Here is a 144,179-nt window from a genome sequence, read left to right as displayed (position 1 = left end):
TCTCTAAAACCTATAGATTTCTCGTAAAACGACTTGGAAAAACAATACATGTCATAAAATATCAAGCTCTAATAAGCCAAAAGCATATATCTCTGACATATACGCTTTTGCATAATATAAAATTTCAAAATCTAACAAGGCAAAAGCATATATGTCTGACATATATGCTTTTGGTATATTATAAAATTACGCATGCGCAGACTTATCTATGGTATTCTGCATTTTTGGCAGCTGTCTTTATTGAATTTATAAAATTAGCAATAAAGAGGGACTGGAGTATAAAGTATGCAAAAAAATGTTTCAACATGTCTTTGGAATCACTGCAAACAAAGTAAAGATACTGGATTTATTGGTAATGATAATCGTGGAAAACACGATCCCATAAACAAGAATACAAACGAAAGGGAAGACGTTACTGCACACATAAAAAGCTTTCCTAAACATGAAAGCTATTATTCACGTTGTCGCACATCCAAAGAATACCTTTCTGGGCAGCAAAACATATCAAAAATGTTTGAAATGTATTGTGATATGCAAGCGGAAAAAAATATGATTCCTGTGTCATATAGTATGTATGCTTCAATTTTTAAAAACACCGGATATACATTTAAAGTACATACCTAGCAAAAACACATGAAAAACTTTTGATACATACAATATTTAATTAAAATGTGCTACAGATTTACAAATAAAACAAAAATTGGAAACCGACAAGTTTGCAAGTGGCAGATGAAGGCTATCAATTAAAAAAAAAACGATAATACCAAAGCTCTCCAATCTGAAGGTAAAATTGCTTTTTTAGCATTCGATCTGCAGCAGTGTTTGCCAACGCCTTCTCTTAACTCAAATATAGTGTACTATAAAAGGCAATTGTATACATATAATTTGACCGTAAAAAATTGCACATCGAACCAAACCTCATGTTATATGTGGCACGAGGGAATAGCTGCAAGGGGAGTCAACGAAATAGCGTTTTGTGTGATAAGTCTTCTGAATACCTTAAGTCCAACTGTTGAAAGTGTTATTGCATCCTCTGATTCTAGTCCGGGACAAAATAAAAATAACATAATAACTGCAGCTCTATCTTACTTTGTAAGTACATCACCAACTATTCAGGTCATGGATCATAAATATTTGCTCCCAGGCCATACGCGACTTGAATGTGACACTGACCATTGACGTATTGAAAAAGCCAAGAAAACTTACAATATATAAATTAATATTCCCCATGATTGGTATAAGTTTGTTATAACAGTAAGGGGCAAGAAATCTTTTATTGGTAAAGAGATGTCTCAGGTGAGATTTACAATTATTCAAGACTTCTTTCTAATTAACTGGTGAAGGGAAAATTAATACGGTTGGAGAAAATGTCGTTTGGAACAAAATTAGATGGTTCAGGTATGAGAAGGAGTTTGGTTTAATGAAATTTAAATATTCATTACATGAAGATGACCCATTTCTTCAACTTGATTTGCGCCGTACGACAAGAGGAAGAAGGAACATTGTTAACATTAAGCAATGCTATAACAGTCTTCTGCCAATAAATCAATTTAAGAAAGATGACCTTCCTGTTGATCGTCCATTTTTTATAAATTTAAATACCTGTTCATTTTTTTATATAAATACTATAAGTAATACTCATAAACAACTGTTTACCAATATTATTATTATCACTGTTAGTTTAATTTTAACATGTTTTCATTTAATTTCCATGCTCTAGTTTTAATTTCATAAGTTTTTCTATAATAAAACATCTATTATTGTAAATATATTTATATGCCAAAACCGCATATGTCATTAAATGCTCAATAACTCATGTAATAACTTAATTTTCCTTTTTTAATAAACATATTTTGAAAATATATTAGTTTTTACTAACTATTATTAATACTGTTAGTTTCATTTTATCATGTGTTCATTTAATTTCCAAGATCTTGTTTTAATTTCATAAGTTTTCTATAATAAAACATGTATTATTGTAAATGATATGTCAAAATGTTGAAAATATTTTTATGCCAAAACCTCATATGTCATTAAATGCTCAATAACTCATTGAATTACTTGATTTTCTTTTTTTATGAAATATATTTTTAAAATATACTAGTTTTTTTATAATAATAACATTAAACAATCCAATTTCCATCATATCCTGATTTGTGACACTTCTTTAAACCTTAAAAACCTTCTCCTGTAAAATGCGAAAAAATGACTTATATGCTTCTGCCATATAGGTATGGAGTTATTCTACAGTATAAATGTGTAAATACAAAAAATATTAAGTATATAGGTATACCATTAAATATATACCATTAAAGTATTACATTTGTCTTTAATGTATTTTCAGGTTGTGGATTCAGATGGATTGCCAGTGATATGCCAAATTAGTCCGGTTTTTGTTTCCGAGGCTACAGTCTCTCAGTCCAAATTCATGCTCAACTTCCTCGCCAATGTTCCTGGAATGGGATTGTCGTCGTATGTCATAACGGCCATCGAAGGAAATTCCATTATCAGGTTAGCAATTTTATACACAGTTTTTGATTCCATTCCTCTGTCTTGCATTGCGAACTTGACTCTAGATCTTCCTCTAGGATTTTTCTACCTCTTGAGTATGACTAGATGACTAGATATGTCTCTTCAAGCTTTGTGTCCTGCCCATTTCCATTTATAGTTTTTAACTATAATAAGTCACATACCTTGTTTTATTTCTGTATCAAATTATTTAGTTTTTGTCCTTGGGCATTATGCATTATGCCCAGCATGCAACTTTCCATACCATGCTGTGATACTCAGACTTCTCTTTTACTGAGGCCGATGTTTTGCATGCAAACACGTGGTTATCAATTTGATATGATGATATGGACCATGAACCCTAATGTTTCTTCTAATCATCTGAATGATCTGGTTAATATATTATAGAATGATGCAGACATATAAAGAAAAGTATGCCATGAATATTGATCGTAGTAAAAATGTGTCTGTCGTGCTATCCAAAGATTCAAATTTGTCCTCAGTCCAATATTTCAAGTTTATAAACATTTTACTACTATTATAATGATGATAAAATCTCTTCCCAGTGCGACAACATTCTCAAAGATCCGCATTCTCAACCACGATAGAGCTCTCACGTTGCACTCGGCCTTCCCTGACGCTGAAGTCACCCCGATAGAGTTAGCCGGAGAGTTCACCATGAGCCGAGCTGATGAAGGCGGCACCAACGCTGCATTCTCGAAAGGAGGACTATTGAAGGCAATGAAGATATCCGGAAAAGATACTATGCCCATTCATCTTGATTTCGTGAAGTATGTTTTCTTGATTTTTTTGAATAATATAAATATCCTCCAGTTCGAAACTTCATTCCAGCAATTAACACCCCAAAATTAAATAAAACCTTTTGGTTATGTCATCAATCTTCGGTTTCATAACACTGCTTAATAAGTTCATCTTCAATGTTCGATAGTTCATAGTTTGTCTTCGGGACATATATCATCAAACCTACTTTGTGACTTTCATTTATAAGTTCGTGCAACATATACTGGAAGTCCTGCGAGGTTTTTGCAAAGAAATCTTCAAAAGTTATTTACTGTGTAAATTGATCCAACTGCGAGTGAAAGCCTAGAGACTGAAGTACACTAACCTAGGAATTATAGTAAGATACCAACTACAGTCGAACTTGGTTATTACGGGGAAGATGGGACCGACTGAATTTGCTCGTTATAAGCGTTACTCGTTATATCAGAGAATAGGTATTTTTAATTGAGCGGTCACATAACACAAAAAGTCAAAAATAAAAATCAGAAAACCATCGTAAAAATCCCCGAAACAAGCATGGCATTCATCAAAGTTGTTTATTGTAATGAACGCTGGTAGGTACCTACGGACTTCACAAACCTTGGATTTTTCAACCATATGCGTGGTATGTGCATAGGTACTTAGACACTTGACTAGTGTCACTAGCATCCTGTCCGATCGGATTTTATTGCTTAGGGTCAACATGTTTTTGAACGATCGACACATTAACAGTATTTTAGCTCGGTATATCAGATAAGTTGCTCGTTATAACAGTGAATAAATGTATGGAGAAAATTATAAACCAAAATGTTAACGAATGTTTCCTCATTACATCTGAGATTTCGCTATGTCCGAGATCGTAATAACCGAGTTCGACTGTATATATTTTTTTTTGTTGTAGATACGGCACAAGACAAGCCAGTGACAGAAGCGGTGGGTATCTATTCCTCCCGGGATCCGACGGTGTGATTGTGAAGAACGATAACATGCATCCCGTCATCACCATAATTGAAGGGTCGGTGTTTTCGCGGATGCAAGTGTCCTTGCCTTACGTCCAACACACTGTAAGTAAATAATTCATATGAATCGATTGAATATCAATAATTATCATACTGTTAATAATTATTCTTGATGGAACCAACGACATGGTATTAGAAATAACAAACAACTTTTAAAGAAATGTTTAATTAAAAATTTATTTGTATTAACTTATATCATTTGTCATTTCTCTTATAATTGAATATTTATTTAGTATTAATATGAGAAAGTCGTATTTTTGCCATTTTATTTTGTCAAAACCTTTGCTACAGTCAATAAAGCACAGTACCTACTGCTGGTATATTAAATTCTCAACAGATGTGAAATTAAGTTGTCGAATAGGCTTTACGGTAGCGAATCATGGCTCCTTACGACTTAGGCTCAGAGCGACCGTATACTGAACTTCGATAAACAGATCTTTGCGACGGATACTGGGTGTGCGGATGACTTTAGGAGCAACGAGGAAATAAGAGAACCCACCAAGCAGCTTGTGGTGTCCATATGCTCCAACTAAGGAGCGGATACGGCTGAAGAAGAAAAAAGTGAAATTAAGTAAACATTTTTTTTCTTTCAGGTAACACTTTACGGTGGTCCAGGGGCGGATTCATTGGCATTAGAAGTGACAAACATTGTGGACGTTGCTAATTCCCACAATATTGAACTTGCAATGAGGTTATCCACAAGTATTAATAACAATGACAGGTTTTACACGGACTTAAATGGATTCCAGGTATGTGGGCTATTTTAACCTAACCTAACCTAATCAACAAACACACCCGTCCAAACTGAACCAAAATTGGAACGTTCATTTTGTACACACTTTCTTTCAAATCTGTTAAGAGCATACATAAGTGAAACGGCAAATAATTTTCAACAGGAGGTGGAACGAAATTTCGCAGTCGTCGCCAATCGGAGACTGACAGCGAGGTGTGAGCACGTCAATTTGTTTTGTGATGGCGTCGGAGGAATATATTCTTAAATCGTGATGACTAAAAAACGTTTCGCATCTACTTGAAAAAGAAAACATGTCAATGAATATACTATTATTATTACGAATATAATAATAAACATAATGTTAAAAGGACGCATGTTGAATTTTTATGACAAATTATATTTCATTCGGCTCGCGTCATTTGCACAATTCGCGCATCCGCCTAGTCACGATCTTTTTAGACCATGCCTCAACTGAAGTATAGCCTTAATGACCAGAGGTTGATACCTTACGTATGTACATCATAATATTCTACATAATATTTTTCCATTTTAGTATTACCATAACCAGCATCAACGTTTCCCCTAATTATTCTATTATGTGTGTAGATCATGGTTTCCCAAACTATGGGTCGAATATTGAGTGGGCCCTCGCCACTGTATACATGAATTAAAAAAATAGGAAGTGATAAATTTGATATTTCATTCAGCTATTTATAATTCCTAAAAATTGAAATAAACTTAAGTTACGGAAAATATTGTGATGTTATGTCAACAAAAGCAAGTGAAGAACTCATTGATTTATCAGAAGATACGTCACTGAAAAATAGTTTCAATCGTAAACAGTTAACGAAATTCTGGCTCTCAGTTGCCGATAATTATTCTTGCCTGTTCGATGAAGCTATGAAAGTCCTCCTCCTCTTTACTACCTCATATCTATGTGAGGTCGGATTTTCGGCTATGGTTAACATTAAAACTAAATACCGAAATAAATTGGATATATCAAACTCACTGCGATTAAAAGTAACTAAAGTTGAAGTTGATGCTAAAATTGTAATGAAGAAAAATAAGAAACAATAATACATCCATCCCATTGAAATAACTTTGTAAAAAAACCTTGCAGGTGTAGGTATTTAAGTAATATTTTTTTTTATTTAAGTTGTGTTTCTTATTTCAACAGTCTTTCATTCATATTGGTAACACTTATAAAAAATATTTTTTTTTATTTCAATTAGAACAAATAAGACAGCATTAAGTAGTTCCACGACTCGCCACTAGGGAATCTGAGCATTACCAATATTTATGCCCTCTTTTCTCTAAGACAGCTAAGAGGTGGGTCCCGAGATTGGAAATTTTTGTTAGATGGGTCGGAGCCCAGTCAACTTTGGGAACCACTGGTGTAGATCATAAGATCTGAGCAGTAATTTTTTTACAAAATAATTATGTTCGCAAATATTCACCTTTTTTTTTTTGCTTAGATAAATGGTTTCATCAATTTATTTGAATAGAATTGATAAACATTGCGCATACTATAATTGTTTAGGAAACACTGTATTTATCACTTTTACTATAATGCACTAAGAAAAAATGGCAACACTGATAGTTTCTCTCATTGACACAATATCGAAATAGTTGCAGTGAAAAGGGATAATGTGTATTTACATCTCTGCAAATTAAAATAGACAATTTGTCCTGTGAGAAATGAGTCATTGGTGCGAGTAATAAAATGTCAGTCATTGCTTAGTCTATTTAGGCAAACCGAAATCTGATGTTTATTAAATTATTTAAAATAATCAATCGGGGCTAATATTATGATGAGTGTAAAATTCGGCGTGTATGTACACTCTCATTTTCTATGGGCGGAATCGTAGAGGTTGTGGAATAAATCAGGTTAACGTTGAAGGGTACGTTGCCCAGTATACCCATACTAATAAGTCACTTTTTATTTAATTGAAAGTTACTCACGCCATCATAACAGTGAGTAACGTGTTGACCACAGAGGCTTTGGTGCATCTCTCCCATGAACATGAGGACATAACAGAATAATCAAATACTGTGATATCATTATTTAATCTTAATCTTTCAGATGATCAGAAGAAAGCGCTTCCCGAAGCTGCCTCTGCAAGCCAACTTCTATCCTCTTCCTACGGCCGCTTACATCGAAGATGACAGCACGAGATTAACACTCCTTACATCCACCTCCCTGGGAATGGCTGCTTTGGCAACCGGCCAAATGGAGGTACTATAAATTGATAAATTAATAATATCGTTTATTTAATTGTCATTTATTTATTTAATGATTCACAGGCAGTCAGAAGTTTTGAATAACGCTGACTCGGTGAGAAAGGAAAAAAATAAGTTGTTCATTACATATTATATTCTTTTGCATACAAAATTCACACTGTCAAATTACTTCTTGCGCAAGTAAGCACTTTTTCACCTCATTATATTAAAATGTTTTCTGACCAAAAGCCTGGAATACTTGTGTAAGCTTTTATTTTAACCGTGTTGGGTTGAATAAAAAGGCTAGAACGATCGAACAAATGTCTCACTCGGAATACTCACTCCAAATAGCTCACTCGATCTTTTCACTTCGAAAACTCACTCCACATTGTATCTTGCTAGAGAACTTAGTGCCTAGGACAATAATACCTACCTTTCTGTTTTATTGTACCATTGTATCACTATATCACTGCACTTCTGTCAAACTCGCAAATGAACATGCAATCTACATCATCCTCAGACTTCTCAGAGTTCATCTCCTCATCACACCCTCACCACATCGCCAAAAATGAAATTGTATTATTTCAATCTTCTTCTTATAATCGTGCCATTCCTTAATTTTAACAGGTTATGCAAGACAGGAGGTTAAACCAGGACGACAACCGTGGTATGGGGCAAGGAGTTATGGACAACCATCCCACGAGACACGTATTTAGGATATTGCTGGAAGTTAAAAACAACGCCAAATGTCGAGTAAGCCAAGCTCATAAATTTTATTTATCTGAGATATTTTAATTCAATATTCTGATACAATCATAGGTTTATGTCATATATAAAATTGTTTTTAAAAAGTACCTATTTCGACTTCAAAAATACCCACTCAGGGTGCCCTGGTTAGTAAAGCGGCCATCACAGATCCCACAAACTGGATGTTAGTTTTGTTCAATATTTGTTTGATTCGGTGCGAGGACTCAGCGAGTTGTGTGAATGGCTAACTACCATTCATCAAACTATGTAGTATAAGTACTACATATTATTATAATCATCATAATTTAAAGAAATAAGATATATAAGGCAGTTTACACCATTTTAAAAAAGTGTTTCCACATTTTTTTTTTTTTTTTGCAGAGTATTGTGGAGGACCATCCCTCGGGTCAGTTGTCATTGGGCGCTCACGTAAGCTCTCAGTCTCTTCTGAACCCTCTGGTGCCCTTGTTCTATTCGGGAGATGGAAATTTGGACAGGTATGTGGTCTAGTATTGCCGTGTCACTACGGAAGATATTAAATTTTGCTTCATCGAACCGTTAATGCAGTAATACCATGTGATGCTTGTTATTAAAAAACCAAACCAAAAACTGAATGCTTTAATCAATTAAGCCATTGACTCAAGTACTATCCTTGCAGATAGTAGTTACACAACATTAATAATTTTTTTCACTGCCAATACTTGATAAAGGGTCATGATAATATATGGACTTCTTCAATTGTGTTGAAATTATAAATTAATTGTGGAAAAAGTACAAAAACAAGATTATAGTACTTGGTAACATTAATAATTTTGATTCAGAGATAGAATCAGGATTTCTCCAAGTATTAATTGGACTGTCTTTGGAAACGTATTGGTCAACGCACTTGCCTGGCAAGTGAAAGACATCTGTTCAAATACCTCTCATCAAATTTTTATAATAGCTAAGCTTTTTATGTATCTTCAATGAAGAATACTGCATTGTCTATATTCAGTCTTGGATAAAATATAATTAAATGAAACAACATGTTTATTAATTGTTTTTATTTAACAGAGTCGGACCTGAAGAACCCCAAGGGACGAACCTTCACGGCGGCTTCAGTCCCATGTCCATGGAGGCAGGTGTTGACATAAATGTTGCGTCATATCGTGATGGAATAATCGCCACCGTAAGAATTAAAACCATTATTGATCTATATAATATATATATTTACTTATTTGTAATAAGTAATTAAATTTACTACCAGTTACAGAATGCATTCCTTCAAAATCCTTCGCCGTACGAATAAAGTAGGTTTCAGGAATCAATAACACCATAGTAAACGTTTTAAACTCTAATTGCTCTCCACATCTCATGATTTTCTCATTAAAAATTCCCATCTCCTTCACACAATTATACCAATTATCTCTAATGATAATTGAGTTGAACACACGTAACTTGAAAACACCTCAAGTATAATATTATACCCACTAGAAAAAATCATATTTGAAAAAATATGATGCTCGACGGGACTTGTAACCACCCATCCGCACCGGGTGCATTAGATTGTTTCTTCTTTTGCTGAGTCTTGACTCCTGTGTGAAATGAATTTCTATTTTGCAGCTACCCGGTGGTAAAACAAAGCGTGGCAGAGGTATCATTCTCCACCGGCAAAACTTAGATTTGTGTTTTAGTGATGAAGACCAAATGAAGACATTCACGCTGAGCGACGGACAGGTAACAAACCACCATTATATTTTACAAGGATTACAGTCTAATAATTTTTTTATAATACAAATGTCACTGTTTGTTCGTGCCTAATCCAGACCCAAAACATTTGTATTTAAATAATGTTATCCATCCGTGCTGGAATACAAAAAAACTTTTAACAAAATATATTCATACATATTCGTAAACTAATAGACATCGCTATGCCTAATACATAATAACGGACTAATAAATCAATTTGTCTCTTCTTCGAGCCATATGCCATATGCCATCTGTGACCTATTATGGTTTATAAAGGCTCGTAATTAAAAAAAATCTTTACAGGTTAAGATATAATATAATATTCATATCATGATATTAAGCAAAAAATTTGGTTTAAAAAGAATACATTTGAAAACAAAATCACATAACACGTCACAGTAGAACCGGCATGACATCAATCCTTGCATTAGCTTCCGGTTAGGCCTGATGTATGGCTGAAACTCCTCCAGGGAAGTCGTACATGTTGCAGGACTACACGGTGTGGTCTGTAGTCTGAATCGCACCACACTCGCAAAGTGGGGACTCTTCCGAGCCCCATTTCATGCCTCATAAGCGCTATAAGCGCTCATCTGAAATGCCCACACCGGATTCAGTTAACAGGTTGAGGTAAATGTTAAATAAACATTTGGTATCGAGCCTGTCAAACTGTGCGCATACATGTGTTCTTTTGTTGAATTAATGTAATTAATAACTAATATCATTTCTTAACAGGTTAAGATGACAGATCTTGTGCCGATATCTGAAATCGACGAGATGCACAACTCTTCGCTGTCTTTCCTTCATATTGGACCGGCCATAGACACCGTTGCGGCTCTCACTCTATGCCCAATGGAAATAAACTCCTATTTTATTTATCGGTAGATAGAATTACAACCTCCTTAGGCAATTTTATTCTTCAGATATAGTCATACCTATTTGTAATATGTATGATTTGAGATATTACGATGGTGTCAATTAATTTGTGATTTATTGGGTTAGTTAGAAATCTGTAAACTTTAATTTCAAGGATATTATTAAGCTCTCGAATTGTCATAGACAAACATTGACTTTGGCTGCTAAATGAAAATTATAAAATTCAATTTATGATAATTTTTATACTTTTTTAATTATAAATTTGTTTATTTAAATCAATCAAATTATCTACAAAAAAAAATCATATTTAAGTAATCAAATAGCCAGGCGGGCGATACGAAAAACTTTTTACCGTGAGTATGTAAATTTGGACATAGACAATTTGTCAAGTAATAAAATTATATAAAGTATACCCATGCGATGTGAAGGAAATGAATGAGGCTTATTTGTAAATAATTCTTACTGCTCTAGGTTTTATTTAAATTTTTACGATTACGATATGTCACAATTTAAAAATGATACCCCACCTATTGTAACCTTTGTCAATGACAAGCAGAACATAATTACGTTTATGTATAACCCATAGGTATGCTGTAGTCCTAATTTAAAAATGGTAATTCTAAAATTGTCTGTTTTTAATTAAGTATATTAAGCCGGTCAGAGATTACAGCATTCATCTGTACCGGCTTGACATCTTGACAATGTTTAAATACAGCATTGGCGAGCTGCAGTGTAACATTTGCACGAGCGTTATGTTACATATTATAATCACTTAGTTTGATATGCAATAATAGTATCTAGTCTACAATAAAATTAACTAACTACTCGCTGTCAAAGAAAGATATGTCTTGTATGAGAAAACAACTAAATTAAATCCCTGTGAAGTGTTGAATTGCTTTTATTAAATTAGGCCACAGCATAAATTGTCCCAAACTCTTTACAATATATATCTAGAAATTTCCATCGTTGCTTGTTATGTTTTTGGTTTACCGCCGTGTATTTTTTTTCCTTACTTCGATTGTTCTGAGCCTTTTGCAGATGCCATTCTCTTGACATAATATAGTACAATATACAGTTGGGTGTATGAATGCGAACACCACTTTAAGTGTGTCAAAAAGGGTTCGGTTTAGTTGTCAGCGGACGTTGCTCAGAACAAAGAAAGAGAAAGAACACACGGTGATAGTCCAATCACATAATACGGTTTTTTGAATACAGAAAACAATTACATTGCCGAGATGTTTCCTTGTCTGAAAACATTTATATCTTGAAGTGCTCTTGTACAGAGGCAATAAAATGCATGCAACTCGCAACTGGCAATATGTACATAGTTAACAACCGATCTACAATTATAAATAGAATCTAATTAAGTATAGTCTTGTTGAAGACTTTTTGCATAAATTATGAGTATTATTTGTCTTCCGTTATTTAAGAAATAAATACAAATCATTATTACAACGATTACTATTTAAAATGATATTTATAGCTTGTTTTACAAGTGTTGCCAACATGAAGCAATATATAAATGATAACTTTGTGTTCATTTATAAAATGTGTGGATAATTATATTGTCTGTTGCTTGTTGCTGGTAACTTTGGCGGGACAGTGATGCGGACACATAATTGACGAAACTTTAACTTGATTTGAACTTGGAAAAGCCAGCAGAACAGACGTAATTTAATCCGCACAGTCAAACATTTAAATTGGCTTAACATCACTGAACAAAATATGATAAGATAAAAAAAGCAGAGGTTTTGCCAAATGAGAAATTTTCTTATACTCGTGGACCATTAAGTCTGTTTTTATTTGGATTCTATAATTTTTTTGCGATGTTGAGTCCTAGTTATCTCTCCATCTTTTGGAAGGTCTCCCGGGACAGCCATGGGGTCTTCCGTGCAACACGACGTGTGGGATTTTGGTTTTGTCTCTCCTTTCCACGCATGTATTCCAGAATTTTCTTTGTTTTCTTCCCCATCTGATCTCATCCTCCATTTCTAAAATTTCTCGAATCAATGGCGATAATGCTTCAGTCGAAATCAACAAGCATGCGCCGTCGCCTCTATTATAATTGAGGTCTCTAGAAATATAAACGGCGAGTCATTAAAAATGTATTATTTCATTCTTATAGATATAATTTCTGAAAAAAAAAACTATAAAATGTTATAGATTATCAGTATTCAAACAGCATTTAAAAATACTTTTTCAGAAAAATTATACCTATAAGAAAGATTAAGACATTTTTAATGATATGTCAACATTTCATGAAAAAGGAAACTGCCATTGCTGTTTATAGGCCCCTCAATCGTATATGTGCTCAAACTAAATCAACAGTGTTGAGTCAACTTAGTTTGTGTATCAGTGCATTAAGTTACGTGTGTTTTGTGAATGTTGACTAAATTAATGAATAATAAAGATGTAAAGTTGCGTTGTGTTGAGTTTGTATGTGCGAGCCCGTTATGAGATTATTTGAATTTTAATGACTACTTTATATAAGAGACTCTGAAATTGTGTCATATACTCGGAAGCAAATCATAATTTATCTTAAAGTTATGTAAGTTGTGTACAATACATAATTTGTTATTGGATGATTTGTGATCACCAGAGAAAACTTTGTATTACTAATATAATAGCAATCATTACAACATATCAGATGTCTAAGATATCATGTTTTTTTTAATATTGTGCATTTTGCAATGCTGAAGTTGATAAATTGATTTTTGCAATTGGTGTTTTCATCGATAAATCTTTAATTTAAATAATATTATTTGTCTCTGGTACATTTTCATTTTGGAGCCCAATGCACAAAACCATATGGTAACTATAGATTAAAGCAGGAATTCTTAACTTTTTTGCGGTAGCGGACGCATTTGAGATTTGTGATAATAGTGGCGGGCGGACATCGCATATCTAAAAAAACAACATTTAAGTGTTCTGTTACATTTATTATATCGGTAGATCATACATTTATTTACAGCAATTTTAGTAATGTCTATGTCTGTATTGAAATGATTTAAAAAAATGTAGCCATCGGTTCGATAATGGAAAATTGCTGGAATCTGTTTTCGAATTACTCTTAAAGCGTCTGATGAGTAGTAATATGAACAATAAATAATTTTATTTTAAAAATATTTTTTCAGCCATTTTTTTCATCCTTGGAAAATGTATAAGAGAATTTTTCTAAAAAATATTTATCCAAATTGTATTTTAGCTTTGAAATCTTTTATAAAACTAATCATTTCTGCTAAGTATATCTTTATTTTTTCTCTGAAGTTCAATATTTATATATAGACAAATAAATATCAGTCAAAAACGCCAAGTCCATCAGCCAATGATGGTTATCTAATTGTTCGAATGTTTGGCCATTAGTGTATTGTTAGTCTCTTACAGAAGACAAAAAATCGACAAAGAGATTTACCCTTACTTAACCATCTTATATATCTGTATGCTTATGCTATGTCAGCTTGTGAGGAATTATCCTTTTCCACAAGCGCTTTAAATATTCTGTGTGATAAAGAATTAGTTCAAATTTGTTGATTATTTTCAGAACGACATTCATGACATGTTCAATGGATAATATTTGGCACATAATGCTTCTTGGTGAATAATACAATGATAATTCATAAAATACATACATGAAGAATTCACGATTATTCGAAAAATAACAAAAACTTCAATAAACAATTTAATCAAATTTTTTTTTTTCGTTGTTTGATACTTTGCCAGAGGCGCACGAAAATGGCTCCACGGGCTCTTGTGCGCACGCGGTTAAGAACCCCTGGATTAAAGAGTTTTGAACACATCGCCTTCTGTATCCATACAATAACGAACTGTCATTTTTAGGTAATTTTTACGGAAAAAACTAGGTCAAGTAGGCAGTGCACTTTACCACTGACAGATGTCAAAATAAAATCACGTGTCTATATAACAGTACATACACACAAATTCATTTAAAAATCCGTGTCCGTGGAATATTCATTGTTAGTATTACTAATTGTACTTCAGCCCAAAGAAATATGAAGATTGATATTTGAAGATCGATGAATGATTTCGTTCGGCGCTTGACACTAGTGTCCCATGTCAAAAAAATATCTTACGTGGCCTGTGAAATCACGTATAATGACTGATAACGGATACTTAAAAGTATTATAATTAAATATGAATTGTGTATTTATAGTTATTGTATTTATAAAGTGCAGTTGTCATATTATTTTCATCGTTTAACAATTATAAAATAATTTACCTAAATTAAGGAAAGGAGAAATTTTATATAATATGGTATTACCGAACGAAGCTATTTAAGATCTGGTGAACCATAGACAACTCGATCATAACTATGACAGGCTACGTTTAGTGTTTCTGCATAGTGTTTTGTGCTAAGGAAATTTTAGTTATGACGGATGGTTCTGCATTGCGCTCTTAAACAGTTGCACTTGTATTTTGTACAAATTCTGAGTCTTCTTATATAATAATTAGTCGTTGCCGTATTGTATAATAATGTACCTTAATTATTAAGCAGCTTTGTATGTTTTATTTATTGTATTTTAAATCTATCATTTTGGCTGTTATTGCAAGTGCAAAAATGAACTCTTTAGAATTATGAATTATTATAATAACCTTCATTTAACATTCCAATTATTTGGCATTGTTTTATTTATAGCACAGCAAAAATGGTGGACGTCGACACTGTTTCAAATTCAAATAAATTTATTTATTTACATAATGTATTATAGTGAGCTTTACAAATTACAATTCCAGTGTTCCCAACCATACTACAATAAATTATAGTATTGTTTGATTGTGTAATTTTGATTCCACTTAAAATGTACAATAGTTAGTTATACATAGTAGTATAATTTTAAATTATCAATATACTTAGTCAGCATTCAAAAAATGGCAACACTGGGTTGTTCTAATCTTTGAAGGAATAATTACGTCCCTATTGTATAGTTTAATGTTCTTTCCAGTCATTGTGTGAATTATTCTACATTTTCTAATGAAAACTATAAGAGCATACAGCAAAATTTTCGGTAAAGTAAAACCTCCTGATGTGCAATGCCTGTGCTCCATTGGCACACCAAGTCAGACAATTTACAGTCTTCGGACTTTTTTTTTACGTGGAGCACCCCAGATCTGCGGACTTTTAAATCCGCAGACCAGGCTCGTTGGATTTCAAACATGTTTGATATTTTACTCTCCGAGTTGCCAGAATTCATCCGTCAATCACTATGTAAATTCGATTTGACCTTAATACGCAATCAATCGTATCGCAAAAAATCGGTAATTTTATTGTTTTAAACATTTTTATTGATTAACTTGTTAATTTACACATTAGGAAATGAGAGATTTATCAGTTATTTTTTTTATTTGTATTTCTGAAATTCATAAAAGAAAACGTAAAATTTGTGTTTTGTTCACCGTAATATTATTTTATGCAAGTCTACATAAATTACACAAAATTTTAGGTTTATCGGGAGACATTACAATAATCGCAACTTTTGACAGCTCCGCTTTTTTATTCATTCGTTGATCAGTAGCAGAGCATAGACAAATCGGACGATTTATTGTCCTCGGACTTTTGGCTCGCCAATGGAGCGCCGGCATAAGGAAAAAAAATACAAGAATATGAACACTCATAGAAAAATGCTTCTGTCACATGTTCAAGCCACACACTTAGAAGCAAGAAATAGGCTATTAAAAAACGACAGCGTACTTTGTATAAAGGAATAAAATGCTACTAGATTGAGACTCATTCACTCATATTCTAAATCTAGAATATCAGTAATTTGTTATCTTCTCTTGTGGCACCTTATCACTATGAGAATATAGATCAGTGTGGCCAACCGTACTAATTTGTATAATCTATGTCCTGCGTTACCAGCTGTAGCAAAATAACAACTGCTAACTATAATTTTTTCAGATATTGTATATTTTTACATCTTTTTGAGATTTAGTTAAACACAAAATAGATGGCAAAACAAAGACTTGACGAAAATGTCAATTAAATCAATATTTTGTGATTCCCGCCATTATGTCAAGCTGGAAAGAACACTAATCTATCATCTATGTGGAGCTAACAATTAATTTTTTGTTTTATATTTTACACATTAATTAAATAACTTGAAAAGGCGCCTTGTTATTATTTTCCGACCATGTCCGATCCTGATAGGATCATATGGGCCTCCACAGAGTGGAGGTTTGTATTGACAGATTTTGTTTTTTTTACGAGAAATGGATGTCAGCCACTTGCTCAACCTATTAGGTCCATACCCTGACACACACAAATTGAAAAACTATATGTGTACTTGCCAGACCCAGGATTCGAACCTGGGACCCACGGCTTTATAGTCCAACGCTTATGCCGCGCGGCCACCGTGTGTGTAGTGTTGTTATATTTTATTCAAAATGAAGAATAATAATCGTTGGCAATGCCACACAAATAGTAGTTTAAAAAATGAATATGAATTTACTATATTGTGTAATGTGTAATGCTACAACGAATAGTATATTAATATATTTTGATTTCAATTACTGTATATTCCAACTGAATGTTTATTTCAATGTATCATGCAAGAATCCGCAGTAATTCTTTACACCATTTGTTCGTTAAAAATAATATTTTATGAACTCTGTGAAAAGAAAAATAAATATTTTTTACTTAATCAGGTTAGCAATTAATAATATTACACTTTGTTGAGAAAAATAACAAAGCACAATCAATAAAATCACAACAAAAATGTTTTATACGACTATCATTTAATTCACAATCCCATTTTGTTTTTTTTTGACCATGTCCGATCCTGATAGGATCATATGGGCCTCCACAGAGTGGAGGTTTGTAATGACAGATTTTGTTTTTTACGAGAAATGCATGTTAGCCACTCGCTCAACCTATTAGGTCCATACCCTGACACACACAAATTGAAAAACAATATGTGTACTTGCCAGACCCAGGATTCGAACCTGGGACCCACGGCTTTATAGTCCAACACTTAAACCGCGCGGCCACCGTGGGTGATCACAATCCCATTACCTCTTATTTATTTATTAGAAAAGAGTATTATGACATTACAGTTATTAGCCGCATACTGACTGAACGAGCAGACTCGCCCGAGGAAAACGCATGCGCCGCCTCGCTCAAGAATTGCTGCCGTCGATCCAAGCGTTGTCGGTTTTTATTAATGCTCAAAGATGGCCTCGGAGCGATTGCCACATGCACTCAGGACGATAATATTTTGGCACGCTCGCTCGCATTATAGATAAATAAAAATAGATAAAAAAGTCTCGCCGTGATATGTCGCGAGTGCATATGGACGGCTCAATGAGGTCGCATATACCTGCAATGCACACGAGTCAATTTGCGCCATCTGGACAAGCCAAACTAAATTGCTCTGACGGCTTGTGGCTCGACCTTGCTGAGCGTGGCAGCCTCGTGTAACGTTAATTTTGTCGAGAACTGCCTTGCACAACGATCATCACAATGCAAATGGCCGAGGCTGCTCGCTCAGTCAGTAAAAAGAGAAACTAAGTTTTTTATGTAAATATTAAAATGAAATAATAAAAAGAATGATGAATTTAACCTTCGCGACCCGAGAACTACAGGGTCCTAAGTTGACAACTGCAGCAAAAAAGTTATGGGCTGTTGAAGTTTTGAACGCTTGTATTTCGTTAATTGTGAATGTTTTCAATTGTTTTTTTGATTGAATATATCAATGATGGTACTGCTATGTTGTAACTATTAATTTTAAATACCATAAATTCAGTAAGAACTTTGTCCACCTGAAACTCAAACAAATCGCCTTTACTACAAGGTTCTAACTGAAATTTGTATGGAAATCCTGGTGATTCAGGACACATAGTTTCACTTTTCATCTTAAAATAAATAAAATTCTTGAAAGTTATCTAATATAATATTTTTTTCCGGAGAAAATGTATGGAAATTGTTGGGAAAATGGGAAATTCGGTAAAACTTGTTTAATACCATTTTAAAATGAAAATTATGTTGAAAATATAATTTAATAAAAATACAAAACTATTGTTGATGCAACAAGCCCAATGTTTATTGTTCAATTTCAACTGGCTTGTTGTCTTCATCTACATCAGATACATTTATTGTAATTGTATATACAAGATTGTTGTTACTAATGGCTGAGGCAATGTTGTGTAAAAATTCTTCTATTAAATTATTCGCCTCAGTTTTAGAATACACTTCAAGCCAGCAAGAGGCATATCTTTCAGATCCATCATAACATCAAAATGATATAATTAATATACTAAATCTCTATAGTGTGGGAATTCTCAGGTCTAGGGATTTTAGAATACAACATAACCATTTCTTCTCCTCATCTACTGAGATTTGAAACATCTCAAACATTTATATCACTTCCAGGAAGACTTTTAAACTTAAAACATTAAATCAATGAATGAAATAGCCTTAAAATACTCTCAATATTTAGACATTATTATTAACAAAAGGTTAAAGAATAAAGTATACAATGTTCGTTCGACATTCACATTATTAAAATAATCAATTATGTATGTATTGAAATTAACGGTTTGTGAATATGTAACTGTAACGTCGTTTGTAACGAAATTTAAAAAAATAACGATAATATAATTAAATCTTACTTACGTTTCATAATATTATAATTCATCTATTAGTGAGTTCACAATTTACAGTTGATATCAAATATCACGAAACATTTTTTTTGAGGTTATGTATCTCGAAGCTATAGTAGTTTATGTAAATACTGCTATTGCTGCTATTGCTGCTTTATTGCTAAATACACTGCATGAAGTCTTAATAATAAATTTAAAATACAAAACAACAAGATTTTACTCTTCATATTGCAATTTAAACCATTTTAACAACTTCAAATGTATTCACAGCCACGAAATATCAATACACATAGAACTTTGTAGAACGACGGATCTTTTTAGATTATGATAGAACCATGTAGTACCACAGATATTTTGTAAAGTGCACATAGAACTCGGTAGTATTGGGGTTTAATGAAAAAATATAAGAAATATTGACCCCATATTAATATAGTATGTAGATAATGTGACTTGGAAGACTGCCTCATTATTACTTTAGTTTGGCCAAAAATCGACACTTAGAACCTTGTAGTTCTCGGGTCGCGCCTTATTAACACTTAAACATTATATAGTTATAAATAAATAAATCAACCTTTATGGTGCCATCAAATAGATCAATCGCACGATATGCAGCATCATGAAAAATCACATCCGTCGTGCGATGGGGTATGAAGACCGCAGAGTTACGGATGATATTGATGGGAACATGAAAATTAATACACCAACAATTATTAAGGTATCAACAATACTAAATTACTAGGTACATTATTTTGTTCCGTCTTTACTGGAAGATCACAAGTGATCTTTAACCATTGATGCAGGGTTCGAAATGACCGGAGCGCCGTTCCAGTTCGTGAAATCAGTAAAGTTATCGCTCCGTCTCATAGAAAAAATAATTTGACCGTTTAAGCTAGATATGCCATATAATAAAAAATCTAACACTTATTTTCATACAACTTGATAAGTATGTTAATATATTGTAGAGCGCTCCGTTTCATAATTTTTTTCCATTTTGAGCGCTGCATTGATGTATTCAATTAAAATGAAATATCAATGGGTTAACTATATTAGATATTTTGGTACTTCGATTTTTAATATTATGGAGCTGGTGTCTAAGTTCAAATACTTGGGTGCCACGGTTGTCGACGATGGTGGTATTGCTAGTGAGCTTGGAATCCGCACGGGTATGGCGGGATGCATTCAGCCAACTCTTAACCTGGCCAAGATATTATAAGAGCCAACGGTGATAATTTTAGGTAACAATAATTACCTAGATACCACTAGGTAGCAGTGGCCGGTGGTCTTCAGAATAGCATTTTCTGGTAGTGCGCAATGGTTTACCTTCTATAAAGAGAAGATCTTCTTCTTTCACCCTGTCACTACCCAGCATTGGAGCATAGGGCAAGCACAAGTTCGCGCCACTTCCCTTGGTCCATCGCCAACTCTTGCGCCTCCCGCCATGTCAGACCTGCATCACGTAGGTCGCTTTTGTGGCACCGCTGCAGGGTGAGTGAGGGCCGGCCATGGCGACGGAATCCTTGAGGCTGTGCCATAAGGGTACGACGTGTCACACTTTTTGGCGGCATCAGGAGCACGTGTCCTTGCCACGTAAGGTCGTAAAGCGTCTTTTCATGATTACGTCAATCACCTAAAGCTACTGTGTTCTCTTACCGACTTCTCAGAAGGTAAATTAAATATGTCTTTGTTTATTTATACTATTTCTCAAAAAAGATTTGAACAGCAAGAATGATTTAATATCAATAAAGAAATATAAATGTCACAGTTTATGGCTTACGCTCTGAGCGAACAATGTTTTAGCGCGTTAGCCAAATAAATAACCGCTGATGTGTTTTTTATTATTTTGAATGAATTTGAGTGGTTCAGAAATAAACGTGGCAGGTTTGTATTTTCGTAAAATGTTGGTGATTCATTAAATATGTTAGCTGTAAAAATATTAAAAATTAACTCCCCAACATTGTTATAAAACAGAAATTGGCGTTTATGTTTCTAGGGTCCTCGTTTCGTGCGCCGATCTAAAAGTATGTAAAAAATTCTACACAAAACGCCATTACAGGAACATTCGGCCACCGTTTAAGCAGTATACAATGACCTCATTGTAATCCTGTGCAAACTGAAAATCTATTTGGACGCAATCGCTTTGCGCTCATGAACGGAGAATTGTTAATAATACTGCTACATGTTCTACTTCGCGAGTGAGTGATACACGTATAAATAACAATGAAAAGTTGAGCGATGTCTTCAAAAATGCAGGCAGTGCGTTGCACTTGCATGGTATTAGAGGAGCCGCCGCTGCTAGGTAGGTACTTCATAAGTTTGGTTCCTTTCAATTTTTGCCTTTTTCTAGTAAGAACAGAAATCTCCGGTTAAACTAAAAAATCAAGTACTTAAACCCTTTTGTTCATTTCACTAGGTACTTACCTACTTTAACAGTGGCGGGTTTCTGAACGTGAAGGCCCAGTGCAGCGATTGATTTTGAACCCTCCCCCTGATAAAAAATAAAATAATAACCATAAATTCCAACTACTTACCATTTTATTTGTATAAAATTTAATCTTATTGCATTAAAAATTAAATGACTGGTTTAAACTGTGTAGAGGCCCCCTTTTAAATATTCTGACAAATTGTTAAGTACCTGGGTACCTATATTATTTAAATAAAATCATCACTGTTTTTACTTTGCGTGTCTTGCACACAAAGATTTTTTAATTACATTTACTTTTTTTGAAAAATTTGGTGGAACAGGATGAATAAAATTAATTCCTAAATAAATTCCAAATTTTAAAATCTGTTTTTTTTTTTTTTTGATATTTTATTTTTACACTGATAATAGAAGTTAGTAATTGTATAAAATTAATGAAAATGGTAAACGCAGAGACAAACCTTCTTGGTAAACGACTTTTCTTGATAGAGTCATGAATCATGATACTACAAAATATTTATGGTAGTTTTATATTAGTCTATGGTTGTTTTCATGTTGACAACATTCGTTGTGTTATGATTGTGCAAGAGAGTGTCGGGTGTTTGTCGATCTCTTCTAGAGTTTTTCTTTTGTCAATTTCTAAATTTATTAACAATCAAAATGGGCAGCATCGACAGAGCAATGCTCACTGGATTTATATGCAGACTGTGCTCCGAAATGCACAGAGTCGTAATCCACATATACGGGACGGAAGGACGGCGGCTAGACCTCTCAGAGAAAATTAATAGATATCTACCTGTCAATGTGCGTATTTTCATCATTCGGATATGTCAAAATGACATTATAAAGCGGATTAGCTGACAGCGTGTTTGTTTATTTTATTCCAGGTTTCACATTCCGACCCTTTGCCGAAAACGATCTGCAGCAACTGCCTGCAGCGACTGGAAGGTCAGCATAAACTTATGCTGCAGATAGAACGCGTTCGGAGACGTCTGAACGAACCGAGGGAAACGAGGCACACCGTCAAGAAAAAGAAACGCAATTAGTCTTCGTATCCTCGAAATATATCGTGTTAAATTATTTAACTATCCTTGCTTGTAAATACTTTAAAACCTCCGAATATAGACGTATAAAAAAGAAAGGAAATATACAGTGTAACCCGGCTGAGTCGTAATTTTTTTATAATCATTCACAAGTAGTACTGTACTACTGAAATTGGACAAATAAATAAGACGCACTGGTATATTGTTCATATTTTTTATGCATAATAGCCCGTTTACACATGCATGGATTTACTGGCGGCAGTAGTCGCGATGATAACGAACAATGCAATCGTGCTTGTTGCAAGACTGTATGCATGCACCAGAAAAGTTTAGCGGCTTCTGAATTTTCACGTGACAGTTGCAACTTGCATGACATATGCGCATGTGCAGTAGAATGATAATGGTGAACCTGTCGGAAAAAATACGAAATATACCACGCAGAGCATTTTGACGTTTACCAATTTTCACAACCTATTAAATAGCACCATACTATGACAACAACGCGTCCCGCATAGATTTAGAAAATGAGATTGACGAGACAGAGCAGTCTTGCATGTAAACAGTTATTATCGCGATAGATTAATTTACACACTATTGGCGCCAATAAATCTATGCACGTGTACAGGCGCTATAATGTTGTAAAAAGTCTTATTATATACTTGAAATAAAAATACAACGGAATAAGCACACTGACCAATGTGTCCTGTTAGTGGATTTTTAGTTACAGCTATTATTTGGGGTGGTATTAATGGATTATAGATTATGGGATTGTTCATTGCGCAGAAAATCACATTAATTAGCATCATTCGAAAAATTGTGAGAAGTGTTTCCCAAACTATATGGCCGCGACTGTTTTTTTTCTATTACCTATGTATATGAAAAATTTTCAACATATTATATTATGTGGAAAGATAAAAAAAGGTAAAGATACGGTACTCCACATCGTCAAAAAACTTGAAAAACAACCCATAATTCGGCCCCTTAGAGTCAAAGAAACGTATTTCATTTTTCTCTACTTTACAGGAGACCCCAAACAGAAGTAAATTTATATTCCACAGACATTTACAAGAAAGTGTTTGCAGAAGATATTTATTAACTTATCTTTTATCCATTGAATTTTTTGATAAGTTTCTTTGTCACTTAAGTACCAACATGTCATTTAATGTCAAGTACCATACGTAACTCAAAATTGATAGGTTTCTTTGACTCTAACTGTATCTTTACCAAAAAAAAATGATTTTGTATTATCATTTCAATTGTTTTACTTTCAATCAATGGTACTGAAATGGTACACTTATACACTTGAAATTATTATTATTATTTTAATAATATTTGTTCTGTGATAACAGCACAGTAACAAATCAGCTAATTGAATAATTAAAGAAACAATTAAATTATTACAATAATTATGTAATTCTTGTATGAAAGTATTATTAAATCATTTCTTCAATACCTATAAGAAAAAAACATGATTTCATTACGAGACTGTTACATATGTGTATAATAACATAAATCGTTGGCTCAGATAGAAACCTTTCCACATCCAGATTACAAATTATTAAGGGATTTAAAATGGTTACTGGGAGTCAGTATCTGAATATTGAGGAACACTTGGATTTGCTATACATTTATCTAAGAGATAATATTTTCATTTATGTACCCATAATCTTACAGCGTATTGCATCAATTATTATATCCCCCTGAAGATAAGATGTACCCTTATTTTGAAATACCAATTTTAAAATTAAAATAAATAGTTTTATTACAAAGATGAATGTCATACATTATTACAATAAAAAGTTGTATATTATTTATATACGTCTAATATCACTGTCAGAGTCTGACACTTCGTTTTGTCTGAACTGTGAGTCGCGTGAAATTTGTTGCTAGCATCGCCAGATTATTTTTTCAAACTATAATGTCGCATTCCAGCGGTCTGCGAAGCTCCATTTGGTAATGCGTATTTTGTGAAAGTACGTCACATCGACGTATTCGACATGTTGCAAACGAGACGAGTTTAGATGTGCGAGCCGACTAAGACGCATCCCAAATTTAAAGACTTATAGGCCATCCATGGACTGAAACCGTATGCGGTTTCGAACCGTGTGCTTATACTAGGCTAATCTTTTCTGGTAATGGAAATATTTTTCCACAAAGTATATTATAAGCATCTGATCGTATCCGTTTATACCATATTATACTTACAAATTTAGTGAAAATATATGTTCATGAACAAAAATCATAAGTTTAGTATGGCACACGGATCTAAATCGCATACGGTTTCAGTCCATGGATGGCCTCTTATAATAGGAAAAAAATGTGTCTTATAATCGATGCAATACGATATTATGTGGTTGCCAGTGGCGAAGATTTAATTAAACAATAAAACGTCCACTTTGACGTATGTATTATAAAATAATTTTATTTGTAGACAGTTATATACTTAGGTTTCGTGAATATAACTTGACAAACTGTTTTTTTCGACTATGAATCATTTACCTTAGATAGTCTTTGTCACCGGTAGTTGCATATTTTCAATCAAACAAGTCATTTGTGTGAATAAGTATGAGAGCGTGCTATTCGAGCCATGACTCTCGAATAGCCATAACTTCAAACACCATTAATTAGGTCAGCCTCTTGGCAAATACACTTACTTTTTCGTACCTAATACGAATTGTGTACATAGATTTATTTTGTTTCGCCAGGACAACATGCATTTTAAGACAGGTTTATACGGGACTTATTAATGATTAAATTGTATTGTATATTAAGACAGTAGTATCTCATTAGTGAATAATCCTCAGTATTCCTTGAAAATTTCTCATATTTATAAGTTGTAAGAGTTACTTCAAATTGGACTATATTGTGCTTTTGTACATCAAGTCACAAATGATGACAAGTTTTGGTAAAATCTTTGAATTAAATATAATTATAATATCTCGCTTTATGGCCCAGATAATATTATATTCATGGAAAGTTGGCTGTAAAATAAAATGTCGCAGTAAGAATTATCTACTTCCATACAACATCCTGACACCCACGGTGGCCGGGCGGCTTAAACGTCGGACTATCACGCCGTGGGTCTCAGGTTCGAATCCTGGGCCTGGCAAGTACACATATTGTTTTTCAATTTGTGTGTGAGTCAGGGTATGGACCTAACAGGTTGAGCAAGTGGCTGACATCCATTTCTCGTAAAAAACAAAATCTGTTAATACAAACCTCTACTCTGTGGAGGCCCATATGATCCTATTAGGATCGGATATGGTCGGAAAAAAAAAATACAACATCCATCGGAAAGTTTTTTAATGTTACATTTTATTTAAAAAAATAAATGCATTCTTTATTAACCATATTTTAAAAAAATCTTGAAATAAATACAACATTTTTATCAGATTCCAGCCAATGTTCTTTACCAATTGAGCCACCTGCTTTTTATCTAATGACGATGAAATTAACTAGTAGTAATTCAACTGAATACTCGTGAATTGAGAAAAAATAATTTAATGCATTCTTTATTAGGACAAATTCGATCCCGTAGGTAGGGTCAAAGAAATGTAACTCAATTGTTAGCAATTTTGAGTTATGTATGGTACTAGACATATATTAACGAATTACAGTGTCCAAGAGACATCAAAAAATTCGACTGATAAAAGATAGTTCAATACAAAATCTAAATTTACTTGTATTCGAGGGTTCCTGTAAAGTAGAGAAAATGAGATACGTTCTTTGACCCTAAGGGGCCGAATTTGAAGTAGTATGTTCAATCCTAGTTTGACTGAGAAAGCTCTTTAGACAAATCATGTATCGTTTGTCAAATTTTATGATGCACGTGTTCATGACTTTATTGTTTTGCATCATGTTTTGCATGTTTGCCCATTTTTTTTAATCCGTGTAACATGTGGTATAAGGTGCAATATGAATTTCGGTAGCCGAAATAGATCCTGATTCATTTGAAAGAGTTCTCAATGAAGTGTAATTCCTCCGATCGCATCATCCACTAGTGACTAGATCTACAAATACATAATGTGGCCCAATCACGTGTCGTCTGGACTCGTTTTGTAATAAATGAACTGTATGTTTTTATAATTAGTTTCTGCATTGATTTTTATTAATTAATCAATGTTTACATATTATTACATAATTTACCAAAATAAGAATTTTATTTAATTATTTGTATATACATATTGTGTTTGAATAAATATAGAAACATTAAATTATATATGTTTTTATTACTCATAGTGGTCCCACTTCTTTGGCGCGGTATCCCCCTATCACTCACCAATCTCCGTGCGTCTTTACAGATTGTGCTAACGTTTGATAGATATGTTGTAAAGGGTTTCCATAAATTATGTCACGAATTTTCACCCTCCCCCCCTTCTCCATGTTAACATTTTGTCAAAAAATCTTTAACCTCGTTCTCTAAATTATTTTATATTTTCTATTCCACCCTCATTCATATCAAAATAATATATTGAATATATTTGATTTCAGTATAATGTTATCATGGAATATTTTATTGTCCACAAAATTTGTATTTTTTGTCAATTTTGTGATGTTACACTTTCTACTAACCCCCCCACCCCCAACCGTTGGTCATATTGTATCAGACCCCTTCCTCATATTAGAATGTGATACTATACATTGGCCAGGCTAGATTGAGAAATAGTAGCATGTGCTCGAAACAAGTTTCACCATAAATCCAGTATCCACCTTAGCGTCTGTTCTGAAAGCTTAGCATGCAATCTTTATCCTATCTAATATTCGCTATTCATCAACCACATATTTTTTGACAATTATGAGCCGATCTGGATAATCCGAAGACTTAAGGTTCTACTGTACAAAAATAAATTCTCAACAAAATATAATGATTTTTTTTAATAAATAAAATTTAAAAACAACTCTACTCATACTTATATATAAAATTGCACTTGTGGAAAATTTATTAATGATATGGAACTACCTAATAGTAACACTCCGTTGCGGCTTGCTGTTAAATTATTAATTGATCATAAACCTTGTAATAATACTATATTTGGATAAATTATTTGTGGTCATCTCCGTCAATCAGTTTCTTGATCCTTACGGAATTCCTATGTATGCTTAATTTGACAGTGTGTATCTGATCAGTCTGCTCCAGAATGCTGACGTCCAGTTGTTTTAATTTCTGCAACAGGACCTGCACCTCTTGTTCTGTCAAACTGAGAAATAAAATCAAAAACACCAATATGAAACATCCATTATCATTTTGCATTTACATATTATTATTAATCTTTGGTTGATCCAAGACTTCGATCAAAGATAATTTAAATTCCATCAAATACTCTATCGATTGTATTAATGCTTTATTAACCTTTCTACGTATTTTAACTATGGATGTTGAAAAGCAATCGTCCTTGCTTAAAAAGGTGTTTTTTTAAGCCTGATAGAACTTAAAATTGTAAAAAAATACTGCAAAATAATAAAAAATAATTGTAATAAGACCACCGTGTAAACAGCACCAAACAGTGCATTTTTATGGTTTTACATCCACAAAAATCCATTACTGGAGTCAGTAGAGTCTCTTCTGGATTGGTCTCACTTCATATATGGCAATTTTGGTTATTAACAAACCCGTTAAGCCAAAAATGAGTCATTGCTAAACGAAATTTTGCACCAAGACAATGGGTCAGTTTCCAACCGCTCTAAAGCCCAATCGGCGAAAAGAATGATTTGTATGATGGTCTCTTGGCTTTAATTACTGCACCAGCTGAATCTTATACGGGTGTAAGCCGAGATCTTTGTACAAAATTTGCTACGTAGTGAACGGACAGAGCCCCAATGACCGAATGAGACCGACGACGAATCGATAAATTCTTTTCTTCCAAACTTTCATTTACAGCGGCATTCTGTATGCACATTCCTTCGACGTATTGGTGTTATTGCATCATTTAAAGCTTATGTGTTGCAAAATCAAGCCGCAGTTCGACGGATGGCTTACTTAGATGGACGATTATGTGCACAATAAAAATCACGAAGTCATCTATAAGTTGTGCGAATCGACTACTGATTTTTGAAGAGTTTGGTAGCGCTGTTCAAGCGTGACTCTATTCATGATGATTTACCAGACTATACTGATCAATGTTAAAAAGTGAGCGCAGTATCACACCTCGGTTTGACAGTTAACCCTTTCGTAAGTTGTATCTAAGCAAACACAACACCCGTTATATTGAAGGTGAAGCTGGAAACGGGGGGATAAGGTAATGATGAAATTAGCTGCATAATATTTCACATTGCAGTTTCATTTGAAGCAATTTAAACTGATAAAAGAAAGCATTCAACACAGAAACTATTATTTTTTCTATAACCTACCATTTTCACCATAAACACATTCTGGAGTAAAGTAAAAGAGCAGTTCCAGATCATTTTATGTATGGTTGAATTGGCAACTATAGAAAAATTAATATTCGCCGTGTTGGCATGCATTATAGTTGATATTATATTCCTTTGGTTACTTACTTACGTGCTATTTTATGCAATTGAGGTGCTTCAGCACTAGTTAAACGAATACAAGTGACCAAAAGTGATATAATTTAAAAAATAGTTCACCACAAACTACATCCATTATGCATGAAACAGGATTCAAACATATTAGGTAGTATATAAACTGGTTAGTATGAAAAGATTTATTCCCAAGATTGGGAGTGTTTTTTCGGCCATCTCTGATCCCAGTATTAACAGATTTTGTTTTTACGAGAAATGGATGTCAGCCGCTTGCTCAACCTATTAGGTTCATTCTCTGACTCATACACAAATTGAAAAACAATGTGTTGGGAGTGTATCCCATCAAAATATGTAGTTATTATTTTCAGAGCTACTGTTGTCATATAAATTGAATGTTTTGGCTTGACGTGTCCTTCTTCAAACACTAAACCATAGAAATATCCATATTTTTTTCGAATAGTAGATCTCATTTGCAAAATGTTACTCAACTTCACTAAGTATTCCTCAGCACCTCAATTGTTCATTTAAACGTTGATGATTCATTGTATGTATATAAAAAACTTCTTTTAGGTTTATGCTAACACTAGGGATTCCAATCCCGGGATCCCGAGCTATTTTCGATACCTATGAATCCCGGGATTGATAAACATAATCCCGAAACATTCGGGATTGATTTTATTATCAATTTTTATGGAAAATAAAATAAAAACGAAAATATAACAGAAAAAATACTTTTAATAACAAATAACTACATTAGAAATAAACTGAGTTTGAATGAAGTTTGATTTATACCCATGTGTAAGTTGCTGATTCATTTTATTTTTTCACATCTATATATATAAAAGAAAGTCGGGTTAGTTACACCATTTATAACTCGAGAACGGCTGGACCGATTTTTACGATCTTTGATTTGTTGGATTTGTCTCAGCCCCGAATAGCAAAATAACTAATAAAACATCGGAAAAATTCACGGAAAAGAAAATTATGAATAAAATTAATTTTCTCATACATTTTGACATTTTGAACAATGAGCCTCGCGCATTTGAAAATAAAAGAAAATCACAAAAAATTTAAATCCATATACAACGCCTTCTCTGATACATGACAGAAAGAATAAACAAGAAACAAACAAACAAATGAAAGGCGTTGTGTGAATTATGTATCCTTTGACAGTTGATTCAGTTCAGCCTCAGATAATCCCGAAAGACTTTGTTGTATACTCCGGCGAATTTTGGAGGAAGTTGTCCTACCTGAATCTTTTTTACTTCTTCGACAGCGTCCAAAAATAAAGCCAAGGATAAAATTACATGATCTCATTGCTGGTATTGCTCATTATTTACCTACCAATTTCAAAATCCATCCTTCGAACTTCATTCGACAATCGATCTACGTGAATAATCGAGCCGATTACCAGCTAGGTGCGCAAATAGCTATTTCGATCGTGATTTTCAAACGGTAAGTTGCCTTCGAAGATGTTCACTTTGTGAGGTTATCAAATTTGTGATTGTGTGTGCATGGATAACTGCTTCATTATGTAATTTTGAATTATGTGATTAATTTTCCAGTGTTTATCATTTGATGATTCGTCAAAATGCTGACAACTATTTGCTGCGATTTCGTCGATTGCTTAAAATCGAGACGGAGCGCCTCACTTTCATTCGGTTGAACTAAGCCAAGCTGCGATCGGAGGAGTATATTCATTTACGCGATGCAATCAGCACCAAAGGAGATGCAGCTAATGTTGGTCGATTGACTAATCTATCGGCGATGTACATTGGCAGCCCGCGTCATATGCATGAATATGCGCAAGATGCAATGACATATGTTCGTCATTACGGTCGTCCAGATCTATTCATCACCTTTACATGAAATCCGAAATGAATAGAAATTGTTCAACTGCTACTCCCCGGACAAACATCAAGTGATCGGCACGACATCACCGCACGTGTCTTCAAACAAAAAATCCTGTCGTTGATGAACTACATTGTTAAGCATCGCGTCTTTGGGAAACTCGATGCTGGATGTATTCGATTGAATGACAAAAACGAAGCTTGCCGCATGCACACATTTTTATTTGGTTAGTCGAAAGAATTCGACCAGACCAAAAAGATGACATCATATGTGCCGAGATTCCTGATCCCGAAACCGATCCATACCTGCATGATGTTGTAATTACTTACATGATTCATGGACAGTGTGGCGCCATCAACCCCCAATCACCGTGCATGGTCGACTGCAAGTGTTCCAAGCGTTATCCATGAAGTTTAACGGCGGAGACTATCACTGCCAATGATGGTTATCCACTGTATCGGCGTCGATCACCCAATGATAACGGTAGAACTATCACAACGAAAATGAAGTGAAACGATATCGTGGTCGACAACACTTGGATTGTTCCGTATTCGCCACTTTTTTTCAAAACATTCAAGGCGCATTGCAACGTGGAGTTTTGCAATTCAGTGAAGTCCATCAAATACATCTGAAAATATGTCACCAAAGGCAGCGATATTGTAGTTTTTGGCGTTCAAACTCCCAATACCAATGATGAAATTACGCACTATCAAGTTGGTCGATATGTGAGCTGCAATGAAGCGATTTGGCGTATTCTCTCATTCCCCATTCATGAACGTCATCCCACTGCTGTACATTTGGCGGTGCATCTGGAGAATGGTCAACAAGTTTATTTCAACGCATCGAATGTTGCTCAACGTGTTGAAATATCTCCAGCGCCAACATTGACCAATTTCTTTTTGATTTGCCAAACCGATCGGTTTGCACGAACGTTGTTCTACTCTGAGATGCCACGTTATTACACTTGGAATGCTTCATCGAAGAAATTTCAACGTCGGAAGCAAGGCGATGCGGTTCCTGATCATCCGGATGTGCATTCTACTAATGCTCTTGGTCGCATTTACACAGTTCATCCGAAGAATGGCGAATGATTCTACTTGCGGTTGTTGCTGGTAAATGTTCGTGGGCCGACATCATTTGAATCACTTCGAACTGTCAATGGTGTAGTGTGCCCAACATTTCATGCTGCATGTCAAAAGCTCAATTTGCTTGAAAATGATACTCATTGGGACATGACAATCGCTAAAGTATTTGTTTCTGCATCTCCAAGTCAGATACGCACATTATTTGCTATCATTATTTCGACATGCTCCCCATCGAATCCACCTAAACTGTAGAACAACTACAAGGATGACATGTCAAAAGACATTTTATATAGAATTCGTGTCATTTCAGGGAATCCTGATCTCGAGATGAATAAGGAGATACATAACCAGGTTTTCCTTTTGATCGAAGACATTTGTTACCTCATGTGCGGCAGTTTGTTAGTCAAGTTAGGAATGCCAATGCCACATCGTGGAGTGAATTACGCTTTCAATCTAGAATTGGAACGTGAACGTGAAAATGATCGAGATGCATTGAACTAATTAGTTCGAACGAATGTACCAATTGAACCCCCAACAGAAGGTAGTGCACGATACGTTAATGAAGGCAATTGATGATGGAAATGGTGGCTTATTTTTCCTCGATGCGCCCAGTGGAACTGGGAAGATATTCCTCATGTCATTGATTTTGGCCACTATTCGTGCGAGATCCGAAGTTGCTGTAGCAGTTGCTTCTTCCGGGATAGCGGCCACGTTGCTAAAAGGATGCCGAATGGCTCATTCAGCGTTGAAAATGCCGTTAAACCTTCAAACAACTGAAAAACCGATATGCAATATTGCGAAACATTCAGCAATGGCCAAAGTTTTAGTAGCAAGTAAAATCATCACCTGGGATGAATGTAGAATGGCGCACAAACGCGTATTGTGAGAGATGTTTTGGAGGCGCAATGATTCTACTATCTGGCGATTTCCGCCAAACACTACCAGTCATTCCAAGATCGACTGCTGCCTATGAAATAAATGATTGCCTCAAATCATTGACTCTGTGGCGTTATGTGAAGAACCTTCAGCTGACGACAAACATGCGAGTTACATTGCTAAGCGATCCATCTGCCGAAGATTTCTCTAAGCAATTTTTGACTATCGGTAACGGCCGTGTTCCTGTCGACGAATCGAACGGATTGATTTCGTTTCCGCTGAATTTTTGCAATTTCGTGTCAACAATTGGTTGAGTGAACGAGCAATTCTTGCGGCAAAGAACAAAGATGTGGATCACTTAAACTTCACAATTCAAAATGAAATCGTTGGTCTACTGCATTCCTTCAAATCTATCGACTGTGTAAGTGCTCGGCCGTAGTAATTTGCGGGCGCGGTGCGGCGGCGTCTTGCGAAACTCAAACGTATAGCCATGTGTATTATGCCCGAAAAAAGACACTGTCTACGAACATTTTACACACGGTTATACGTTTGAGTTTCGCAAGATGCCGGCGCGCCACCCCCGCGCGACCACTACGTTCTTGCACTAACAAACGAAGACGAAGCAACCAACTAGCCAACTGAATTTTTAAACTCATTGGATCTTCCTGGCTTGCCACCGCACAATTTACAACTGAAGGTTGGCTCTGTAGTCATCATGCTTCGAAATCTGAACCAACCAAAACTATGTAATCCATTTCATTTTGATTTCATTTTGACACATTTATTGAACTTAATTCATTTTGAATATTTATTTTAACTTAATAAAAAAATGAATTTAATTCAGCTAATAAGTTAACACAAGATTATTGATTCTGAGGCGGTACGAAGTTCGCCGGGTCAGCTAGTAAATTAATAAAAATGAGAAAGATTGGAAAAAACAATGCTTCGCACTATTAACAAAGTAATTTCAGCATGATCTCAAACGTTTTACGGCAGTTTCATATTTGGCTGACTAATTAGATTTATGAAGTAGAAAGGCCATAAGTACACCATGATTTGCTTTACTATTTTAAATCTCGCTAACCCGTTCATCAAGTCTTTACTATCAGAAACAGCAATCTCATATTAAATTCACATTATTATCAATATTACAATATTATTTAATCCATTAAACTTATGTATTTCCAAGATTTAACGTATACAATATTAACAATAAATGTCTTTAATAGTATAAATTATACTAGATTTATTTTTGACCGATTTTATCAATGTTATTAGTAAGTATAAAAATTTTATATTAACAATGGAAAAAAATGCCAATCCCAGAATCCCGGGATTGTCAAATTGTAATCCCGAAATCCCGGGATCAAAATTTTGGATTGGATTGGATTCCCTAGCTAACACTGATATGCAATTTAATCGCAAGGTGGTCTGGGCAGATTCCATGGGTGAAATTAATACGAATGAATCTGCAATATGAAATGGCTTACAGATAATCTAAGTCTAATCAACTCTGGTAACCGTCTTTTCAACCAGTTTTATAATACCTAAATATAATCTCTATCTTCATAGAAGGAACATCTTTGAGAATAATATGTAAGTAATTTTGTGAACGTGATTACCCTTGCTGATAAGTCAGTGCCGTAGCTGAATTCTGGTAGGAGTCCCTCCAGAGCATCAGCTCTTGCCTCATCACCTCGACGTCTTCTTGTACGTGATCCATGAGCACGCCGATCGGATTGGCCGCCCTCGAAAGAGATTGAAGCCCCACCTTGATGCTGTCCACTTCTTTGTAGAGGGCTTCTCTTTCTCTCCTGGCACCATATTCCCATTCCTATAATAAATTAAATAGTGATACCTATTTGCTAAAGTGAAACTTTTTTACACTAAAATCATGAAAATTTCCTGAAGAGTGAATCCCGCTGAGCTGTGATGAAAAATTGTCATGATTTTCTCAAGCCATAGGTAAAATAAAGGTAGCAGGCGAGATTAATCCAGAGAACTTTCAATTAACAAGCACAAACATTGTCGATTGCTCTATTCCAGCCATTGGCTGTCACAATTTTGTCAATTCTGACCTTAAAATTAAAACATATAATGACATAATATTGACGGAAGTTTTTACAAATGGCATAATCTCGATATACGAAGATTTTAATTGGCCGGCACTTTCAACGGATTCGACAAACATGGACCTTCTGCTGTGCAGTTACATCAACAAGCCTTTTTGACTACATTGATGGGTAAGTTGTGGAACTGTTCTATAAATACATTCATGCGGTAGTTAAGTCAACCAATTAGTAAGTTCAGAAACATGTTACTCACAATTTCAGTTTTAGCGTTATCATCGTGGACTAATTTCTTCTGGGTGTCTAGGATTTGTTGAACAAGGTGACCGTGCCCACTGCTGATCTCCTCCGAGTTAAAAGTGTTTGCCTCGACCACGTTCGTTTCCAAGGTGTCCTGGATCACTACTAGACTCTCCTCGTCATGCTGAAACATTTCAAACACCATCAGAAGTATTGTGATATAAAATTGAAATAATCTCCCATAAAATATTAAACTACCATTATATTATTTCCTGGATGGATGATTTCGCTCAACATATTGGGTCCTTGGATCTAAGCGCACATGTTGATTGAAAGAGCAGCGTGTTCGAATTAATAAACCGTATAAGTACTATCGAGGAGACAAAAGTGTTAGAGTTAGACCATGCAGATTCTCGTCATATCTGAAGATGCAACGGATGCCTTGACAGAGTCTCAACTTGGCCTACCTATTCTTCAAGCCATCTGGACTCTGGTATTATCTAAGACTACTAAATATCATCCACATGGTGCATACGGCAGACCTACAGGACGCTAGCCTAACTTGTGAAAACAGGAGAGTGACCGAGATTCTTCGAAATGCACCATGGTATCAAAAAATAAGAAGTAAAGAAAAAGGAATTATTAAATCATACCTCTTGTTGATTATCATAGTTTTCTATGATTACATTAACTTTACCGACGGTTGTCGGCTCTGCAGTCTTGATGATGACATCTGTCGCTCGCTCTCTTAAGCGTGGAGCTCCCGGTCTAGCGGAAGATGGTCTCACACTCGGAGGACGTAATAGATTTCTTGATTTCGCACTTCTGATGCTCTCGGAGTCATTTGAAGATCTAGATAATTTTTGGTCAATACTTTCATCATCACTTTTCTTCTCCGCGCTTTTGGATTTCTTCAAAATCTCCACCCTTTCAATTTTCCTTCCGGACCGGACCGCTCTGTCATTGACCTTCTCCTCTTTTTTATCAGGAATAATAAGATTCGGTATGAATTTTTTTTCACCAATTCCATTAGCCAAACTTTCATTTGGCACAAGGCCCGTAACCTGTTCAATATTATCTTGTTTTGTTTCGGAATCTACTTCATTCTTTTCACTGTCGGTAATTATAATTTCCTGCCGTTCCTGAATCTCTTGTTTTATTTCTGGATCAATTTGTGACGCATCTTCCGCGATGTCATCGATTTTGTTGGAATCATTACCTAAACTTACATCATCAGCAACGGAATCAATTGGACCCAAAGTTCTTTCTAAAGAATCTGCAGTAATCATATTTGTCGTCTTCTCTACGTTGCCTGTTTCTGCTGAATTAATATTACTTTTTAAATTGTTTTCATTTTCAGGTATTTCCGTCTCAATCTTAATTTCGTCAGTTTGAAAGTCGACTGTGGCTACCGGGTCATTTTCTCTACTACTATTATTTTTATCATTTCTTTTAGTCGGCAAGGTTTTTGATTTATTATGCAATGAATCTAAATCCCCTTTCTTTTCTTTTTTTGCTAATTCACCTTTTTTAATAGGGTTTGATTTCTTATCTTTTGGGTCTGTCTTAGTTTTCGATTTCTCCTTAGGGCTTTTATCTCGTTTAGGATTAGCAACTTCTCTGCGAGGTCTCTCTTGCTTGACGTTTAAAGTACTTTTGCTGCTAGTTTTACTGTTTTCTGTATTTTTAATTTTCCGAGAAGACACAATCGTTTTCCCGCTTTTATCTTTTATAATCAACACGGCCTCTTTACTGCTGAGATTTTGTTGAAGCGCTTTTCCAATTTGTTGCAACAGTTCATTTGTTTTTTCCGGCTCTTGCCCTGCGATTATTTTTGAGGGCCTCACGGTCAGTGATGAATTTGTAACCATATCTGGAAATGTTAAATTCATGATTTTTCTGTTAAATGGTACCTACATACCTTAATAATAATAATTTTAATAAATAGTTACAAAGTGAATTGCTACTTACTGACTACCTCTATTACTTTCTGCAAGAAAGCAATTTTCTTCTCGCGGTCCTTAACATTCTCTGATATTAATTCATCTTCAGTAAATAGTTCGTCGAAAAATCCTGTATTTTTGATTATCTGGAATTTCATAATATTGTGTAGGTATTAGTTATGTTCAATACTTTTCTGAGGTAATTCTTGGTTAAAGGACAAATTGCAAAATATACTACTTTGACTAAAATTCATATTGAATAGACGTGGTATTAAATAGTGATACCTACCTATCTATATTAAAGTTATACAAATTGGCAGTTAAGTAGTTGAGCCGATATAAGACTAGTCGCCGAATAAATAAATTTGAATGTGTATAATACTATTAAGTATAAAAAATTTAAATCAAGCATTTTACTGTAATCGTTTTAATATTATATTGATTCGTTAATTAACTGTTTAAAAAACATAAATTAACTATAAAAATATCAAAATGATAAGAAAAGTGCAAAAAGATATTCTTATTGTTTTATACTTTCTTACCGCAGTCACAATATCATGAAGAAACCTGAATGGTGGTTTTCTTAAAAGTTTTTCAGATAATGGCGGCTTTTTGACAAATTTTCCTAAACTTTCTTGGGTAGATTTTATGATTTCTACACTCATATTGTCAGACATTATTTGGACAAAGGTATTTTTCTATCTAGAACATGCTTCATTGAATGAAATAGTTTATTATTTGCAATGTTTACATTATGCGTTGCTATGGCTACGACATGCCATACAATACTGTGTATTTAGTTGACTCAGCTGAATTTAATTGAAATTGACTATTAATAGAGACAGAAAGTTATTTTGATCGAAAAATTTAGATGTACCTACTCAGCTCAATGTACCTAGCTGCTATTCAATATATTATTTTTTTGTAATGGAAGAAAGGTCAAATTAAAAATATAGTCCAAATTCACAAAAATAGTGCGTATATACCTAATTGAAAATCATAAAAGTATTTTATAGATCCATTATTTTTATCACAAAAATCGTTACATTTATTATTAAGTTGTTTATAAAATATGGTTTATCGTTTGTTTGTTATCGCGTTTGGTTTTTAGGATGTCACCGAGAATCACTGGATGTCTCATTCTTTCCTCGATGTTTTGGTGTCATTGAAGAGGCCATTCTCAAGAGAATTATGATGTGAGATACTATTTTATAACATAAACATTAGTTGAAAATATGTGAAGACATACCTACCTGCCTATCTACAAAATAGATCGAGAATGTAGATAGGACTATCATGATTTATGGATTATTAAATTACTAAATATTACAGATATAAATTGGTTAGTTGTTAATAATTTTATGTTGTTAAGATTTTTTAAATTATAATAGTATACCTACCTACCTAATTTTATTTTAGACTGTTGTTTTAATTTAACATCCTTTTACCATAGACAAAACATGACACATTGCACTAGCAGACTAAAGAGTAGCATAGATAACATAGTAGGTCGATGGCCAAATAATAGCTGTCAAACCGCTTACAAATTGAGTGGTGCGTTGTGCTTTTACAGTCTATCGATACAAATTTTGCAAATGAATGTCGCGAGAGGAAAGTGATACCGACTCCGCAACTGAATCCACCGCTCTAATGGATGCCCACGTCGGTGAATCGCGCCCGGACAGGGACGTGTCCGAGAGGAACGCCCGCAAGCGCCGCGGCAGATCCGACCCGGAGCTCAGCACCTACGGAGTGAGTACACAATTTCTTATCAACAGATAGCCTTTGACATCTGCGGTCAACATTTATCTGTAACAAACGGGACGTAACGCAAATGTTGGTGTTAAATACTGCAACACTTGAGAGGAAAATACGTGTTTGGGAGGCAATTTTCTTTTGTAGAAAAGTGGGCGGAATTTCCGATTATATCGACTAACCTCTTGGAAACATAGACGTAAGTCGAAATAATACATACTGTTTAATATTGTATTAAAACTTATTGCTCACACCCACGGTGGCCGCGCGGCTTAAGCGTTGGGTGTCACGCCATGGGTTCGAATCCTGGGTCTGGCAAGTACACATTGTTTTTCAATTTGTGTGTGAGTCAGGGTATGGACCTAATAGGTTGAGCAAGTGGCTGACATCCGTTTCTCGTAAAAAACAAAAAAATACAAACCTCTACTCTGTGGAGGCCCATATGATCCTATTAGGATCGGACATGGTCGGAAAAAAAACTTATTGCTTCCATTTTTTAAATTTGCAGTAAGTAAATAATTAAATGTAAAATAATTAGTTATTTGGGCCCTCCGACTTAATGTTCATGACCTTTATTTTGCATTAGATGCTGATTTAAACTTATAATTCTTAGGTGAAAGCTTTTTTCAATAAAAAAACCGGTACAAGTTGGTTATGGGGAAGCCAGGCCAGAACCGCGCTAATTGTCATGGCCAATTTTGGCAAAATTCAAGAATGAAAACCTAACCTAAAATAACCCAACCTAAAAAATAATCCAGTATATTGGCTATTTTCAAAATGTGTTTGCCTCTGGCTTCCCCATTACCGACGTGTACTAAAAAACCCAATGTTCAATTTTTTGTAAATTCAGTAAGTACCTACTAGGTATCAACACAATTTATAATTTGTTATTATTGTTTTTTTCAAGATATTTTTACTACGATTTATAGATATTCAACCATATTAGAGTGCGAAAATTATAAGTTGAAGTGTCATGGCCGTCGTCGTGGCGCTGCGATATATTATGAAAGGATTGTCGGTATTGTTAGTTTTTGAAACGGCCACGTGTCACGTTAAACTTGCCGCAGTCTAGTATAAAACGTTTTAAAACATTACATTGGATTCAATAATATTTTGTATAATAGTCATAAAAAATGAGTGCTGTGATCACAGGCTATTGAATTGATATGTTGGTAATTGTGCCGCAGATGCCCGCGTGAGCTTTTATACATATTTTTTAAAACAGTGTATTCCATGTCGACAATTATTATATTAAATACCTTTTTCTGTCGGCGCAGATGCTTTTCGATCCAATAATTGTTAATTTTAAATTAGAAATTTTCATACATTTTGATGCATCATTATCACAAACAAAGATTATATTAGGTTGGGGTAGGTTAGGTTATGTTAGGTTAGGTTTGGTTTAGTCTAAAAATAAAGTTATAAAATCTCATGCAGGCATCTGCAGCATTTTACCGATACTTTTTGTTTGGCTCTCAATTCTCCGACATGTAGATTATTAGTAGCAACCACATAGTATCTTCTTATCGTGCCATCTCCTAATGGAGGTTGGTACACCAGCAGGGCGATGTTTGCCTTATCATCTGCTACAGCTACACGAAACAGTTAAGTGGAGCTGCCCTCGTATCAATCATGAAGGTTCTTAAGCAATTGTCTTCTGCTACATTTACTATTGACAAGTTCCTCCTGAGTGATTCCTATACATTAATTTTGTCCTCTCATAATGTGGATGAAGTACTGTAGTTTTTTGGTTTTGATACTATGCAGAACTTTAACCTTTCCTATTCTATTGAGAACATCAACATTCATCACCCAGTTAGTTAAAACCCTACAAAGTTTCCTACATATTTAAAAAGATAAATTCAAATTTAAGTATTTTAATACCTAATAATAAAAAAAAAAAATTTAATTAAACATTAAACTAATTATTATAATATAAAAGTTGTAGCAGTTTTAGCAAACTAATGTCAAATTTAGTACAAAATTTAATACTTTTAAAAATTGATAAGTAATTATTAATTTATTGGTTTGTGTTTTATTGTGTATAATTGTTCCACTTCTATATTATATAAATGTAAATTGTCACTCAGATTCAGATCACTCAGACCGTCACCAGATGGCTGAAATAGCGCAATTGGCAACATGCGTGTTTCGTAATTTTCCCCAAGAATTTTCATGTATCACATGTAAAGATGCACTTCAATGACAATATTACAAAAAAAAATTTTTAGAACATTCCGTAATCCTGTCATTTTCAAGTAGTTCTGGTCCAAGATTTTTAAGATTTAGAATAAGGGTTCCGGTTTCTCAGTATTTAAGGAGTTCTCATGGTTCCATGGTTTGGTCCCGATTAAATCTTCTGTTCAATACATACAATATTAAAATAGTCTTCAGGTTTTAACACGTGTTGGTCTAATAGTTGCGTAATTCAATTAATTCCAGACTGATAGCGCCCCGCCTGCATGTGCCCGCCCGGGCTCCGCCGACTGGGTGGAGAGACCGCACGAGAGGGACATGGCTTACGAAGAACAAGAAGAAGAACTGAGATACGGGGCGAAACATGTCATCAAACTGTTTGTTCCCGTCTCTCTCTGCATGCTAGTCGTCGTCGCTACTCTCAGTTCAACTACATTTTACACCACCAAAGATGCATACTTGTAAGTATTAATTTTCTTGTGAAAGTCAATCACTGATCATTTTCCTAAAATTGTTGAAGAAAATCTTCTTTTTCTCTATTATATTATGTAGGTATAGTTTAAAAGCACCAAAGCCATACAGCCTACAGCTTTTTATCCTCATCAAACTTTAGGATTCGTGATTGTGTACATATTGATGATGACTCATGGCCCTTGGTCATGGGTCTGGAGAGAAGAAAAAACATTAAAAAGGCGATTATACAGAGGTTTCACCTTCGAATTGACAGAATAAATTTTAAAATAATTAATATGTATACGGATAAAGACAGAGTTGGATGCTCTCTCTTGACTCTTGCTGTAGGGAGTGTATTAATTGTAGTGATTAGTAGCGAAGGGTAAAGGTAGACTGCTAAGATCTGCCATAAATAATTCACACTAAACATTATTAGTCATATATATTTGTTTTTGTTGACCTAAGATGACAATTTACAGATGGTGTTGGTTAGTTTTTAAAAATGAATTAAACCCTGCCCAAGCCAAACCATAATAGTTTTAGTATAATTTGGGCGATACGACAAAATTATGCACACTTTTTCATTCATACTTATTTGTTTTCGTTGGATTAAGAATACGTATTACACATATTGTTAAGCCCTGCCTAAACCAAACTATAATAGATAAAAATATTATTCCATCTATGAAATATCCAAAGTTATGTATGATTTAATTGCATTATTTTAGTTATTTTATAGATAAACAAATATTTTTTGACTATTATCTACCATGACTTTAGTCAAGGTTGAATTGAATTTTAAAAACTAACAAACACTATCTACACATTGTAGCCCTACTTCAATGCCTACTTCAATGGAAACAAATACATTTGACTAACAAAGTTTAGTGTGCACTATTTATCTCGCAACTTAACAGCCCACCTGCACCCCTCGCCACTGGTACTGATATAACCTTTCCATTGAAATAGAGTGAATTATAACTTGCAGTTATAATGTGCAGTTTTTATTTTTATGTATTTTTCATTTTTATTAGATTTTGAATGACATTTAAAAAGTCTTCTTGAATATGTTACAGAATAATTCAATATGCAATTTCTCAGACTTTTACCCAAGTATTACGTAGTATACTTAATTCAATAGATTTGTTTTTAACCTAATATTACAAATTATCATTATTATTTATTTTACAACAAGACATTTCGGCTTGCCACTTATGGATGTAATATGTTACAACCAGTGGCGGCCGGTGATTTTTTGGATTGTAATTTTTGAGGGTGCGCTGGAAACTTATTGAAAAATGAAATCAATTCGGCGTTGTTTTTGATTTGACAAAAGGTTATTGACATTTGGGAAATTACTTTTATATTTTATATTTTTAATAAAAAATGATGCGAGTTACTTAAATCTTTATTGGATTAGTTTTAAGAAACGATTGTATCTCTTATAGTAGATAAATACCTCTTACTTTTAACGGAAGCCATCTAATTCTATATAAGTACATTAGGGATCTTTAGCAGTTTGTACACTGTATGAATAATGATTATAATGAAACTGCACTTTGCGAAATAGTATTAAGATTTATTAGCTCATCACTAGAATTCATGAATTAATAATTTTCTATGTTATAAATAACCGACATCATTTCGCGTTTAGTCAACACACAGGATAATGAAATATTATTTTTCCAGAAATGCGGTAGGTAGCAAAATTATTTTTATCTTCACTGATTTAAATTGGAGTATACATAAATCAAAATATCTTACCGAAATTGTATTTCACCGATTTTAAATTTATAAAATAATGAATTCTATTGTTTTTAGTTTTACATACATTTTACATACGAGATTGCTAAATATGATACTAAACATAATTTGACCGTGAACAGTAAGCAACAGCGACTATAATAACAAACGATAATTCAAACCTATAATTGCTCTCTACTCAGACCAATATGATGTCATTTTACCCGGTCGGCGCACGATATACTGGAACTTACGCATGGCGAAAACTATTAGCACGGTTAAAGTTGTTTTTTAATGGCTTTAGTTCATACTAAGCTGTGGGTTCATTTTAAGTAAACTAAATATATTGCCCGGGCGTAAATGATTTCAGTGAGGATGACGTATACGGTGCATAGTGACTGTATTATCGCCTTTTGACAATATGGGCACATCGGTTTATGGTTTGCATTACAATAAGTGAGCGATAATATTGAAAACCTATGAAGAAAAAATATATTTACGATGTTGAACGATGTTTCATAGCAATGCAAGCAGTGCAATGCACTTGTATGATGTTAGACCAGCCGCCGCTGGTTACAACGTCTTAAAGTTGAGAGTAGTTTAAGTTTATTGGTCTATTTGGACACGGGGGGAAATGGATCTGAGAAAATACAGGCAACCACACATTGTGGTCTTCACATTGCCCACAGCTAAGTAAATGTTGCTTATCGCACCTCGCCCTTACTACTGCGCAATTCCCGCTTCCGCCCGCCTCTCTTCCTCCTTTTCTATTTATCGTACTGCACCTTGAAGCGAGGCCATCTCTATAGCAGAAGGTTTTCTTCAACATCTGTGTATAATATACAAATTAAATGCAAACCCAGTTGTTAATGTTTATGATTTGTTTTGCAGAGTTTACACACCTTTTCACGAAGAGAGTCCGGAGTCGAGCACCAAAGCATGGAACGCCGTCGCCAATTCGCTGATCCTAATAGCCGTCATCATAGTCATGACCGTCGTGCTGATTCTGCTGTATAAATATAATTGTTACAAGATTGTGCACGGATGGCTCATAGTTTCATCTCTGATGCTTCTCTTTCTCTTCTCGTACTTGTATTTAGAGTGAGTATTGAAAACAGTCAGAGTGACCACAAATGAATTAATTTTATATATTAAATATGTTTATATCTTTATAGTATCTAACCATTCCAAATTCAAAATGCATTATTCTGATATCCACTCATTTTACAGACCTACAAATTTATCTGAAGAATGGGATGGGGGAGCCACTGTCGAAAACTACCCAATCAAGACTAATAACTGGACAAAATCTGACATTTTCAAAATGGCGTCCTATGGTAGTTCGTAGTTCCATTTTTGCCCATTCTACAGATAAGTTTTTAGGTCTGTACACAAAATAATAAAATGAACATCCCACCTTGCATAGTATCAACTCGGTGTCAAAGAATATGTTTCTTTTTCAATAGTTACGTCTGTATCGCAATGCGTATTAAAGTTTGTCATTTAAATAAAACGTGTGTTTAATATTGGTAATATTTGACAACATTCGGACGGTCTTTATATTATTTGTTATGTTTTGTGGCCTTACCGTCATTAATTCAACAACCAAAACTGGCTTTAAAATCTTGGTCTATGGGGACTCTTTTGCTTCTATCTTATTAATTTATTCTGTGGGTCATTCATGTATGACATCACATTCTAAAGGGGGAGGTCTAATATAATGTGAATATTTCTAACAATGGGGATATAAACTCCTTTTTTCTGAGGATATAATATTCCAAAATATCATTATACAGAAGTATGTAGATCATTTTCAATGAATTTGTTTTTTAACATAATTTAGACGGGGGTAAAAGATTTTGTAACCGAGTGCGACAATGGGGGGGGGGGGGGCAACAATATGAAAAATCGTGTGACTTCATTTACTTAATTTTTTTTCATCACAGAGTAGCCCTCAAGGCATACAACATCCCGATGGATTACTTCACTCTAAGTCTGGCGATGTGGAACTTTGGCGTTGTGGGGATGATGTGCATCCACTGGAAAGGTCCCTTGCTGCTGCTGCAGTCATACCTCATCTTTGTGGCCGCTCTCATGGCGCTGGTCTTCATCAAATACCTGCCCGAGTGGACCACGTGGGTCGTGCTAGCCGCCATCTCAATATGGGGTATGTTATGTCCAAAACCATTTCGCATTGTAGATCATCCCCCATATTATAAAAGTTTAATCTTTTTGAAAACCTTCCTTCAGTTTGCAATTTGGACTACACGATTCTAGATTGAGCCAACTGTTTCAGCATTATCATTTTTTATCTTTTGATGTGTACAAAGGTCAATTCGCTCAGTTGTTCATGAGGTCAAATTCACTGTGATTATTTATATAACATTGAAAAAAAAAATGTGTTCTTCATCGCGATCAACTTTAAGTAGAATGTTCATTCCTTGTTCGCAACTTTAGACGAATCCTTAAAGGTTATTACTGTCGATAGAGTAACTCTTGCCTCGGTCAACAAATGTCAATTGATAGTGGTATGACAGGATTACTTGCAGACAGGGACGGCTCTAGTAAAGGAGCAAAGTGTGCACTGCACTCCCATCATCGATTAAATAAAAATATATAATATACAACCCCCATGTATTCCGAAAAATACGATATCGAAAACTTATACGAAATCAATCATTTTGAATTCCGCGCGCATTCGAGCAATAGTGATTTCGACGCGCAACGCCACCGTCTACCAATACACACGTAACTACACCAATGAGACGCGACTAATACACACATACCTCCATCGGTGAGACATGGCAAGGAGCAAAATTCAAAGTGTACCTTGAGTTTACACTATTTTTCACGCATACATTTAAAAATTCACAACAGCAAATGAGGCTAGTAGAATCAAAACCAACAAAGTTCTATAAGACTACATGAATCTTCGTTGGAAATGATGTTTTCCAAGTTAATTCTTCAGGAGGTTGCTTGTACCTAATGCCATAGCACACAAAGCTTAACTCGGCGTTCGGACAATAAAACCATACACTGGCCGATATAAATATTCCAACACAAGCGCTTAGGCCACGCGTCGAGATATAGTTGGAAGCCTAATTATTGATGACTAATGTCATGTCGATGCATGCCGTGCAAAAATAGAAATATATTCCCGACTTATTTATCAAACGGTTAGTTTAGTAAGTTTAGTTCAACGTACGCCGCTCCCGGTTTCACCGATTTCGCCGATATTACTCGTATTATGCTAACGTTGGTGGATTAATTTTTTTATTTTCATTTTGAGATTACCCTATTACTATTAGTGTTTCAATAGGTAGATGTACACACAGTTCAGTTCAGCTTGTTGATTTTTTTAATCAGGTGGGTATTTCACAGAAACGCTGTTATTGAGAATAAATAGGTACTTAGGTGTAGAATTGTAGACGTAGGTGGGTGGGTAGCTTTTAACAATTAATTATCCTAGTGTTTGTCGTATTGAAGTAGGTACCTAGTTACATAGGACTTATAATATTTATTATTACGTTTATTTTGTACAGATAGGTAGGTAGGTATCTATTCAATAAGAAGGAAATGGAGCATAGGTACTGTCGTTGAATGAGAATTTTACAAGTGGAATTATTATTGTTCATCGTTATTTTAATGAGCGATTCACATCGAGACGGATGACAGTTTACATTGGCCGACATTATTAGCTCAGCCAGGTATTCATTCATTGAACGGTACCTACCTACCTATTTATAATTTTTCTTATTTGAAACGATAATGGGGCCCTATTTCGTGATCGATTTGAGATTAGGTGGTACCTATTTTGATAGGTAAGTAAGTACGATAAAAAGGCCCCATTTCTTTCGTGGTCATTTTGAGATTAGGTAGGTATCATTAACCTTATCATTAGGTAGGTAACTGTGTAGGTAGTATGTCGATAACTACCCACTGTCCTATAGTTTAATGGGAATTAATTTTCCGAGTCGAATTCATGAAGCAATTATTATTCACATCGGCGCATCATCTATTCTATAGGTGGGTAAGTATAAAGACTGCTTTCGGATCACAATAAGTGCTAATACTTCGATACAACCCTACCTTGGATAGCTGCCGTAGCGGCAGAATGTCATCAATGGGAATTTAGAGCATAAATCGACGATTCAATGCAATAACGTCATCGTAGGTATCGTGACAATGCATTCATTAAACGAAGCTGCGATTTTATATGACAGATCACAGCACTGTCGTGTCGCGGGAACGTTCTGCGATTTGAATCTGACATGGGCTGATTTTAAAGAAAATACCGAAGATATTGATTTTTCCCACTCAATATCGACGTTTCGGCTTAAATATGTTCAATAAGCATGTCACTCATCATGTTAAATGTGCCGAAATTCCTTCGTTGCAAAGTTTATATCATTTTTTGCAGTTCGACGTTTAACATAGGGGCAGATTGGCAATGCGCGGAGGTGACATTTATTTTTTATAACTTTTATTATAACTATCTTATTACTCAATGGACAACGTTAAAACTTTGGGGAATATGTAAATATGCATCGTCTAAAACATATCTACAATGCGGCTGCACGCAATGAATTTTTAAAAATCGGCGGTCACAGTTAGAGTTCCGTAAACAACGCGACCGAATTATGCCAAATTATCAGCTATGTTTCGCATTAATCATTTCAAAATCATACGTATATTTAAAATGTGTACTGAAGAGAGCTAGCCGCCTACCTAGCCGGCTGGCTTTATATTTTAGTAAATGAATTTTTTTAAATCGGGTAATTTAATACTTAATTATAAATAATGAATAATTATTATTAACGTGACAAATTTTAACTTAAAAATGAACTAATAGTCTTATACAGTAGAGAAGATTTCTACGTTACTGTTGGAGCATTATTGCTACTTCAACTTTTCACTAATAATAATTTACTGGAAGTATTTGGCAAAAGTGTTACCCTATTAAAAATAATTTGTACAATCCCGATGATTTCAGTAGGAAGTGAGCGTTGTTTCTCAACTTTAGAAAAGGTTAAGTCATTTTTGAGAAATACAATGACTCAAGACAGGCTAAATGCTCTTGCGATGTTAAGTATAGAAAAACAATTGATATCGTCAACACCAGACTTTAATGTTCGTGTTATCGACGTGTTTTCAAAATCGATGGAAGATGGGGACTTCTTGCATAAATAGGTGAGTTTTTTTGCACTCCCTCATATTCTTGTCACCGGCCGCCACTGCTTGCAGAACCTAATTGGCATGGAGTCCATTTCGGCGCTTTCATAGTGCCTTCAAATTTGCGGCCGACCTCTACTAGGGGATGGCACAATAAGAAGAAGATGGACACATGCTCGGTGAGTAGACAACCGCTGGACAAATGCCATCTATAATAGGGACACGCTAAAACCCGCTGGATAGACAAAATAATTAATGATGTGGCAGCAAAGAACTAGGGACCGAGAATAGTGGAAGGAGCTGAGAGAAGCCTTTTGATAAAGGACCGAATAGCTGTATAACGAATAGCTGTATAACGAATAGCTGTATAACAAATGCCTGTATAGTGATGTATAAGCATGTACTGTAGACGTATATCAATGATTTAAAAAATTGTGTACATGTTAAATAAGTTATTGTATTTTTAATTTCAGACTTAGTTGCGGTACTCACGCCAAATGGTCCGCTGAGAATACTGGTGGAAACCGCTCAGTCAAGAAATGAACCGATATTCCCCGCTCTCATTTATTCCTGTAAGTAATTTGACACTTGACTATTCATTCTTGAACTTCAATGGCCAAACGCTGTTTGGCAGCCGTAGATACAAATGTCAGTAGCTAAGAAATTCTGTGTTAAGCAATCTAATAATATGTATCAGTGAGTTTGCACATACAACCGTGTACCTGACTTAACTATCGTGATTACTTTCAAAGAACCTACTTTCTCTTCAGAGATTCCTGCTTTCAGCCATCCACATAGTAGTCCGATATTGAGAGACCCGTAGTGTCCTTCACTCGGTCGAACCGTCGTGTAGGCAACCTCTTTCTTCCACATAGACTGCTTTGATATTTCAGCTGACGTGCCTCTCTAAATTATTATTTTCCTTTCTTGCTGTCGCCAAAGATGCGGGTGTTTTTCCTTATTTATCGTTTGTGCTGCTAATTATCGCCAGTCTGTCGTAAGCCGTAAGAAATATAAACTGAGCATAGTGTCAAAAGTTTTCATACCTTTGCCTAACCCATATACTATTGTATGAAAAGCTATTTACAAAAACCGAAAAGTTCACATTTCAATATTAGTGGTAAATTACACTACCTTGCATTAAACGTAGTTGGTTGGTTTTAATGTTTCTTTCTTTTTTCTATCGTATTAAGCGGGGTACTCATTAGCGAGACTTAATTATGGCCGTTGCAGATACAGTAACCAGTATGGACACCAAATAATTAGCTCACTCATTAGCGAGACTTAATTATGGCCGTTGCAGATACATTAACCAGTATGGACACCAAATAATTAGCTCACTCATTAGCGAGACTTAATTATGGCCGTTGCAGATACAGTAACCAGTATGGACACCAAATAATTAGCTCGCGAGCAGCTTGAGGCGCGCTCACAGCGATCGTTCGTTTGTCAGTTTTTACCGCGAATCAAAGGGAGGCTCGAAGTCGCTCGTGGACGTTAAATGTGATAACAATAATTATTCTGACATGATTCAGCTCAGAACGAACACTGCGGATACGGCTGCTCGCCATCGGTTACATGGAAATCATTGACGTCGCGTCCACATCTAGAGCTGGTTACAGTATCAGCAACGGTCACTGTTACGGCTCGCTAATGAATACCCAGCTTTCTATTTTCAAATTAGAACGATATGCCCATTTCTATTAGCTGATATGTTCTTTTTTGCAATACATTTATGTAAAATTAAATTAGATATATTAACATTTATTTATATATATTTATGCACCTCATCCGTACTCAAGAGTACGCGATGTAATAGACGTTGCCAAACAGCTGAAATGGAGATGGGCGGGACACATTGCTCGCCGAAAGGACGGCCGCTGGACAAATGCCGTCATCCAGTGGTACCCAAGGGGTACGAAACGGCCACAGGGTCGCCCTAAAAGCCGCTGGATTGACGAACTGGTAAAGTTCGGCGGAAATACGTGGCAGCGAACGACACAGGACCGAGAGAGTTGGAGAAAGCTTGGGGAGGCCTTCATCCAGCAGTGGATTGACCCCGGCTGATGATGATGATATATATTTATGTCAGTTTGAATCATCATCCGCGCGGCATAAGCGTTGGACTATAAAGCCGTGGGTCCCAGGTTCGAATCCTGGGTCTGGCAAGTACACATATTGTTTTTCAATTTGTGTGTGAGTCAGGGTATGGACCTAATAGGTTGAGCAAGTGGCTGACATCCATTTCTCGTAAAAAAACAAAATCTGTCAATACAAACCTCCACTCTGTGGAGGCCCATATGATCCTATCAGGATCGGACATGGTCGAAAAAAAAAAAAAAAATCATCGTGATTTTAAACATTTTTTCTGTATGATTTTTGCACATTTTAGAAGTCACATATTTTGTTGCACATAGAATACATAATAATATGTATGTAAATATGAATTTTTTTGTTTGGTTTTGACCATATATCTGACATATCGGCTTTTTTTATTAGCCGTCTTATGTATTGTGGTTGATTTTGTTAATTGAATTTGCAAGTAAGTGGTAGAACTCAATTATGATCACTCTAAAACCAAAGTCTTTGTTAATTCTATGATATTTGAGTTATCTATGTTGACAGCTGTTTCGGGCCATGTATCCATCTTCACAACGATCTTATTTCAGTTAATTCATTTTTCTGTAGCTAATCTTTGCCGTTTGTTTGTTTGCAGCCACCTTCATGTACAGCTACATGGCGGCGCCGTCCTCTCCCCAGTCGGAAGGTAGGGCTCACACACCAACCTCCCAAAGCCAATCCCGCTCGCTCTCCCGTCCCCCGTCATCCGACACCTCACCGACCAATCACGGTCATGCGCAGTCGCCGCGCCACACCACCACACCAAACAGACACCGCTCCCCTCCCCGGCAACCCGAGCTGGTGCCCCTATCTCGTCTCCGAACGCATGGTATGCCCCCTTTCAACTTTTATTTTCACCCTTATATTCTGGACTTTTACGGTTTTATTTGCTACCCATAAATCGAGCTTTTCGTGGTTCCACTGTTTGTTTAATGGTACGGAATGTGTCGCATTGACGATCAATTGATAAGGTCCGGCAACAATAATTGTTGTAGCCATTCAACAAAAGGTAAATATGCAGTATACATCGTGTCTTGTCAAGTAAGAAGAAAATAATAAAATAAAAATACAGTAGTCATGAAAACATCATGCGTAGATTAGATAACGAACAATTATTACATAATATTTTTGGTTTGCGTCCGGGCTAATATAAATATTATAATATAAATATGGTGCTCCAGCGACTGCACTAATTGTTCAAGAGATGTCTTGTAGATAAACGTATTCTACATTAAATGTTTAAAAATCATTTTTTTTTTTTGACCATGTCCGATCCTAATAGTATCATATGGGCCTCCACAGATTAGAGGTTTGTATTAACAGATTTAGTTTTTTTACGAGAAATGGATGTCAGCCACTTGCTCAACCTATTAGGTCCATACCTTGACTCACACACAAATTGAAAAACAATATGTGTACTTGCTAGACCCAGGATTCGAACCTGGGACCCACGGCGTTATAGTCCAACGCTTAAACCGCGCGGCCACCGTGGGCGTATCATTAGTTAATCTAAAATATAAACAAACCAAAACATAACTTGACCCACTTGGTTTTTAGACCTTGAAGGACAATACGGTGTATTGTGTATTTACTTAAAAATTGTGAAATCCTAGAATATCTTTTTTTAATCTACTTATTCTGTTAAACCTTAATCTTTAACATTCCGATCTGCCTTTTGTTTCCCTCATTATTTAGTTTGAATCACTAAACATTATCAAAAGTAACACCACTATATTAGCCGATATTTCATAAAGCACAACATGTACTAAATAAAAATATTATAAAACATTAAAATGATAAAAATGCTGTCCCAGATTCCCACCTTTACTCATTTGTATTTTAGAAATTTACCAGGTTCCCTTTCTCACATTATGTAGCTCTCTTTCTCCCCTTCCCCTGCCTCATTGTATTAGCATTAACAATAATTGATCGGAAAGATAGAAGACGGAGGTCTCAGGTCTCACTAAAACAGTTTTTAAAACTCTCAACTCCTTATTTAACTGCGTCACCAAAAATCATTTCAATCTGACGGCTACAGTTGATGTTAATTGTCATTACGTAAAAAAATACAAGGAATATGACTGAACTTGTTTTATCAGATATAGAGTGTGTTGAAATCTCTCTATTCATTACTCAAAATGGCCGATTTTTGACGTAATGCTATCTACCACTTTATGTAAAGTAATCACATGTCGCATATCAATAATTATTATTTAAATGGTGAATATCTAGTGAAGAGTAAACAACTGCTGAGTAAACATGGAATATATTGTAAAGATTCCATTACTATTACAAATTATTGTGCTTTTTACAACAGAAAAGTATCAATTGAATTATGGTAATAGATTCTTGGATTTCCACCGCGAGTACTTCTTCCTTCTTTCATCAGTACACAGGAACTTACGATAAATATATAGATATATATACGATAAAAAACAACTGTGACAATTTTATACAGTAAAATAAAATTTCGAAACAAAATGTACAGCACGTCACTGAAAATGCTCTCTATCTCTCTATAACTCGCCAATAGTGCCTGATAGGCTTGACATGATGAAAACGGTTCCGACCCAGAATAGATCATCGCTGCGACCACGTAGGTAATTGGGAAATGAATCGATCATCATAATATATGAGTATATTTCCACATAATAACATTCTAATTTGTTGAAAATATGTTGCATAGTGACAGTTTGTAGCTAAAAACGCTAATTAATCCCAGTTAATGCATACTTCAGAGGCTTTGTTAATAGACATTATTTTTGCTAACTCATAAACCCAAGATTTCTGCTTAGCGCTTTGAATACATCACAATATGTAGCAAGTGATCTCGTATTGAGAAAACTAATGTTGTATTGTTTTGGTGTTACGTATTTAGAATACATCTGCTAGAAGTCAAATATTTTTTTCTTTAAAAACTAAGTATTGAATGTTATTTTTTTCACAGAAGGCTCAGGCGGAGAAGCAGGTTTCGACAACGGTTGGACAGAACGTTCGGCGGAACGCACAGAGCAGAGGAGAAGAGAGTTGCGAGTGGAACAGGAGGGTAACAGCGCTCCCCGGACCAGGGCCGTGCCCCGGGCCATTCAGCAAACGGACAACCCTCCGCCACCTCAACAGGTTGAGGAAGAACGTGAGTGGAAACATACAGCCTACTTATAACTTATTTTCCTTTTGTGCAGCATCGTCGTGGTGTCAAAACCAGCTATATTGCGAAACTGCATGTGAGCCAAAATATGTTTTAATGCCAATTTTAACCCTCCTCCCGCTAACGGCATCTAGAAATGCCCATGATAGTTAAACCGTTCACCGCTAAGGGCATCCAGAAGTGCCCATAAGTTTCTACCTCCGTATTTTCGTAATTCGGCGAGTAATACAGTCGAAATTTGTTTGAAAAACTAGCTGGGTTATTCCTTTACTGACATCTGTGACTTTTTTTCAATAAGACTTTTTAGATAATTCGAAATTAAGCAAAGACACATACCCTGTCGATATTGGAGTAAAACAGATTTCCAATGATTGGTTTCAAAATTTACCGCTAGTTGCTTTGCGCAATTTGCGCCGGCGCGAATTGATGTTAATGATCTCATACATGAAATCGGCTAGTGCGGTGATAATTTTCAACAGTCGATTGCTTTCGTGTTGTGATTGATACATTTCAAAGTTTTTTACGGTTTTCTATAAAATTATTATTGATGCGCCATTCTGTTAATAATTAATTATGTGCGTTAATTCTTTAAATGAAAAGTGATTTTATGAATTAAATCAGTGGTTGTAAAGTGAAAACGAAATTATTAACACATAAATAATTTAAAATTCCTATAATAAATCTTTTGTACTGTATGGAAATACATACGAAAAATTGAGAATAAGTAAATAATAATCTGTAAAATATTTAAATTTAAATTAAAAAATGTAGAATAGATTTTCAAAATTCACGGCCACTCATTTTTATTTCAAGGAAAGTGATGATTAAAATTCTTCTCATTTTAGTCGAATAAAGAACTAAGATTAAAATTTAATATTATTGTGTAGTGAATTAAAACTTTAAATTTCCTCAAAACTGTTAAGTTATAATAGCATATTTAGTGTTTAAATAAAAATGTCTATCCCTGATGTTGAATGTTTGGATTCGGACTATGAGATGGAAAGTGATAATGAAGAAGCTGCGCTAGTAGAACATCCCGACGATGTTGACGAGCCTTCCAATATAGGCAGTGATGAAGGAGTGGCTGAACCGTCTACCAGTGCAGCACCAGACAGTTTACTCCAATCGTGGACTGCGGGTCCCTTCGTGCCGATCACATACGATTTTGATAGTTTCAATTCAGGCGTTAACCCTAGTGTACAGCTCAATGAAAATTCCACAGAAATGGAATTTTTTCGTCATTTTCTTAACAAAACAATAATGAATACCATAGTTAACCATACAAATAATTACCACAACCATATGCTCAACACACAAGCCCACACTCCGAATGCAAGGATCCATGCCTGGTATGATACATGCCCAGAAGAGATGTATGTTTTTTATGCTGTATCAATGTTGATGACAAGAAATCGCCATCTCACAATTGAAGAACATTGGAGTGCTGATCCATTATTAAATTCTAAAATATTTGGCCAAACTATGATAAGAGATCGGTATGAGTTGATTCTACAAATGCTACATTACTCTGATACCCAAATCCCTACTGGAGATCGTCTTTATAAAGTGCGCTCACTTCTTGACCACTGCAGAAAAATATTCAAAGAAACAATGCTACCAAACGAAAATCTCTGCATCGACGAAAGTATCATTGTTTTTAAAGGGAGATTAATATTCAAACAATTTATACCGTCAAAAAGACATAGGTTTGGAATCAAATTATTTGTGATTTGTGATGTGGAAACCGGTTATATTTTAGACTTTATTATTTATTGTGGTGTAGAAACCGAAATAAGTGATAGTGAACTTTTGGGAATATCTGGGGCTGTTGTCACCACTTTGATGAAGGATTATTTTGGTAAAGGGCATAAAATATTTTGTGATAATTGGTACAGCAGCCCAGAATTATTTCAGTTTCTACATAAAAAAAAGACAAATGCTTGCGGCACGGTACGTAAAACACGAAAGTCAATGCCAAAATTTGATAAACTGAAGAAAGGACAAGTAAAATCTCTTAACCGTGGCCCATTGCTCGTGTTAAAATGGCATGATAGGCGGGAAGTGCATATGATCAGTACCATGCACGATGACTCCATGGTACCGACAGATAAAATTAATAGGGCCACAGGACAACCCATTATAAAACCACAATGCGTTGTGGATTATAATAAAAATATGGGCACGGTAGACAAAGCTGACATGATGTTGAGCAGCCTCTCGTGTATGCGAAAGAGTCTTAAGTGGTATAAAAAGGTTGGATTCCACATCATAGATTTATTTTTATTAAATAGTAGCATACTTTACAAAGTTATCACCGGTAAAAAAATTAGTTTAGCTGAATTTCAATTAAACGTAATCCGGCAATTAATCGAAACATATGGCAGTGCCTCAAGACCATCGACATCACAAACTACTCGTGTAGTTAATAACCCAAAAAGAATTTTAAAAACAGAACTCCTAAGACATTTACCCCGTAAAATTCCTCCAACAGTAAATAAAACAAAACCATATCGAAGATGTCGTGTGTGTATTGCTTCAACTACTAAAGATAAAAAAAGAAAAATGACGAACATTATGTGTGAAGCATGTGATGTCGCTTTATGCTCTGTGCCCTGTTTTTATGACTACCATGACAAAATCAATTTTTGAAATATAGTTAAGCCATAAACATTAATTAGGTGTGACTGAAATATGAGACCAAGTTGTAAGGAAATAATATAACAATAACGATTGTGTGCGTTCTGTGTTGGTGTTAAAAAACGTGTGAACATTAATCATCGGCGCAAGTGTCTACCACTTATCCGGTATCATAGAGGCCACTTCACTCTGCGGTATGTACTCCAAGCGTGCTTTATTATGTATGACAGAATTTCTTAAAGCTCTGTTGCTTAATTTACGATCTTTTTGTTTATTTTCACATGCTGTAAAATTAAAAGGAATGTTTTATTATAGCTAGAGCCACTCAGTGGATTTTAGGTACATTTTTAATGACGTTTCGGTATGATTTATGAATCGTAAAAATCGCAGCGCGCCCGAACAAGTACATGAGCGAAATTATGTCGCGATAAAAAGGTTAATGGAATAGATGCACGCACTGCAGATACAGTGACCATTATATTCTGAGCATATTTTTTTAATAACAACTCTATGTCAAACACGCTTACGCTGTCTGTCATTCATTATTCAGATCTACAAACATCCAAGCTTTAGCGTCACTTGACCACACTAGTATGACTGAGCATCTGGCTCTAAGAGACTTTGCTGTGAGAAACTAAACGTGAGGTGACTGACTACTAATGATTAAAAATGTATGCTTGGATTTCAGGTGGAGTGAAGTTGGGACTAGGTGATTTCATCTTCTACAGTGTTCTGGTCGGGAAGGCGTCCTCATACGGAGACTGGAACACGACGCTGGCCTGCTTCGTGGCAGTCCTCATCGTAAGTTTTCATCTTCCTCACATACTCTGATTTAAGTGTTTTACACACGTCTTTAACCCATCGATTTAAAATTGATACGGTTTAGTGCTATTTTTGGGCTGGAGGTGTCATCGGGCTGTAGATGATGAAAGAACGACCGTTACAAGGTGTCCACTCAAAGGCAAATGATAACTGACTTTCTGGCCGGAATTGGAAGATTTTGATTTGGAAAACATGCGGTAACAACTCAGTAAGGTGAAACAACAAACAAACGCATAGTGTGGTATAAGTGTATTAAATAAAAAATGATTGGTTAATCAATTTTTAAGTATGATAGGTACTGATGGGTTTTGTCTTTTTTTCTGCAGGGTCTATGCATCACCCTGCTGCTGTTGGCGATGCTGAAGAAAGCTCTGCCGGCGCTGCCGATATCAATCACTTTTGGACTGGTCTTCTACTTCGGCACCAAAGTCATAGTGGCACCGTTTTCGGATGCACTCGCCAGTGAACAGGTGTTCATATAGCAGTCCAAAATAATCCCATTTATAACATTCCCAATTCGGCTAGAAAATATTTTAATTTTTATATAAAATCACTAGTGATACATTTTACAATTAAGGAAAGACTATTCGATTGAATTTTGATTTTTTTGTACGAATTTGTGTAGGACAAAATAATATTGAAAATTATGGACAAACGGCAAACTAAAACACGGTGATTGTTTGTATGTGATTTAAAATACATCTCTATCATTTTATCTGGCTCGGAATGTGCTGTAGAAGTAACAAAATACAACTTCGGTAAGTATTTTGCAACATATTTCTGCTCGTACCATCCAATATAATACAATTTTATACTCTACATTTTTTTTTTACATTACATATAAAGCTGCATTTAGACCAAGCGAGCGAATGTTTGTTCTTCCCCCACTCCTTGTTTGAATATGTTTTGCGATCGGTGACTATAATATCTCTGACATGTGAACTTTAACAGTTGTTTCGTTATGAAATGGTAATTTTTATATTTGTCATATTAAATAGAAACATGATCATTTGTTCAATCCGTCTGGTCTTGTCGTTAGTTTTCGTAGTGCAAGGTCTTTCGTATTGAATTTTATCAAGTGGTCTCTGATGCTTTTAGTTGCGTAATATACATTTTCATACGTTGGCTTCTGATAGTAAGATTCTGCGGTCTACTTTTGAGGTTAGAAAATTTGTTGGATCTTTCTTAATGATTCTTCTTTCCCCTTCTCTTACTTGTGCAGCTAGACCTGCTAATATTTTTACGTCTACATATTATAGCGGGCAAAATCTGATATACAATTAAATTTACTATTGACAATTTTATTTATATTTGATTTTGTATATATATCGTATAATATTGTTTGATTCTATATAGACAATCTTCATTGTTATTTATTTTTCCGGGCTTATAAATTAATAACATATTCAAACTCCTCGAGTTTGAGTCTCCATTTAAGTAACCTAGAGGAGCCTGGTTGTTTTACATTGAATAGGTAAACTGAGGGTTTGTGATCAGTAACTACCTTAAATTGCCTTTCGTATATAGGATTTGAGAGTTTTTTCAAATTTATCGGTGACAAATTCTGCTGCGCAGAGTGCTGTCATGTCCTTAATAATTTTGAGGTCATTGGTAAACCTTCTCGAGTCCTTTTTCAACTTTTCCATATCGGAATGGAATTTCAAGAATAGTACCTTTTAAAACTTTTCAAATTTTGTTGAAAATACATCACTACATCAATTATAAAATACCCCACAGGAATTTTCCAGGAAGGGAACTCACTAAAAACGTAAGACAGTCTTTTGCCACGGGATTCCCTCTAAATTATTCCCTACGTGAACATGCCATAACTTTACATCCCATTGTGGATGCGTCCTAATGGCCATTTTGTCAAAAATAAGTCCAAACAACTCATCGATGCTGTCGATTTTGAGCATATGGCATCCGAAGCTTTGTAAACCTCGGCTATCAATATTAAACCAACGTGATAATGTTTTTGGTTGAGGTAGGCGTGTGAAGAATTCAGTATATGAATTGATTTACTATTTTTAGCAGAGTTTCTTAACACTTGGGTCACTTATTTGTCTGACAGATCGATTTGTACCTCGACAGACATTAACCCGTTTAAATGGTTCACATTGTGTGAAGACTTGTCAGCCGCCTTGCTTGAGTCATTGAATCTTTTCTGAATACGCTGTCCCCTTATCTGGCTATGTTGGGGGATGCGGCAGAATCCGGTTTTATATGAAGTCAAATCACATTCGACATGTTCGACCGTTAGTATGTGATTCTGACCTCGGTTGCTTGGAGATTTTCTTTATGTATGCGGTCAACTACTGGGATATTTATCAACGGGTTCGGTTACTTCTCACATTGTATTGTTTTGTTGTTTTTCAAAGGGTGACACATTTTGGCATTAATGCTTTGTAGTGTCTGACGACTGTCTGCCGATTCCCCAGACATATCGCTAGCCTATTATTGGTTTGTGACACAGATCAATTTAAATAGCATCAAAAATTTGTGGGAAACGAGCATTACATGTAGACATGCTCACTACTACGATTGCGTTTGGTTTAGAAACACAGTTTCTGTTGGGATGTTATTATATTCAGCAATATAAATACATAGTGATTTTGCTTGGCACTTATACATTGTAATGCTTTATTTTACGTTGTTGTTATGTTCCATATCCACAAAATGCACAATGTTTTTCGTTTTTGTGGATATAAAACAAACCGAGATAATATTTTTTCCTATTTTCGGGTTACAACACCTGTAATATTTCATTGTTACTGTGTTTTCGTCAATAATAATAAATGCATTATAGGTCATTATAATAGGTACCTATTTATCATTTATGACGATAGGAAAAATTGTTACAATAAGAATATTAAAAAAATCTTATGCTAGGTAAGTAAAGATTGAAAAAGGTCCAAATATAAATTTCTCATCAGAAAAAATAATAAATATAAAGGGAAATAAGGCAATTGAACGAATTATACAAAGGTTTCCAAAAAAAAAACTGTCATTAATTATTATTGTTTACAATGCAAATAATTTGAAAAAATCCTTATTTTGTGGCATAGACTTAATGTCAACGATTTTCTTGTTTTCTGATGGAACATGTTTAAAAAAATAGGAAATTGTAATTATTACTATTGTGTATAGGAACAGCTACTGCGAGGAATATATTATGACGAATCAAATTTATTTCAATGAGGTCATCATTGAAATCCTTTCTCCATTTCTCATTGGACAGAAGAGATTGCTTATCGTATTGCAATGCTTTAATTTTGTGAATTGAATATCGATAAAAGCATAAGAGGAGGCTGCAATGGCTTGGTAGTCTAAAAAATCACCCCCTAACATCTGTAAAACATTAAAAATTATCTTTTTCGATGAAATTTTCAACAAGTACCGAATTAATGAAAGTGGAGAATATTTATTATATTAAATAATAATTTCTTAGGTAACGTTTAATTACGCTATGAGCATTATCTAGGTACCTCTTGTAATGTTCCATGCCCAGGTTCAGAAAACTTTTGTTCAATTACATTAATATTTGAACATACCTAACCAGATGATAACAATTTAAGGAGAGCAGTTGACATAACGGAATTTTTATGTTGAGGTACCTACACATTAAATTTATCCGACCACAAAATTATATGATTTATGGCTGGAATGTCACGAATGGTCTGTGTCAGTATTTTGATCAATGCACTTGCCAAAACTTGCCAGATCTGCCATTTAGAAATTCGTGCCAAATACAATTGTATACAGTTTTATTTATATTGCAATAGGCTGTTAAATTAAAGACATTCAGACTTATAAAAAAATTGAAACGTTTGCCTTTGGAAGAGAAAAAACATTTTCCAAATCAAATGTTATCAGAAATTCTAGGGGGAGATGAAGGAAAATCCATTATTTACTTTAAAACTTCTATTTTTATAATAATACAATACGAATCACAAACAAATTAAAGCCAGTCAAACGTTATGCATGACCTGACTAAATGTAACTATGACTGAATAAACTGACTAAATTGTGTATTGTTTTGTTCTTTGTCCACATTCTTCCAGATAAAATGCGCAATGCCATTGGTCGAAAAGGATATGGCACAAGCCAATACAAATTATAACAAAGCATAGCGAATTATTACTATTGGTTTGTTCTATATCCAGATATGGAACAAACAAATGCAATCTTTTGTATAATTTTTATGGATTTGGAACAAACATATACTTAAAACTAGTTTATTTCAATATTTGTTGGTCTTATGGAAATGGAAGGGGCATTATCCGCATTATAGGAATAGAAAACATCTGTTATGTCCATATATGATATTAATATATCTTTAAAATATTAATTATTTCAAATTAGTTTTAGACTTTTCAACTTATTCTAAAAGGATAAACATTCATTTCCTTTATAGACCACATCAAACGATGTTAGCATATTGTTTGATAAATATAATTGAGACGTCCATGTGGGAAAACGAGAAGAGAAATTTTGAAATACTCCAAAATGGCGAGATATGTTTGAGATGCCAAAGCATCTTCAATATCATACAGCCTGCAGTTCGAAGCATTGAGTTTTGATCGACATGGTCAAATGGTCAAAACTTATCAATTATTTAATCCTTGCGTGAAAAGAAAGAAATATAAACGAGTGAGTGGTATTTCAAGTATGCGTGCGCGAGGTAAATGTTATTTTCCAAAATATTTGTTGGCTATTCATCATTAAAAGTATTAATAATTGCTTGCATTATTTATGACCAATGAATATATCCAGTCCCGGTGCCTATAAATTGACCAAACTGCGCTGGAATCTTCATACAGACTGATATTTCTTACATATGGATTATTAGTGGCACACAATCGCAATATGTATTGTATACTGACAGATGTGTCCTTCCAATGGATGGATGTAATTACTTTCTCGTATCTTTGCATGCCAGGTTGTCACCTTGCTTAATTCTACTCGGGGCTATGAATGCTTCAGGTATTTCCAACTGAACTTTCACGCAGTATTGCACGGGCATCATTGTCATTTTTATGAGTTTAATATTTTTGTTGTTTCGATTAATGTTGTCATAAACTACCTTAAAGTCAATGAACAGGTAGAATATCAGATTTGATATCGGCATTAGAAAGTTTATATGGAATTTAACCTTTTTATCGCGACATAATTTCGCTCATGTACTTGTTCGGGCGCGCTGCGATTTTTACGATTCATAAATCATACCGAAACGTCATTAAAAATGTACCTAAAAATCCACTGAGTGGCTCTAGCTATAATAAAACATTCCTTTTAATTTTACAGCATGTGAAAATAAACAAAAAGATCGTAAATTAAGCAACAGAGCTTTAAGAAATTCTGTCATACATAATAAAGCACGCTTGGAGTACATACCGCAGAGTGAAGTGGCCTCTATGATACCGGATAAGTGGTAGACACTTGCGCCGATGATTAATGTTCACACGTTTTTTAACACCAACACAGAACGCACACAATCGTTATTGTTATATTATTTCCTTACAACTTGGTCTCATATTTCAGTCACACCTAATTAATGTTTATGGCTTAACTATATTTCAAAAATTGATTTTGTCATGGTAGTCATAAAAACAGGGCACAGAGCATAAAGCGACATCACATGCTTCACACATAATGTTCGTCATTTTTCTTTTTTTATCTTTAGTAGTTGAAGCAATACACACACGACATCTTCGATATGGTTTTGTTTTATTTACTGTTGGAGGAATTTTACGGGGTAAATGTCTTAGGAGTTCTGTTTTTAAAATTCTTTTTGGGTTATTAACTACACGAGTAGTTTGTGATGTCGATGGTCTTGAGGCACTGCCATATGTTTCGATTAATTGCCGGATTACGTTTAATTGAAATTCAGCTAAACTAATTTTTTTACCGGTGATAACTTTGTAAAGTATGCTACTATTTAATAAAAATAAATCTATGATGTGGAATCCAACCTTTTTATACCACTTAAGACTCTTTCGCATACACGAGAGGCTGCTCAACATCATGTCAGCTTTGTCTACCGTGCCCATATTTTTATTATAATCCACAACGCATTGTGGTTTTATAATGGGTTGTCCTGTGGCCCTATTAATTTTATCTGTCGGTACCATGGAGTCATCGTGCATGGTACTGATCATATGCACTTCCCGCCTATCATGCCATTTTAACACGAGCAATGGGCCACGGTTAAGAGATTTTACTTGTCCTTTCTTCAGTTTATCAAATTTTGGCATTGACTTTCGTGTTTTACGTACCGTGCCGCAAGCATTTGTCTTTTTTTTATGTAGAAACTGAAATAATTCTGGGCTGCTGTACCAATTATCACAAAATAGTTTATGCCCTTTACCAAAATAATCCTTCATCAAAGTGGTGACAACAGCCCCAGATATTCCCAAAAGTTCACTATCACTTATTTCGGTTTCTACACCACAATAAATAATAAAGTCTAAAATATAACCGGTTTCCACATCACAAATCACAAATAATTTGATTCCAAACCTATGTCTTTTTGACGGTATAAATTGTTTGAATATTAATCTCCCTTTAAAAACAATGATACTTTCGTCGATGCAGAGATTTTCGTTTGGTAGCATTGTTTCTTTGAATATTTTTCTGCAGTGGTCAAGAAGTGAGCGCACTTTATAAAGACGATCTCCAGTAGGGATTTGGGTATCAGAGTAATGTAGCATTTGTAGAATCAACTCATACCGATCTCTTATCATAGTTTGGCCAAATATTTTAGAATTTAATAATGGATCAGCACTCCAATGTTCTTCAATTGTGAGATGGCGATTTCTTGTCATCAACATTGATACAGCATAAAAAACATACATCTCTTCTGGGCATGTATCATACCAGGCATGGATCCTTGCATTCGGAGTGTGGGCCTGTGTGTTGAGCATATGGTTGTGGTAATTATTTGTATGGTTAACTATGGTATTCATTATTGTTTTGTTAAGAAAATGACGAAAAAATTCCATTTCTGTGGAATTTTCATTGAGCTGTACACTAGGGTTAACGCCTGAGTTGAAACTATCAAAATCGTATGTGATCGGCACGAAGGGACCCGCAGTCCACGATTGGAGTAAACTGTCTAGTGCTGCACTGGTAGACGGTTCAGCCACTCCTTCATCACTGCCTATATTGGAAGGCTCGTCAACATCGTCGGGATGTTCTACTAGCGCAGCTTCTTCATTATCACTTTCCATCTCATAGTCCGAATCCAAACATTCAACATCAGGGATAGACATTTTTATTTAAACACTAAATATGCTATTATAACTTAACAGTTTTGAGGAAATTTAAAGTTTTAATTCACTACACAATAATATTAAATTTTAATCTTAGTTCTTTATTCGACTGAAATGAGAAGAATTTTAATCATCACTTTCCTTGAAATAAAAATGAGTGGCCGTGAATTTTGAAAATCTATTCTACATTTTTTAATTTAAATTTAAATATTTTACAGATTATTATTTACCTATTCTCAATTTTTCGTATGTATTTCCATACAGTACAAAAGATTTATTATAGGAATTTTAAATTATTTATGTGTTAATAATTTCGTTTTCACTTTACAACCACTGATTTAATTCATAAAATCACTTTTCATTTAAAGAATTAACGCACATAATTAATTATTAACAGAATGGCGCATCAATAATAATTTTATAGAAAACCGTAAAAAACTTTGAAATGTATCAATCACAACACGAAAGCAATCGACTGTTGAAAATTATCACCGCACTAGCCGATTTCATGTATGAGATCATTAACATCAATTCGCGCCGGCGCAAATTGCGCAAAGCAACTAGCGGTAAATTTTGAAACCAATCATTGGAAATCTGTTTTACTCCAATATCGACAGGGTATGTGTCTTTGCTTAATTTCGAATTATCTAAAAAGTCTTATTGAAAAAAAGTCACAGATGTCAGTAAAGGAATAACCCAGCTAGTTTTTCAAACAAATTTCGACTGTATTACTCGCCGAATTACGAAAATACGGAGGTAGAAACTTATGGGCACTTCTGGATGCCCTTAGCGGTGAACGGTTTAACTATCATGGGCATTTCTAGATGCCGTTAGCGGGAGGAGGGTTAAGAGTGTTACTCCTCCGCAATTATCGCACCGCAGTCGATTTCCTTTTTTGTGACGAGTATCAGTCTATCTTTTAGCATTCTTTCTGAAAACCGTACTGGGTGGATTAGGCGATGTATACGTTGTGTCGGGCCTTTCCAAAACTATTTTATCAATTCGCTCGTAATGCTAGAGTAATTTACGATGAGTTGATTACGTTTCAGAGTAATTCTAGCCTAAACATGGTAGCATTGGCCATCCCTATTTGTCTAATGACTCAGGTTCGGCTCACAAATTGATCTATGATCACCGGTCTTGTCTTTGACTTGTTTCATCAGTCTACTTTTGGTTTCATTCCTGCAGAGAAGTTGAGCCATCTGTTCTTGAAATATTGCAAGCAATGCGATATGATATCTGTATGACGATAAGTATTTACCTGGAGTGGCGATTCCTCCAGTTGTGAAAGTGGTTTCCTCGTTCTGTGCTCACCGACAAGGTAAATAGATCGGGGGATCCGTCCTTGTCGGACACATTTTCTCGCTTGAAATCTTTTTGAGATCACATTTATCTTGACAGTGGCATAGGTATGCTGGTGTAGATTTTGTGTAACTTATATCAGGTGCTCTCCTATACACCTGTTTTTAAGAACACAGTTCATATTTTATCCCATTTAAAGCAGTCAGGAGCTTTACGAAGCAGAGAATACCGCGTATAATTTCAGCACGCACTCAATTGGTAAACAGTAAGTATTTTTTTCAGGTTTCCTGCATTGTCTTTAGGTATTAACAAAGAGACAATATTTCTGCCAGTTCGATACTACCTTTCTTTAAAAGTTTATCAGTGATCTATTTGACTAGTGTATCTGTCCCCTGGGCAGTGGCAGTGTGCGTTCATTGCCGTCGATCTTTTCACATCTCTCCTTTCAATGATTTTGTTTGTAATTCTTAATTTTTATTTGACAAAATTCATTATTATTTATATTACCGGCCGTACAAATGGATCCATAAAATAATCTACCATAGAGTTGGGTATATCTATTTTAACCTGGCACTCGCGGGCTATTGTAGTATGACGAATTCACTCTCCGCGGTGACGGTTTTTGTTTAATTTAACTTCTGTGTTTCATAATAAAAATGGTAATAAAAAATGAGTTTTATGGCTCTTTAGGCGCCTAGACATGTTCAGATTATTTTACAACATTAAAAAACCGTAATAAATCAGTCATAATGTCAAAAATATCCGAAGAAATTAATTCTATACAAAGACTCACCATTTAGAAGATTTCCGCCATTTTGTTTTATGTATATGGAGCACTGCAAGGCTTGTATTTTGTTATTCGTCACGCTCGTGCTTGACGCGAGTATAGAAACACTTCACAAATGGTAATAAAATCACACATAATGTTTTTTCCCTGAGTAGGGTCGTAAATATAGCACAATAATTTTAGACTAAACAAACTTTTAGGCAGACACTTAAACAGCTATTAAATATTATTACTGAGTTACATATTTATTTTTACTTTTCACATTTAAAATTGTTTTGAAGAGTGGTAGATTTTATAACACGGACTGAGACATAAAGCCACATTGCAAATACAACACATATATCTAGATAGAGATGTTTTTTTTTATTAATTTTTGAATTTCCGCACACATGACAGCGTCTTCTGGGCTTTTTATTATTTGCCGTGGGCGGAATGTGTTCCGGCAAATGATCTGTTAAAGTTCTAGGTAACAACCTCAATGGATTTTCACTAGTCGATGGTCTGGGTTGTGGAGTTTTCGTGATTTTCACAGCGTACTTAGCAACTAATTGTTTTATCACGACTAACTGAAATTCTCCTAAAGTTTTTTTACTACCAGTAACAGATTTATACATATAGAATGAATTTAATAAATAGAGGTCAATCATGTGAAATGCTACTTTTTTGTACCATTTCACAGATTTCCTCATGCACGACAAGCTGCTGAGCATCATGTCGGCCTTGTCGACAGTCCCCATATTTTTATTATACTCTAAGATGCACTTTGGCTTCATAATGGGTTCTCCGGTTCTAAAATTAGTTTTACCGGTTGGACCGAAGGAGTCATCGTGCATGGTTGTAAGCATGTGGACATCTCTTCTGTCACACCATTTGAGAGCCAACAGTGGGCTTTTTGACTTTGCCTCTGTCTCCCCCTTTTTCAGCTTTTTGAAGCATGGCATTTCTTTGCGATTCTTACGTACAGTCCCACAAGCATTGGTTTTATTTTCATGGAGGTGTTTGAATAACTGTGGACCGGTGTACCAGTTATCGCACCACAACGAATGCCCTTTGCCCAGATACTCGGTCAGCAGCGTTGTCACAACAGCTCCGGAAATTCCAAAGTTTTGGCTATCCACTATGTCTGTCCCGTCACCACAATAAATAATAAAATCTAAAATATAACCCGTCATAACGTCACACAGCACGAACATTTTGATACCGAAACGATGACGCTTCGATGGAATAAATTGTTTAAAAATAAGTCTCCCTTTAAAAACAATAATGCTCTCATCGATACAGAGATTTTGATGCGGAATCATCGTGTCTTTGAAAATTTTGCGTGTATGCTCTAAAAGTAACCTAATTTTATTTAGTCTATCTGAGGTAACACTTGTTGGATCGGAAAAATGGAGCATTTGGAGCAATAACTCATATCGGTCTCTAGGCATTGTCTGACCGAAAATGGGTGCACTTAAAAAACAATCCGTACTCCAGTGTTCTTCTAGTGACAAATGTTTGTTTCGTGTCATGAGCATTGACACCGCAAAAAATGCATATAATTCTGATACAGTTGTATCGATCCAATTATGAGAACGTGATTTTGGTCCAAGTTCTTGAGTATTATATTGATAGTGAAAAAAAATGTTTGTTTGTTGGACTACCTTCAACATTATATCACGGTTTAAAAAATGTTCAAAAAAAAGACACTCAGGCGAAGTCTCAGTCAAATCGCTGTTTGCTATGCCGGATTGAAAATCATCAAACTCATACACGATCGGGACATGGGGTCCGGATGTCCATGTTCTCAAGTGTTCAATTGGCTCTTCTGATATATCTACATCACTGAGGTCAGATGGTTCCAATTCTTCTTCAGACAATTCGTAATCGGAGTCCAATTCCTCACTTAAACCAGCCATATTGAAGTTTGAAAAAAGTTTTCAACCAAACACTCACACGATAAAAAAGGTAAAATAGTCCAAAAAAATATAGTCAAAACACCTTATAACAGTTTAATACACATGAATGGAATAGTTAAAAACACATAAACAATAACACAGACAAAATATTTATAATAAAATTCACACAATACAATAGATCGCGTAAAATACGTAATATTTTGTATGGAAAAACGACAAGAGCGATTCCTTGCACAGTCCTCTCACAACAGTGATATTACGCATACTGCGCAAACGCAGTAAAGTGGCGCGATGTTTCAAGCCAAAATTAAATGAGCGTAGATTGACGGCCTGTCGAAGGCATGTCAAACATCGAAGTTTTAGTATTGTAACATAATTTATTTGACAATATTATATATATGTCACCGTTGGTAATGAAATAAGGCAAATTATGGTAGAGATTTCAAAATCATGCGTCATGTATATTCTACATAATCGACCGGCGCATTTTTGCGTACAACATTGGCGACAGAAGCGCTGTAGCCCCGTAGTTTTGCGCAATTTCGCGTACTACTTTCGTGACAGAAGCGGGCGCCGGGTTAAATAAAGGATACCGACACTTGGATGTTTTGTAAACGAGTATTGCGGTTGGCAAACTTTCATTTAAATAAGGCCATATGTGCGGCGGTTGTATAGCGACATAAAGACTACACTTGTGTTACAGCACCGGTTCCTAGATGTACTGGTTGGGATGTTTGTTTGGTATGGTTGAAATAGCGGATATAGCCGAGTCAGCAACATCATGTGATGCGGGCTCTTGATTTCCCGTCTAAGTATAGCATTCGTAGGTGGCCATGGTTGCGTAAACAACTTATCTATTGTCAGCTGTCGCTTATTGAGCTATGCTACGGTTTCAATTCTTTTACAATCCATCCAGAACGCATAAAGTATTTTGTTTATATAGCAGGTCGAGCATAATCCAAGCCTTGATCTGTGATATTTTTTAATTCCACCTTTGATGGATATTTTTTTGCCGTTGATATTTCTCACTATTTACAGGCGGAGATTTAATATGGGCGTATTTATAGTTTGGCAACAACTGGATACGACTTTCTCGATTGGCATTTTATGTTCAATTGTTATATGATGCATTAAATGCTTTCATTCCCCATTTCAGCTCCTTGCATATGATCGTTTTTACCGGTTACTGTAACAACTTTCCCAGAATCATTAATTTCTGAGGTGTGTTGAAGGTAATCTTCCAAGCCTTAGAATCGTACCGTCGATAGGTGCTACTCAAGCGGAGAGATATTTATTTCAGTTTCTCTGTCTAAATTCGCAGTGCCCTGCGTTACCCAGCCACCCACCTCACGGAGGATACGGCAATGTTACCACGCGCAGATGGTTCTGATAAATTATGCACTCATGAATCTATGTTACGCATCAACTTTTATGGATGCTGTGAAGACCGGCTTAAGCCGTTGTTACAGATTCTAAATTGGATACGTTTAAATACTTTATTATAGTCTTCCGTCATTGTGGTTGTTCATTCAAACCGTAGTTTCGATGACAACAAACTTTAGTCAAATATAGAGATGATTTTAACAGATGGAAATGTCATCGAACTCGGATGGGCCTACCCGGCAAGTTTCTGGCCTGCCATTATTTTACTCTTCTAATCGGGGCGTCGCTGCAGAATGATCGAATTAGAAATCGTGGTGATAATTATTAGACAGGTCTAAAAGCAGTCCCGATTCGATGAGAGTTTTGATCGATTTAAGATTCGTAATATTTGAAAGACTCTTCGCTCGTCATTCATACGGTTCCCATGATAACTGTTAATTCACTCGGTTCATATTTCTAGTCATGATTTACAATGTTAAATTAATTTTGTTCTTGTAATTTAACATTAATTTTCCTAGTTTAAAGTGAACTACTTTCATTCTTTGTCCATATCCACTCGGGGCAAGCATCAAGGCGGGCCAAGTTGAGACTCTTGAGGCATCCGTGGCACGTAGCCTAGATCCAACTATCTCAAGTGAAGATGCGACCCCGACTTCCATTGTCCCTTTCCATATTTCCGTATTTCTGTATTTCTGACAAGGTCGCATCCACCGCAAGCATCTTGATACCGGCCTTTCTCCGTCGGGGAGAATGGTGAAGGCCGTTTCACTAGAAGGCCAGAAGCGGGGTGGAATTGAGAGAAACGCACGTTGAGGTTGTTACTGGCAGTTTATTATATCGCTATGCAGGGTATAGGCGGTTTTTGCTGGCGGTTAGCTTGATGCTTGCTTGGTGCCGATGCGGTCTTTTTGGCTGGTTGTTGCTCGAGACTTGGAGATGCTGACTTGGCTTCGCGTCCAAGGCGAGAGAGATGCTGGCTGGTCGACGTCCAATACGAGAGAGAGCTTTTGCGGTCGATGCTGTTGGTTCGGCGTCAGATGTAAGAGAGCGAGATTTTTCGCGCGCGTCCAACTGTCAGGCGGCGTCATGTTCGTCCGTCGGTCGGGAACCTCCCTGTTTTACCGACGGATTGACTAGTGGCGGCGCGAGCGGCCGTTTTCGACAGACCGCGTCTGTTTTGGCGGGAGCGCTGACGAATTTGAATTTCCAATTCTTTGAGGCGGGCTTCGCTCGGCCGAGGGTTGCGAGAACCGCGAAGAGTGGACGTAGGCTGTGGGGTATGGGAAAGTTGATGGTTCGGTCCGTCCTTTGAGGTGGTCTCCTGTGGGAGACTTCCATCTGGTATCAATCTGTTCTCGAAGCTCAACACACAGTTACTCTTGGTTTTCGTAAGGTGCCACGGTAAAACAGCACGATTTCAAACATTCATTCATTACCTATTCTCGTACTTTTTTGACACCTGTTTGTTTGATTGCTGGGAACACTCTTTAGAGACATACAAGAACAATATAATTAAGAGGTGAAGTCAGAATATATGTAATCAATCACCGTGATTTAGTTTGTATCTTTTTGTACAATGTGGCAATCACGATTGTGAAGTACAAGTGTTTATTAACCCTTACAATAACTTATGTATATTAATAAGGTAAATCATTATTTCTATCCAAGACAGTCATTGTCGATACTGTATTAAGTAACATGAAGCGTCCAGTAAGCTAGACATTTTTTCAACTCTTTGTGTCCATGTGCTGAAACCAATCGCGCAGCATTGATTTTTGAATGCAAAATTCTAGACCCAAAACAAACCAAAATCTGACACAATCTACTGTAACCTAAAAATAAGTAGGTTGTTTTTTTAATTCTAGAAATTAACGGTTCTGTGTTTTTTTTTCACTGGGAAAGAAATGATCGCCGCTCTGTATGTGTAATTTAAATAAAACAAAAGAGATTTTGAATTAGAGTGCCGGTCAAAATGACCAGTCCTTTAAAAACCATCGGGATAAACAATTAAGGGTTAACAGTTGAAATGTTATGTTATTGAGCTTAGTCAAATATCATGACAAGAAGGCTTGCGAGGCCTTCATTTGGCAGAGGATAGATGTTAGCTGAACTTTTCTATTTAAATCTTGAAAATGATCTCTCGGCAACCGTCTGTCCTTTATCTGCTCGAGTCAATTAAAAACGTTTTCCTCAATATTATTGTCAGCACATGTTATGTTAATAACATTCAATACCCCGCTTCAATATGTCATAACTCAACTTTCGAAAAATTAGATTTTTTTGTTATAAGTTCCTTACAGAATTCAGCAATATTCAATGACATTTAACAGTTCGATGAGGAAATGTAATCCTAGAAAGGATTTTTGAGTCGTCTTCCTATTGAATTGGGGTATTAAAATATTTATTTTAGTATTAGTCAACAATGCTGCGGTTGCAAGGTAAAAGTTCTTAAGTCGCGTTTTTACGAAATTAAGATTTTGATGCCCAATGTGTATAAAGAATTGTGCTCTTTTGTGTATCATAGATGTCACAAACTAACTTAAGCACTTTTACCCCGAAACTACAGTGATTGTAAAGTTTTTTATTCAAGTATTTGTAAGTCGACGATAATTGTGTTAATTATGTAAAGGTTTTTTTGCTGTGATGTTTGTAAAATAGCAATTTTTATAAAATGCTTCCGTAATCTCGTAAGATTTATATTTAATCTTATTTCCAGAAAAGAAATGATTGAATAGGTACCTAGTTGTTTTTTGAAGTCGGTGAAAAGCAAATGTTTTGTCGGCTTGAATGGAAAAAAAGATTGAACAAAAAAAGACATTTTTATTTTAGTTTAGTTTGTAACAATTACAATGTATTAGAGCAGCATTAATCTTATCTATGGCATTAATACACATACAAAGTTTTAACAATTTCATTAACCGAGCGCAAGTAAAAATTCAATTTTCATGTTTCAGTCTCACAAACGTCTCATGATTTCTAAAGCTATCAAAATACTATATAATAGTATCGATGTCATGGGAAAGTAGCAAGTGGAAATCCGTCTCTTGTACACTGCAATCCCGCATTATTTAACTCACAGATAAATGTTAAGCTGATGATTTAATTTATTGTAAAAATACACAAATCGGCTTAGTTATTAATCATTTTGAAGTGTCATGAATCTTTGATTCCGCTCGGCTTGTTAAACTGTAAAACACTTTAATTTCTGTGATAGACAATCATAAATCTAAATCTTGCTACAAAATAGTGTCTCAATCCTATCAGCTGTTATTTGGTTTTATTTATCATATTAGAGGTCTGATAATATGACAGTAATCATCATTTTATTACCTTTTAACTGGATGTATTATTCTGTGTGCGAAAGGACAAGAATAATAAGTCTCAATTTTTTTTAAATGAGTCGGATCTGCCAAATAAATAGAAGTCAAATAAAATCAATGACGCTGAATTAGTGAATTTCACACAGAAAATATAAGAAATTCACGTACAAAGTTGTCTCCCTTTGGCTCTCTTGAAAAATAGTGATTTTAGACGTATATACTTTTTCCATTTGCATGCAGAATTCATTTTTACAGAATGTACAATACTTTTATAATGACTCTCAATTTACCAGGGTTGTGTTAATTGGGTGAGAGATAAAAATGCTCTACCATAATTGTTTTTGCACTTCAAATGATTAAAATTTTTTACAATAAACTATTTTTTTTCAAGATTTATTAGTAAGTGCAAGTACACTATAACTAAAATTTAGCGAGATCCTGACACCGGTTGGTAATAAAGGTAATTGAAACTTTTAAAACATAAAGCACATTAGTGCGAATCCAGTGGATGCGGGTTCGAGTCCCGCTGGGGTCATTACTATTATTATATTCCTACACATGTCATGTAGTGGATAATATAATAATTATATAGTTTTAAATATTTTCAATATGTTTTGGATTATCCGGGATATATGTTTTTTCCCATCTATCCTGGTAAATTGAGAATCCACAGTTTATTTAGGTGTATGATATAAGCGGCAAGATCCTGACAAACATCTTTAACTAATTTCACATATTGTGATCCATTGAATATTATGCAAATTCACTAAACGGGCAAGACCTACCTCTAAAGCAATAATCCAGAAACACCTATAATTAATTTCACATATTGTGATCCATTGAATATTATGCATATTCAATACTAGACGGTCAAGACCTAACCTCTAAAGCAATAATCCAGGCCATTAATGTTCATGGCATGTATCATTATTTCCATTTTGCTGTCGGAAGATTTTTGTTTTTTATAACAGACTAAATTATTTTTTAATAAAATAACACAATGCGCTTTGCCAAATAAAATGATCATAAACTAATTCTGTGTTTTATTTTTATTGAGTGGTTCAATTATACATTCATCCACTCGTATGACGGCAGTATTTTGGCGACAGTATAGAGATATCCACATAAACAGAACCACATTGACAGGAATCCTTTACTTCTAGAGAGGCAGAGGTAGAATTCGTCAATGCCAACACGTATTCAACAACTCAGATGGCAGAGTTCACCAGGGAAGACATACCCAACGCAAAACTCAATAGCATACTCAGGAATTAGCACATAAAGGAGAGGGATTTAATTTCTACTTATGAATGCTATACGCACATAGGATATGTCCCGTTGTTTCAGCATATGATGTGTGGATGGGAGGGATTTTTGCCATCCTGATGAAAACGCTTTGGCATGGATGGATTGCGGTTCTACTGATTGTCAATGTAGTTTTATTTCAGTGAATAAATTGAATAGGTTTACATTACGTACATATTTACAAAATGGATCTCAGTGCCAGCGCTAGTGAGATCACTAGCAGCAAGCGTCTTGAAGTTGGGTTCAATATATCGTCGTTTCCATTGCAAAATTGAATATCTGCAAAATTGAATATCTGCAAAATCTCAAGTTTTCAGGGGAGCATAAAAACAGTTTACAAAATGTATGGCACTTGAATCAATTCAAAAAAGGTTTTCATAATTTAATCGATAATGCAATTTTTGTAAATTGTGTAATTTTGCATGTGTGTAAAGGTGATTTTTGCGGTTTTAATTATACAAAAATGTCAAAAACGCATATTTTGCAGATATACAATTTTGCAATGGAAACGACGATATGTAGTTGTTACTGTCAGTCAATCACTGAGGTTTCTGTGTTGAGACCTGTTCAGTTTTTATTAAGGAAAATGCTTGCTCGCAGTGTATCCGAAAATACTTGCATAGAACGCAGGTTAAGAAACTGCTTTTATGAGCTACAAAAAATTCCATGGTGGGTTGCGGATTGGTCATCACTGCCGTAAAGTCTAAAATTCAATTAATAAACATTGAATTTTAGTTATGGGCGTCACAAAATTTTATCTATTGAATTGTACAATCACGGGCCCTAATAAAGTAGTCATTGAAAGATTTATATATTTAGATGCTTTTATTAAATATATAATTCCTATTGAAGGATAATATCCACATAACTACCACAATATGATGTAGATGTATCTTATAGGTGTTTATTTCAATTTTATTTATTTCACATTGCAGAATATGCATATCAAAAATAATTCTACATGTCATAAAAAAAAAATATATGAAAATACATAATAATAATTTTTTTTCTGGAACTCATATAACACAAATAATTCTACTATTTCACAATGTTCTTCTGATATCATTGCTTCTACAATTAGATATGGACTGAGTGCTTTTATTTTTTATGCCTGACCAAAATTTAAGTCAGTCTTTGGTATTGCCACTCTTCCGACATAAGTATTATAAGGTGAGCCAAAGTATAGGTGTCCCTTGAAGACCAGAACGTCGCTTATTGCTGCAAGGCTTTCGTCGAGGTTGTGCCACGATTCAATGACATTTCCATCCAGGTCTACTATCAGAACAGTCACTCTTTTGGGAGCGAACACGGATATTGTTTCGAAATGGCCAATCTACAAAAGAAATATAATATACAGTACATTACTTTACCACTATGAGATTGCCTTTAATTATAGTATTGCGGTTAGATAATTCTTTTTGAAGTAATACTTCTTTGGGGGCGTTTTGGTAGAGAGCGAAATACAGAACTGCGCGCGCATACCGTTACGAAAGTGCGCGTCAGTATGAAACAAGCTGCGAATCAGTCAGCTGTACACAACGCGAGTTTGATAGTAGAACTGTTCCGTTGCCTAGGCAACGACTTTATTATTGTCGGCCATTTGCAATTCCTTACTTAAACAAACGATTAAACATCAGAGTGACACTTTAAAAATAAAAACAATGAGATTTAATTATAAATTTAGTTAAAGTGTATAGAAATAAACCAACGGCGCTCCAACAAATAAGCGGCCGTTTTTCTTGAGTGTGTAATTTAAGAAGATAATTAAGAGCTAGTCGAAGAATCTAGGTTATCACAAGTTTTGTTTTTGTTTTGTTAAGTCAAATAAGTATAACTTTTAACGCGTGTACACAACGATTTTTTTTAAATACTTGTATGTCACTTGTACTCCTTTGATTCTTAGCATCTCAAATATTCGGTGGTTGCACAATTTACCTTGTGCATGATTTTTTCAAAGAGTTGAGTAGGACAAATCCTGTTGAGAATATCAAATATCTTTTCAATTGTTGCCATTGTGTGGATGACAGCTTTGCGCAGAAGCGGGTAAGGTGATATATACTGGAAGAGAACGGGCTCAGAGCGGTCTCTGGAATGCACCAGGGGTACTATTATATACTCGCCGTGCATTCTTAGGTTTCCCGGAAATCCTGTTAATTAGAAGCAAATTCAAATTTATTTATTTACATGAACATTTTTTTAAACATATTCGATCGTAAGAAGATCGTAATTTGGGGCTAACATGGCGGAGGTTGCATTAACAGATTTTTGTTTTTATCAGAAATGGATGTTAGCCAATTACTCAACTTATTATGTCTATACACACCAGTCGGCGAAGGGTGGAGGTAAGCTGTTAAGATCCGCCACAAATAGTGCACACTAAACTTTGTCAATTATACATATTTGTTTTCATTGAAATAAGACTACAATTTACAGACGGTGTTAGTTAATTTTTTAAATTCAATTAAACCCTGCGAAACCAAGCCACAATAAATAATAGTCACAAAATACTCCGTCTATCTCTAAAATATCGAAAATTATGCAATTAAATCATTCATAACTTTGGATATTTTATAGATAGAATAATATTTTTTATCTATTATAGTTTAGGCAGGGCCTAATGAATTTAAAAAAAATGAACCAACAATATGTATTCTTAATCCAACGAAAACAAATAAGCATGGATAAAAAAGTGTGCACAATTTTGTCATATGGTTTGGTTGGGCAGGGTTTAATGGATTTTAAAAAACTAACCAACACCATCTGTAAATTGTAATCTTAGTTCAATAAAAACTAATACGTTTGACTAACAAAGTTTGATGTGCACTATTTATGCTGGATCTTAACAGCCTACCTCCACCCTTCGCTACTGATACACACGTATGAACACTATGGTAGAGTTTTTATTTACATTCACAATACAGATTTTGCATCCACGGTGGTCTGAGAAGCAGAGCAGCCGTAGCTCGCGGGTTTGATCTTGTACCTGATAAAAATACATATTTTTCAATGTGTCTGTTTCAGTGTAATATGCCAATGGGTCAAGCGAATGACTAATGATCATTCCGCATATAAAGTCTTTTGATATAACCTCCATTCTATAAGGGACATTACGAGTGAACATAGTAAGTAGTTGACTATTATTATTATTAATTAAATATAGATGGTATTTTACCTGGTATTCTGTCTAGAAATACTTCTGTCATTCCTTGCTTTGGGCCAGAAATGTAATGCCGTATTAGCCGACTGGCAGCCATCTCTGCGACAATGATGAAGTCCTCATCGGGTGATAAAACCAAGCCGTTTGCGAAGAGTATTTTATCCATCAGTACCTCACACTGTTTACTAGCTGAGTCGTATTTTATGAGCCTGGATAAAAATATAATAATATACATAAATCTTTTCTTTATAATACTGGGTGTGGCTTATCAAATAAGAGATATTATATAACTGAACTTTTCTCTCAATAGGTTGATTGTGCCATGAGCTGTACGACTTGTTGGAACCGCATATCGTCCAGATTAAAATACTCTAATTCATGCCAGAAAAAATCAGTAATCATATTTTTGTAGCATTCTCCAATCTCCATTGACAGAACAGCATTACCATACAGTCCAATTACACCACCAGACCATAAACCACGCCAAACTGTTAATTATTGTGGATATAAAGGTGTTTCAAGAATAGCATGTGGGTTGTCATCATTCCAAATGTGACAGTTGCGCATATTTAAGTCATTTAACCAAAACTGAGCTTTATCGCTGAAGATGATTTTTTCATGAAATAATAGGCCTGTTTCAAATTGCTCTAAAGCCCAATTGGTAAAATTTCGACGCACAATCATTTTCATCCACTCTTTGATTCACAACATCAATATTTTCAGCAATACGTTTACGATTTTGACGGATTTGATTCTTAACATCACATATTACATTAGCATTTGACTCGAATTTAAAATTACGAATAGTAAGTCCTATAGGTTGATTATTTTGACCATAAATTTCACCTAATACTCGAAACGTAGTTTGAATAGATTCATTATTGTTGTACATAATAAATTTTAACAATTTGTACACGCTCTACAACTATGTATCTTTCCATGATGATTTACCATACAATACAATACTGAACATAAATGTTAATTTGGTTGGGAATCAGAAAAAAATGGCCGCTGACGTTTCAAAAATTTATAATACTAATTTGATAACCCTTTACATAGGGTGGCCAGATTTAGGGAATGTGAATACAGGACATTTTCAATAGGATTCACTTTTTCAACGTTATTCAAATTAAAATTTACTTATTTACATTACAAATTCAAAATGTTTATAACGTGACATGTAAAAATGACAAAAAAATTAAAATAGTATTAGAAAAAGTGTACAAAGACATAAATACATAATTCATAAAGAGTGTACACTAAGTAGACCCTATTTTAAGAATTTATAAAACAACATCCATCTAAACCATGGGTGGCCAACCCGCGGCCTGTGGGCCGCATGTGGCTCGCTGGGTGTCAACTTGTGGCCCGTGGAGCAGTGAGAAAATAAAAATAATATCAAATGCTACCTACCGCTAGATGTGCTAATTTCGCAAATTGAGATTCGATATTGGCTCGAGATTTTAAAAAGCACTGTGCGCTTTTTGCTGCATTTGTTACGCCATTCTCTGTAGACGTGAATTTATTACCAGGAAATTTACAAATGGAACATTGTTCCATTTGTAAATTGCGTTGAACAGTTAAAGAGTTGTTGAACCAGTTGCGATGAACAGTTAAAGAAGAAATTCCATCATGTTGGTTTGGAAGAGTTTTACAAAACATATTTGGACAAGGAGAAATATCCTACATTTTACAAACTTGCTCTAATGATGACTTCGCTATTTGGAAACACTTACACGTGTGAACAGCTTTTTAGTCGGATGAAGCATATCAAATCCCGAGTGAGAACACAAATTACTGATGTGCATTTGGAAAACTGTTTGCGTGTAGGAACAACCTCACTCGATATCGATATTGATGCACTTAGTTCTGCCACACAAAATCAAACTTCTTACTAAAATTTATTATTTTTATATTATTTTGCTTATTTTTTATCATTTAAAAAAAAGTCTAATCTAATAAATATGTTTGATTCTGATTTTTGTTTTATTTTATTGATATATATAATCTATATTTCTTTTTTGTTTTGTATTATAAAAAAATCGGTTTTGCGGCCCAGTAGGAAATCTCATTTTTAGAATCTGGCCTTGCTGCTGAAAAGGTTGGCCATCCATGATCTAAACTCAATCGTAGGTGGAATATATCAATATCCAAAGCATTTTGATTGAACACAGCTATTTCCCACCAATTGGCATTACCAATGGCAGGTTAGTTCTAGTGGAACAAACAGCTGACTTTCTTTTTATACCCCGTATAAGTAAATATAGATCTTTCATAACTTTTATACCACAATTTATATTCGCATACACTAAGAGAAGGTCTATCACGTAAAACCACAGTTAGTATACATACAGCCTTAGATAAAGGAGTCATAAGAACAAAATTATGATAACTGGTATCTCTGTTGATAATAAAAAAATTGGCATGAATGATTTAAGCTATATTAAAATGGTAGTCTCTCTATGCATCACGGTTATTAATTTTATATTGAAGTGACTGAATAAAGATATTGTAATTAACTGTTTCTTTTATTCAACGAATAATTCACAAGATTTAAGAATATATCATTCTGATTATTGAACATATATAATTTTGAAAAACACTTTCTGAGAGATTATTTATTATAACCAATAGAAAAAATCTTTTTTGAAAAAAAGTAAGCCAACCCGACAGGGAATCGAACCCCGTATCTCCCAGGTTTACGCCCTGATCCGTGCATTACCACTATGCCACGAGGTGACATACTAATTGCGACAAATTTTAACTATTGGTCAATTTTAATACCTACTCATCAGTGCTATATCAAATGTTTAGCAAACTGAGAATCTGTTTTACCGTTCCTGAAAGACCGGAGGTGTTCTTCGAAACGAGTTTTTATTGACCTGCTAGATTGACCAATGTAGCATAGACTACATGTGCCACATGTTATTTTATAAACTCCGTTTTTCTCCAGTTTGTTGATTTTATCTTTACTATTTTTTAAGTTTAATCCTAAATTATTATTAGCTTTGAATGCTACGTTAACGCTATGTTTAATTTCTTGATAAATTTTGTCTGAAATATTGCCGTGATAAGCAATGGACTTGTAATAACGATTTGAATCTTTAACGTTAGGGTATATTGTTGATCTAGCTAATTTAAGTTGTTTTTTATATAATATTTTATCTACCATTGATGTTGCATATCCATTACTTAAGGCTATTTGTTTAATCGTATGTAGTTCATCCTTAAAATCTAATTTGTTCATGGGTACGCTAACTAGCCTGTGGATCATGACATGGTATGCCGCCAACTTATGAATCCATGGATGTTGCGATCCTTTATGTATAGTAGTTTCAGTGTAGGTGGGTTTTCTATATATCGTCGTTGCACAAAAAAAACCTCCAATGTGCCATTTTTACGAAAATTGGTTTTTGATGCAAAAATATTCTACGATTTTTTCTGCATCGTTGACAAGAACCTCCAATGTGATATCACTTTTTGGTTTAAAGTTATTTTCGAAAAACTAAACCTCCAATGTGATGGGTCTCATATTTAAAAGTGGATAAATCTCCGATGTGCTGACTTATCACATTGGAGGTATTGTTGTGCACGCACTCGGCACATCGGAGCTAATGAGTTATACGCTAATATTGCGCCGATAAACTATCAGTTGCTAAATGTGTGTTATTCGTGATATAAATAAGCTGTTATTCTAGATACTTTGCAGTAAGATACTTTGAGGTAAGTTATTTTTATGATATACATGTATTATTCATCAATTTCGTCGTCCTTCTTTTTGTTTTAATGCTTAATTTGGACATTAAAAGTAAAAAAAAACCAAACGAAAAGACTTCTCGGAAAATCGTATACCGGACAGAAAGTTGTAGAAGGGAAAAAAACAAAAGATATACCGTGAAGAAGGCTTGTGGGCCGTTGTGGTCGTATTATGACCACACCTAAAAGTAAATATTCTTTACTTTGCGGAGATATTTCTTTCCTTTTAAGAATTTTTTCCTTAACACACTTGGCATAAAAGAAGATATTTATAAACGATGGACAAAACATAATGATATAATACGTCTTCCAAATAACTATATAGAAAACAGTACTCTAAGCAGTGTATATGAAGTATCATTTACCAAGGGACATCGACAAGATAAACTCAAGGACGTCAGGAAATGGCTCAATCTAATACCTTTAGTACCCAGCCACTATTGTAGAGCTTCTTCCAATAGAAAGTATGTGGAGTCAAATTTTATATCCATTCTGCATATGCATAACATATATATAAAGAATGGTGTTTGGAGAATAATCTTGACGCCGTTAATCGAAATATTTTTAGTAAAATACTACATGAAGAAAAAATTTCAATCCACAGGCCTAGAAAAGACCAGTGTAATTTATGTTTCGGATTTAAGCTCGGCAATGTAAACGAAGAAGATTATGAATTACACATAAAGAAAAAAGAAGAACGTCGTATTGCCAAAAGTGAAGCCAAAGAATGTGCCAACAGCAAAAGAATGTTTATCACCATGGATTTGCAAAGTGTTTTGCTATGTCCGAAGATATTAGCGTCATCCGCATATTACAAATATTTCGCATATTTCAACCATCCATATTGCAATCCGCATATTTCAACTTCACAACTTTACCATCTATCAGTTAAATGATGCAGATGTAATTCTTTATGCTTGGCATGAAGCAGATCGTAATGTAACAAATACACATCTTGCATTATTGACTATTTAAGGAAATTGTCCAATGAATACGAAAAAATTGTAATGATGTCGGATGGTTGTAACTATCAAAATAGGAACAATGTTCTTGGGAGTGCATTGAGCGATTTCGCAAAATCCCACAATAAAGTGATAGAACAGTTGTATCTAGAAAAAGGGCACACTATAATTGAGGCAGACGCTGTGCATTCAACTTTAGAACATTATTTTAAGCCGCCAATTTTCTCACCTTCCGTTTACATTGCGAGAATGCATTTAGCTCGGCCTAGTCATCCATACAAAGTAAATTCTACACATTACGATTGTTTCAAAAAATATGACGATTTAAAAACAAATCTATCTTCACTTCGCCCGGTAATGAAAGTTGGTGATCCAGCAGTTGTTGACATTCGTGGCTTAAAATATCTACCGAGTGGAGATATTGTATACTGAGCCTCTATCCATATATGAATCAAAATATAAGCACCTTCAAGAGTTGAAGGATGTAATTGATAGAAACCATCGCATCTTTTATGACACTCTAAAATATAAGCCAGATAAGAAACAATAGATAACTTCCAGTATTCCGTTAATATTAGATTTTTTCTTTTAATATTCAAATTCACATTTTCAATTTTTCTTTTAGTATCTATTCAATTTTAGCAACGAGAGCAATACTTTTGAATAGGTAGCACATTCTTCGTTTTCGTATCCCTCATTGTTTAAGATCGTGACTCTTTGGAAATGTCCTAGTAACATCTCTTCAGCGATCCCTGCGCTTTGCATAGTTGAAGGTATTGAAAGCCGCGTAGTGTACTACACTTGGTCGGACCATCTTGTTGGCGACTTTCCTCTCCCGTGTCGACCCTCGATATTTCCGCTAACAATGAGCCTTTCCAAATTATTGAATAAATAAGGATAATCTAATAATACAATTTAAATAATAGTATGGCTTTTTTCAATTTTCTCATTGATTCTTCTTATAAAGTTATGGTATAAAGTGTTGTACAAGGATGACAACGCATAATAAATATCTCCAATGTGCCAAAACTGTGCAACACTTACCTCCTATGTGACAGTGTAAACATGTTATTTCTTTTATTGTAAAACTGATGAACATTATCGATCATTTTAACAACTGATAGAGTGTAATTAATATTACTCCGATAAACTGCAGTACTATTAAATTCAAAATGATTTTTTAAAACTGTCTTTTGTCTTTATCTCAAAACAACAATGACAACGCATAATAAATATCTCCAATGTGCCAAAATTGTGCAACACTTACCTCCTATGTGGTGTAAACATGTTATTTCTTTTAATGTAAAACTGATAAACATTATCGATCATTTTAACAACTGAAATAGTGTAATTAATATTACTCCAAAAAAATGCAGTACTATTAAATTAAAAATCATTCTCTTGATTTTTTAAAACTGTTTTTTGTCTTTATCTCAAAACAAGATTTTTGCACATCGGAGGTTTTTTTTGTGCAACGACGATATTTTAAAGTTATGTATATTATTAACCCTCTGAATAGTGAGGTCTAGAAAATTAATTCTGTTTTCTATCTCTACTTCGACCGTGAATTTAATATTACAGTGCAATGCGTTAGCCCTTTTGACGAACGAGTTTAGTTGACGGTCAGTTCCTTTCCAGCAAATCAAAATATCATCTACGTATCTATGGTAATATAATATATCAGCTACTGAGTCTATTTTAAGTGATTCCGATTCGAATTTGTCCATAAAAAGTTTTGCGAGCAAAGGACTTAAAAGAGACCCCATAGGGACTCCGTCAAGTTGATTATAAAACTCTGAATTAAATGAGAAATAGTTATTTTCTACACATAATTTCATTAAAGAATAAATTTCTTCTAACTCGAATGGGTGTACTTTAGCTTTTTCTAGTGTTTCGTACACTATTTCTAAACATTCTTTAACTGGAATATTAATAAATAAACTGGTTACATCTAATGATACCAGCTTACAGTTGCTAGGTAAATCTATGGTATTTATTTTATTAATTAAGTCAACTGAATTTTCTATGCTTCTTTTGGCTTTGAAATTTGTAAGATGTTTAAAAATTTTATTAACACAATGCTTACGGGTCCTTTTAATTAATTTTGTAATTAACGTGTTAATTTGCATTTGAAAAGTAATTAGCAAAAACACAATTTTGTGCGGCCCGTAAGCTATGGGTTGATATAATATGCTAATTTGACTGTTGGCGTATTCGTATATGATACCACGGGCCTAATAGGAATATTAGTCTTATGTATCTTCGGTTGACCATATAGTAAGGGTGCCATAGGATTCATAAGAGTAACACTACGTTTGATAGCTTTGGTAGGGAAAGTGATAGAGCAATCATTTATTAATGTTTTAACTTTAGATGCGATTTTAGACGTAGGGTCTTTATTGAGTTTAACAAACTCACGCGGATTAAGAAAGTTATTAACTTTTTATAAATAGTCTGCTGTGTTTATAATTACAACAGAGTTGCCTTTATCTGCCTTGGTGATCACCAAGTCGTAATCTTTAACTTTATTTTTAATAGATTTAAGATGTGAAATTTCGTCATTATTGACCTCGCGTTTCTTCGTGTGCAATGCATCCGAAATCATTTTAGTTGTTGTATGTTTAAGTAATTTATTGTTATCAGCTATAGCTAACGCCATTTCAGTGTCGATTGCTAGTAATTCCAGTTGTTTCTTAGATGGCAACTGTGGGATTTGGTATTTAAATCCTTTGTTCAAAAGTTGCATTTCTTGATTAGAAAATGTAACATTAGACAAGTTAATTGTTTTTTCATAAAATTTAATTTGTTTAACAATGAATTTTGATGTTGATTCTACGTTAACGTTATGAGATTCTGTTAGTTTTTTAAGTTTACGACAGTGTTTCTGAAATTTATCAAATATAATTTGGCTAATCTCTTCGCGAATGGCATTGTCTAATGTATCGAATTCAATTTGATGAAGTTTAAAGGATAATTCTGAATGAAGAAGTTTAATATAATGTAAAAGATTATCACGTTTCCTCATACCCTCCCGGATCTCTGCCTTCAGCCAAGTCGTTTTTGCTCTGTTGATAGCAGTTTTACCTGCTGCACTAGTAGATTTTGTCTTGATTTGGATGTAACTTAGGGACACTTTATACTTAATGCACTGCTCATTAAACCACACGTTCTGTACCGTGATTCTATGCTTAAGTTTTAAACGTCTATAAAAACTTGCTTGGATGGCTATATCCGCCATCTTCAATTTATTAATTGAGTTAGCATTTACTTGGTAGAAATTTTGAAATTTAGTTGAAATTTGAAATTTTGATATCCATTAAAAAACCCACTTAGGGTTTTCAAAGTATTAATAATATTAAAATTAATAATAAGTGTACAAATTCATAATATTGCTAGAACGAGTAAGAGAATGTATTCTGTCTCTATCTATACACGTCTAGTATTTAAGCAAGGGCAAGCGGCCTATCTGAATAGTCTTGGTAATGGTGTTACAACCGAAATAGTTATCGACAAACCTTTTTAAAAACCTGTAGAATTTAATATTAATTATATTTTCATTTCTTGTAAAATGGAATTCTACCAAGTAAATGCTAACTCAATTAATACAAAAATATTGTATTTTTGAGGATGCCGTCGTACTGAAATTCCCAATCATTGACAGATTTTGGCACAATTATGTCATTCACTACTTTAATTATTATTTATTTGTATATTATTGTATTAAATTTCTTGTAAATTTAAAAATAAAATATAATAAATACTTTATTTTTTTTAATTTTACAAATTATATTTTGATAACGAATACATGAATAAAAAAATGACTATGTATTTTAGATTTCCCAATATTTACCAGCTTGTTGTTTTACTTCATCATGATTATGTCCTTCTCATCGTCGCTTTAGTATTTGTTTGCCGAATATCCATTTTTGTCGAAATCGACATTTTAATGCAGTTCAATTTCTTTTATCGAACTCTACCGAAATCATTTATAAAAACAATATATTTTTATCTAGGAACAGAGATATTTTTTTAAAAAACCCGAATACGCCATGTTCAGTTACAATTACTCCGTGGTGTTCTCCCGAATGTCCAACTATTCGTACCTGAATATCCAAGTTAATTTCGGTCGAAATATATCTCTGGCTGAGTGTTTATTTCTCGAATATGACTTTAGCCAATCAAACCGCGCTCACGCCGTGCATCTTGCTCCCACATTCACACTGTCTAGCTCTAAAACAATCACGCCCACTTTCATATTTTTCGGCTGTCCGGAGACTTCTTTCAAATTTCGTCTTATTGATATTGTTTTTAACGTTACTATTGTTTTAATAGTGAATTCATCAAATTTGAAGAGATCATTCATAGCTGATACATCATCAGTTCGCCCTGAACTTACAGTAGAGTTGTGGAAGTGAGTATTTTAACCTAAATAACTGCATTTTGTTTTGATAAATGACACAAAATCCCAACGGTTATATGAATTCTACAGTATGACCCGGCAACTACTATGACGTAAAAAAAAATTATTATTTCAAATTATTATTAATCAAACATTGTTTGTCTTTATTTTACTTTTAATCTAGGTATTTCTATGAAAATAAAGACGATGCTATTATTTATTTTTGAATGCGCTGATAGTTAATTTAATTTTATATGTATGTTAGTAACTATTTATTTGGTGGATATTATATACTTAGGATATTGGTACCTACCTAATATTAGCAGCCAATGGTAATTAATTTATACATGCTATTATTTTGTGTTGTTATTCCTTACAATAGTAAATATATAATATTTATTTGGTGGTTTGTAATAAGTTTAATTGTCAATTATAGAAATATATAGATATAATAATATACAGATATATATAAATAGATTCTTTTTTTTTTTGAAAAAGTATTAATATAAAATTGTTAGCAAGTACGAGTACGTACCATCATAAAATATATTGGAGAAATGACCGTGACGTCGGTTAGTAATTGAAGTAGTAGATGCCTTATAATATATTTTCTCAGAAGTGATTTAAAAAAATTATATAAGTATGTTCAATTATTAGAATGGTACATTCTTAAATCTTGTGAATTATTCGTTCAATAAAAAAATAGTTAACTATTTTATTACTTAATCCGAAATAAAACCGAAAAAGCGATTGCCGCATGTTATTATTACATACGAACTTGGGTAATTACGATCATTAAGTATTTAAATAGTAGAAGTAATTATTAACAATTATCGTGTAAATAAATATAACATTTGAGGCGCGTACTTTTTGACCACTCAGTAATCCGTGGGCCGTGCAGCAATACGCTACGGTCTTAAATCCCGAACGTCCATGTTTTGTCCCAAATATCCATTATTCTGAGAGAGCGCTATAAATTTCCCGAATATCCACAGTGAGTACTTGTAAATAAAACGCATTTTCTGTGCATTTAATGATTTATACCAGTATATTATTCTTGAAATCTATTCTTAGATAATGTTGCAATCATACAGTATAGAAAGAATGATTGATACATCTACTGATATTAAAATATACGACAATGAAATTTGTTTTTCGTCTCCTGTAAAATTGACATTTGGTCTATTCGGGAAACAAATCCTATAGCGACGTCATGTTCTCAGAGAAGGACTCATGTTCTCAGAAACTATAGAAGATAAAAATATATTTCTTTTAAATCTAAATTTTTTTTTACGTAATTACTTACATAATATCTAATTTTATTTTAATGACAATCAAATCTATTCATTTTGCCCAATATTAAATACGGTTGTGAAAAGGTTAAGTCATTGATACCTAATGTTTTCCAAATAAAAAAATAAATTACCTTCCGGTGCCATCCATAAACATCGAATATAACCCATTTTGAATATCTACAACAGTCGAAGAATCTGTCCAATAGATGTCACCATTTTTAGCAACACTGATGCCATTGTATATTTTTGGAATTTTTCCGTTTATCTTCACGTCATTTTGGAGAATGTTTTCTTTATTTCCGTCTGTGACATTAACTTTCCAAATGCCATAATAGGCGTCGGCCACATACAGATTTCCCAGCGCATCCGCCGTCAGACCAAACGGTCGCCCGCACTTAGATTCCTGCCATATACCATCTGTTGAAAGCTTTTAAAGTTCATTAACATATTCAATCATTTTGTTGTAAGTTTATTTTCTGAGGCTGAATATTACGAATAAGCACAACATCCTTGTGAATTATGATAGCGGAGGGAACTCATTACAGATAGAGGGGATCGTAGACGCCTCTTGAATCGTGTTGTAAATATAAATATTTGTTTGATACTACAACAGGATATTAGGCCCGATGACAGTAATGTATTCAGTAATAGAAGACAAATAATCACAAACACCCGGGCCTCAAGAAAATCACATAAATGAGTTGAGTTGCCTACAGTTATAACTCACATATTCCAAAAATCAAGTTTTGAGATAATCAGATATAGATAGATAAGAGAATAACAGAGCACTATTTTTTTGTAATTAGAAGAAAAGTGTTGAACTCCCTTGAATATTAATGAGTCAGTGAGACGATTTACATTATTTTTTTTAAATATATTATATAATACTCCTAAGGCTGCAAACACACAGCTCACTATGAGAAATAGAGCTCCCTGATTGGTTAGAAAGGCCTTGACGATAGAACTCACATTATTCATTGAAAAATGTGAGTTATGACACCAACAGTCAACTTTATCAGTGATTTTCACATGGTTTAAAGTGACATTTGATAGCCAACTATTTTTCTTTATATAGAATAATGCCTTTAGAATCACACAGTATATTTAACTCAAAAATGATAAAATTGCGACTAGGAATTCCAACCCCGGGATCCTGAGCTATTTTCGATACCTACGAATCCCGGGATTGATAAACATAATCCCGAAACATTCGGGATTGATTTTTTTATCAATTTTTATGGAAAATAAAATTAAAACGAAAATATAACAGAAAAAATAGGTACTTTTAATAACAAATAACAACATTAGAAATAAACTGAGTTTGAATGAAGTTTGATTTATACCCATGTGTAAGTTGCCGATTCATTTTATTTTTTCACATAAATTAATAAAAATTAGAAAGATTGGAAAAAACAATGCTTCGCACTATTAACAAAGTAATTCGAACATGATCTCATACGTTTTATGGTAGTTTCATATTTGGCTGACTAATTAGATTTATGAAGCGGAAAGGCCATAAGTACACCATGATTTGCTTTACTATTTTAAATCTCGCTAACCCATTCATTAAGTCTTTACTATCAGAAACAGCAATCTTATATTAAATTCACAATATTATTTATATTACAATATTATTTACTCCATTCAACTTATGTATTTCCAAGATTGAACATATGCAATATTAACAATAAATGTCTTAAATAGTATAAATTATACTAGATTTATTTTTGACCGATTTTATCAATGTTATTTGTAAATATAATTTTTTTATATTAACAATGGAAAAAAATGCCAGTCCCGGGACCAGTCTCGGGATCCCGGGATTGTCAAATTGTAATCCTGAAATCCCAGGATCAGAATTTTGGCTCGGGATTGGATTCCCTAATTGTGACTTCACCGAGTTTCAAACATGGATCCCCTGGTTGACAGGCCAGTGCCTTACATACTGCGCTACGAAGGCCGAGGGGTGGCAATATGATAATATACACAGATAATGCAAGATGTATGTGTGATATACATACCGCAGGGCTGTCCAAATTTGCTGATCTTTTCAACGCGGTCTCCAATGAGTTTGACAACATGTCCGCCGTGTAGACCGGTGTACAGTTCATCGTCTATCGAAACTAAACTGTTGGGTCCTTTCAATAATCCTGCATACAATTGGTCGGCCCCATTCAGTAACGTGTTTAATTCATACTCTCCTTCGAGTTCATCAGCCGGATCAATCCTGCAATAAATTTATTGAGAAACAACATATATTTTGAGGTCAAATTCATGTATTTACATGGATGAAACAATGTATTACATTCACAATAACTCTCTCGGCGATAACCTACCTCTCTCGGTGATAACCTACCAACAAAGAAAACTAACCGTTAAAATTACAGGATACGCATATAAATACAGTGATATTAAATGTATTAATTCAGATTGATACATAGTGCCATAACAAGTATATTCTGGCAATATATGCTATCTGTCTAAATTCATATTTTGTCTTAATAGTGAATTGAGATCACATCGTCACTGTTCTGGCAGAAAACACTTATTCGAAAAAATGACATATTGAGTTAGTACCAAAATGTTCCTTATTTCAAACATTACCGTCTGGCAACCTTCCTAATAAATAAGCAGTCTTTATTTTAAAGACATCCTTTTTACGGTTACTTAATAAAATCACATGATAGACTATTATTTCAAACATTTTAATAACTTCAAAGTCAAATTACTCAAAACTAGTATTCTCCAGTTAGTGTGTTCTGCCAGAACAGAGACGACATAGTAACTCACTCGTGTAAGTGGAATATTATCTAATGTATTGATACCAGATGGAAGTCTTCCACAGGAGACTACCTCAAAAGGCGGACCGAACCATCAACTTTCCCATTACATCACAGCCTACGTCTACTCTTCGCGGTTCTCGCAACCCTCGGCCAAGTAGAGCCCGCCTCCTCAAAAATTCAAATTCGTCAGCGCTCCCGCCAAAACAGACGCGGCCTGTCGAAAACGGCCGCTCGCGCCGCCACTAGTCAATCCGTCGGTAAAACAGGGAGGTTCCCGACCGACGGACGAACATGACGCCGCCTGACAGTTGGACGCGCACGAAAAATCTCGCTCTCTTTCCCCTGACGCCGAACGAGCAGCATCGACCGCAAAAACCCTCTTGCCTCGGACCTCGAACAGCTAGCATCTCCCGCCAAAAAGCCGAACAGCCAGGATCTCTGCTCTTGCCTCGGCCGCCGGACAGCGAGCATCGTCTCTGCTCGCCTCGGACGCGAAGCCAAGACTCATCTCCCGCCAAAAAGACCACATCTGACATCGGCAGATCGCCAAGCCGCAAGCACGGACTCTTGCATCGGACGCCGAAAGGCCAGCTTCGCCTCGGATGCGAAGCCCAAGCAGCCAAGCCCGCGACACCACGTCTGCAGCCCGCCAAATCGCCATTACCAACCCACCGCCACGACGATACCCTGTATTTACAAAAAATAAACCAGCCTCGACAAAATACACCTTGCGTTTCTGTCCCCCACCCCCGCTTCTTTGACTATGACATTATCACGGTCTGCCATCTCCGCCTAAGCGCAAGAAGGCCGGTGATAGTATGTATGATCATTCTTGCAATTTTTTACCCCAAGTAGCTTTTACCCCATCTAGCATATTATATTTCTAAATGACAACTGGGAACACTGCTCCTGATAACTGATAATCCAAGGAAATAACATAAAGAATTGCACGCCTGGAAAAAGAAGGAAATCACTACAGAAGATTTTAGTTCTAACTAAAGTTTCCTATTCCAAATAGCAAGATATAGGAAGGGAATCACCAAAATGACCTTTGAAGAAGTGACACATGTTAAAAAAAAGATTTAGGGTGGTAAAAACACCTAATATATATTTATGGTAAAAAAACAAAATAATTAACTTACTTATAAGGATGATATTCACCATCTGCAGGAATTTTTAGTGCAATTAACACAAAGACACTAAACAATATTAATTCCAAAATGCGAAACCCCCCGAGTAAAAATTTTACCATTTTCAATCTAATGTAAATCCTAGTCAAGAAATACCATTTAACTTTTCAACAGGTCTTCTGCAAATGAATGTTTTCCAAGGATTTCTACGGGACAGAAAAAACGGAAAGTAATGTAATTTGATAAGCATATTTGATTACAATATGACGTAGGTATGCAACCACAATATAATAAACATCTTTGTTTTAATATTACTTAACAAAGAAAACTGGTTCTTTTCAAACAAATACTAGCTTTTATGGAGCACTAATGTGACTTTCCAATCATTTGGCAACAAAGCATAGGCTCACAATATGCAGGATACTTAAAAGACTTTTGAAGAGTAAAATTCCTGGGAAAGTGAAACCTTGCTGACAGATGTCCATAGGTGTCGCCCTTAGGCCAACTTAGAATACTATTCCCTTCATCTTTTCGTCTCAAATTGTATTGAAAATTAATTTGGTACCTATCTTTATCTTTTTTCTTTTCTTCTTAATCGTTCCCTCACAATGACATTATTAATGGACGACGCACTCAATACAGTAGCTAGCAAGTAAATTCGCTCGTTCGCATGTATAGGTAGAGGTCACGCAATTTCCATTATGCGATATCACGCATCGGGAATTTATAGCAATATGACCTTTATTGTAATGGCGTTAGAGCAGTGTTTCTAATGTCAATGTTCATTTGAGCGAACCCGTTCCAACCGAACCATTCGGCAGACCCAACAAAAATCATCACGAATTTATAGCAATATCACCTTTATTGTAATGGCGTTAGAACAGATTATTCCATTCGGCAGTCCCGACAATAAAGTGAGTGTCATTTTCTTTTCCAGATGATTCGTCCATATTAATGTGATTGTTCCCTCATGACTGAGAATCGTAAACGCAATCGGGAAATGTGGTCTTGTTCTAAACGACCGAGCCTTTCCACCCCTCACGGTTCTCTACCTCTCTCAAGGCTTAGGCTTAGACTTAAGACTGCCCCCAGTACGCTCCTTCTCCTTTGCTTAACCTTCCACTGAGGCTACCCAAAACCATCAGTTTCTTCATTTTATCCAGTCCTCACCGAAAATAATTCCAAAACACTGCTGAATGCGTCTCAGACACATCGTCGAGATTATCCGGAGTCTCTAGATGATTAACTGGTTCGTCTTGTACTGTGTCCAAGAAGCACGAAAGATTGGGACACCACATTTTGATGGCATCAATTGTCTTCCACTCCCTTGCCCTCAGGGTTCATGACTCGGCACCGTACAAAAATATGGTGAACACTAATTTTTGCACAAGCATCATTTTGTTGGCAATTGAAACTCTTCGATCATTCCAAATAGTGGTAAGACGTGTCATCGCATTTTTCGCAATCTGTGGACGCCTTCTTATTATTTCCATGATAGTGAGCTGTGAAGAAGCTAGATATTTAGTTTATTTATTTTCATGCGCATTAAATTTCAGATACCTACCTACTTAATGCAGGTAGGTCGGTACCTAATTTAGTAGAGTGAGAAATAAAATAACATAATTTAACAGTTGAAACCATAGGCCTTATGGTGAAATGGTATCATAGAATTTAATGTGTGCTTAGGTATACGTGACAATAATTAATTGTAGATCAGTTTGAAGATTATATCGGAATGACATGAAACGAAACGATACTTGAACGCCGTTGACACAATATAGACATTTGTTGTCAATTTTGAAATATATATCTGTTAAAATGAGTGGTTTCCCCACGTAGCTATAGACATTTTGGTGGTTGTGACTGGCCCTCCGCCGTCTTTAGCTGTCAGTCGCCATTTTGAAATTCAGCAATCTTTTTGTCATCGAATTATAGTACGCGATCCAAGAAATGATAGTATGTCGGCAAAAATTATAGGATGTGTTGAAAATGTCACATAAACATAACGGAGAATTCGAGAAATTCCGATGCCCTGCTTTATTTAAACATCTCTTACGACCGAAAAATGCTAATCGGCGAATTCAATTAGGAATTCCATTTATCGAAATTGTGGTATTTTTGACGTATGCATTATACTTTTTAATAGTAAGCGGACGAAAATGTTACTTTTATAATAGTACGCTGACCAAAATGTACTATAATTATAGTTTGGTTGGCAACACTGCGCTCACTGACAGAGGGCAGCGAGCGACGGCGGAGAACCGGTAAAAAGACCCGACATTTTTTTGAATTCTGCACATTCTGACACGCGAAATCAAAGGTATTGACTTCGTTCTTGGTACCTAGAATAAGTAAATTTACTTTCAATTTTATTTTCAGAAAATCTAGCGTTTTTCCTCTCAAAAAGCTGATTTTCTTACCTCGTCTGGCATGTTTTCGTCAATACTGGCTTGAGGTCTTTTGAGTCTAAAAACCAAAGCAAAACCCTATTTGTGCCTGGGTTACTAGGTTGCGTTAGGTTTTGGTTTGTTTTAGGTCTCAACGATACCTAATATAAAAACATAAACGATAATAATTATGGAGTACCTACTGTTTCTTTACTTTTGTCTATTAATTATTATATTTATCCTTTTTTTAAATGTTTCATCAACATTTCGTAACTGGCAACATTAGTAGATGACACTGACAGCCAGCCAATGAATAACAAAACTCAAAAGTAATATAACAAAAAGATCGTAACAGCGTCGTTATTAATATTGTAGGTTTATAAAATGGCTTACAATGGAAGATATGATTGGGAAGAGCATAATCGGCAAGCCGTTATGCAGGGGCAACAGGCGCTGGAGAGAACTTCTCAAAGCCTGGCGAGGTCGCATCAGATCGCTATCGAAACTGAACAAGTTGGAATAGGGGTAACAGATTATTTTTAGTAGCATGAGCCAGTGTTTAATCAACAATTTCGTTGCCTCCACACGCGGTGAAGCGTTAAGTAATGGTAACGTTATTATAGTACTCTATCGTGTTTGTGATTAAGGTCTTTTGAGACTCAAAACCCAACACAACCTACTGAAAAACAACCCAAAACGTAACTCAAGCCACTTATTTTTGGGTTGCAATAGATTGTGTTAGGTTTTTGGTCTCAAAACACCTTAATCTCGATGACGATATGTAGTACTACACCATTACCAAAGTTAATACGTCTTTGAGTACATGGAGGAATTTCACCGTAACACAATGTAAATATATAAAATACATCCGTTTCATTCCATTGATTGACAATCTAAGAACCAAGTCCGGAGCATACCTAGGTTGATTGAAAATGCGGTAATTTAGTAACGCCATTTCCATTGTCGTAGGACAATTTGTTCTTATGATGAAATAAAATACGTATATGTGTTTATTGAAGTATCATGACTCATCTACAGTAGAACTGGAATAGATGAACTACTGATGAACATTTACATCTTATTGATTGTAATCTCAATTGTTGCAGATTGCCATGGTTCATTAAAAAAGTGCCAGACATGGCTTGGATGTGGCTTGGCATCTAGTTTAACCTGCTTGGCCTGTCTGCGCTTATTATGTAAAATTTATCGTTATCTATCAATTAATCCGAAAGTGAGTGAGTGCTTACTCACTTGTTTGTAATATTTGTCATTTTCTTCTAACAATTTCGTGCATCGATTGTGAAGAGAAAGGGCCCTTTCAATGATTTTGACACAACTTTAGCACGGGACATGTCACTTTCTTGGGAAATAATATGTCAGCTTTCTTTGGTTTTTTGCGCTATCGTAACTTTATTATATGTCAGGGAGGGAGAAAAATTGCAAGTGCGTGATTCCACTCATGATGATCCTGGCATGCGAGAAATGCACACGTTGGTTATGTAAATAAAGCAACAGACTTCAAACAAGAATGTGAGCCACCATTTTGGTTTTCAGTTTCAAAAAATAATGAACTTGTTACCAATACAACCACATAACGCAAAAATGCCGATGAAAGTAGTTTCACTTAATTTTATTAATTTGGTTGCAGGTAATAAATGAGCTCAGCGAACAACGGGAGACTCTACTCAGAAGTAAAAACCGGTTGGAAAATATGGATGAAAACCTCTCAAAATCGCGTACGGTTCTCAAAGCCATAGGCAGAAACGTTTTGTACAACAAGATAATATTAATACTGATTATTTTGACCGAGGCTGGGATTTTGGCGGGTCTTGTGTATTTAAAATTCTTCAGGTAATAATACTTCCTTCACCATCACCAGGCTGCGCTGCGAGCACCTTCCACTTCCCAGCACCATTAATATTTCATAGTGATTATTTTCTTCAAAATCGCAGTGAGTAGGTAATGCTTTTTTAAATAGCCTTGTGAAGATGTTCCAGTGGCGACGAGTGGAGGTAGGCTGTGAAGACCTGACATAAATAGTGCACACTAAACCTTTTCAGTCATACTTATTAGTTTTCATTGAACTAAGAATTCTCTTCCATTCTTCTTGGTTTCTTCGCCAGGCACATACTTCCAGGGGATTTTAGGGTGCCCCGTGGTTTAGTGCACCGCGGGTATTTCTGTATTTTAATTAACATTGCAACTGATATAATAAGGAATCGATAATTTTCCGTGTGAACAACGAATACTGATGATGGGTCATTTAGAAACCATTGACTCACATTTAATTCTAAATTCCACCAACTAAAAAAATGTTTAATATCCCATTTATCGTTTATTCAATTTTTCCAAACAAACACATGTGGAAAAACTACACAATATTTAGTAAAATTAAAATAACCAAATACATATAATGTGTTTTTGCTTTTATACCGTACATGCATTGCATCTAATACAAAATATCGTTACCTCAAATGATGTTTCTTTTCCCTTTTTTACGAATTCGTTTAGTTGGAGCTTTCTCGATACTCCGTTAATCAATTTTGATATATTCTGAACCAAATCACTTTTCACCATTATTTATAATTTTAAAGCAGTGAGTGATGATCACATGACTAACTATAATGTCTAATGGATTTAAGTTTTGTGCTATTCCATTTGAGTTGTTTTTTGCGACCCAGGTTTCGCCTTTCGGCATATTCGAGTGTATTAGGGTAGGGGTTTTTTTTTCAAACACTACAACTATTCATAATTTGTTTGTTATATATATATTTCTTTTTATTGGATCCTTGGCTTAATAGGTAGGTAGGTGATAAGTTTTTACCTACTTTATTATATTGATTTGTTATATAAGTTAGAGTTAATTGTGTTTGTTGTCAGTGTGTGTTTGCCTTTTGGTGAGTGCACAGTGCCTGAGGATGCCGAAAGGTGAAACCCGGGTCGCAAAAAACTACTCAAATGGAATAGTACAAAACTTAAAACCATTAGAATTTAAATTCATCCTTCAACCTTCGTTCGATAGTATTAATATTGTAACTATAATGCAGGCATGCTATTTTGTAATAGGTATCACTCCCTCCTGATTGGCATATTTAATTTCGCGCAAAATCATCCTGGCTTAAAATAATCCGATACACAGATGTGTCAGTTTTTGTAAATTACATTGTCGTTAGACGACAGTATATATTTTTTGTTTGATTTTGACAAAATGTGAACTTTTGGTTTTTGTTATTATGATTTAAGTACTGAAACCTAATAAATGAAAGTTATTTTTGTATATATCAATAAAACAAACTGTATTTATTTTAAATTGGCATTTTTATTTAATTATTCCTAATACAAACAATTTTTAAAATATTCATTTCATAATTTACTTTGTTACTAATAGAACAATAAACAGAACATAAAATGGACGTATGTTGGATTTATATGACAAATAATATTTCGTTTGACAGGCGTCATTTGCACCCGTGACCCGCAATCCGCGCATCGCCTAGCAACGATCTTTTTAGACCGTGCCTCAACTGATGTACGGCCTTAAGACATCTTTACTACGTATTTGCCTAATGTTGAAAAACTTACAAAAAAAATTCAAAACGAAGGAAGCCACTTATAAAAATATTATATGTTTGTTTTTATAAAATAAAATTGTATTTACACATACATATGCAAATATACGTATTATATTATATATACCTATATATGTATATATTTTTTATTTTATAAAAATAAAATGTTTTTTTTTAAATGTTAAAAATTTGTCTCAAACTTTTACCCACTAACCGAATAAACTTTTCAAAATTGATTTTTTTTACCCAGTCTCAAGAGGTTGCCAACCACTGGCATAGATATTAGATTTAATTCACAGAAGTCATAGGCGGACCGATAGGTCAAGGGACAAAAGCTGTCACATGGATAGTGAAGATATGAGGTTTGAGTCACAGTTAGTATACCATTTTTCTAGGATTTGTATATTTTCTGAGATGTTTTAAGATTACCTATGTATTTTTTAATATTTAATTATCAATCTATATAAAATGTTATTCTTCATTAAGCCCTGTATAAAATTATATATATTTCATTTGTAAAGACAATGTACATTTGTAGATAATGTACATGACATTTGTAATACGATTTTGATTTCACTACCAATACGGCAAACAGTTGATAGAAAATGTGTGTAGCTCTCCGTCATGTTAATTGGTCAACTGATTATCTATGATGAATAACAAAGAGTGTGTTGCGAACATGCACAGAAGCGAAATTTTTTTGTTCAGGACTCTATTCATGGACAATAAGATTATTAGCACCTTGTAAGTAGTAGCAAATTACATGTTTATTAAGGCACAATGCACACGAAAATTTGTCTCAACACTGACAGCAGTAGTGAAGGGTGGAGGTAGGCTGTTAAGATCTGACATAAATAAGGCATTAATGGGTATAATTAAATTTTAAACACTATTTGCACTTTGTAGTCTTAGGTGAATAAAAACAAATAAGAATGACTGACAAAGTTTATTGTGCACTATTTATGTCGGATCTTAACAGCCTACCTCCACCCCCTGCCACCGCGACATAGTCTAAACATAAAAAACTCAACAATCAAAATATTACTAAAAAGTTTCACTTTAAAAGCGGTAAAAGCCTTTCCTTTATCCTAATCAACATTTCTACAATTTAAACAATTAAAATCAATGTTTGCATAAATTATAGTGTAGAGAAAATATTTTTTGAATGTAACTTAAGTTGTGTGCTTGTGGTAGCCTTGTTGAGAAGTGCTAAAAGTTATCCACTGTTATTATATTTTTACACATTTCCTGTCAGTGCTGTTGCAATCTGTAGATATTTAATATCAACAGTGCGATTGGGTTAGAATGTTATATATAATTGCGTAGCTTTAAATATTTTCATTGACGCTTTGCATTAACCTGGTTTATAGCTGCCAACAAACGTAAAAAAGATAAATACTCCACAATGAGAAATATGATTTAGTCCCGATTTATGAATGCAGGGGGAGAACAAGTGTAGGAAGAGATTCTCTCGAAAGTGGCTAAATATCCAAGGCGTTGATTATCTGATACGACTGAACCAGGACAGGGAGACGTATTTAAATTTGGTTGCCAATCTTCAATAGAAAACAGCACTGAGAGAAAGAGACAATAGCTTTCCCATCTAGTTCTCTAAATTGAGTCAAAAATTATAATATATTGTAAATGTTTAAAAATTACATCCATAAGTATTTGTAAATGTTTTTGTTTCATTATTTTCGATCATGTATATTTTCATATAAATTCATTTTAAGCTAAAATATAATATTTAAGTAAATTTAATTAGCATATAAAAATTATTGCAATATAGAATATTATAAGACATAATTCTATTATGTAAACCTAAGCAATAAGGCACCTTTCAAAGTCACATTTTTACCAGGAACAAATACCTATTAAAATACCTCTTTGATGTTAATTTTTATGCTCATCCCCTTAATTATCATTTTGAATGGCAAATCGAGGTAAAAAACAAAAATACTAACATAGATAAATTACCGATTTCAGACCAATGATTTTACAAAGAGTAATTGAGAAGCTGAGGATTAACGAATACAAGTGCACCGGTGACCATATTCAGTAAATCGACTTCAAAATTAATTGTGCAATAATCATAACATATCACTGTACTCCGTTAATTCTCAGTAGCTCATTGTTTAACATTCATTCTGCGGGATTCGAACTCGTGACCCGATTTCTTTGGTCATCATGTTTGATATTTTTTCAATTGGACTTCCCAAGGCGCAGGACATGCAGTATAACTTCGTCTATGGTCTGAGTGTCAACGAGCCGCTTCATAGTGCTGTCATCGATAACCACAGACAACAAAACCTTGGAGTTCTCCCTTAGCCGCTGTCCTATATCCGAAATACTCGAAGGGATTTGTCCACATTTTACTATCACTTCTTCAAGAACCTGGAAACAAAAATCATAATTACATAGGTACTTTAATTATATACTGTATAATTTGGAGCAGTCTCAGAAATATATCTATTACAAGAATCATTAAAAGAATCTTAGATTATTTGCGGTTCAAATTCACACACGTCAAATTCCAGGCGAAAGCTATACAAATTAAACGAACAACTAAGGTTGACGATCTCTATCACATTGCGTACTCCTGTCTGTCACCTTATTCATTGGTTTATTTTGTGGTTTTTCTGCATTATACACGACATGCAGCTTTTCATGCCATGTTGCGCAACATGGAATTTGAATATATCAAAGTAAAAATATCAAACAAATCATTTAAAATGATCAAGGAAAAAGAAGGTTGTCATGATTACAATGCTATTTTCCTCTCAATCGCTCACTCTTTATACATAATCCATACCTTGTCGACTGGAAGATCAGACCACTCATTAGTCTTCAAGCTGTCTTTATCGATTAGCAGTGTAAGGAGTTCTTTTATGGAGTCCGTCAGGAAATCAGTACTCATAGGAATATCGACAAGTTCAATCTGTAAATAAAATTTTTAATTTATACTGATACACTATCATTTTTGCATATTGGCACACAATGCTCTATCACTGCATGTCTTGGGGCTAGCCTTGTTATCGCTTTTATTCCAAGGGTCAAAGCATGTTGGACACGGTGCGCGTGCCGCATAATACATAATCAACTAGGTAACCGAGTTAGAAATGTGTGTACATATTGATATCCCCGGGGTGGTAAGCAGTGATAAACTTGCTTCAGCAGATCTATTCTTCCTGACTTGGTCATGTGCTATGGATAGCCCAAAAGAATCTGAGCCTGGCCTGCCCCTTTTTCACATCCTGGAAGGCCGTTAAATACAATATGGTGAGGTTACGGGATGCTGGCATGCCCTGGGTAGACACAAGACTAGTAAGCGACGGGGATTCTTGGAAAGTGTCTATAATATGAATTCCACACAATAGTCGTATAGATTGGATAATGACAAAAATAACTAACCACCACCTGGTCTTCCTGCTGGTCGATCAGAATAAGTTCTTGGTCATTTTGCAAATTATCTTCTGCTTTCTCTTCAATGATGATTATCCTCTCTTCGTTACATTCGTTCAGGACGACACCTTTGGTGAGCGCCTGCCGATTCCTCAGCCTTGCCTTCATGGTCTGTATCTGTAATTAAGATACTCAGATAAGCGATGACAGACCTCGCTTACATATTTAAAAAGCTAATATCTTGTAAAGGAGGTCGGCATCAATTATTTTAAGACTAGATAAGGAGTGTAATTTTTTTATGAAAAGAACATGATTTATAAAAGGTAAACTGAATTGAAAAAAAAATTCAACAATTTTTCTTTAACGCCCCGACATTCGGGCATAGAGCAAGCACAAGTTCGCCCCACTTCCATCGCTAACTCTCACGCCTCCCGCCATACCAGGCCAGCAACATGTAGATCGCTTTTGTAGCACTGCTGCAGGGCAGTAGCGAGGGGTGGAGGTAGGCTGTTAAGATTCGACATAAATAGTGCACACTAAACTTTGTCAGTCATAGTTATTTGTTTTCATTGAACTAAGAATACAATTCATAGATGGTGCTGATAAGTTTTTAAAATTCATTTAAACCCTAATAAAAAATAAATAGTAGGTTTTGCCATCACTTTGTGAGAAAGAATATGTCACCTTTCGACTGCGAGCCTCTTTAAGGGTGGCCTCATGCTGCTCGGGGTGCTTGGCCCTCATATGACGTAGGAGACAGTCGGCGCGGATGAAGGCGCGCGGGCAGATGGCGCAAGATCGCGCATCCTCGCGCCTGTGCGTCCTCTCGTGGGCTTTAAGCAGCGCTCGCGTGCGGAACTTCTTCTCGCACTCCTTACATGAAAACGCTGCAGTAAAATAAAACACTATTAAACCTGAACCTAAGATTGAAGGAATACAAATATGCCGGTGATCAAGTTGAGTTAATCGACTTCAAAGTTAAATGTTATTCAAGTGCAAATTTTACATACAGGGATGATTATTGGAAGATACAGCAATTTCCTTTTGATTGTTGTGTGGACAATAGTAGCAGAGTAGTGTCAAATTCATCGTCAAAACGTACACACCAATTTTTTTTTTACAATTTTTCTAAATAATTATTTACCTATGTTTCTAATGTTTTTCAAAAATTTGTTTTTTCAATAACAACTTTATTAATCCTTATAGCGCTGACGGCACAGCTGTTGTATCGTCATTAGATGGCCATTAGATATAATTAGCATGTTATTTAAATGTGGTAATTAAATGCTCCGCTCACCCACAATGGCCGCGCAGCTTAATTGTCGGTCTATAACGTCGTGGGTCCCAGGTTCGAATCCTGGGTCTGGCAAGTACACATATTGTTTTTCAATTTGTGTATGAGTCAGAGTATGGACCTAATAGGTTGAGCAAGTGGCTGACATCCATTTCTCGTAAAAACAAAAACTGTTAATACAAACATCCACTCTGTAGAGGCCCATATGTTCTTATCAGGATCGGACATGGTCGAATAAATGCTCCGCGGTGAAGAAGTTAAACTATTCGAATTATGAACATTCTCAAATATTTCCAAAGAAAGAAACGTGAGACGTAAAGAAATGAAGTCATCGTTGACTTACGTTTAATATCAGAGTGCGTTGTCAGATGCCTGGTCAGATCGTCCTTCCTCATGAAGGATTTATCGCATCCTTCTGTCGGACAGTCCATTTTCTTTGCCCCCTCGTGAACGTACTGTTCATGGATGGTCAACCTGAAAATGAAACACAGCCATTGATTCATCACACATCTTTTTCATATGGCTTATTCTTTTTAACCAATCTTATATAAACAAGTTAACTTATACAGTTTTAATATATTATTACAAAATTTTATGACGGGCATTTTAAATTGGCAAACCTCATTTTCCTGTTGAACACCATTCCACAGTACTTGCACTTGAAACCGTTCTGTCCAGTGTGATAGAACATGTGCGCGCGCAACTGCGATATCTGAATAAAAGTCTTTCCGCACTCCAAACAAATGTGGGGCTTGTCTTCCAGGTGTGTTTTCACGTGCCTGTTCAAAGTTTCCTTGGCGGCAAACGATCTGCTACACTGAAATCGATAACAGAAATCATGGTCATGACGAATTATCCATTTATTAAAGTATGTGTTACATAATTTAGAACACCTCAGAAACATACCTATTAGAAATTAGAATTGATAGTTAGCTTAATTGGTAAAGCAAATCGCTTGGTCTGTGATGGATGTGGGATCAAATACATTATTATTATTATTTCTGAGATTGTCCAAAATTCAGTGAATTGCTGTATTAGTCGACGATTGCAATGGCGAGGTTGCAAGCGACAAATTTCCACTCTTGCATACTGCCTTCAACCAGGCCATGTACTCTCAATTGTATACGGCTTCGTATTGTTTAGCCTTTTCTAAATCCTTCGGCTACCCCACTTAGTTTATTTCGTTGGTCAAAGTGATATTTTGCTACCAATTTCCTGGGTACTTTTGAAATTTTCTTTATTAGTTTCACAAATTGGGTCTTATAATTTAAATTCAGCAGATAAATCATCCACTCAGTTAGCGTTGTTTCTACATCAAGTCGCATTGACTCATACTGAAATGCCACGCAAATATCGCTAAAAGCCCCTCCCACGCATTTGGTTCAACCAGTTTACATATTTTTAGGAAACAACTTTGCATAGTTCTTGTATTTTCTGTGCAATAAGCACTTTAAATTTGGCACCTTTTCGAGCACTTGTTGCACAAGTTGTTCTCTTGTGTATTTAAAATAAATAACATACCATTTTTCCATCTGCAAAGTCACTATTCCAATAAAAAGATGAATATGGATTAGTAGATGAAGAGTACATAAGTAAGTGCTTAGGACTATGTATACGTAAAAAAAAACTACCTGTACATGATCAGTATTACTGTCGATATCAAAAAATATTGACAATGACAATTATTTTGATATTTGACCATTGGTATTACCTGTACCATAGATAATATGAGATAAATTATTGAGATCATAGTTAATAGAGTGAGACGAATTTAATGTTCTAGTTTCTTGGTCAGTTTTTCCATTCCTTTCAGTGTTTTATAATTTATGACTATGTATACGTGGTCGGTTACCACTGTGCAAGAGTAAGGTTTCTCTCCAGTGTGGCACCGTTCGTGTTTGATGAGCGCCCCTTTCGATTTGAAGGACTTGGGGCACGATGAACATTTGTATGGAGCTTCACCTGAAACCAAAATTTAAAAAGTTTATTTTAAAGTATCAAAATGATCAAGTATAAATACCAACATTTTATATTTTATCATCATCAGACTAAATCTATTCACTTCTGACTTAAATCATCATCTTCCCAAATTCTTATGCCGTCAGCATCTTTCGTCAGTAACAGTTGAAACATAAATTTTTGTATCATGAAAATGAAATAATGTATGCACAAATGCTTAAACCATTTTAGTAAATTCTTCTAATATAATCAATGTGAAATGTAATCAATCATCACCATCAGCTTGGATTTTTCCACTGCTGGATGAAGCCCTCTCCATGATGATTCCATTCCTCTTAGTTATGTTGCTACTTAACTAGGTCTACCATTCGAACCACGGAAAGGCGATCGGCGGCTTTGTAATCAATTAAGGTAAATGATATTTACCATTATTATCATACTACTATTACTTGTGATTGATGAAAATATTTTATTTTAATTTTTAATAGGCATGATTGGATCTATACCTTAAAAAAGGATAGAGAACTCATCAGGAAAGTGAAATATGTGAGTTTGAGTCCCACTTAGTACAATTTTTATATTATTTTCTAGGTTTATAAGTTTTCACACAAAATTTGCAAAACACTTTGTTGTTCTCACTTCACTCATTATTCAAACTCTCCAGTCCTCACAATTTTCCCATTAAAAAATTCCCTCTACTCAAATTTAATGTAACTTGGAAATTTTATCAACTGTCTCTTTCGCACATGATAATTATAGCTCATTTACTACTGTATATTATGTATAATATGTTTTATACTTCATAATATGTAAAAGAGGCAATGTGATGGGCTGCCAAGCTGATGAAAGTGCATTGGGCCAAACATGTCTATGGGCAAGTGGACTATTAAGTTGTATATGTATCTATTGTGTATTTACCAGTGTGCGTTCTTATATGAATCGTCATCATTGTCTTTCCTTTGAACTCCTTGTCACATATATCGCATTTGTAGGTCTTCTTGCAGAGACTCTTGCCCACGTGGTTCCGCAAGTGCTCTCGAAGATTGTCTTTCCGGGAGAGAATGTTGCCGCAAACCTGATTACAAAGAGAGTTAATTTTAGCAATATTCAACGATTATAAAGTAGTTTGTTTCAACTTTTTTGACCACTACCGTTTGTCGCTACATATTATATAGTAGACAGCACATAAATGTTGAAAACAACCCTTTTCTATAAAGATAGAGAGCTGAAATGTATGAAACTGAAGGAAAACATTACCTCTGGTCTACTTATTAAGTTGGCTACGAAAGTGACTTCATTATCGGTTCATTTACAGAGAACTTCACACTTCTACTATGAGATTCCACTTTAATTTCAGTTCACCCAATTAGTTCATTTTTTACATGATTCAATAAGCCTTGAATACTTAACCCTTTTACTCCCGCCCGGCCGATATTTCGGCCCACACTACTTATGCGAAAACTCCAAGGGGGCCGATCTCATCGGCCGGGAGTTTGGAATCAAATTTATAATTATATATGTTATAATTTGTTCTGGTCATTGTTCGTCTGGTGTGGATAAAACATACTATTTGCTCTGATTAGGCATGACTAATTTATTTTAATGAGTTGCCGTCTTATATTTTGAGTCAAGTCATAAACTCATAAGTGTATGTATGGTGTCAAGCATTTTTACGTCCAAAAATTTAAAATTTCCTTTTGGTTGTTTTATATTTCATATATCAACATAATTTATGATATGATCGATATGAATATCGAATGGAATATTATGATTTTTTATGAACTTGCACATGGGTATGATGATCTAACAAAGAATGTCCACTATTCATTTAGTAGTATGTGAAATAATATAATATAGCTTTCAACTATTTGGTGCTGCTATGAAACATATTATTACAAATTCTACTTTAGTCTATTATCAGTAGTTCTCGTTAGTTTACCGGATTATATTGAAGATTTCGCGAATCTCAGTCGTTGTAATTACATATAAGTACTAAAGTGATATTTGAAAAAATCCTATAAAATGTCTAAAAGAACAATGAACATTGAATGAATGTTTATAGTGTTCGAAAATTGGAGATACTTTCGGATAGAAAGGAGAAAGACTGCAGCGTATGTAGCAACAGGGAGAAGAATAGGGGTGTTGGAAAGCGACGAAGAAGTCGTACAATATGCTCAAAATGTCAAAAAAGAATCCATGGCTTATGCTTCACTAATCATAAGTGCTAGTAATCCATATTAGTAATAGGTTGAAAGTGCAAAAAAACTTTTTTATCTACGAACATTTTTTTGCAAAAGTGCGATTTTTTATATTTCTTTATAAAAATTCTATTTCATAGAGAAACATTTTACTGTTTATTTGTTTTTCTGTTAGTAAGTAAGAATAGGTTATAATAGAGAATTGGATACATGTTTTTACAACTATACTATACAAATTTGACTTGCATCTCTCGTTTTACTGGATCAGAGCAAACAATTGAATGCACACGCAACTGTGAAAAGATACTCTCGTCAATTTTATGTCGGTAGCCAAAAGCAATACATTGAGTATTATTTTTAAGATGAATAATCACGTAAAGTACCGAAAAATGTATACATAGGTTATGTACACAAAGCAACAGACTTTTACGTCAGAACGCCTGCCAATAGAACAAAAGAAAATAATGAACTTGTTACCGATACAACCATATGTATAAAATTCCTAATACGGAATGCGTGTAAGACTCGTTCTATCTAGTTTCTAAGTTATTTGGCGTCCACAGTGTGGAGGTTGTATTAACAGATTATTTTTATGAGGAATAGTTGTTAGCCATTTGCCTACCTCATTGGAATGATGGACTGGATCGAATAAACAATGAAAAGATTTATCATTTTTTTGTTTCCAGTCCACGGCTGCTCTGCCAGGTAGGCTACCGTGGGTGCAAATATTGAATAAAGTTTTAATAGATTTAAATTCAACTTCCATCAAGTACCTTCGGTTGATAGTATTAATATTGGATAAATTATTTCCACATTAAATTCAAGATTTCTTTCCTTCTTTCACAACACGCACGCGAGGGACTAAATAATATTTTTTTTAATTCACCTTACAAGGAAACGTGGCCTTTTTCCTCCCATCACACCCAGTCTGCACGACATGCCTATCCAAGTGGTACCGGCGTGTGAACGTCTTATCGCAGAACTGGCAGGCAAACGTCTTGGTGGGCGAGTGCACCTGCATGTGCTCAAAGTGAGCATTCTCATCCACGCTGGTCACGGAGCACACGGCACACTTAATTGCGTCTTTTGATTCCGAGTGGAATTTGAGCCGGTGGCGAGTGAGAGAATCTTCATGTTTGTAGTACTTGCTGCATAATTTGCATTTGAACTCCCCGGCCTGTTGCGAGAAATATTAAATATAATATCAAGGTACATATCTATTTCAATTGAATTATTTTTTATTCAAAACTGAATGTATATACTATTAGGTACTATATAATATGTAAGATTTAAGAATGTAGCATTATTTTCATTAAAAAAACCTGATTTTAAAAATCTTTAGAATCATGCCTATTATGGCTTAGGTACACCAGTGGCGAAGGGTGGAGGTAGGCTGTTAAGATCCGCCATAAATAGTGAACACTAAGCTTTGTCAGTTATACTTATTTGTTTTCATTGAACTAATAATACAAATTGCAGATGGTTTAGTGCACACCATTTATGTCGGATCTTAACAGCCTACCTCCACCCCTCGCTGATAACCGATATAGTACCGATAATTGGACAATCCATAGAAATTGTATTTTTTTTACCATTTGTTCGATCCAAAGAGAATCATATGGGCCACTACCTTTTTATATTAACAGATGTATCAACGTGGTTGTATTAACGGATTTTTTATGAGGTATCGATGTTAGCCACTCACTCAACCTTCCACAACAACAACTTTCCACAGTCCACTGTCCACTTTCCACACAAACATTGAAAAATAACATGTTAATTTGCCAGACCAGGGTTTCGAACTCAGGACTCATGATATTGTAGAATATTGAATATTAATTACCGTATGAGCAGTTTTGATGTCTTCACCGCAACAAAGACACAGACCCGAGTTGTTATTACTCAAACTTTCCGATACTATGTCCGTATCGGAATTATGCCCATCTTCCTGGAAGTCGTATGGATTCCCCTTATCCACCTCTGTTCTCACATTCTCGTCGAAGCTGTCAATTTCGTACAAAGCGGAAGGCTGTGATATCAGATTAAAATTCTTTGAATTGACATCATTGTGATTCTCGGAGAAGTGCTCGGCGCTAGGCATCCGCAGAAGGATCTCATCCGGGGAGATGTTGCAGATTCTCAGATGACGCCTGAGCCCTAAAGACGTGGTGTATTTCTTGTTGCATTTATTGCACATGTGCTGGATGATTGATGTTTTCACATCGGCTATCTTTTGGGCCGGTCCGCCTCCGTCCGGCGTCTTGATGATGACAATCATGTCACCCTTGTTGCTGTGGGACGCCATTATTCGGGGCGAGCTTCTGACACCACGCATCTCCAATGCTTGTTCTAAAAAACTTTAAGAATAGTCAGGATTTTAATACCATCGACCAAAGGTGGATGGAATTTGAATTTAAATTCTAATGGATTTATTAAAAGTCGGCTAGCATGTTAACTGAGGAAACAAAAAAATTTTGAGAGATGCATATATCTTTCACTTAGGCTTTGTCCTCATGGCGTGTTATAGTGGCGTTCATAGAGGTATTAAATATAAAGAGGGGTAAGTAATCGGCTTTCTCATACAACTGAATGAAGCAGGCCAACAATAGCCGACAACTTACGAGAAATAGCGACCCGATAAAAAAAATGCAGGGCATCACGGAGGATTTACTTTGGTCATTATAACGTAATCATATGATATAATGTTAATGTGGAAATCTTGCCACAAAATAATTACCAGCCTGCCTCACCATACTTTTTCCCCATACTTGGCTGCTTCACCATACTTTTATATTACCTGCCGCCCCTAGGTGGCGACTATCACTAGAGTGAGAAAATTATAAGTTCAAGTGGCATGGCCGCTGTTGTTGCGCTGCGACATACTATGAAAGGATTGTTAGTATTGTAGTTCTAGAAACGATATTTATTAGCATAGCTGATATTTAGTTGAAAGAGCGGGGATTTGTATTTCCACAGATTGCCGCTAATACATCCGTAAAGATTATATTATAGGTACTTAGGTATTTCATTTTACTGTGCCTAAATTTAAAAGGTACCAATAAATCCATTGACAAACTTACAATGTCCGTAGCCAGGTACGCGGCCCCGGGAACAGTTTGAAAACTTTATGTTTAATGGTATTCACAAGCCGAAACCAATTTAGAAAATATTTATAATCCATAGAATGTACAATAAATTAGTGACATTAGCTACATCTACCTGACAAATACAATCACAATCGTAAACAATAATCATTTTTTGTTTATTTGTTATTGAAATGTATAAATAACACTCCGCAGCGCTGAAATGCCAATTTCAGATCATAGTAAACGAGGAAATATTTACTAAAAACATTATTTTATTTTATGATAGATATATTATTTACATTCAACAGGTAAACTCCTAAATTCTGCCAAAATGCCGCAGAAATGACAGCTCGGTAGACTAGACATCAGGCGCGACCATTATAGGATACGTAAATAGGATCATTAAAAAATATAGAAGGCTGTGGTCGCCTGTGGATATAATCTGGCTACAGTGGCAGTCAATAGTACGGTTGGCAACACTGCCAGTGCTGTCGTCTTTTTTAAATGGAATTATAGTACAAAGTCTAATTAGGGAAAAATATAGATAGGTAGAACGCACAAAGAGATTGAAGACTTCGTACAATCTCTTTTCAGTAAGTACCTAGGTAGGTACGCATTAAAAAAGGTTGGTTCAAGAAAAGTTAATATTATATTGTTATGTCCGCGAAAGTCTTACTTACCTACTCCAAAAAAAACCTATTTTTTAAAAAAAACCTTGATTTACCATAACATTATAAGATATTCTATAAAATAAACCAAAGAGGTTGCTTTCAATTAAACGGTAAGCAGCAAATGTGGAATCGACTGATTAGTTGTCAACCAGGGTTGATCCACTGCTGGATGAAGGCCTCCCATAGCTTCCTTCACAATTCTTGGTCCTTAGTTTTGCCACGTAGGTACCTACATATTCTATCGAACTTTATCAGTAAAGCAAATCTTAAATCTAAAAATTCTTAAGCAAATGAGATTTTATAATATTGTGATTCAAGTTCACTCAAATTAAAGTGAGCAGGTAAAGGAGCATAAATGAAAAGCAAAAAACCTCATTGTTTTTTCACTATACCATGTACGTGCCGATTTAATTAAAATTACTACCTACATATTTACGGGGTTCTAGGATCATAAAGGCGAAACTACAAATACTGAGATAAATAGTAAAATAGGGTAAAATCAAAGAGATCCAATCTCTTTGGGTAAAATAGTTTTTATTGTTAAAAAAAACAATTTCACAATGTAAAAATACAAAAATAATAAATTAAAGCTGTTGTAACATATTCATAAGAGTAATGTAGAGCATCAATATCGTCATTTTAGACATTAGTTAGATTGGAAAAAACTTAAATAGAATTAATGGGAGACATTCGCCCTTTTGTCTCTCAAAATATTTTCAAATATATCGATAATACAAAACATAGGTGAAATATTTTTCATCAAATTCTATTCCTAAATCTAACTATATACATAATTTTGTTATGCATCTTCTTCATCCATGTTTTCCTAATTATTTTAAAGATTTGACAACTTTAAAGAATTGTAAAAATAATGATATTGTTCCTAAATAATGCCCATTGATATCTTTTTCGCAGTAAGGGAAAGTGCTGCGTTATATTAAGGCTGGAGTCGAAAAGATGAATGGTTAATTATTCTGGTTTCTCTTCGTATGACTTGGAGCATTTTGAATGGCTCGTCAAATCCATATTTTCTCCATCCGTATCAATCCGTATGAATCGTATAACACTTTCTCCATCCGAATCAATCTTCTTATTCATTAATATGCATTTTTGTAATTCAGAAAAATCAAGAAAATCTTGTTGATCCATCTCAGTTATGCCAGCGCTCCATTGGCACGCAAGTCAGACGATTTACAGTCTTCGGACTTTTTTTTCGCGTGGAGCACCCCAGATCTGCAGACTTTTTAATCCGCAGACCAGGCTCGCTGGATTTCAAACATGTTTGATATTTTTGCCAGACTTCGTCAGTCGATCACTATGCGAATTCGATTTGTCATTAATACGCAATCATTCGGACCGGAAAAAAATCTGTAATTGTTTTAAACATTTTCATTGATTAATTTGTTAATTTACACATTATAAAATGAGAGATTTACAAATAATTTTTTTATTTGTATTTATGAAATTCATAAAATAAATCGTAAAACTTGTGTTGTTTTCACTGCTATATTATTTTATGCAAGTCTACATATAAATAACACAAAATTATAGGATTATCGGAAGACATTACGAGAATCATAACTTTTCACTTTTGACAGCTCGACTTTTTTATTCGTTCGTTGATCAGTAGCAGAGCATAGACAAATCGGACGATTTATTGTCCTCGGACTTTTGGCTCGCCAATGGAGCGCTGGCATTACATTGTATTTTTTGTGTGCCATCTGAACAGCAGAGTACCATGCGGATGGATGGTATTTATATCCAAATGCTTTAGTTTTCGATTCTCGCATGAACGGAATCTCATTTCATTTGCGAGTGCCCGGATTCAAAGAACATTTGATTAACTATCGGAATTTTTGGGAATGACTATGTTTTACAATGAACATCTTGTGGCACCATCCGGTCTTTGTTTTTCAATATCGCCTAAAGCCCAATATGAATTCAACATTTTCTGCCGTACTTTTTCGGTAAAATTCTTCCTTCACTTTGCTTACCTGTAACTGAAACATATGACTTTCTGTTTTGTCCAGTGACGTCCCGTGGGGGTAGGCAGATTGAGCGTCGCTTGGGGGCGGCAGATACTCGAAGGGCGGCAAACCGAGGAGGATCATTTGGTATTATATAGAAATAGCTAGGTACCTAATCTTAGTTACATTATAACCAGAGCGTTGGAGCGGAGCTCGGAGCAGGAGCAGAGCAGTAATGGGGTTTTACCCGGAGCAGGAACGGCGCCGGAGCACCGAATATTTGTAGTACTTCACGGCTCCGGATGTTTTTTAATTATATTATTTATTACCCAGTAGTGAGTAGGTATTCGCGGCGATTTTAGTATGATGTCACCACTCTCAGCCAGTGATTTTTTCTATTATTTTTAACTGCTCGGGTTCGTAATACAAATGCCAATAAAAAATATTTTTACGAGTCTTTTGCCACCTAGACACATTATGCATAATATAATGTAATGTCATTTACTCAGATTAAAGAGTTCCTTTCATAACAGTGGCTGCGCAAAAGCCAATTATATGGCGCCAATGAGCCAAGAAGTTATTGAAACAAAATAATATTTTATACCAATATGTCAACGTAGGTAACGAAACAATAAAAATTATGGTGGAGATTTATATGTATATACATCCGTATTTTTTAATTTATCCAAACATTTTTGCCAGTCACCCGCGAGATTTAAAAGTTGCTGGATGTATCTATTGTAAAATTGATATTTGACATAATCTGGTATTCGTGCATATACGTTTACGTTAAGTACCAGCTAATTGTAATAAAAATTTACACTAGTAGATACCTACCTCATCTATCATCATAATATCATCTGTTTACTACTATTTGTTAGTAATTATTGTGCTGTGAATAACAATACCTTATTTTAATTTGTTTTTTGTAAACATATCTTTTGCTGATAATAGTGTGGATTTGTGGTTTATTTAAATCATCAACATGAGTGCAAGACAACGACTTTCAGGAGCAGCGTATAAAAAGATAAGGGAACGAAAGGAGGCAAATGCTACAAATAATACAGGTACACTTAACAATTATTTTATCAAAAGTGAAAAGCAAAATCAGAAAGTCAGCGCAGAATACCTATCGTCTAAAACTAAAGAACCAATAATAATTCAAGAATCAGATGCTACAACGCTAGAAGAGAATGTAAATTACGATGCCAACGATAATAATTCAGACGACGATAATTTTGATTATTTAGACAAAGAAGAAGACAATAATTTTGATGATCCACATTTTTGGCCAAGTTTTCTTGATGAGAGTACAAGGATAATGATATTAAAAAAAGGACCTATACAGAAAAAACTTGCTGATTATCCTATCAATACGTGCAATAGAAAGTTGGCGAAACATATGAAAGAACTTGGTTAGTGTATTCTGTAAAAAATGATTCTGCGCATTGCTTTTGCTGTATAATATTTAATAAAAAAAAATGTGAGACTGGAATGGGATCATCAGTTGGCTATGATAATTGGAAAAACTTGTCGCAAACTACACAAACCCACGAAAAGTCAAAAAATCACCACGAAAACTTTTCAATCTGGCAAGATATTCTAATCAGATTAAAGCTAAATAAAACAATTGATTGTTGTCAACAAAAACTTTTCAATGAAGAAATTATACGGTGGCGGTCAATTTTAACTCGATTATGTGCAGTTTTGCGAGTCATGGCGGTGCAGAATATGGCTTTACGCGGACCTAAGTCCACAATCAACACACTGCACAATGGAAATTTCTTAAAATTAATTGAATGTTTTGGACTGTTTGATAATGTTATTAAGGAACATTTGAAAACCATAAGCTGTAAGCCCCGCACTACTCATTATCTTGGACCAAGAATTCAAAATGAATTAATTGCCATAATGTCGCAAAAAATCAAATCAGAAATTATTAATATGTTAAATGAGGCAAAATATTTTTCTCTTATATTAGATTGTACACCTGACATAGGACATATAGAACAGATGTCGATTATAGTACGATTTGTTCGAAAACACTCAGAGGAAGTACGTGAGCATTTTTTAGGTTTTATAGAAATTGACGATAAAACTGGAGCAGGATTAGCAGAACGCATTGTTGAAGAACTAGAAAATTTAAATATAAATATACAAAACATGAGAGGTCAAAGTTATGATAATGGTGCGAATATGCGGGGAAAAAAGAATGGTGTCCAAAAGCATATTAGAGACATGAATCCTCGTGCATTTTATGTACCTTGTAACTCACATACGCTAAATTTAGTGGTAAATGATGCTGCAAAATGCAACTTAGATGCGATATCATTTTTTGGGTTAATCCAAAAGATTTATGTTTTTTTCTCGGCATCTACTGATAGATGGAATATACTTTTAAAATTTTTACCATCATTAACATTAAAGGCAGTTTCTGATACGCGATGGGAGTCCCGAATCGAAGCAATCAGGCCTATTAGATACCAATTGGTAGAAATTTACGATGCCTTATTATATATTGAAGAGAAACATGCCAATTCACACACTGAAAATAGTTTGCAGACCAAAAATGATGCCATCGCATTATCAAAAAATATATGCAACTTTAAATTTATAAATTGTCTCATAGTTTGGTATGATATTTTGAGTTCTATAAATCCAGTCAGTAAACAGTTGCAAATGATAGAATTTAATATAACCAGCGCGCTTGATACCATTGAAGCTGTTTTAAATTTTTTGCGTAATTATAGAAAAAATGTCTTAGTACAAATGAAAATAATCGCACACCAATTAGCAGAAGCCCTCGAAATACCTGCAGAATTTCCCAAAGAAACAGATTGCAGAAGACGAAGAGTACCGAAACATTTCGAGTATGAGAGTTGTGATGAAACGCCTCTACATAACCCTGAAAAAAAATTTGGTCGAGTTTTTCAATCAAGTAGTAGATAAGGCTATAAATTCAATTGAAGATCGATTTGAGGAATTAAAATATCATGGAAGATTTTTCAAATTTATGTATAATATTAGCCTCTTAAGAAACATGACTCCTGAAAATTTATTGGAAGATTGTCAAAATTTAGAAATTAAACTCACTGCAAACGGCACATCATCAGATGCAGTGGAGCTTTGTGAGGAGTTAAAATTACTGTGTAGACTTGTGACTGAAAAGTCTTCGCCACATGACGTACTAAAATTTATTTATGATAATAATTTGAAAGAAATCTATCCAAATACGGTCACTTCAATTAGGGATAATATTGACAATGCCAATAACGGTGGCTAGCGCAGAGAGGAGTTTTTCAAAACTGAAAATTATTAAAAATTATCTCCGATCTAGGATGACCGAAGAAAGGCTAAATGGACTTGCAATATTGTCTATTGAAGTAGAAATGGCATATAAATTAGATTTGGATGACATAGTTACGGACTTTGCTACAAAAAAGGCCAGGAAAGTTTGTTTATTGTAACGGTTGAGTGTTGAGACAATTAATTAATAGTGTATTTGTGATTAAAAGTATGTTCATATTAAATGAATGATAAGGAAAATGATTTTGTTTACATGTTGTACAATAATAGCATAGAAAAATAGTGTGAAAATAATACATCTGCGTATTATTACTAAATGGTACTCTGCAAACCAAATTTGTCAGACATATCAACAAATAGAATCTCAGACTCTGGTGATTTGGGTAAGTGTCTAACTAATATTATGTTTATTCGCTTTTAATATCTAAATTTAATTTTGTATGTTTTAGTGGTATATATTTTGTTATTAATGCATCGATACAACACATTTCTTAGATATAAAAAAAATGGGGCGGCATTTTGACGCTGCCTAGGGGCGGCATTTTGTCTAGGGACGTCACTGGTTTTGTCTATTAGTTATATGTTTATTTCTGTTCCGTTCCTAGGGCTTCAATACGTTTTCGTTTACTATTCAACTCATCAAGAATACAATCTTATTTCTGAATTGAACATTATCGGACATCACCGACATTATTTCTTATTGTAATTTATTCTGGGCATCCATTAATTTTTTCAAAAAAACCGGTTGAGCTATTCAAACACGTAGTAATTCCTGAGATGCTGTAGATGAGTTTGTTTTACAGGAAATCGATGAATTAACTCACTTTTATCTGTTTTCATAATATAATATTATGAAGTATATACCATGGTTAAATTCAGCATATAATGATGGTTCATGCGTAGGTTCTAATATATTTTCCACTGACAATAATAATTGTTCCGAATGTCCTGGTAATGGCTCAGATACAATCTCTTCAAAAAATCCTGTTTCACTATTTAACCACAAAGTAAATTCTGGGATGTTGTGCACGTCTAAGAAAAGAAATAGTATTTTTAATTTTGAGTCCGGTTTTATATAAAAAAAAAACATTAATTACATAATACCTAATAGAGTTCAATTCTGTCTTTTGTGATGAGTAAATATTCTGCATTATTTTACATTAGTCATTTTGCTGGCCATCCTGGTAACGTATCAGGGAGAAACTCTCGAAAATATTATCTTGAGCTCTGCAACCACGAAATAACTCCTGAGATGATAATATTCATGTCTGAGAAAAAAATCGTATTTTTAATACAATTAGCTAGTGGATAAAGCCATATCTGAACAAATGAACAATTCATTATAATATTTCATCAAGGTTAACTGTTTATCGGAGTTATTCTCCTTGAAATTATAATCATTAGTCGGTGTATTATCTGGTACATGATTTGAAGTCAAAACATACAGTTTTCGTCTTCCAATTCTGTATTTCGATCTGCGAAAACATGATTTATTATGATGCTGTAAGTATATAAATATTTAATCAAATTACATTTAAAAACAATTTGACCGGTTAGGAGTCCAAATAACATAACTTAAATATACATAACTAATTACTTACTTTGCATGCTTGTACGTTGGTTCTGTACATATCCACAATCATTACCTCTCAGAAACATTGTTGATATGCAAATATGAACCGATAACAAGTGTTTACTTAAGTCAAATTGACAACTTACGCCAAACTAAAAATTACGAAATGTCCATTAAATAAACTTTATGTCAGTCACATAAAGGCGAAACGCCGCTTACGCCGAAGTGTCCTTAATTAATCGGCATTAATGTCAGAGTCACACAGGTGTAAGAGGATATTCACCCGTATGACATTAAAATTCCATGTGGATTTGTAGATACGCCGAGAAATATCTGGCAAACCGCTATACGTACGAGTTTCATCTTTGTACATAATATGATAGAACTGCGTTCTAGCAAGACAATGCAATATTTAACTCAAAACAGCCATTTTTGTAGTTTCGCCCTTATGATCCTAGACCCCCTAAATAGTCAACGATTTCAAATGAGATGATGTAATAATTCTTTTGAAAAAATCTGCACAATTGGCAGTTGTATTTCTGCACAACTGGATTTTTTTTGCTCTGTTGTAGGTATTCAGTACCAACCAATAAAAAACGAAAATAATTTCTCGAATCGTTTTATTTTCAATATTATACACTTCTAAAATTAATGTGTTTTTAAAATTCTACGCAGATTGATTGTTGAAGAGATATTCAAAACGATAGACAATACCTAGATGCAAATTTAAAGAGAAACTTCTAATTGTCTATGCTTGATAATATGTCAGCTGTCAAAATAACCTTAAAAAATCATAATATAACTGAAAACAAATCCTGCAAGATTATTGATTAATAGATTTGAGTTATGAAATCACGTCTGATTGTGACTCATAGACTAGTTAAATTTTATATAGATCCGAAATTTCACATTGTAAGTAGTAAGTAACATTACATAGATGACGAAACTGTCAAGATATATTTTGTCATACCACAAAATATATTTTTTTTTGTAAAATTATCTCTCTCAGCAGCGAAAACGACTATTCTCGTCAGCTAGCACATCAACAATGGATGAAAATATTAAATGCAGAGAGAACCCGGTCGTTATAAAGTTGGACACCCCAGAGTTTAAATCCATATTCACAAAAGAATTGACTGATCTGCGATCACTTTTCGATAAGTATGGCTTTGAAATAAGAATCGCCGGAGGAGCCGTAAGGTATTTTATATATTTTGTTTATATTTTTCTACTGAGCATCGGAGGCAGCTGGTTAATGGCGAAATCACTAGAGCCCAGTGGGTCTATTCTATGCTTATCGACCGCTAAAGTGATAAAGTGAAAAATATTATCAAACTTAGGGTAGGTTTGTATCAAAATATTAGCACTTATTGTAACAATTACACGAAGCCGGTTTTTATTGTTGCAATAAGTGCTATATTTTAACAGCACCTATCTTGCTGCTGTTAAAATATCGCACTTATTGCAACAATAAAAACCGGCTTCGTGTAATTGTTACAATAAGTGCTAATATTTTGATACAAACCTACCCTAAGTTTGATACTATTTATCAATTTAGTGTTCGATAAGTATAGAATAGACCCACTGATCCTCAAGTCGGTCATGGGGAAGCCAGGCGGGAACTGCGCTAATTGGCATGGCTGATTTTGTCAAAATTCATGAATTCAAGAATGAAAACCTAACCTAACCTAAATTAACCCAACCTAACAAATAAACCAGTATATCGGCTATTTTCAAAATGTGCTTGCCGCTTTCTTCCCCATAACCGACCTGTACCGAAGTAATTTTTCAATGATTAAATTAGACAGCGTTTCTCAAAGACTTGGGTTGCTAAAGATATTCAGTGCATCTATTCTATACACAAGACTGCTTTCGGCAGCTATCTAGGGTAGGTTTTTATTCTAAGTATTAGCACTTATTGTAACAATTACAATAATTACAATAACAATTTAATTATTGTAATTGTTACAATAAGTGTTAATACTTCGATACAAATACTACCCTAGATACCGAAAGCAGTCTTGTGTATAGAATAGTAGATTGACTAATGGCCTGAACACATTACCATCATGTCACATGCTGTCACGCTGAGATATAGATAGAAATGTTAAGATAGAGATAGTGAATCATTATCTCTCTCTCAACGTTTCTATTTATATCTCAGCGTGATGTGATGGTATTGTTTTCAGTCCATAAATCTCACGCAATTAGTGGTAATCATCATTCATGTTATTATTATAAACATTTTGGATAAGACAAGTTTGTTATCTATTGACCGATTATTGTCAGTGTTGTTATTATTATGAGAAAAATACCCTAATTGGTTTTAATTAATACTATGTGCTCTACATGGCTTTTGTAATTTTATGATATAATGATCGGTACACACCTGCCAGCACAGTTCGTGACGCTCTCGTTGGTCGTTTGTTGGGTGCATCGAGAAAAATAATAATATATACTTACCTAAAAAAAATTGCATGAATATATTTGGAGAAGTATTACTTACTGCAGAAAAGTCTCGCTCCCGTTATTTTCGAACAATAAAAATATGCTTATGGATGTACGGTAGTTACTGTAACCAACCGCATATGACACTGTAAACAGAAACAAATTATTTCGCTGCCTGCTAAACATACCACACAAACTTGTAAATATGGTCAAATTAAGTCAAGGTCAATTAATGTCAAGGGTTGAATCAAGTGTGCGGGTCCAAAATACATTATAATCATCTCTGCTTACAGCAAACGGTCTTACACATGGAGACGCACTAGCCTGCCTTCTATTTAACGTTACACACTCTATGGATGGGACTTAGCAGTCTTCCAGGACGCCGAATTTCAGTAGGCTTGAGAAAACGCAGGCCAGGTTGAGACTCCTTTGAGGCATCCATAACGGTCTACTCATGCCAAACATTGCATCTTCATCGAAAAAGTGAAGAGAGGCTGCCTGGTCCTCTCTATTATCTCATTACTTTTAAAAGTAGTAATACCGCCTCACACTAGTATCCTTCGAAAGCGGAGGCTTTCGAAGCTCTGCAGCCTTTGTGAGCGTTGAACAGGCAGCATTTGGTTTTTCCCAGTACAGTCGTCATTCCCAGATATTTTGTATCGAGTTAAATGTTGCTTCAGCCATTCCCATTAAGATAGCGAGTTTTCTTTGCGAAGTACCATCTTCCGTGATGTGGGCCCCCAGGTATTTAAAACTTTCAACACTTCTGATGATCTATCCTTCGTTGGTCAGACCAAATTTTAATATTATTCATTTAATATTCTTATCTCCATTAGAGATCTCCTTATGGGTATGACTCCAAAAGACTTGGACTTTGCTACCACCGCCACTCCGACAGAAATGAAAGAGATCTTCACAAAAGAAGACATCCGAATGATCAATATGAACGGTGAAAAGCATGGAACTATAACTCCGCGCATCAACGACAAAGAAAACTTTGAAATCACCACATTAAGAATTGACCTCATCACCGACGGTCGGCATGCTGAAGTTAAGTTTACTACCGATTGGAAATTGGATGCCAATAGACGAGATTTGACAATCAATTCCATGTTTTTAGGTAAGTTTTAAACCATGAGTTCCAAACGTGTTAGTGCGATAACCCACTGACCCGACATGCTGCGTGCGTTTTTTTAAGCAGAGCGGCAGTGCCGTATCAGCACGCGGCTTGTCACGTTAGTGGGTTTTGGCACTTAGTCGCAACCCCGCAGAGTTTGAAACACTGCAGGTGTTTATGGTTTCTCCACTTTTTTTGATTCTCGAGATTCAACAATACAAGTATATTTAATTCTTGAGAATTCGAGATTGTTTTAATGATTTCTCAAGATGTTTTATTTAACGTATTATGCAAGCAAGGTTACTTGGCTACTGTAAAAGAGGGTCGCGACTTGAAAAAGGTTGTGACTGCCATCTTTCATACATTTTTAACTCGTCAATCATGCCTATAATAATCTAGGTTCCATTGAGATTAGATTAGATAGTTGTCACTGTGTGTAATTTGAATATACCGACAAAAACAAGTCAAGGTAAATGTTAACCATTTTCTCTCTAGTCTCTAGACTGAATGATAATATCATTTGATAATATTGTTAAATGTTTAATTCTTTTAGGTTTCGATGGTTCAGTGTACGATTACTTTTATGGCTATGAAGATATTATCGCTAGAAGGATCACTTTTGTAGGCAATGCAGATACAAGAATAAAGGAAGATTTTTTACGAATTTTACGATATTTTAGGTAAGCTTTCATTGTGAATAGTATTGTTACATATTATGCAATGACTATGTTCGCAGCAATTTGAATATTATTCATGCAGCCCCAATGTCCACGGAGATATTCAAAGATGACATGACTATAGTAGAACCATTATCTACGATTCTATGGCGCTGTATGCAGTTGTAAAGACTTTACCGGGAGTAGGGGCCGTAAAAATATACCTGAAAGTACGGGGAAACATGGTTCCACAGTTCGCCGCTAACACGCGCGAAACATTGTTGCACGTGACGAACGGGCACATCTACTAGCGACATTCACGTCTCGAAACGTCAAAATAATAAGTACTCTGGCCAGCGCCATTACGCAAATATGTCATCGGATGCTGAAACAGCGATTAATATGTATTGGTACCATGCACAGTGGATCATTTATCGCAGCAGAACTCATCAAGCACCCAGTGACCGGCGTGCGCACACTGACGCCTAGATAAAAATGGCTGCATTGAGCGCTGTGAGCAGGCACGGTCTGGCATGTTCTCAGCGCTCGCGACATCCAACATGTTAGAAGAGTCGATAGTCGACCTGTCGCATTTGTTCAGTTGCTTTCGACCAATCTGAGAAGCTCCATTTGACAGCATGTGTTATTACGATAACGATGACGTCACATCGATGATTTCGACATGCGGCAAATTCTGATGTGCGAGCCGACTTACATAGTCATCATGATATAGTTATAGGGCTATTAATAATAGTTGGCCATTTAAGACGTGACTGATGCTTCACGCATGGTACTATTATTTATTTAAATTACTAACTGTCAAACTGGAACATTCTGCATGGTTATTAGGAAATTATACAGGCAGGGAGGGGTATTTCTCAACTTTTGCCACATTTTATATTGATACATTTGTTCATTTTCAGTTTTGTTTTGAAGTTTGGGCGGCTTTCATTTCTATTACTTACAAACTGATACAGTGTTGCCAAGGAAAATGAAACAAGAAGGGTGAGAGTGTACTGTGTCAGTTGCAACTACCTGTGATACTATATTTGATTTTGTCGACAGTGTCGGACGCTATGACATTTTAAAACGTAGCCCATCATCGCTATTAAATTTCAACGGTCTCTTTCAATTTTTAAACAAACTTAACGCAGCGTTTGCATTTGTACACTTGACATTATACTCCGCTATATTATTTCTTGAGAATGACCTCTTCAATGAACCCAAAACGTTGAGAGAAAAGAAGGAAAAATACACGGAGACAGCTCGTTAGTTGCTGCTCGCTGCTGGAGGAATAATGAATTATTTGGATACTGACATGACCACTAGTTGTCCATATTATGTGATTACATGATGTCTGTACATAGATAGTAATTATGAAACTATTTTGGATGCAAAAAAATGTTAAATTGGTTGATATCGTATATTATTATAGTCCCTATTTTCTAAAATTTGCTATTATCTTATAATAATTGAATACTCTAGCATTTCAAGAATGAAATTCATGAAAGAGATATTCTTATCACATAGGTACTGATGTATCTTCCAAATATGTTTCTCAGACAATTGAAATAATGTGCACAAATGTGTGTCGTTTTCTAGGTTTTATGGAAGAATTTCGGAAAATGCAAACATTCACGATGACGTAATTTTGAAAATAATTAATGAAAACGTCTCAGGTTTGGCGAAGATATCTGGAGAAAGAATGTGGACAGAGGTTAAAAAAATTTTGGCAGGAAATTTCGCTGGAGACATTTTAAAGACAATGCTGAATGTGGGTATAGGACAATATATAGGTAAGGAAAAAATTATTATCTTATAGCCTTTATGTAGGATGATTTTCACTTCATTGACTGCTACCCCCTGGAGAAACTTAAGACGTGGTACTAAAATGGACCTATTTAACCATACGCAACAATTAGGCAGGGATAGTGTGATTATTCTTACGGTTTCAACTGCACTTACATCAATAAAATAAAACATGTACATACCTATTCCTCACAATTTTCCTTTCGTTTCCTTTCATAAAATCCCATTGAGATGGATGAAACCGGTCCTGATGATTATTATTAAATGATGTGGAATAACTACTATGTGTTGTTTATTTAATAAAATGTCTATCCACCAAGAATTGACAGTTAACACCATTAAAAAATCAAGCTTATTGCAACGCTTTCTTTCACTCAACATTTGTTTCGTGCCAAAGCTATTAACTTCTTTACAGTCATATAATATGTTAATAGCAACAAAATCCATGTAGATCGGAATCCAAAGGATGGAGGTATCAATATATTTCAATTTATGTATATTCAATAAATAATGCTACATTCTTAAATCATATAACTTTATTTGTGTTTAAAATTGAATATACAATGTGGTTTTCAGGTCTACCAGAGACACTCAATACAGCGGAATTGGAGAAGGTCTGGGAACGGTCACATTCTTTGAACATGCATCCAGTGACACTACTGACAAGTCTGTTGGATTCCGTAGATGATGTAATTTCCTTAAACAATAGATTAAAAATTTCAGCATACGATCGAGACCTAGCATTCTTTATCGTTAAACATCGAGAAGACAAGCCTTCTCCTAAACCACTCCTGTAAGTGATACCCCAATGAAACATTTTTATAAATGCTGAACGTTTTCAAAGTCTTGCGTACTGTAAATCTTCCATAGAATGTTAAGAAATTTAATAATATTTAAAACATATATAATATACCTATATATACTATTAATAAACTATTTTATTCAACGAATAATTGACAAGATTTCAGATTGTCACATTCTTTATATTCAACATACATAATTTGAAAATACCTCAGGTATATTTGTAAAAAGGGCGAATTAACCAAAATGCTATTTTACAGGAGGATTTTTAACTTTTGACATTTATTTGTTTTTTACCTGTAGATGATTATAAATATCTAACAAGTTTATAATAAAGCTTAGAAAGAATACTGTCATTATAATAGGTATTATTATATAATATTTTAAAAGGCCTAATATGTCACATTTGCTTTTTATTTCGTAATTTTAATTAATTTAATTTTAGTCGATTATTGTTTTTAAGTACTTTCCTGTGAAGATACAAATTCGCCGCAAAGCTACTGGGGTACATATTGTATTTTCATTTAAATCTCGATTTCGCCAAAATGGTTGATTCGCCCTTTTTACAAAACACCGACGAAAACTAGAAGATTGAATTATTCGTTGAATAAAAGAGATGATTTATTAAATTATTAGCAAGTGCAAGTTGTTGTAACTAAAATTTATAGTGATCCGGGCTTTGGTTAGTAATTAGGGCACTTAATTGATACCTTGATTTAAAACAAAACCGATCGTCAAAATTTGATAAGCATTTCATGTAAAAACTACTAAGTAGTTAATTTCGTCATAGTTATATAGGATGCCCATATCTTAATTGGTAAAGAGGTTACAGTGGTTACAGGTTCAAGTCGCGCCGGGCGTCTTATTTTATCAGTAGGTATCTGAGGTGTTCTGAGATTATGTACCTATTTACAATATATATATTATACATATTAACACTACAACAGGGCATGGCAGTAGTAGAACGTTTACAAACACCCAGGCTGTGAGAAAATCACATAAAATATATTGTGACCTCACCGGGTCGAACCCGGGTGAAAGGCCAGTGTCTTACGCACTGAACTACGTACGCAGGTTGGCATGCAGAAGTTGATATAATGTCTCTGATGGTTCGGATGCTGCAAAATGTGGCCAAAATACGCCACTTTTCTAGTTTTTATTTTTATTCCTTTGGCCAAATTGCTCTTAGCATTTCAGTTGGACATCCTGAGCATACACCCAATGATCTGGATAATAATCATTCGTTGTAAAAAAAACGTGTTGGAACTGAAATTAAATAAATTGTTGAATGAACATTGTATTATAAAAATCATATACAGTAAACAGTGAGAGTGGAGTGGAGTTACTGAGTGTGTTAAACAAATTTGAGCAATTTGAAAAAAGAATTTTATTGGTTTCGTCATATATTTTTGATTGGCTACCCTGACAAATAATTGTAATTATTTTGATAGTTATGAGTGACACAGACCAACGATGGTAGATTTCTGATAGAATTCAATGTATCAATATGACTTATTCATTAAATTTTAATTGCTACTAATATATCTTTGTGAATTAAAATGTTTGTTGTACGTTTTTCAGACCTTATCAGAAGTTGCTACTAGGTAGATCGCTGAAACCTAAAGATGTCAGGGAGTACATAGTCGAAGTTTTAAAATACAGGAATGATACGTCGCTCATCGAGATGTTTAACAAATGGACACTTCCGAGGTTTCCGGTGGACGGCGAAACTCTGGCGCAGTGCCGCGTACAGAATAAGAAGATATACGGAACAATTTTATGCGACCTGAAAGAGTACTGGGCCGATTGTGATTTCGATGTTTCCATGGAAGAATTAGTAAAAAAGATACCGGAAATTGAAAACGATATCAAGGAAAAGAATTCCAGAGGAGATGAATTCAAAAGGCAGATGAAATAATGGCAATAATATTATATTATCCGATTTGAAAATTTCAAGCTTTGTTTGCAAATTAGACGAACCGATTAAATTATTATTACAATTTTATAGTCTGTCTAAAGCGCCTTTTCGAATAAATTAAAAATTTTGCAGAACAAAATTGTTATTATTTTTAGTAATATCTTTTTAAGAAAAATCCATTTGTAATAATATGCTTCTCATCACAGAACAGATAATAAATAGAATTCCAATAAGCTACATTGTGATGCAGGGTTTTGAATGTGTGAGTCTCCTATGAAAATGAAACACGCATTATGCATGTACAATCGCATGTGTAATACACTAATATTAAATGAGCGTCAATGCATAAACCGAGAGCAGTTGTCAGTATTCGACAGATGACGTATTTTTGACATGTGTTTAAGTTTATCCCGTATTCTTCCTTACTCGAGGTCGGTTACCTGCTACTCGTTACCCGTTAGGTATTTCAGTTCCCATTATTTCTGAATTCCCTGTTTTTCTACCACTCAATGCCAAGTGAAAAATGACATCCATCGGACCATCTTCACTCCGAGAGATTTAAAAACATACTACGTATGTATCAGTTTTTCTTATCTAAGGATCATAATAAGGATTGGTGAAATTAGAGATCTGGGGAAATAAATCCATTAGTTTAATTAAAACTTTATATTCAATAATATATTATGAATTAAGATCAATGACAGTATACAAAATAAAGCTCTATGAATAAATAAGAATTAATATAAATATACTAAAAACTGCAGTTACTTAAGCAACACAAATATATATACGTAATTGGATTAAATTGTTTTGCGAGTTTGTACGCTATGGATGGAATATGAATGCTATTATAAAAGAAATGAACATCGTATACGCCTGAACACAGTGCCATTTCGTATTTAATGTCAACTTAATTTTTTATGTACAGGTGGTCCTCGACTTTCTTACATAATAATGAAAATCCTGAAAATATGTACAAAAGTAGACCAATGTAAAAAAAAAAAACATCAAAGACTGTATTATAAAATATTTTGGACAACAAAGAAATATATTCATTTGCACCATCTTTATCTGCACTGGCAGTTTTTCCGGTGAATTTAATATTTAGTAAAGAATACCTGTTTAAAAAAAAAAAAAAAACACATTGTTTTTGGACATATTGTCAGGCGCGGACCGGACAACCTGGAGAGACTGGTAGTTTTGGGTAGCCTCAAGGGAAGGCGAAGCAGAGGAAGAGCGTCTGTGCGATGGAGTGACCAAGTGAAAGAGCTGACTGTCTTGCACCATACATTCTGCCCTGAGAGAAGCCGAAGATCGAGAAGGATGGAAAGTCTTGGTCGCTCAAAGGATGGTGAAATTTAAATGTGGTCACGATCCTCAGCCATGAGTGCACGACCAAGAAGAGACCTGTTTAAACTTAGTGAACCAACCTTTACTTGCTTAAAAATCCATGTTAGAATCTTCTTTTACCCTTAGCTTGATTAATTACTTACTTGGAAGAACTTTTTGATATTAATAATAATATTAATATATATTACACATACACAATTTTGAAAAACATTTCTGAGAAAATATATTAATACCAATAGAAAAAATCTTTTTTTTTTGAAAAAGAATAAAAGAAATAGTTAATTATAATATATATTAATCATCAATAATTTATGATGACAAAAATCTCTCCATTGCATCCATCACTATGCCTACGCCTATACACATAGGTGTCTTTTGAAAACAATCTTTGAAGATAGTTATCCACGTTTTGAACATATAATCTTGTTTTTCAAAATTGAACATATCGTAGACCGGCTTAAGTAGTACAAATGGCCGATTGAAGCAAAAGATTTGGATCTTTCAGAATGCCTAATTATTTCCATCATTGCCTTGATTGTATGAAGAATCCATAATTTATTTTTGTCGGGATGAACACTGCAGTTTCTCTGTTTCTAACTTATGTTTATAAATTTATAAGGGCAAAATATTTCAGGGAACCGAGGAGAAGGAAGCGTACAGTTTTGCATTATCATTAAAAATCTAAATTTTAAGAAATGTATGAAGGTCGAGGACAGCCTGTAAAATGAATTTCAAAAAGGATAATGATGTATGTATATGAATTTGGGAGTTAAATCCTATTCAAAGCAATACATATTGAATACCTAAAAACAGTGTTTTTTAAAGATCTAAATGTGTCAAAAAAGCAACATTACAATATTCTGATTTGTTGTCATATTTGGTTTTTGGGTTGTCATCGTATCATCTACCTCCTTCATTCCTTGACGTTTTGGTTAACGGTTATCAAAAATAATATCATAGCGAAAATACTAATGAAACATTAGGTTGGAACGGTGTTTAGCGTCTGTGTCAGAAGTCAGGAATGTTCTACGACAAATAAGATACTCTTTGAATTCAGTGGGTGTGTGTGAGATAAGCAGTCGCCGATGTCCGAAGAAGTATATTGGCCGAACCTCATGAAAGACAAAAAACTGTGTGAGTGAACACGACTGGCCATATCTGTTAAAACCATACACAATGTCAGCAATTACGAAACAATCCATGGAAATAGGACACAGATTTGACTTCGATACCAAGATACTGGGTCGGTATAAGGGATGTTTTTCACTTAGTAGTGGAGACCATTGAAATACATACATAATTAAAAACATGGCGTCCGGCTCGTAGCAAAATCCAATATTCGACCTGGTATCTTTGGTCGTCGCAACTGACAGAGTACACTATAACTTCGCCTATAGTATCCTTTTCGACTTGTTTAGAGGAGCATACACTTCAATACATTATCTCTTGAGAATAGCCTCTGCAACAAATCCGAAATATATATGAAGGAAAGAGGAAGAACACTCCGTTGATAACCCAAAAACCACAGCATACAAGACAGGTAAAAATAGGTTTACAAATTTCATTAATTCATCAAGAACTTTCAATTACATATCTAATTAATAATATAATACGTAAAATAAAATTTATTTCTAATACTTGATAATTTCTTCACAGGAAAAATATAAAAACTGCGATTTCGGATGTACATAGTCATAACTCATCAATTTTATCCATATGCTTTAGTTGACGTTTACAAAATACATGTTATTTAATGCACTGATGCACAAACAGCCAATACAGCAATCTATAGGAAAAAATTGAGTTGTTTTACAACAGAATTAACCTTAACGATATATAATAAATTATGGGGCTGAATCGACTAAAAAGTAAATGTGATTTTTAAATTCTACATAATTACTGTTTACCACATTCTATAAATGAGGCCTTGTTCTCAAATGATCCCTTATTTCACAAGAAATATAAGACATATTGATAACAACTGTTTGATATTTAATCTCTGAAGGGTTACATACATATTAGGCAAAAACATTAAAATTATATACGTTGCAATGAAAATAACATTTTATACACAGTGAATTGTAATCCTACGGTAGAAATAGAATGCTTATAAGTTTCCATTCAAAGCAGTAATTAGATGTTGGAATCCTTTTTAATAAATAGATAACTGTGTGATGAAAAAATACTTTTAACTCATTTTAAGTCGCATGTCACTTTTACTTGTTTAATCCTCAGCCTATAATTTAAAAAATCAGGCCGTGGCAAGCACCATGTATATCTAACGATAAGTAAAGGTTAAATAAACAGTTTTAAAAACCATAAACAGTTGATATTTCATCCATTCTCCAAATTTATAAATTAGCTGCATTTAAAATAGTCACTTTAGCCAATAAATTTTTTAAAATTACATTGCTTAGAACATCAAAGGCTTTTTAGCTGACGCGAAAGTGAATGCAAAAATTCAGCTCTAAAAAATCTCTACAACACAAATTTAATGCCATAGGCACATTTGAAGCCATCGGTCTCAAAGTTGGTGACATCCATGAACTGCCAAGAACAGTTAGGACTCCAAATGGAATATTTTTTTACAAGCAGATGTTGAAGAAAAGAGCCTAAACATATGAATGTGATAGTTGAGGAAGGACCACTAATTTTCATAGAGAATTGAAACGAGAGACGAGAAACTATCGTATTTATTACTTTCATGGCACCGAAGGCTCAGAGCAACCGTATACTGACCTTTGAGAACAGATGTTTGCGACGGATACTGGGTGTGCAGTGGTATGACTTTAGGAGTAACGGGGAGATAAGAGAAGAAACCAAGCAGCTTCTCATCACGCTGAGAGTGTTGGCCTCGTTGGACCTGACTCAACCACGTGCTGCGGATGCCAGAAGAGAATCTAAACCTGGCTTGCCACTTCTTCAAGCCAATCGGATTCCAGTGTCCTGGAAGGCCGTTGAATACTATCGAGCGACAGGGATTCTCGGATGCACCGTGTGGCAGACATGGCCGAAAAAGAATAAGAAGTATCATTGATGTCAGATTGAAACTGTCTTTAGCGATTTTTATAGGAAATCACAAAAGGCTCCATTCAGCATCTAAAACAACGATAAAACATTAAAATTATCAGCAAATTTTGACTAAAGCTCATTGAAAAATTAAAAAAAAATAGTGGTTGATGAACGGTTTACTAGCAAAAAGACCTGAAACAACACAAAAATGGTAGTAACCAACTTTTATAGTGCGCAGGAAGTAATCGTGGAGCCCCAACCTTCACGCAGAACTAGCCAAACTAACAAGTTGCCAATAGAATATATATTTTGAAATTTTTCTTTTATTCGTTATCTCTGAGAATTGTCTTATTTCAACTCTTTTTACATAATTATAATTAATTATGTCATATTATCATTATGATGGTTATAAATAATAATTCGAAACAGGCATTTACAATAACATAGTATTCTAGATATTTAGGCTACATGAAGAAACATTCATTTTAACGCAGGTCAAGCCAAACTGACAAAAATCCACTCAGGTTAGTTAGGAACGACTTCGATTGATTACAGATCACAGTGTTGGAACTGATCCTTTGGTTATTAAGCTTACGCTAGTTCAGCATGAGGGTAGCGAAATGTCCAATCTTTCATCGCCGACTCTCTAAATACAAAAATCTAATAATGATTTACTATGGTGACGTAGCCTTAAGACAAAACATCAATAACATACTGAAGAAGCCATATCTTAATTTGAAAATAGGAGGTAGCTTGTGCAATGGTCAAATTTTACCAGCCTCAACGTATGCCAACTGACGTCATAAAAATGAAAGTATTCAGTCCGTTGTGAGGGTTGTGGTGAATACAACATTTACCTCAATCCGATTGGGTCATTTCATGTGGCGCCACCGTCATATGCTACGAGGACTTTAGAGTACTTCAATTACTTAAATGGTAGCGTAATTACACTACATAATATATTATATTACGAGATATACAGTACATAAAACTAATACTTACATATATATTTAAATTAAAAAATAGAAGGATTCACAATATGTTATGCACGGTGACATATGTGCAAAACAAGGCTCAAATCCAGAAGCTTTTTGGTAACATCTACACTAACCTTCTTATACGGAGATGATCAACTATCCCCATGGAAGCAAATTTGATCTTTCTCAAAGACTGCGTAAGGCAAACATCTCCCCCCTACAGCAAGTTTGTGAAATATGATTGGGTGCACTCAACACAATATAATATATTATATGGTCAAATGAGGATTTCTGTTGACCAAGTCATAAAAACATGTTTTCATGCGAGACATGTTACTACACATTTTACGCAAGAGACACGTTCTCCAATTCGTCTGTCACACAGTAAGAGATCCGAGCAGCTTAGAGAGAAGAGTGATCTCTGGTGGCGTCGAAGAAAGATTGCGTCGGCGTGAGCCTTCCTGATGTAGCGACATCATCAAGAAAGTGACTGAACTTACAATGATTGAAGCAGCAAGATCAGGTACAGCGCAGGATTGTTCTAGATGGAAGAAAATTCTTGGCTATGCATGTTATTTCAGTGATCAACATCCTCAATGATGCGGCAAAGGATATGAAGAGTGATGTTACTAAAATGCAATTACAATGAGATCTTACAAGCTGAGGAAATGGTGATGCTTTTGCTAACTTCTGGAGCAACACTTTGTTCGTAGCCATTGAAATCCCTGACGCAATGGAAAAGAAAATTCATGTATTTAGAAAATATCACAATGCCTAAATTAAGACTAAAATTGAAAGTTTATATTTACGTTTGTTTCTTATCAATTTCAGACAATCCCAAGTAGAAATGTTGACAACTTCTCCAGTGATAGATTTAAAGACAATGATGATATTGTATAATCCAGAGTTGGGTCAAGAGATGTAATTTGGCCATTAAATAAATGCAAACGAAATTTGGACATATTATTTGAATCAACTACGTATGAATTCTTATATTGAATGGTACTATTCAAAGACTCTCATCTTCGGAAGTTTTTTCTTCAGGCGTCAGTTCCTCAGATGACATTGCAGAGTCATCACTGCAACCTTCATCGTCGCTCACCGTCGCCAGGACCTGCCACAAAATTAATTCACATATTGTAGACATTGAAAATATTCATTGCCTTAAAAATGTCAAATCGGTAAATCTACAAGACTTTAGATTAAATTCGCCTGCAATCTGTGGATTAAAAGTTAGTACACCGCGTTTCTATTTCAATATTCAATAATGTTCCTGTGGAAGCAGGTTCGAACCTCATTGACAAGGTTGAATTGGCGTGTTGTTTTCAACATATTTGAATCCAGACCATGATACTGGCATAATGTTCCTAATAATAATTGACAAGTATTTTAGACCCTCAGTGGCGGTCGAGTAGTCCAGTAGTCCATGCGCAGTTCAGTATGTAAGACACTGACCTTTCACCCGGGGGCTCCAGGTTCGACCTGGTGAGGTCACAATATATTTTATATGATTTTCTCAAAGTCTGCGTGTTTGTAATTGTTTCACTTCTATTACTAACTACACTACTGTCATTGGACCTCATGGCCTGTTTTAGTGTTTAAAAGAATATATGAAGCGCGTTTCAAATCCCCGTAAAACGGTTTTTGAAAAAATTTGAGTTAGATATGTATTTAGATAGATATTTTTGTTACCTATATGATGGCTAAAGATTGAACTTTAAAAAACGCCAAAAACCGTCAATACGTATGATCAAAAATTAGGGTAAATTTAAAAACCCGCTAAAATGGTTGGTGTGCTTTTCAAATACCCCTAAAATGGATAAGCCAAAATACTCTTTAAAATGTACGAATTAAATAATAAATACATAAAGTTCACAGATTTAATGGATATGAGTTTTCCTCATTTTTCTCAAAACTAGCTAAAATCATTTTAGGGTGTTTTGCAACTAAGCGCTTCATATATACTCATATATTTTTTTTAGTATATCCTTGGATGGGCTTTCCACCTAGTTGATAATAGCCGAGCTGAAAATGCATCAGCCTGTAATGTCGTGTATCCCGGGTTCGAATCCCGCATCTTGCAACACAAAATAAAATTAATGTTTTTCAATATGTGTATGGACCTATTAGGTTGAGCAAATGGCTAACTTCCATTTCTCGTAAAAATAACAATAACCACTCTGTAGTGGCCCATATGATCTTCTTAGGAACAGACATGGTTTAAAAAAAATGATAGTTGTCCAGTTTCTAGGCGTATGCTTCTCTACCCACATTTCACTTCAAATTATTGCAAATTATTGACAGAATTCTTCAATTTTTAGGCGTGTAGACCTATATTGCTAGTGGATTATTTTCAAGAGATATCTTTTGAAATACTGACAATCGAAATGGTACCAAAATCTAATTAATCTATAAGCTTTGCAAGTATCATCAATGTTTTTATAGGTTTTCGAGTTATAATCAAATAAATGACAGACAGCCAGACACAACAATTTTATTATTAGAATATGTAGATTGAAATATTTTTGGCTAGTCTTTTTCAATCCCTTTGTCAAATGAAAACCAGCAACCCTTTCGGAAGCCTTAATATTATCTTACGGAACTTCATTTAGGAAAAAATGCTGATCTATACCATGAACCCGATGGTTTCCTCACTGTATTCGATCATATTATAGAATCGCTATAAGTCGTAAAACCTGTTGTACTGGGGTCATCATTTATTCATTTATCATCATCGGTATTGTATACTTGTGCAAATGGTCAGGTCGGTTGGCCTTACTTGTTTGACGACTCTTTCTTCTTCGGTCATGTTGTCGTCTATCGCCATGGCATTATTGGTTGCGTCGGCTGGAATCCCTTTCAGTACGTTCAGTCTCTTCTGGATGTCATCACTCGGGACTGCACTGTTCTCCGATATTTGGCACTCTTCCATATACTGCTTCAGGAGATCGTCAGATTTTTCTTGGTCGGTGCGCGTGTCAACTGCCGGAGTGTACGCCTGCCGAGTTGACAGAATATCTGATTGACAATTGCCGTTGCGAACTCGAGTGAGTCCCATTTGTATGTCTCTGAAGTTGTTCCAAATTGTGTATGTTCAATGAGGAATATAAACGAATACTTTTTTTTTGATAAAAATTAAATGAAGCATGAATTTTTTGACATAATATTTCTAGAAGTCATCTCATTAATAAAAGCGTAATACTAAATAGGTACGCCAATCTGTGGAATTAATTATTAATTTTAATCGTAATTATATAACTTTTCACTTCGGGTGCGAGAGGTCCCGGATTCAAATCCCAGAGCAGCCCGAAGTATATTTTTTTTACTTTCTATTATGAGTCTTTTAATGTAATTGGTGCAAAACAAAAGTTTCTTTTGTTAAGTCGACCATTCTGAAGATGGGTTCATATTCTGACAGCTGTCAACATAAATGACTCAGATTTATAGGAGAATTAAAATCACTGAATTCAATTTCAGTTAGAGTGTCACTTTTGTATGCAAAAAACAAAAAGAACTTGGATTGTGTTTGGAGTCCTTTTTGCCATCACTTTCAATTATATGTTCAGATTCCATCTCTATCCAAGAAGGTTTACTTCAACATATTAGGTGTAAAATGAATTGATAAAATTATCAGTCACGCTATTCATGACCGGAATAGAATAGAATTTAAGAATATAATCTTAAAATATGGCCTATTGCAACAAAATGCGGAAAAGCCAGAGTGCAATAATATATGAATACTGGTAGAACTGATAGAAGTTTTTTAACATATTGACAAATGTAAAAATTAAGAATAATAGGTACCAGAAATTGGTTGCCGACAATGATATGAGAAAATGAAATTCTTTTTCAATTTGTTACTTTCAATGTGTTCACCTTAGCTGTAGAGGCCATCGGTGCATCTCTTAACTTGGCCAATCTGTCCCTTATGTCGTCGTCAGAAACACCGGTGACTTCAGGCATGTTGCACATTTTCATTCTTTCCTCTTTCAGCTTTCCGAGTCTTTCGGCGATCTCACAATCAGCCTCGGACAAGCCTCTCTTCAGCTGTTGTAATCGGTCTTGTTTGTACAACGTTATAGGGGGCTTGGACGGGTGATCCAAACTTTCCAGCCGCCTACAATAATAAATACAATATTAACATGTTTTCAACATTCTGTAAAAGTGGACATATTCTCGAACGATCCTTTATTGCTATTCCAAGACAACAAATAAAAGATACATATAGCAAGTCCTCAATTTACGTGATTAATTCGTTCTGAAAATTTTCATGCAAATCGAAAAATCGCGTAATAAAACATGCAATTTTTAAAATAATAAAGTTTTTATAAGGATAGGTTAAAATAAAATGGACATACACTTAAGAAAACATCGTTATTTATTATTATTTATTCAGATCCATATGTACATAAGTTCTGCATACATACATTTAAATGCAAACTACTTATTAATGTACAACTGGTCCAGTGTTGTTTGCCTTGTAGTCTTTTTATTTTCTTCATGAATGATAATATACGAGGGTAGCCGTTTATATTTCGGGAATAACAAACAAAAACGAATTTTTTTACAATAAAAACAGTTTTATTGTTTTTCGAAATATTCTCCACGACAATTTATACAATTTTCCATGCGTTTGAACCAATCTGGAAAGCAATTTTGCCACTTTGTAGAAGGTAACTCCAAAACATGGTTTTTGAATGCATCAACCTCTTCTGGTGTAGAAAATCGTTGACCACGCAATTTATCTTTGGCTATCGGGAATAAAAAGAAATCATTTGGTGCCAACTCGGGTCTGTATGGCGGATGACCCATCAATTTGATGTTTTGAGTGCTCAAATAGGCGCTTGTTTGAGCCGATGTGTGAGAGCTCGCATTGTCTTGATAAAGGATGATTTGATGCCGACAGTTGCTTTTCCTCATTTCACCAAAAACTTCTGGAAAACAAATGGTTGTGTTCCATTCAGAATTGACTGTTTTATGATTCCCTAAAGGTACAGTTGCGACATGGCCCGTTTTTCTGAATTAACAGGCGACCATTTGCTTCGAAGTGTTTCGAGCGCAAGCAACTTTTGTTGGTTTAAACTCATTTTGGAAGACCCATACGGTCGACTGCTGTTTACTTTCGGGCTCATACGCATAGATCTAAGATTCGTCACCTGTAACAATCTTATTAATGATTTTTGAAGCACCTCAATCGTATTTTTTGGGCATTTCATTGCACCAATCGACACGCGCCTCTTTTTGTGCGATTGTCAAATTATGCAGGATCCAACGCGAACATAGCTTCCTTACGTCTAAATATTTATGCAAGATCATATACACGCTAGTGTTACTAATGCCCAGAGATGCCTAATTCTCACGGTATGTCACATGACGATCTTGCAATATCAGTTCACGCACAGCATCGATGTTTTCTAGAGAAATAACTGATTTTGGACGACCTTCACGCGGCTTGTCTGTGAGTGAACGACAGCCACGATAAAATTCGCTAAATCAGCGATATATCGTAGTTTTTGATGGTGCTTTATCTCCATATAAAGCATTAAGTTCAGCGATGCACTGTTCCCGTGTTAATCCATGTCGAAAGTTGTTAAAAATAATCGCAAGAAAATTTTCACGAGTTAATTCCATTTTTTGGCCGAGATAAATTTTTCAAATGAATTTAAAAAAAATAAAAAGCGTCCGTTTGCTAAAACGTTCTGAGTACTTTTGTCGTTAAAAATGTCAAACTTTAAAATACAGAAGTCAAATTGCACCTAGCAACACCAGTGTTGCAAATCCCCGAAATATAAACGGCAACCTATGTAGCATGCAATAGCATCATTCACTGCTTTTGAAACTTTCGCAAATCATTCTGGATCAAGGTCTTGTGGCTCCAAGCCAGCTAATCCATTTCCGATCATATTTAAATATTCAGCCATCTTATTGGTTTCAAATTGCTTCGGTTGTTCATTTTCTTGCTGTTTTTTTGAAAAGAAGTCTTCTTTTCTTAGGTCCTCGAGTTCTGTCAGAACTTCGTTGCTCATTTTTGTTGAATAACTGTTGATTAAATTGATGAAATCCTCTTATTCTAGATTTAGATTCAATTTTTTTCAGTTTGCACACTCATATTATGTACAAATATTTTATGTAAACATAAGCGCGGAGAAACAAAGTTTTTCAAACATATTTTTTTAAATCGCATAAGTACGAATTTGAGGACTGTATTCGAGAAAATAAAATATTTGGAATATAACAACATATTTCTTATTTTGACATCAGTGGCAATCGATGGTTCTGTGAAAACCTAGCAGTGTCTCTCTCTCTCTCTATTCTCAAAGTAATATTATTTAGTATATGCATTTTCCTTCCATACATTTTTCACACAATCGAATTACTTTAATTTACTTGCAAGCACTTTACAGATCGGCAACATTTATTATAAGTCGCGTCGAAGACTAAACTGTCTCCTCATTGTATCTCAATCGTGTAACTGTCACTCTGCCTCGGGCTATCTTTATATTGTGTAATATTGTCTGTCATGTAAACTGTAGTTGACAAACCGCAAATAAACACACATCATCCTCAGACTTCAGTTCTTCACTCCTCCATCGTTCATCCACCTCACCTATTGTCAAAGTTGTGACTTCAACTACTCCAAACATCCATCGTCGACTTTACATTTTTATTGCGAAAGACCACTTTGATATTCCTCAAGGTCAAATAACTCCAGATTAGGTTATTTGACTAGGTGTCTTCTACCAGAACATTTGTCCTCTCTCATTTATATATCTCTGTCGGAAGTAGTCTATAATTTGGAAAGTCCGAGAATATCCGAAAAATATGTATGTAGTGTATCTGTAAATGACGCAAGAAGACTGGCCAATGACAAGGATTCTCGGAGGCGTTGTGTGGCGTCCATGTTTACCGACTAAGGGGCAAACATGATTAAAGAAGAAGGATAGAGAATACACCATGAGCAATTTGCGGGTGTATTGGAATTGCTTGCTGTGATGCCTGTTTCAACAATACCACTACAACTGCAAAGCAAGGCACTTTTATAGTGCCCATGGTGCTACTGTATACTGATTTACTGTATGCCTATACATACAGATTGGGGGACAAAGAAAAGAAAAATTTCAATTGACAGCACCGAAAACAGCAGCATAACTAAAATCTAGAAAAAGGTTTTGAATGGCTCTCAAAGGAAAAATTCCAATTGGCTGAAGGCACTGAAAACAAAGTTCTAAACGTTCGCACTTCATTATGTATTGATTTTAATCCATTTTTAATATAAATGTAAGATTTTCCCTTGAATAATTTTTTTTTTTTATCATCATTTTCAAGAATCTTGAGAAAGGAAAAAGACAGTCTCGAATTTGTTAAAACAAACAAATATTTATTAACGCTTTCGCTGTTGAAGAGATAATGAGATTTTAATTGCACCCTTTAAAATGCACGTTAATTACATCGATCGGCCGCCTGGTCATTACGCACCGTGTGCGTCTTCCGCGTCCAAAGTATTAATTATAATTGAATTTTGAGAATATAAATAAGTCGAGAATTCACAACCTGCAGTAACGCAAATTTATAACTGGGAGCTCATGAAATTAATATTTTATCAAGTGACGACCTGAGATATTAAATATTAAAATGTAATGAACCGGTATTTACCGTAAATATGCCTTCGGCGGTTCAATAAGAGACGGACCTGCATCAGTTGTTGCACTCTCGCTGGACATTTTGCACTTATAACAGACCTGAAATAACAGAATATAATAGTTAACGTGAATAACGTGCAACAAAGCAGCTCAAGTATCATCTACTAAGCCATAACCCAAAATCGGTTTTGATGGTTTCCAGAAAACATCTGTCTGCCGCAAGGACTCTGCACTGTCCTAGTCTCTGCCGATTATATGCAGGTAATTTTGAACATTTGAATTCAATTTCGGTGGCTCAGCGGTAAGTCTTGAAAGACTCGCCAGCGTTTTATGCGCCCATCAATTAATTACCTACGTGGTCGCAGCCGTGACCTCTTCCGGATCAGAAATGTTTTCTCGTGTCAGACTTATCGGGCACTCTTAGCAAGGGCTACGAGATTAATCAATGTGCTCCCCGGAGACATAGACATTTTCAGTGATGTGGCGTGTACAGTAGAACATCTCATAACGAGCAAAATAAATTGTAAAAAATGGCTCCCTTAACGAGCGACATTTCACATAACGAGTGACGCAGACGAGCTTATGGAGTTGAACTGTGTTTCACAGCAACAAGTTGTGGAGAAGAGTTTGTCAGTGGAGGAGGAAAGGTAGCAGAGCAACAATCTCCTGGCGCAATATGAAAAATGCTGAAAGCATGGGAAACTGTTGCGTCGTATATTGAGAAGCATCACCCTAATAAGGCGGTGGCTATGTGCACTACAAATTTATTCAATGATAATGCTGTGTCACAGTTTCACCAAATTTCGATGCGTCGGCAAAAACAAATGTCTCTAGACAGCTTTCTAGTAAAAAAGAATTAGTTATTGTCATTAATTCTTAAATAATAATAATTACAAGATAAAAAGAACTTTTTATAAACCACTTGTTTAAATTTTCTGTTGAATCATATAAACTTGACAATTCTATGTATTAAGGGGGGACATGCTCGTCGTAGGTCAAAATTGAGTTTTTATTGTATTTTCAAACCATGATCCTGGACACTCCTTAAACGTTATAGATAATCTATTTATATAATTTTGAAGCCTTATTATCCTTTATATTTATTTCAAACATTTGATGACTGCATAAAGTATTTTTGTTACATAATATAGTATTCTTTTAAACCTCTCGCTCTAATGTTTTAGAATATAGTCATATTTCAGTACATGAATGTGCAGTGGTGTTAAGATTTTTTACATTTATTAATTTTTAATCGCATTTATGAAACCATTAGTATAATTTACGACGAGATAATTTTAGTAAAATATTTACGATAAAAAATTATATTGATAATCTCTGTGATCCCAAATTTGACAAGAATTAGGCATTTTATTATTCAAAAAATCGGCAAGATTAACACATTTGAAGATGATTCTAAAGATACTTATTATAAGCTATGTATTTGACCATTCAAGTGTGATAAACATCGTATGAATAATGATTGCTTTATAATAATTATTGACCTAAGAATAAGGTAGTGTTTTTTTTAAATACGCCATTTCTTTTGTCATTCCCCAGTGGTTAAGCTACAACATATGGCCGTAGCCATAAATTGACAAACTATAATTGAAAAACTCAATTTTGACCTACGACGAGCATGTGGGCCGTTAATAAATACTTTTTTTTGTACTTGATAGAAATACTGAATAAATATTATAGAATACTGAAATGTCATTTTGACATTTCATATTGATTTCCATAGTAACGCATGTATATAATATTAATAATTTAGTTGCTAGGACCCGCTTAGCAACCAATACTTAATAGTTTTTACTTTTTACAAATTTTTTCCGAAATAACTTTCCATACAAACAGAATTAACTGAAAATGAATTCAATTCTGCTTAAACATGGCTAAATGTATTAAAAGAATGCATTGTCGTCGTGTTCTGATATATTCTAAAAGTTTCAAACGTCTAGCTAGTCGGGAAGTTAGTTAAAAATCTTTAATCGTCCAATACAAATCTTGGACAAACAAGAAAAAATTTGTATTGGACAAACAAGATACGAGCTAATAAAAACGTAGTAATAAGTAATCTTCTTCGAATAAATGTTGCAAATCAGCATGGAACGCATTATCGTATTTTCCATTAATTTATATGGGAAAAATTGTTTCGCTTAACGAGTGTTTTACGTTACGAGTAAGATTCTGAGTATCTTGTTTTTGAAATTCTATTTTATTGTTTAACTTGTTTATGTTTTTATTTTTCTTTTTCTTATTTTCTCGTTGTATACCTACTCTAAAAAACTAACGTGACAGTTAATGACGGCGGCCGGTGTTAGCATTTTTCGGTCGTAAGAGGTGTTTTTTTGCAATTTAAATGTCATGTTGTGAATGTCTCAGACTCTAATTTGTTATGTTCTAATGTTTTGTTTTTAAAAAATAACTGTATGAGAGTGTAACACAGATCAGACAGGAGGAGTATGCTTTAAGTGGTCAAGGTCCATGTACATCCGGAACCGTAGCACCCCAAAAAAAGAAGAATTGAATACATACCTTCGCTTTCTTATTAAGTTTGTTTACGAATATCTCGTTGTTCAAACACTTGCTGCAATATCCAAATCCACAACCAGGGCATCCACGCTAAAAACAATTTCCATATCAACACTATATCATGACCTTATTCAATAGAGAATCTAATTATTGTAATATTGTGTTACCTCCGATTTGAAAACAGTAAATTTGTTTGCGCAACCGTTGCAGGACATTTGTTTAAGGTGTAAAATAGTGGCCGTTGAAATTGCGTCAGAATTTAGATGTAAGAACAATTTTCAATTTTTTATGACACGAATCAACATTTACGTCAGAGGAATGGTTGTTTAGTTTCTAAATGTTTTCATGGGTTATTTTAGACTTGTTCAATAATAAAGCGGCAAACGATTATCGTCTTTCACCGATAAACATAATTTTGTTTTGACACTTTTGACAGTCAGAATTTTATGTGTTGCCCAGTGTTGACATCTTTTTCTATGTTGATTATTATACTAAAAAATGGTAAAAAAATATACCTAGTATTTCTGAAAAAACTATAGTACAGGAGCATTTCTCGTCTCGAATCCTTCAAAATTATAGTATTTCTGGCATATTTGCGTTAAATTATAGAATTTTATATTTTTCGCGGATTTAAAACTATAGTACCTACGTAGATTTACGTATATTTTTATCGTAATTTTGATAATTAAACGTATGTCATTCATAGGTCCATTTACCAGGATCACCCAATGTTAAAACTCCAATTTTTTTTGGGTGCGTTTGTTTGTGCATCGTTAGTGCACGTTTGTGCACGATTTTTTTTCGTTTGTGCACCTATAATAACCGAAAAATTCCAATTTCAAATTGGGTGTTCCAGCTAAACGTTGGGTCACCCAATGTTGAAATTTCAACTTTTTTGTGTGCATTCGTTTGTGCATCGTTAGTGCACGTTTGTGCACGCGTTTCTTTCGTTTGTGCACGCACATTAAGGGGGTTATTCAGATTTCAATTTGGGTGACCCAGCTAAATGCTGGATACTTGTGTCACTAAACTTGGATTTTTTTCAAAATTTAAATTGTAAACACTAGTGCCTTGGTAGTGAACGTTAGTGCACGATTCTTTTTTGCCTTTTCATCTGTATTCAGCGCGCTATTTGATTTTTAAGTTTGTATGCAAAACCTGAATGCGTGGGTTTAAAAATTTTTTTTTAATGAAATCTCTTGTCGCATAGCTAATGCGCAATTCTGCATACTTTTTTAATTTTTTTCTCATATAGTGCGTGAGATATTTGATATGAAATATTTGATGAACGTTAAGTCGAACCACCCAACAAACTTTTTTAACTTTTTATTAGGTCATCAATTTGTCTATTATTGGATTACGTTTGTGCACGTGCTTTTTTTGATTTCGAGATTATATCTTGAGAGATATTATTTTTTTAAATTTAGTGACTTGATACTTGAACCATTAAATTTACTTTAAAATTGTTTTGTTAAGTGCATACGATTACATATATTTTTTTAAACTTTTAACATGATTTTTCAATTTTTTATCTTTTACATTAAGCTATAAATTTGATTTTGAATGGCTGTCAAGTTTTAACATCAAACATTTTTTTTCCACACTTTTTAAATGCACACCTTTGAGTAATTTAATTACATGATTTTTCATGTATTTTGTATTGTTTTTCCATGTAAATTACGCGAAAAATTTCCATTTTCACTAAGTACCCCGTCAAAATATCCCGAACAAAAACAACCGCATCCGTTTGGAAGATCCAGTCAACAGAGTCTCGCAAAATAGCCAAAACGGTGTATGCTCTCTAAATATTTCGGTCTATAATAGATTACTTAAAACTTAATATTTTGTATACACAAAAGTGTCAAATCTTAAAAAAAATCATTAATTAACTTAAAATTTGTCTTTTTATTTATGATTTTGTTAATTTCATAAGCAAAAACGCAGTAAATAATAAGTATACTTAGGTACCTTTTGTTTTTAACTTATGATCCGTAATAAGAAATAAATAAGTTATAATACAATAATTACGTTGGTATGCATATTTTTGAAAAATGCAATGTATTTTTATGCAACGATATTTTCTTCAAAAGATAATATTGGAATGACATTTCGTCAACTAAATGCGCGGAACTTGTGACTCCGTATTAACCAACTTCACAGAAGGAAGAAAAAACTGTTTTAAAATAAAACGGACTGGTTTAGGAAATTTGAACACTTTTAGTATTTTAATGTTATAAATGAGTAAATCTGGTAATTTTTACAAAATATTTATTAACATAGAATATAGAGGAGTTACATGGTTTGCTTTTGTTTTTTTGAGATTTGAGCTGGGAGTTACAATGTTTGAATTAAAATAAACAGCACCAAGTTTTACAGTATCTATTGCTTGTCTACATTATGTTGGAAAATTCAATAAAATCGCATAAATAGGGGTAATAAGCATCACATAAATGAACAAAATAATATTTAATTCATTTTAATTTTC

The 144,179-nt window shown here is 34.7% G+C and overlaps 9 protein-coding genes across 21 annotated transcripts in view; 5 read left to right on the top strand and 4 right to left on the bottom strand.

The window, feature by feature from the left end:
* Positions 1-10,842, top strand: part of alpha-Man-IIa (alpha-mannosidase 2) — a 29,408-nt gene extending 18,566 nt beyond the window's left edge. For both annotated transcript variants that reach the window (XM_085948407.1, XM_085948406.1), the window contains exons 14-23: positions 2,345-2,511; positions 3,075-3,299; positions 4,190-4,352; positions 4,901-5,056; positions 7,124-7,276; positions 7,888-8,013; positions 8,389-8,504; positions 9,061-9,175; positions 9,610-9,723; positions 10,468-10,842. In XM_085948407.1, coding sequence (XP_085804533.1) covers positions 2,345-2,511; positions 3,075-3,299; positions 4,190-4,352; positions 4,901-5,056; positions 7,124-7,276; positions 7,888-8,013; positions 8,389-8,504; positions 9,061-9,175; positions 9,610-9,723; positions 10,468-10,617 — 1,485 coding nt within the window. In that variant the 3' untranslated portion in view covers positions 10,618-10,842. The remainder of the gene's footprint in view (positions 1-2,344; positions 2,512-3,074; positions 3,300-4,189; positions 4,353-4,900; positions 5,057-7,123; positions 7,277-7,887; positions 8,014-8,388; positions 8,505-9,060; positions 9,176-9,609; positions 9,724-10,467) is intronic.
* Positions 10,843-22,210: 11,368 nt separating this feature from the next.
* On the top strand, positions 22,211-24,449 carry LOC147071029 (uncharacterized). Its single transcript, XM_085948439.1, has 2 exons — positions 22,211-22,444; positions 22,528-24,449. The coding sequence occupies exons 1-2, from the start codon at positions 22,301-22,303 to the stop codon at positions 22,684-22,686; spliced, it is 303 nt and encodes a 100-aa protein (XP_085804565.1). The 5' UTR covers positions 22,211-22,300; the 3' UTR covers positions 22,687-24,449.
* Positions 24,450-27,544: 3,095 nt separating this feature from the next.
* On the bottom strand, positions 27,545-38,981 carry IFT54 (intraflagellar transport 54). Of its 4 annotated transcripts, XM_085948422.1 has the most exons (7): positions 38,772-38,795; positions 37,770-37,929; positions 37,256-37,373; positions 35,938-37,157; positions 35,301-35,468; positions 34,598-34,809; positions 27,545-27,881 (listed from the first exon to the last, which is right to left on the bottom strand). In XM_085948422.1, exons 2-7 carry the CDS (start codon positions 37,902-37,904, stop codon positions 27,725-27,727), a joined length of 2,010 nt encoding a protein of 669 aa, XP_085804548.1. In that variant the 5' UTR covers positions 37,905-37,929; positions 38,772-38,795; the 3' UTR covers positions 27,545-27,724. The 4 variants fall into 4 exon arrangements, with proteins under 4 accessions (XP_085804548.1, XP_085804550.1, XP_085804549.1 ...); XM_085948424.1 differs by lacking the exon at positions 37,770-37,929 and having other exon boundaries at positions 38,628-38,981; XM_085948423.1 differs by lacking the exon at positions 37,770-37,929 and having other exon boundaries at positions 38,632-38,981.
* On the top strand, positions 38,721-58,139 carry Psn (presenilin). Of its 3 annotated transcripts, none has more exons than XM_085948427.1 (9): positions 38,721-38,979; positions 41,425-41,639; positions 44,266-44,475; positions 45,321-45,541; positions 49,020-49,118; positions 51,263-51,313; positions 53,615-53,800; positions 57,141-57,253; positions 57,601-58,139. In XM_085948427.1, the coding sequence occupies exons 1-9, from the start codon at positions 38,827-38,829 to the stop codon at positions 57,754-57,756; spliced, it is 1,404 nt and encodes a 467-aa protein (XP_085804553.1). In that variant the 5' UTR covers positions 38,721-38,826; the 3' UTR covers positions 57,757-58,139. The 3 variants fall into 3 exon arrangements, with proteins under 3 accessions (XP_085804553.1, XP_085804552.1, XP_085804554.1); XM_085948426.1 differs by having other exon boundaries at positions 51,263-51,496; XM_085948428.1 differs by lacking the exon at positions 38,721-38,979 and adding an exon at positions 39,077-39,181 and having other exon boundaries at positions 51,263-51,496.
* Positions 58,140-75,353: 17,214 nt separating this feature from the next.
* On the bottom strand, positions 75,354-92,232 carry LOC147071026 (adipocyte plasma membrane-associated protein Hemomucin-like). 4 transcript variants are annotated; one of them, XM_085948433.1, is made up of 6 exons: positions 92,035-92,232; positions 90,131-90,336; positions 88,241-88,526; positions 77,713-77,906; positions 76,476-76,687; positions 75,354-75,873 (listed from the first exon to the last, which is right to left on the bottom strand). In XM_085948433.1, the coding sequence occupies exons 1-6, from the start codon at positions 92,142-92,144 to the stop codon at positions 75,646-75,648; spliced, it is 1,236 nt and encodes a 411-aa protein (XP_085804559.1). In that variant the 5' UTR covers positions 92,145-92,232; the 3' UTR covers positions 75,354-75,645. The 4 variants fall into 4 exon arrangements, with proteins under 4 accessions (XP_085804559.1, XP_085804560.1, XP_085804562.1 ...); XM_085948434.1 differs by lacking the exon at positions 92,035-92,232 and adding an exon at positions 90,415-90,580; XM_085948436.1 differs by lacking the exon at positions 92,035-92,232 and adding an exon at positions 90,415-90,580 and having other exon boundaries at positions 75,358-75,873; positions 88,241-88,536.
* Positions 92,233-94,693: 2,461 nt separating this feature from the next.
* On the top strand, positions 94,694-97,717 carry Vti1b (Vesicle transport through interaction with t-SNAREs 1b). Its single transcript, XM_085948438.1, has 2 exons — positions 94,694-94,934; positions 96,058-97,717. The coding sequence occupies exons 1-2, from the start codon at positions 94,794-94,796 to the stop codon at positions 96,262-96,264; spliced, it is 348 nt and encodes a 115-aa protein (XP_085804564.1). The 5' UTR covers positions 94,694-94,793; the 3' UTR covers positions 96,265-97,717.
* Positions 97,718-100,046: 2,329 nt separating this feature from the next.
* su(Hw) (suppressor of Hairy wing) lies at positions 100,047-110,341 on the bottom strand. Of its 2 annotated transcripts, none has more exons than XM_085948419.1 (11): positions 110,217-110,341; positions 108,675-109,188; positions 107,718-108,008; positions 105,552-105,708; positions 104,527-104,636; positions 103,295-103,491; positions 103,018-103,148; positions 102,065-102,267; positions 101,390-101,557; positions 100,791-100,916; positions 100,047-100,372 (listed from the first exon to the last, which is right to left on the bottom strand). In XM_085948419.1, exons 2-11 carry the CDS (start codon positions 109,164-109,166, stop codon positions 100,181-100,183), a joined length of 2,067 nt encoding a protein of 688 aa, XP_085804545.1. In that variant the 5' UTR covers positions 109,167-109,188; positions 110,217-110,341; the 3' UTR covers positions 100,047-100,180. The 2 variants fall into 2 exon arrangements, with proteins under 2 accessions (XP_085804545.1, XP_085804544.1); XM_085948418.1 differs by lacking the exon at positions 110,217-110,341 and adding an exon at positions 109,912-110,144.
* A 7,860-nt stretch (positions 110,342-118,201) lies between these two features.
* On the top strand, positions 118,202-127,323 carry LOC147071023 (CCA tRNA nucleotidyltransferase 1, mitochondrial). 3 transcript variants are annotated; one of them, XM_085948431.1, is made up of 7 exons: positions 118,202-118,346; positions 118,447-118,634; positions 120,719-121,002; positions 121,553-121,679; positions 123,258-123,451; positions 124,041-124,257; positions 125,847-127,323. In XM_085948431.1, the coding sequence occupies exons 1-7, from the start codon at positions 118,281-118,283 to the stop codon at positions 126,181-126,183; spliced, it is 1,413 nt and encodes a 470-aa protein (XP_085804557.1). In that variant the 5' UTR covers positions 118,202-118,280; the 3' UTR covers positions 126,184-127,323. The 3 variants fall into 3 exon arrangements, with proteins under 3 accessions (XP_085804557.1, XP_085804556.1, XP_085804558.1); XM_085948430.1 differs by having other exon boundaries at positions 118,444-118,634; XM_085948432.1 differs by having other exon boundaries at positions 118,202-118,353; positions 118,444-118,634.
* A 3,550-nt stretch (positions 127,324-130,873) lies between these two features.
* On the bottom strand, positions 130,874-142,163 carry LOC147071022 (abscission/NoCut checkpoint regulator). Its single transcript, XM_085948437.1, has 6 exons — positions 141,862-142,163; positions 141,698-141,784; positions 139,176-139,261; positions 135,399-135,639; positions 134,302-134,520; positions 130,874-132,636 (listed from the first exon to the last, which is right to left on the bottom strand). The coding sequence occupies exons 1-6, from the start codon at positions 141,907-141,909 to the stop codon at positions 132,532-132,534; spliced, it is 786 nt and encodes a 261-aa protein (XP_085804563.1). The 5' UTR covers positions 141,910-142,163; the 3' UTR covers positions 130,874-132,531.
* Positions 142,164-144,179: the final 2,016 nt, after the last annotated feature.

This window comes from Rhyacophila brunnea, unplaced genomic scaffold (assembly GCF_057557595.1).
Source record: "Rhyacophila brunnea isolate RB1 unplaced genomic scaffold, BYU_Rbru_1.0 scaffold_20, whole genome shotgun sequence".
Classification (NCBI taxonomy): Eukaryota; Metazoa; Arthropoda; class Insecta; order Trichoptera; family Rhyacophilidae; genus Rhyacophila; species Rhyacophila brunnea.
This window is presented reverse-complemented; position numbering and strand designations above follow the sequence as displayed.

Excerpts from the sequence above, each read along its gene's own strand:
- LOC147071029 (XM_085948439.1), top strand. The coding sequence starts at position 22,301 with ATGGGCAGCATCGACAGAGCAATGCTCACTGGATTTATATGCAGACTG. Across the intron at positions 22,445-22,527 it reads ATAGATATCTACCTGTCAAT|GTTTCACATTCCGACCCTTT; the intron begins GTGCGTATTTTC and ends ATTTTATTCCAG.
- IFT54 (XM_085948422.1), bottom strand. The coding sequence starts at position 37,904 with ATGTCTGACAATATGAGTGTAGAAATCATAAAATCTACCCAAGAAAGT. Across the intron at positions 34,810-35,300 it reads ATAACGCTAAAACTGAAATT|GAATGGGAATATGGTGCCAG; the intron begins GTGAGTAACATG and ends AATTTATTATAG. Across the intron at positions 27,882-34,597 it reads GCACTGACTTATCAGCAAGG|TTTGACAGAACAAGAGGTGC; the intron begins GTAATCACGTTC and ends TTTATTTCTCAG.
- Psn (XM_085948426.1), top strand. The coding sequence starts at position 38,827 with ATGTCGCGAGAGGAAAGTGATACCGACTCCGCAACTGAATCCACCGCT. Across the intron at positions 41,640-44,265 it reads ACCACCAAAGATGCATACTT|AGTTTACACACCTTTTCACG; the intron begins GTAAGTATTAAT and ends TTTGTTTTGCAG. Across the intron at positions 45,542-49,019 it reads AGCCGCCATCTCAATATGGG|ACTTAGTTGCGGTACTCACG; the intron begins GTATGTTATGTC and ends TTTTAATTTCAG.
- LOC147071026 (XM_085948433.1), bottom strand. The coding sequence starts at position 92,144 with ATGGTAAAATTTTTACTCGGGGGGTTTCGCATTTTGGAATTAATATTG. Across the intron at positions 77,907-88,240 it reads TTTATGGATGGCACCGGAAG|GCTCATAAAATACGACTCAG; the intron begins GTAATTTATTTT and ends ATTTTTATCCAG. Across the intron at positions 75,874-76,475 it reads TTGAAAAAATCATGCACAAG|ATTGGCCATTTCGAAACAAT; the intron begins GTAAATTGTGCA and ends TTTCTTTTGTAG.
- Vti1b (XM_085948438.1), top strand. The coding sequence starts at position 94,794 with ATGGCTTACAATGGAAGATATGATTGGGAAGAGCATAATCGGCAAGCC. Across the intron at positions 94,935-96,057 it reads CTGAACAAGTTGGAATAGGG|GTAATAAATGAGCTCAGCGA; the intron begins GTAACAGATTAT and ends ATTTGGTTGCAG.
- LOC147071023 (XM_085948430.1), top strand. The coding sequence starts at position 118,281 with ATGAAATCACGTCTGATTGTGACTCATAGACTAGTTAAATTTTATATA. Across the intron at positions 118,635-120,718 it reads ATCGCCGGAGGAGCCGTAAG|AGATCTCCTTATGGGTATGA; the intron begins GTATTTTATATA and ends TATCTCCATTAG. Across the intron at positions 124,258-125,846 it reads CCTTCTCCTAAACCACTCCT|ACCTTATCAGAAGTTGCTAC; the intron begins GTAAGTGATACC and ends TACGTTTTTCAG.
- LOC147071022 (XM_085948437.1), bottom strand. The coding sequence starts at position 141,909 with ATGTCCTGCAACGGTTGCGCAAACAAATTTACTGTTTTCAAATCGGAG. Across the intron at positions 134,521-135,398 it reads CGATGGCCTCTACAGCTAAG|GCGTACACTCCGGCAGTTGA; the intron begins GTGAACACATTG and ends TCAACTCGGCAG. Across the intron at positions 132,637-134,301 it reads AAGAAAGAGTCGTCAAACAA|GTCCTGGCGACGGTGAGCGA; the intron begins GTAAGGCCAACC and ends ATTTTGTGGCAG.